Below are 139387 nucleotides of genomic sequence, written 5' to 3' on the forward strand. Positions count from 1 at the left end.
GGCGGTTCCCGGTTGCGGGCAGGGTCGCTCCGGGGCTCCCTCCCCGCCCTGTTACCGCCCAGCCCGCATCCTCGGACGTGCCGCTGCAGCTCCGGGCTCTGCCTCCGAGAGCCCCCGGGGCCGCGCAGCTTCCCCGCTCCGGGAAGGTCAGCCCACCCCCGGGCATGGCTCGGGGGCGGCGGGAGGAGGCGAGCTGTCCGAGACGGTGCGGGGAGGGCTGAGCTGCCCCGGCCGGAGCCGGCCGCCGGGATGCCGCCCGCCGGTGCTACCCGCGCTAATTGGATGTCCCTGGATGGAGGATTCCCTCCCCTGCCGGCTGCGGGAGGCATGAAGGCAGGCTGGGCTGCGCTTGAAAGTTTGCCAAGCGGCAGCGAGGTTTAATTTCTTTAAGGATCTGGGGAGAAGTGGGGGCGGGGGCTGGAGGGGACCGTTTCCAAGCATGGGAGACAAGCTGCCGGAGCCTCACGCCAGCTCTTCCCCTGCTGTGGCTGCCAGCTCGGAGGCGGAAGAAATCGAGGTGCTGGACTCTGAGGATGTCCTACCTATGGCCGCAGAGGATGTAAGTTTCCTTTGCTCGGTGACTTCCACCCGGACCAGGTTAATCGGATCAAGCTATTTATATCTGGAGTGCGGGCTGGGAGGGGAATGGGGCTGGTGACCCTCGGGGGTGACGGCAAACCCGCTGTCCCCGCCGCCCTGCGCTCTCGTCACCGGATGTCTGCGGGCTCCGGTAACCGCTGGGCTGTCTCCGTACCCGGTGCCACAGCTCCGTTATCCCTGCCCCAGCCCGGAAAACCCTGGCGGCAGCGGCTCGGGCAGGCTCCGGTCTGGAGACCTGCGTGGAGATGCTGGCTCACGGCGGGCTGCATCCGGCCGGAATGGGGCTGTTCAGAGGCGTTTCTAGAGGCGGGAGAGGGGCCGACACCTCGGCTTGAGGGGCTTCCTGGGGACAGAGCTTTTTCAAAGCCTCAGCCACTCGCAGGGTGACAGATGTGAAACGTTCCTGCTCTCGGGAGCCTATTCCATCCTCCGTTCCCTGACCAGCAAACAGCCGAGGAAGTTTTTTTCTCCCCGGCTCGGCAGGGCTGATAGCTTCTCTCCACCCTCTGAGCTCTGATTGCACCTGAGTGTGGCATCACTTGGCACCGCGTCTCTGTCTCTGCTCAGCCAAGTGGTTCTGTGTGCTCTGAATCTGCCTCTGCGGGGCTGAACAGCAAAGTCTGCAGACCTGAGGCAGTACTTCTACATCTACCAGTCCCGAAAGCAGGAGCAAACTGTGCACCTGTCTGGGAGCAGAGCCTCCATTCCTGGTGCATCCCAGGATTGCTCGCAGCTCTCCTCAGCAAACTCTGCTGGGATGAGGACTGTGCAAAGTGCTGGGTCTGCAGAGGCAAGCGCAGGCTCTATTGCTACTTACAGAGACAGTGGCAATGAATGTCTTTCTGAAGCGGGCTGTGACTCCGATTCTTCACCGGTGTAAAAGGGACCTTTATGAACTAAGCGTCCAGCAACGGCACATCCCCTTTACCCTCTGCTTTTGTGACACTGCTGGTGGAACCCGCCAGGGGCTGCTTAGGGGCTGTGCTTGTTTCTCACCCCAAGCCCTTTTCAGTCACCTAGAATTTGGTTGCCGATTTTTCTCCCAGAGGGTAGCAGAGGAAGTGCAGTTGCCTGATGGAGCTGCATTGCCCAGGCTGTTCCTGAGCGCCGTGAGCTCGGGAGGAAACGTGTGATGCAGCTGACCTTTGCTGCACCACTGCCAGGCAGTCTTAAGAGGAGCATGCCTGGGGTGTGTGTGGCTTTCACTTGGAAGGAGTGGCTTTCCAGGAGCTTTCTTGGTCTGCGTTTCCAAATCCCAGTGCTTGCTTACCTCAGGCTGTGACCTTTGCTTCCTCGACAAATGTTGTGCTTGTCTGCGTGGTCTGCAAGAAAGATTTCCTGTGGTGATACACATGGAAGCTGCTCCAGCCTTCACACGAATGCAGCCATTAGCAATTCAATCTTGCCGGGGCCCAGGAGATGCTGAGGTGGTGAGTGCCTGGCAGGATTTGGCTCCTGAGAGAAGAGAGAGACTGGGAGCTTTCCATGATGAAATCTAGATTCTCATCCTAGTTCTGCTGCTGACTTGCTGCCTGACCTTGAAGCAGGACAGCTTGGGTCTGGTCCAGCTCGCAGTGTCTCGCTCTTACTTATGCTGGGAGCTGTGTCATTATTTGACTCTGATGCCTCGTTTTCTTCAATCAACAAAAGAAACTAGAGCCTGCAGTTGCACTGGTTATAGGAAGCTGATGAGACCTGGCGGTAGATGATATGGCAGAAGCCTGAGGTATTGTATATCATCTGCAAGTTGAAGCAGCAGGAAGTGGTGTAAATATCCCCCTCCTCCTCCTCGGCCAAGATTTCCTGCTGAATCAAGCAGGCTACAGAGCATCATCTCTGTAAACTCAAACTGCTCTGTTCTAGGAGTGTGTGTCCCTGAGACCTATTTGGAGGTAATTTTCTGTGATTGTTACTGCATTTGAAAGCTTGATGTAAGCTCTCTGGCTTGGCCAGCAAGAAGCGACACAAGGTTGGTTCTTTATGTGTTATTAACCACTGCAATATTAGGCAGTGGAGGTTTGACTCGCACAGCCTTGTAACAGCTCTGCTGTGATGTCATTTCAACTCTTGGAGCAGTGTTCCATAAAGCCAGGATCCAGGCAATCCCAGAATGTTCTGTTTAAAGTGTTGTGCTGATTTATGATGATAAATGGGAGTTTGTCAATGGACAGAGGCATGGGGAGGAGGGACCCAACAATTTGGCTGGTTAAGCAGAGGTCAGTGGCCTGATATCCTACTGCCTCTCCAGTCAGTTCTGCTTTAGGTCTGCCTACCACGTGCAGTGTTCTTCCAGGACCAGATAAGACTCTTGGAAGAGCTCTGCTTTGCACATAGTGCATTGAGATTTGCTTCTGCAAGTCTGATATTTGTTATTAATTTTTGCTTCTTTGTGAAGGTGAAGGAGGCAGAAACCAAGGGTTATGTTGAATGGTGCTGCAGACAGGAGAGCTGGAAATGTGCAAGGTTTTTCTGGGGACTCCAAGCCATTGGTTACCCCACTGTTACCCCGTGGAAAATGCTCTCTTCTTAGCTGGCCCCCAAATCCATGAGAGATGAGAGGGAACTTTAAGTAGTTCACTGGGTTTTTTCTCTATTCCGTGGCACAGAGAGGGGCAGGGAAGTGCCTTGATGTGGGTCCTTCTGCAAAGCATAAATCTGAGCCAGTTGTCAGCTTGTTTCTTCTGTTCCCAAGTGACAAGGACTAGTGGAGTGCTCATATGATTCTCGGTGTTGAAGTGGAGCTTCTTCCTATAGAGTGCTTTTAAGGCAGATCTGCTAGATCACAAGGATTTACCCCACAACTTTTAATGGGCTCTCTCCAGCCTTCCACCCTCCCACTTTGCAGCAAGAGGAATTACCTTTTTCTGCAATTTGGATGTGTGAGGCTCGAAGAATGGACAAGTTGTCAAATACCTTGCAGCAAGTCATGCCTCAGTTAGGAGAAGACAGCAGACAAGGCTCTGGCAAACCATCAAGGTGGTCTGCAGGTCAGTGTTGGGCCACAGAATCTGAAAAGTGGTGTGAAAAACCACTGCTAGTTCCTCCCTCCCCTCAACATGCGCCAAGCTTTCTTGACCTCTGTGAGTTAAAAAGCCTTTCATTCTTTGCTTGCTCACAAGCAGACAAAGCAGGAGAAAACAGAATTAACACATGAATGTTCTGAGTTCATCCTCATTTGGATTTGTAAATGAGAACTGGAAAAGTTCTCCTTCTCTGGACACTTTCAAAACCCACCAGGATGCGTTCCCGTTTGGACTACCCTGGCTGATCCTGCTTGACATGGGGGTTGGACTCGATGGTCTCTGGAGGTCCCTTCCAACCTCTCAGGTTCTGTGAATCTAAACTGTCCTCCCTGGGGTTGGTAGATTCCCCTGCAAGGGAACGTGATTCTGGGATGAAGAAGGATGATGGAAATGGCACTAAATCATTTGGTTATTAGAATATACTTCTACAGTTTGCTGCATGTTAATGTCGTTGCTCTCATACCTTCTTTTTCTTTTTCTTCCCTCATGCATTGCCTGTCAGCACTGGAAAGTCCTATTTGATCAGGTATGTGAACAACTGATGTATTGTCTCTGTCTTGTGAGCATAGAGTCTAACCTCTAGTTAATTTTCTCTTTACTAGATTTTCCTTGCATTCAGTATACAGCCTAGAGGGAACATGCTCCATGCTTCCAATTCCCAGGGAGATGGTGTGCAAGTCAGAATCATCGTTATTGCTTTGGGCCTTCCTCTCAGTTCCTCTTCAGAGCAGGCAGGGGCAGAAGCAGGCCCAGACTGGCCATCTCTGATAGGATGGGGAGTCTCTTTGCTGCTAGCTGTGCTCTCCTTGCTCTCTGGATTAAAAGGTCTTGTGCTCTGTGAGAGTGGCAAATTGGGACCTGTCAAACCAGACCACTTTGAAATAACTCCCCAGCTGCTAAAGTGACTTTTGTGGGGTTACATCCTTCAGGGGAGGACCTGCTGCTTTGAACTGATGCAGAATTAGCCAGGTATCTGCTTCTGTACCAAAGACAGTGGCTGTATCAGGTGAATGCTTTGGGTCACATCTATGGCTAGCTGAAATCAGCACAGCTCTGAGGAGCTTTGGCTTTCATCTGTTGGGAATTTGGGTTGTGGATTCTAGTTTGTAAATTATGCTTTTAGCTGCTGTAACTTACATGTCTGCTTTGTGGTCCTTCCTTCCATCTGCCAGGTCGAAATGTGAAGCAGGTGTAAACCAAAGGACCTGCTTCTAAACTGCAGTGCTCTCTTGATGCCATAAACTTCTGTGCTGTTGCATGTGTGTAAATGTCACCTTACGCTGGTGCCGGCACCGTCCTGGTGATACTGAAGTTTAGGTGGGATTTCATCCCCGCTTTGAGGTCATAATCTTGCTTCTGCATCTGGTCAAGCTGCAAACCCAAAAGCTCTGATTCAGTCTCTTCAAAAGGGTATCCTTGGTACCTTGGGTCCCATTATCATCCAGCTAATAACTAGGCTGCCTGTCCTGATGAGTGCTGGTTCCTACCTGTGCCCACTGCTGAGCCACGTGTCTGAACTGCAGCAGGTTTGTTGCTGTACAGTCAGGCAAGCTGGCAGTTGGCAATCAGATTAGTCTCATTGTTGATCACACCTAAAGTGTGTGGTGTGTTTGACTTTGCTGAGGCTCATAGGGTGTGCTGCCACTCAGGAGGTGGGTGCAGACACTTTGAATTCTCTCCCATCTCAAGCACTGGCCTTAATTTGGAGTCTGATTCTACAAGCATCCTTTGAAGTCATTGAGTCCTTGTGGGACGGGGCTCTTGGCTGGTAGCTACCTCAGGCTCAAAGAGAGGAATCTGTAATTTCCCACTGGACTGGCTTGAATAGTAGATGGGGGAGGGTGTGTGTCATTCTTTTTTTCCTCTCCTAAGGGAGGGGGGAGTTTGTTTAGATTTACTGAACATTACCCCAGTAACAAGGGAATGGGCTGTAAAGGCAGACCTTCAATAATTAGCTATGTTTCAATTAGGGCTGCAGCTGAAGCTGAGGCCTTGTCTGTAAGGCTTCGTTATCAAAGAGAATGCAACCTGTGACAACTAGTCCTAAATCCTGAATAAATCAGCAACGTCCTTGTTGCCTGTGGGCAAAGGAGCTGACGTCTTCCTTGAGCACTGTACTAGCAGTGCAATTAGCCCTGCAGTGAATTGCAAGATGCTGTTTGTCATGGAACAAGGTTGCTATTCCCAGCAGCTCCATGCTGGTGGGAGAGGGGAGCATTTTGTTCAGCTCCGATTGGAATCCATGTGAAACATGAGGGCAGGCTTGATAGCTACAGAAAACCCACGTGTTGAAACTTGGAATAGTTGTAGCTCTCCCTGGGAGACAGGACCTGACCATGTATGGACTTGGAGTGATAATGGGTGGCTGGAGATCCACATGCCCTCTGCATTTGTGACTTATGGGCTGGTTCTGAAGTTTTGATATCCACCCTGCCAGCTGAGACATGGTGCCTGAAGGAGAGCAGCAGCACACAGGAGGGCTGTGTCAGTGCAGTAAGGTGTTCACAGGCTGGCAGGCTGCAAGTCTCTTCTTTCTGGGCTGGTGGAGTATGACAGCAATCAGCACTTCCCCACTTGGTTCTGAGGGGAGAAAGAATTTTTTTTCCTGTGGGAAGATTTTGTTTTTCTTACTCTTATTTAAGTTTACTGACAAAAAAAATGCTTCCATTTAAGCATACAAAATTAAAGGGCTTGGCTTTTTTTATGACCACCTCCAACATCTTAAATTAAAAATTCAGAAGTTCTTGATGAAAATTGCTGCTCAGCCATAAAGCAGTGCTGTTTCCTTGTTTATTTTGGGGGAGAAAATTCACTGACAGTGCTTTCTGGAGGGATTTTCTATTTGTTTGGCTCTAGCTCTAATCTGTCAAGCTGGGAGCTGTCAGTGACTCAAGTCACTGTCTCCAGCCACTTGCAGATTGCTGCTTTTTAAGAAATAAAGAAACTTAAATTTGACAAAAAAGACAGATTCTGTCCTGCTTCCTAGGCCTTGAGGGCAAAGTTTTGACTCCACTGAAGCAAGTACCAAATGTTTCCTGAATTTGGTGGAGTAAGCGCTTTGCCTCAGAGTTTGGGAGCAGATAGACTCAGGCTTTTCAGTGCTGCAGCCAGGCAGTTCCAATACAGCTGCTGCTTCATTCTGTGCTTACGAGATGTGGGTTTTATTACAAGGCCATGGCCCTCGGGCAGCTCTAACTCACTTTTATATAGGAACTTTTATAGGGATTCATACATTTATTTATTGTGCTCATAAGCACCCTCCACCCCCACACACACATTAGCTCCGCATCTGCTGCCTTCTGCAGAGCCTGTGCCGTCACTGAGCACTCCACACTGTCTCCGTGTGAAATCCAAGCTCTGAGCAGAGCAAGACACTGCCTCTCTCCATCCCCCCTGCAGTCAGTTGAGGTTGTTTTCATTTGTTCTTCACTGGGCAAAGCAATATCTTTTGTTAATCTTCTGGTAAGTTTAAGATGTGGTAATCCCAGAAGCATGTCCTCACAGTTTCACACTTTTAATATGATTCCTTGTTAATTACCTTGCACACAGACATCAAAACACCTCATTGTCCTTGTTGAAGCCACGTTGTCTCATGGTTAGAGAGTGAGTCTGCAGATCAGTCTCCTGAGGGACTGTTCCTGCTTTGCTATGTCCTTTCTAGGGCCTTGGGTGCCCTTCTTTACCTTCATGTCCCTGGTGCCCCTGCTTGACAGATGACTGCAGCTAATAAGTATTATCCAGCCCTTGGCTGTGCTGAGTGAAAAGGACTATCCAGGAGGACAGTGTTTGTGCTTCGGATAGATCTGCCTTCTGAGAGTGGCTTTTAGCCTTGTTAGATGCCAAGAGCTTGGTTCATTTTCTCTGCTTCCCCATCTCAGTAACTGCTGGGACTTCAAGGGTAAATTAACATTATCAGTCCTCATGGAAGAGTTCTCACTTCTCACCGGTACCCTGGTTTGTAGTCATGACAACAAACCTGTTTTAAATAGACACACACAAAACTCTCAAAAAAGACCCTCCTCACTGGCTCAGCACCTTGATCCTATTGCTTGTCAATCCAGGCTGTGGTTTTGTTGCAGCTGCTTTAGAAATCCTGGATTCTTTCCTGAGATTTGTACGTGGGTGTGATGGCAACAGATGAACGGAGTTTATGGGGAATGCAGAGAGATGCCAAGTTACCCAGTCTGTGTGGGCAGCTAATGGAAAACTTGAGCTCAGAAACAAGGCTGTAGAGATACTGTGGACCAGACGTGCACTTGCCAGGAGGAGTTCAGTTGCTGACACTACCAGCAGTGGGTGCAGCTGAACTTGCTCTGCCGTGGTCTCATGGTCTCATAAAACATTAAAATGTGCTTGAAAAGATGCTGGCTTTGCAGCTTTCTTAAATTCAGGGCTGGTTCCTGCATGACTGAAATTGCAAAGCAATCCATAAAATCAGGCCAGCTATTATCACGGCCAATGGTAGCTGAGAAAAAAGATCACTGAGTTAAATAACTCTGTGCTGTGTCCCTTTGCTCTGAATAGCCTTTAACACAGGCAGCATGAGATATTTCCCACACTGTGAAAGAAATTCCAGTTTGTTTACTGGGGCACTGTTGAGCTAAATATCACACTTCACTTTGAAAAGTTTCCCTGCCTGTTGTTGCTGGCTGGAAGACCTTGCCAGGCAGGTCTCCCTGAGGCTTGTCTGTAACCTTCAGGCCCCTGTCTGAATTTTGGACTACAGCTGGCTTTTTGGAGCGGAGTTTGTCATGACATATATCTGTATTTAAGTGGAGTGGTGCTGCAGAGAGGAGATTATAAAATCTGGAATTAGGAAATAGGAGATGAAGTAACAACTCTGCAACTAATGTGGGGAATCAGAGGTGCTGGTGGGAGGACTGTCCACAGTGGTAATAGATTAGCATCCAGGTCCAAACCCGGGGTCTGCCTTGTCTGCCGTGTGACAAGAAACTTGCTCTCTTCTCCCCCTCCACCAAGCTGTGCATTGTAAAGGCAAAGACATTTTAAAAGCTACAAGAGTCTCTTGGCAATGCACAGAGGGGGCTCTGCATCTGCCCCACGCCTTGAAGTCTAATCTCATTTACAGTTGTCAGCGTGGGTTGCTGGAGGAGATGAAAGGCAGAGGACAAGGAGGGACAATAGATTCGTCTGGAGCAGAGGGCACTGGGAGTGCACCTGCCTCGGCCGCTACCTTGAGGAGGGGTGGCAGTGGCAGCTGGGCATGTGTCATCTGCTGCTCTTTGAGGGCCCAGCCATGGAGCACGCGATTAATGACTCGGGGGCTGGGCTTTTGTCAGCCATAAAGCCCTGGGATTTAGGCAGGGCTCTCGGGGCTTTTTTCTGAGCGGCACCATCACTTTACATTTCTCAAGTGGCGTTTTGGTCGCAGGGAGACGCTGTCTGTGGTCACAATGCTTCCCTTTCTCCTCCTTCCCCAAACTGGGTTGACCTTTGTCATGCGGCATTAACCCTTTGACTGCTCCACTTTGGGTTATGGGATTGGGGAAGGGGGAAGAGAGTCCCTTCAAATTCATTGCCCTATGGACAGACTTGAAGGGAAAAATGGACTGGTAGGAGAGGACTTGGTTTTGCTGGAGGAGATTGGTTTCCTGATGCTGTCTGGATTGTTAGCCCCTTGCTGTCTTCTGCCAGAGGCTCTTTTGAATACAGCAACTTCAGGGAAAGAGTGGAGGGGAATTTATCCTTCTTTCAGTCAAGGAAGGAGACTAAGGCACTGGGCTGCAAATAGCTGTCTGAGAGAACATTCCCTCTGCAGTGTAATGTCTTGTCTTCTACCATGCCTAGATTAGCCTGTGTCCATCCCCAGGGCTGTTACAGTAGATGGCAATGTCCCAGCACTTCAAGGCTTATACCCAGATTTGGCTTGTAGCCACACCACTCTGGCGTGATGGCTCAGCATGAAAAAGCTGCATGGAGGTCACTAATGATCTTCCTGCCGCTTGCAGGATCAACAGCAACAATTTCCCAAGTTCCTCCTTAATCTTCTAATGCCTCTGCACACTGAACACCAGCCAGCCCTGGCGCTGGATGCAGGTCTCTGGGGTTGTCTGTGCTTACACCATCCCTGCAGCGTGGCAGGTTTGTGATCAGCTGCCCCCTTTCCGTGGCTGTGTAGAGACTCCTCTCTCCAGTCTCACCAGCCTATGCACAGACTGTTGGCTTTGCCTAGTGCAGACAGTTGGGAGTAGAAGCCATCCACGTGGGCCAGATATCGGCAGTGCAGCAAACACAACACTGCTGAACTGGTGGTGGTAGAGGTAGCATCTCCTGGGATGTTGGAAAGGAGTCACACCAAGCACATGGGAAAGCACATGGAGGCTGAGTCAGTCTTACACAGCCCGTGAGTTACTGGCAGTGAAAGTCTCAGGAGGCTTCCTACTCGTTACACATTTGTGTACCTTCCACGTGGGAGCTGCCTTCAAACCCACACATCAGAGAGTGGTGTCCGAGGGGGACGGCGAGCAGCATTCAGCCCTTGGCTCTGATGCCTGCCACTGTCAGCTGCAGGGGCAGGCTGTGGGAGCTGCACTCTGCCCTTCCAGCTGAATGTGAGCGAGAGGTGTTAGGCACAGAGATCCTTGCTAATGCATTGTTCTCAAATCCTGTCTTGCACACAGAAAACCAGTGAAGCAATAAAAGCATTTAAGCCTGTGTCTTTCAAAAGAAAGCAGAGAAAAGCCATAAACAGAGAGTGGATTGATGCTGCTCTGCACATCAGCTGGTGCTTTGTGCTCTGTGGCTGTGTGCTCCCTTATGATAGTGAAGGGGAAGAGATCATCCAGTCTCCAGAGGAACAAGCCAGCTGCTTAGCAAGTGGAAACAGTTTGGGAGTGTTTTTCTACACTATCATCACTTATGTCTGTAACATTTATAGGGCTTTTAAAGCTGCTCTCTACCAGGCCTGGGAGGCAAGTGCTTCTCCTCTGTGGTAGGAAGTCTGATGTTGCTGTTGCCTTCTCATATTTGTGGTCAGTTCAAATGTACCAAGGCACATTTGCCAATTAGAGGCAGCGGTGGGCATGTTTGACAGCAGCCGAGGAAGCTGTGATCTCCTTCTGCCTCCTTACTAAGCATTGTGCAGTGGGTTGGCCTGAAATCAGCTTGGTACCAGCACAAGTTGATGGAGATCAGGTAATGGGCTACTTTACTGCCCCGCTGTACGTACAGGCTGCGGAGGGAAGCTGATGTCTGAGTGCTCTGGATTTTTATGTGATTCAAATCTTTCAGTCTTTGCCCATTCAAACTGTAGTACTTGGGACAGACAATTCACCTCTCCTCTCCCAGTCTCCTTAGTGGTGGCTTCTAGTGGTTTTGCTGGGGATATTCTGTCACCAGATATCTTGATGAAATGTGTAGAGAAGATCCTGGACATTTGTGACCACAGCAAGTCTCCCTTGGACTCTGAATTCCTTCAACTCAAAAATTAAAACCCTAGCACTAGCAAGACACAGAATGTACTCCTAGTATATGTTCCTGTTGCTTAGGAACAGCTGTCTGCAGTGACCCTGTGTGGCTGGTGAGAAAAGTAACCATGTATGAAAGAGATGCTAAACAAGTGAGATCAACCTTACCCCTAGGAACTGTTCTTCGTGTTCTTTGATACCTGACACTGTAAGCAGCGTAAGCTCTGGGGTTTCTTGAGGTAAAAAATAAGTGAGGCTGCTCGAGGCAAAGCAGTTTGAGACTGTGATGAAACTTTAGGCCTTGTGCACTTCTTCAGGGCAGTGTTCCCCAAGGGAGCATCTCTTTTCCTCTGTGATCCTTCACGATCAGGTCTCAGTGATGATGGAGACACTGCTTTGTGTAGCAGACTCGTTTGTGATGTCTGATTGTGGTGGAGGTGCTCGTTGCTGGCAGCTTGCAGCCAGTGAGATGCAGCCAGTGAGATGCAGCCGTGCTTGCCTTGGCTGGTCGATGTGAAAAAAGGTGACAAGTGGAAAGCTTCACAAACTGGAGGATTCGATCCTGTGTGCTCTGCCTTAGGCTAGCAAAGCACTTGAAAATAAGTGTGACAACTGTCCTGAGCCCAATTTGTGTTTAGTAGCTGCATGTTTTGCGGGGGCTGGTACCAGAATAGTGTGTGCCTGAAGGGCTTTGGAGAAAAAAGGGAGGCTTTAGTTCTGCCCCTTGCCTCTGAAACAGCCCCGTGCTTGTTCCCCTTTGCTGGCTTCCAGCCACTCCTTTCACACCTTGACTTGCCCTCATGCTGGGAGGTAATGGGATGTGGGCCTGGAGCATCTTTCCTCACTGCAGGCAGTGGCCTCCATGGGAGAATGTTGGGCTTTAGCCTTGTTGTTTGCACTGAGGAGGAAAATGAAAGTATTTATTGTGGTTCCTTCTTCCATTGGAACTGCTGCCTCTTCCCTCAGCTGCTCCCACTTGGCTGCTAATAGAGGAGTTGGTTTTGTGCTCAGTCTTGTTATCACTGGGCTTATGTCTCTGGGTTTTCTCCATCAGAGAAGGCACAAACATTTTTTCTTCATGTGTCCTCTGACAATAGCATTGAGGTTTTGCAGAAACGTTTGTTCTGCATTTAGGCAGAGCCCCTATGGGGGAGACTTCTGTGAAGAGCATGGGAGATGGTGCTGCTGATGCTGCTGTCTTTGGTCTCTGAGCTGTGCCTGGAGACCATGGCTGGAGGAATAATTTCCTTCCAACCTAAATAAAGTGTCTGAATTTACCAAGCTGCATATTTGCTTTATCACACTTGGACTTGCCAGTTCTGGGAAGGGTTTGTGAATGTCTTGAGCATGTGTGTAAGTGTGCAGGATTGCTCTTGTGCCTTCCACATGTTAAATATTCTGGTGTTGTCTCCTCTGGAACTCTATGAACTGGAGTATACTTGGCTCTTTCAGAGGAGTCTCCAGTGCTGGGCATCCCTACCAGAGGTTTTTGCTGTTGCAGTGTTTTTCAGTTAGGCTGTATGCCAGAGGCTGTAATGTTCTGGCTTGCTAGTGTGCTCTTCACCTGTTGGGAACCTCCTGCCTGCAGTCGTTGCCTCCTAGGCATTTGGAGAGGCCAAAGCCATGTCTTTTGGGGAAGGAGCACAACAGCAGTTTTTTTCTACTTGTCAGATGTTGCAGGAAGAGCTTTTGTGGTGAAGAGAGCAGCAGCACAACTTCACAGTTCTGAGACCTGAGGCTGGCTGGGTGTTAAAGCTGCACAGCCTTCTTGAGCAAGACAGGGGCAGTGGGTGACTGCTCCCAGGGCAGCGACAGCCACAAGACAGTCTCCCAGAAGAACTGCCATATGTGACTGAAATAGCATCTTCTAGACCTATTCCCTGTGTGACCCATGAGCTCAGAGCTGTCATTGCTGCACTGATTTATGGGATCTGTTGGGGCTGGGACTGGTGGCCAAGAAGAGCTGGGGCAGAAAGTCATTTGCCAGCTGCTGATTTATGGCCCTAGCAAACAGTCTCAAAAAGCACAGTGACAATTTTCTGGACCTTACATGGTTCCAGATGACTGGAAGCTCTAAGCTGTTATTTGACAACGTGGAGTAATAAAACTGTGATAACTAATTAACTTTTGGGCTTACTGCAGAACAAACTGGTTCATGGAAAATACTCCTTCATGCTTGCAAGCAAGAGTGACTTTATGGGCTTATAAGACTGTTTAATGACCAAGCATGTAGCACAGTGCATGAAGTATGTTCCTTTTGCTGACTTCCAAGGCTGGACAGAATATATCAGGCTCTACAGCGAGGATCTGAACACCAGCCTGGGATAATGTTCTCTTTCATCCTTATTAATTATGTAGCTGATGTGTGGGTAGATGTTTGACACAGAGCTGCATTGGATGGTTTGCTGTAGTCTGAACCAGCCCGAATCACGCACGCCCAACCTGAGCCAAAGCAGTTCATTCAAGGCGAGATGCTCTCTGCAGTGTGAGTGCTGTGGTCTTCCTGAGGTCATCCTCTGCTCGCTGTTCCTGGTGAGGTGTAGCTGAACAATCTCTTTCACAATAGGAGCACCAGGGTGTTTCTGTGGTGTTAGTAGGCACTGAGCAACACTCAAGACCTGTCTCCTGTGGTGGGGCTACTCTGCATGTGCCAGTTGTGCTGGTGACATTAGAGAAGGGGGGTTTTGGAGTGTCCTGGTGTTGTCTTCCTTGCCCATGCCAAGGCACTTACTGACATTGTATAGATGATCCAGACTCTGGCATCCTGCATGTGTTTGGAGGGATGTCTACCCATTCTTGCCACCTAATCAGATGACTGAGGTAACCCTCTGTCTGTCCCACCACTCATGCTTTACTCACAGCCCTTAACCATTGGATGTTTAACTGCCTGTACTGTTAAAGCTGTGCCTGCTGATCCCTGCTCTCCTTTGCTAAGATCTATCAGTTCAGCTGGTGGCAGAGCTTTGTTTAGAGCCTTTCCTCACTGGCACACATTATGACACTTTGCTCTTCTTTTCTGGTTGGTAGCTCATCACCCCAAAGAGCAGAGCTGGCCCTTTTGCAGAACATAGAAGCTCTGAAGTAGTTATGTTTGAACTGCAGTTTCCCATCAAGCTGCAGGCTGGATGTGGCCTGTGCTCTCCCTCTGCTAAGAAGGGAGGGGAGGAAGGCTGAATATTGTACCAAGTCCCTTTGCTGCCCACTACATGGCTGTGGAATAAGGGAATCTGATGTGGAGCTCCCTGCTGCAGGGGGAAGAGTGTGTGTTGGCCAGGCCAGTGCCCACAGCTGGGTTATGCAGATGAAGGTTTTGATTGAACGTGAGGAACAATTTCTTACTTTAAAGGATTGTCTAGCCCTGGAACAGGCTGCCCAGAGCAGTGGTGGAGTCTCCACCACTAAAAGCTGTTTAGATGTGGTACTGAGGCACATGGTTTAGTGGTAATCTGGCAGTGTTAAGGGCTGGACTTGATCTTAAAGGCCTTTTCCAATTGAAGCCATTCTATGATTGTATATCTTGGCAAGATACAGGAACAGGTATTTAGAATTTCAAGGAGAAACCATATTAAAGGCTGGAAAACTGTGATGAGATTTTTTAAAGGATTTTAGAATTGTTTATTTTAGTGGTTCCCCCCTGCTGTGTGTCTGGTGGGCACACTGGAATTGTCATGGTGCTCAGTTCCAGAGCTGAAGCTAGCATGACTCTATTCCAAGCTTTGGTTTTCTCTGATAAGAGAAGTATTATTGCAGAGCTATTATTTGACCTAAAATAAGTGTGTGTGCATACTTACTGCTATAGAATTCTACTTCTTCATGCATCAAATCAAGTCCCTGTGGGTTTTCACCTCCTTCCCAGATCTGGCAGACAGTGAAAAAGGGAGCTATTTTTAATCTGAAATGTTCTGTGTTTCAAGTTCAGATTATAAAATGTAGTTTTCCTCCTGACAAGTTTCAGGGCTGATTGCTACAAAACTAATTGTCTTTAAAGGCAGGATAAAGCTTCCCACAGGAAGAGTAAAAGTTACGGTTTCAGGATCTTAGTTCCTTTGAGAAACTGAAAAACAGTGGCAATGACTGTCCTTGGATTGAAGAGTTTAGCAAGGTAAGGCACACAAGGCAAGAGGAGCTGTCCCCGAGTGCACGGGCTGAGTAAATTTCCATGCTGGTTACCAACCTGGCAGCGCCTGCAGTCACAGCCTTGCTCTTTGCTGTGAGGGCTTAACACAGCCCATGGGCCACGGCACCCTGGCACCTGATGAGGCTTCGTGTGACAGCCAAGCTCTGACCCCAGCAGACCTCCCTCTCTCTTCTGCCTGCTGCAGCAGAGAACCAGCCCTTGTCTCCTGAGGCCGGCTAGATCCTTGGTGCTTCTGCCTGGCCTTCATCTCTCTGGTGTTGCTCACCAGATATGTCACTAAGTAGCAGCAGAGAGCGACCCAGTGGCTCAGATCTGATTAACCTCTACAACTTTATCCTGTGTCTTAATTGGATTAACTGCAGGGGGTGGGTTTGCTGTTCCTGATTTTTTTTTTTGAACAGGTATTTATCATTGTGACATCCAATGCAAGCGACAAGGTAGAGTAGCAAGACCTGTGAATAAACAAGTGGTGTTTGCTTCTTCCCCACTGCTCAGCTAGCAGCTTCTGTCTTTCCTTTCTGAAAGCTCTTGCCTGTGAGATTGGTCTGAGTGACCCCTGCAGTTTGACCTCCTGGCAGGAGTGGGTCTCACCTAGCAGCCTGGATGCCAGACCAACAGTCCCTGATTGCTCATTGTAGTTCTGTAATTTTTGGGAAGGGCTTCTCCTCAGTAAGTGTTCAAAGCACTATTAACGTTCCATGTTCAGTGTCTTTCATCTTTCTCAGAGCTTTTTAGTTTCCTTCAGGGCTTGATTCTTCTGCACCTTAGGGCTTTTGCTTGTATACTGCAGTGGCTGTGGGCTGTAGGGAATTTGCCTTATTCAGCACTGCAATAGCGATTCCTCTTCAAGGACTTCAAAGCTTGTTCTTCACTGTCAGTTCATTTAGTTTCGCTGATGGGAACATGGAATAAGGAGATCGGTCATTACATTCTGTTATGATGGGGGACAGGCTGCCACAGACCTACAAAAAGGAATGGAATCCATTTGATTGTGGCATTGCCCCTCATTCCTCAAGCTGCTGTCTACCTGCCTGATGCTCAGCCGAGAAAAAGTAGAATCAGTTTACGGGAGACTTTTCCCTACATCCATCCTTCTTCCTGCAGCACCCAGTTACCTCTTTAACAAGCTTAAAATAGAAGCCCTTCTTCTTGCCATAGCTGGAATTGTTCCTGGATTGGGCACTGGGGAGGGTCATTCACCTCCCTGGGATGATAGAAGGGGTACATGCTGCTGAGAAGCTCTCTCACATCTGCTTCTAGATAGCTGTGCACAAAAAGAGTGAATTGTAGGTGTGATATCAGAGCAAAGCTCTGTTGCAGGAGGAATAATAGATGTACCAGCACCTCTGGAGCTGTTACAAGATGAAAAGCACAGTTACATTAAAGCTGGTAGTGCTGCCTGCTTTGGCAGAGGGGCTGAGACATCATTCCAGGGTTTTAATGTACGTTCAGATAAGCTGTATGCCGCAGCGAGGACCAGGCCTCTGGGTTTAGTCCATGCTCTACAGCATGGGCTTTAGAGAGCTGGTGGAAATGGTTTGCCAAGGAATTCCCTCTTTGCTCAGGGCTTAAATGGGATTCCTTTGGTAACTCTGCATTACAGCCTTACAGTAGAGGGTTCAGTGCTTCACTGCATCTGAGGTGCCTTTTTGGGGTGTGTGGGCTCTGCTGCTGCTTGTGCAGGCAATGTGTTCATTAAGCTGAATGATGAGGGATGTTAGTTTCCCTTTCCAGATGTAAAGTATTCCTGTGCTGCATCTCCAGTGGCCCCTTAGCAGCTTGCAGGCTGGGGAGACTGATCCATTAAGAGATGGAATTTGATGCTCATAAAAATGAATGCATCTAATGTTGCATGGCAATGGTTTGCTTGAATTTTGAAATCTCCTGAGGATTTCTGATGTGGAATTCTGCAGCTTGGGTTTTATTTGCTACAAGGCAACACAAAATGAGAGGCCCTGTGGTTGCAGAGGATTGGCTGTCCTTTTGTCTGTGCATATCACTTACACTTTTTCTGTATCAAATGTTATTCCAGGGAAGCTGTGAAAATGTGAAGTGCAATGATATCTGAAAACAAAGCATTGCAGACTAAGCTCACTGTGCCCACAGAGCTGTCTGTCTTTGGAGCTCTGTCCAGGTACTGTTTTTCAGGAAAAGCCAAGTTGGAATAGGTAATTTTTCATTATTAGGTTTTCATGAAGGGATGCAGAGAACTAAAAAGATTTGGTGGGTCATTAAAATAAGTACAGATCTGCCACTGTGGAATTTTAAGCACCAGATGAAATCCTGACCCCTCTGAAGGGGCCTCATTTGTTTCCTTTGGGGGCCTCCTGCTAATTTCATTACTGATTTTGGAAGGGTGAGGACTTCCCCTGATTTTAATTTTACAGTATTTCTTTAAGCATGCAGACATGGAAACATTAGTTTTGTTTTGCTGAGGGCTTTACTAAAGGATGCTCACACAACATGCACCCCTTCCATGGGAGAGCATTTGAGTGATAAATTCCCTTTTCAGGCACACGAGGTTGTGATGATCTCTCAGGAATTGAGAGGCTGCATGCATGTGGGACTGTATTGCAGGGCTGAGGAAGGCTGAAAATCCTGCCTACAGCCTGGGCAGCTCCTCCAAGTCACTCTGTGCAGAGCACAGCCTGGCTCTATCCGTTCTCCATCTGCCCCTCCCTCCCTCATCTTTGCTATCATTAATTGTTAGCGTCTGGCTGGAGAGATTGCCTCTTAGCATGGTGCTGATGGGATCTTTCCCCAGGGGATTAACGCTGCAGGGATTGACAGGCGAAGGGATCCTTGCTGTGGGATGTTTGCCCGTTGGGCCCAGCACTGCTGCTCTTCCAGTTGCTTATGTCCTGACATGAACTGGAGCAAGAGTCAGTTGCTGCTCCATGTCCCCTCACCAGGGCCAGCTGGCCACTTGTGGCCTGGTGTTCTGGACTTGGGAGAGACCTCCTGCACCCTGCTGCTGTGTGTGGCATTTGTCAAGACTTTTTATGTCAGCTGCACTGTTCCATGGAGGTGGTTTCACACCTGGCTCCTCAGATGGTTTCCATTGTGAGATTGTAATGAAGATGTGAATAAGGACAGCAGCATTGTAGGGATGCTGGCAGGAGGAGCTGAGATGTCAGCTCTTGCTGTATCAGGCTCCTTAGGTGGTTAATGTGTCTGTGAATCACACAAGTGCTTTCCCAGAGCCTGGCTTTCTGTTCCTGCCTCGGCTGCCAGGATTTCATGACACACAGGTCCTGGCTTTAGGTGAAAGCTGGGCCTCCTTTCTGTGTGAAGGCACTTGGTCTGTATTTCCAGTGCCCTGAAGCACAGCTGAGGGCCCTGCTAGGCTCATGGAATCCAGACCCTGAGAGATACTTCTTTCTGTGTCATTTGGTTTGCTTTCCTGTGGAGTCTGTGTTTCCTTCTGTAGTGCATGGGCAGCAGGGGAAGAATCCTGTGGTGTTTCACAAGATATACACTGTGGGGGTCTCCTGGTGGTAGTTTGGGGTGTCCATCATCTTCCTCCCTGTGGCCTTTAGCTGAACTTCTTTGTGCATGCTCTGCAGGCTGTCTGATCCATTGATGAGACAGACTGACCACACAATCAGTCTAAATCAATTTGCTCCTCTCTTTCTCAAGCCCACAGTTACACTTTCTTATTGTTTGCACAGTTAATGGTCTTTAGTTTACTTAGCAGAGAGATTCCATGAGGACTGCATATTCCTCAGTGTTCCTAGGTTAGCACAGCATCATTCATTGCTTTTTCCCACAGGTGGTATGTGTCCTGTAGAAACCAAGGGGTAGCTGTTCCCTTGCAGGGAGGATCTGGGGCCTGAAAGCTTATTTTCTGTCTGTAGTACAGGTGATGACTTGCTTTTTCCAGTCAGGACAGACTTCCTGGGCTTTGAAGGTATCACATAGAGGAGGATTTCCATGTGTGGTGATGCTGCCTACAGCTCAAAAAGGTTTTCTTCCAATCTAAAGCAAAGGTGTAATCCATCTCAGACTTTAAATCTCAAAGACAGCCAAGTAAAACCAGTAGAGTTTGCACCACAGACCTCAGTTCTGTGGGCTTCTTGGAAGGGAATATTAGAAGTTATTCACAGGGTTTAAAAGGGTTGTTGAATTTGTGGGGTTTGGTATGAAAATCCCACTGGCTGCTATTGCTGTGTCCCTTTAAGCCAAGAGAGATAACATTTCTTTTGTTTCTTTCATTAAAACTCTTTTTATCCTGGCTCATGGGACTGTACAAGTAGAAATTAGAACACCGCTTTCCTTCTCCATCCTATCTGTTCTTCATCCCCGGATTCTTTCAGCTCTCCCCAGCTCTCCCCCTCTTCCCTCCCCTTGAAGGACTGGGAAAGCTGGGGCTGGCACATTATGTTGCCTGTGTGATTGTCGTGGGGTTGTGTTTGTGTGGGGAAGGTCACCAGACAAAAAGACCACCAGGCAGGGGTGGGCGGGGGGTGTTCAGTCCCTCTCCATTCATTCCTTGTGGCAATGGGTGGGAAGAGTCTTGTTTGCATGACAGGATTTCAGGGGGTGATTGCTTTTTGTTTAGGTTTCTTCTACGGCTGCTGCACAGGCCCTGGGGGGTACAGCACAAGTAGAGCAAGTATATGAGATTCATGGGGCTGAGGTATGCTGGGATAACCAAGAAGCAAAGCCATCAGTGCAGCAGTGGCTGGACAAGCGTCAGCCAGGGTGTGCTTTCAGCCGGGAGCCTGTCAGCAGCTGCTGTGGGTGGGGTGTTTGTAGTACTGCCAACCTCGGCTCTGCTGGAAGCTCTCCTTTACTGTCTGAAACCTGTGGCTGAGACACTCAGGTGGAAGAATGCTGCGGAATTTTTGTCTATGGAACAAGGGTTGTGATGTGGTGGGACAGCTCCGCAGGCCTGCCACAGTGGCTGTGCCTTCCTAAATATTTTTGAGCCTTCCAGCCAGTGACTTTTCTTTGCAGCACCTGCCTCCTTCCTTGCCCATCAGCCCCACAGTTCTGAGAGCAGTTTTGCTTGTCAACAGTGCTTGCTTCCTTAGCATCTCTCTGATGAGCCGAGGTGCTGTCCCTTGGTGCAGCACCCCCCTCACCCCTGTCCTAGGAGCGGCTCAGTTTGTACTTACCACTGGTGCGCACAAAAGCAAGCACTGTCAGGGACTCATTGTAACTGTCCCAATTACCCCGAGGCCATTTGCATAAGAAAATTGCCCAGGCTGTGGTAGTGGCTTTGCCTCAGCTCTCTGATATGGGATACTTAGATATGGGGACAGAAAAGAACCAGAGTTCCCAGGCTGGATGTGGGCTGGGGAGGGGGTGTGAGTTTTGGTCTCAAACAGCATGGGTGCTGCAGCAGCCCCTCCTGCAGGCAGGTGACTTGTCAGCTCCCAGCCTTCGGCGGCAGAAGGCTGCCTGATTCAGCTGCCAGTTTCCCAGAGATGTGGATTCAAGGAACCCCAGGCGTGCTGAGCTGTCCTGCCTGAGCAAATCCTTCTCTTGTAGGGCGTCTCTGTGTGTATTTATGGTCTTATTTTTAGTAGGTGTTAACCCTGCTTGCCTGCTTTTAGATTAAGCAGTGACCTGCCTTGTGTTGTCACTTCCCTCAGGCACAGGTAACCTCTTTGCCTATATTTGGATTTCTTCCAGAGCTGACTGCAGGGAGAGGAAAGCAGCTGAAGCACAAGTCCGGAGGCAGCCTGGAGTGCTGTGCTCTCTTGACCCAAAGCAGGAGTGAGTGCTGCTTGGGCTTGCTCAGGCTGCAGCAGCTGCACAGCTCCTGCTCCTCTTACTGCACCGAGACTTATTCATACTCCCTTCCCCCCCAGTGTCATATGTAACACAAGCTGCTTGTGCCCAGGCTGGCAGATGGAAAAGCAAGATGCTTGTCTCTTTGCAGTAGTGGTTCTTCATGGGCTCAACTGCTCTGTGAAGCTGCATGTTCAACCTTGTCAGCTCTGGCAGAGCAGCCCTTCTGGAGACCCTGACAGCCCCTCTGCCACTGCTGTGTGTGCCTGTGCAAACAATTCCATCTCTCCCTGCTGCTTCCAGGAGACACACCTGGACATCTTGTGGGTATCACTAAGCACATCTCCTGGGGGTGTTCTGACCTCTATCTTAACCTCTCTAGTGTTTAGCAATTTCCAGCTTGTACTGGTAGGTTTTTAGGTGCAATGTAGGAGTACTTCATGGAGGCACTGGAGCACAGGCAGGTCATCTCAAGTATTTTAAGCCTCTTGCAGCCTTGGGTAAGTTAACTCACCTCTCTGTCTTGGGGTCTCAGTTCATTAAGTGGAACTCCTTATGAGGTGGTACCACTGTGAATCATAAAGAGCACAAATTACCATTTCAAAGTGCACTCTGTGAAAGAGACCTGATTGCTAACAACCAGATCCCAAGTCTTTGTCCTATATTTTTGGACCTCCCTGAGAGGGATTGATGATCCAGCCCAGAGGTCTCAGGAATTCTTTTGCTGTTTCTCTGGGAAGAGGGAAAAGTCACAGGATCACAGAATGTTAGAGGTTGGAAGGGACCCAAGGAGATCATCAAATCCAACCCCCCTGCCAGAGCAGGACCACACAGTCTATCACAGATCACAGAGGAGCACATCCAGACAGGCCTTGAAAGTCTCCATAGAAGGAGACCCCACAATTCTATTCCCTCCTCCAGGCTTCCTCTCCTTCATCCAAGGTCTGGAGTACATAGGAGAGTTCAGCCTTAGTTGTAAAGACAAAGAAGGCATTCAGCAACTCTACCTTCTCTGCATCCTCAGTTATCAAGGCTGCCTCCTCGTTCAGCACTGCCCCCACACCTTCCCTGTGCTTCCTTTTTCTACTGATGTATTTGAAGAAGCCCTTCTTGTTCTGTTTTACTTCCTTTGCCAGCTTCAGTTCCAAGAGGGCTTTGACCTTCCTTGTTGCCTTCCTACAAGCCCTGACTACTTCTCTATAGTTCTCCCAAGTGGCCAATCCCTTCTTCCATGAATTGTAAGTTTCTTTCTTCCCTGAGATTTCCTTCAGGAGCTCCTTATTCAACCATGCAGGTCTCCTAGCACAGCTACCTGATTTTTTACTCAAGGGAACACATCTGGCTTGGGCTTGGAGGAAGTGGCCTGTAAAAATTAACTGACTTTCTTGGGCTCCTTTACTCTCTGTAGCCTTAGCCCATGGGATTGCTGCAAGCATGTCCCTGAAGAGCACAAAGTTAGCTCTGAGAAGTCCGGGGTTGCAATTCTACTTGTTGGTCTGATTCTACCCAGTAGAATACTAAACTCCTCCCTGTCATGATCACTGTCCCCAAGGCTGTTCCCAACCTTAATGTCCTCAACCAGTCTCTATTTATTAGTTAACATAAGGTCCATCAGTGCACTTCTTGTTGGATGCACCTCTCCTTGTTGGAGGTGTCAGGTTGTTGCTTGTGCTCTTAACTCCAGAATGCTCTCACATTTTTGCCTGAAATCAGCTGTGTTGATGTTATTATGTTTGCTTGGTGTGAGAAATGTCCATACCAAGGGGCAGAATCAGAGCCTCAAGCTGAGGCAGAGATGGGCCCCTCATGGTTCCTCTAGCAACACTTGAAAAGCCAGTTTGTATGTTTAACTTTCCTGATGTGTTGAAAAGGCAAAGTAGGGTCAACTCTCAAATTTAAATTTGTTTTCCTTTCCACTGTGTTTGTTTTTGAGGGCTGTGTCCCACCTTCTACTGGGTTTCTGTGGCCTCCCATTTCAGCCTGTGTGACAACAGAGTCTGTTTCTGAGCAAACAAAACAGGAGCTCCATACACTGAATTAGTCTTTAAATAGCTGTTTCTGACAAATGTGAAAGACATTCTGTGCAAAGGGCTATGATTTAAGACCTTACACTATCCTTTCTCAGAATGAGTCACTGTATTGTCTGCTTTGCAGTAGGGAAAATCAGATTTGGCCCAGGATGGTGCAAGGTGACTGATAGACCTAGGAGGGTAACAGGGACCTTGGCCTATCTAAACCTGCACACCCAGCAGGAATGGAGTGCATACAGTTTTCAGCTCTGCCAGTGAGGTTCAAGTAATAAGATGTGTCTTTTCTCAATGCCTGCTTTTCCCCCAGCTGTGAAAAGGGTGGAGTGAATAATGATTTTGTTTGTAATTCCCTAGAAGTCTGAGGGAAATGCATTTTGTTTCTCTGTGAGCAAACTGTTGAATTTGGCTTGAGATGAACCATCTGGGCACTCTGAACTTGAATGTAAGTGGCAGTTTTCTAATGGAGCACTTGAAACTGGTACTGTCCAATGTTTCGGCCTTGTACGATTGATGGCCTTGGCCAGTCAAGGCTCGAGACAGGGAAGCTTGGTATGGCTCACATCTCCAAGCTTTTGCCTGGAAAAGTTTTCTTATCCTGGCTTTAGAAAGAGGAGGGAGGCCTTGCAGATAACACTGTGGTAAAGAGGGCTTCTGTGTCATACATGGAAAGTGCAGCTTGTCCTACCTTTAGGGTAGTGTTACACTTGCATCTTCTGGGCTGCTGCTTGTAATTATCTTGGTGCCTTATCCCATCAGCTATTTCCATGCCACTGGCTCAGTTTTTCTACAGCTCCCTTTGATGGGGACCAACAGGCCTTTGGTGGCTGCTGTTGAGCTTCTCTGGGTTCGTGAGAATTTGTTGGCTGGGAAAAAAGAAGGTGCCCAGTGGTGGAGGGATTATACAGGGACAGACGACGTTAACGCTGTCCACTCCAGGCAGCTTTTCTGCTCCTGGATTAAAGTTCATGCTGCGTTAGTTGTCTCTCTAAAGCCTTGTCAAGTCCATGAGGGAAGCTATTCTGCCTGCACCATTTCACTTTGTGCTGCTCTGCTCTCTCTGTGCCTCATGTCTCCTCCCTCTTTCCTCTTCCATTCAAGCGGCATCTTTCAGTCTTCCCCATTCAGGTCCCTCTTTGCTCTCTGCCCTGTGTAAAACTTCCATGCCCTCCCTACCATTCATCACCTCTTGCTCATTCACCTCCCTGTTTGCCTTTCTCCATTCATCTGGGTTTCCTCTCAGCCAGGCTGGGCTGCCCTCTCCTCCTGCCCCTTCCCCAGTCCCCCTTTTGTGTCTTTGCACTCCCTTCTCCATGACCATCCGAAGCACAGCAGTCTGCAGCGTGCTTGGTGAGGATGCTCTGCTAGAAACTGGCCCCACGTCATGGGCTAGTTAATCCCCAGTGCAAGCCTGGTGGGATTGTTTGGGGTGGATTTGTCTCTCTAGTTACCCTAGCAGGTGAGATTTATTTTTTTTTCTGCCCTCTCTTCCCACTTCCCAGAGCTGCAGCATGATGCATAAATAAGAAGAGTGTTGCCCTTTCCTACCCTTCCTTCTCTGCCTCTCCCTGCTGGCTCGTTTCCTCATTCAGTGGCTGCAGTTCTCAGGTGACTCTTTTGGGGGGGTTGTTTTGATTTCCTTCTTCCTGAGGAGCATAACTTGCATTCTCTTATTTTGGTTGCCTCTCTAAGTGTGGTTGCTGCCTGTGCCTCCTCTGCTTTCTTCTAACCATCTGAGCTGGGGTCATACCAGTTTTGGAATGTGTGCTTTAAGCGTTACTCAGGAAGTGGAACTTGTGAACAGCTTGCTGTTTCTGAGTCTCAGTGCAGATACCATCCTGTGCCTGTGATTCCACCATGGCAAATACAGACCACAAGCTTCTGTCAAAGGTGCCCCATCCTGCTGTGCACCTGGTCTGTGCCAACACTGAGCAGACCTCATGCTGTCCTGCTGAAGAAGCAGGATGGCAGAACTCAGTGGGAGGTCTGCCTGCCTCTGGTGCAGCTTTGCATGGTTCAACTGCACTCAAGCCAGTCTCTTTAAGGGGGATGTTAGAGCTTGGAAAGAACACACAGGCTTGTCCCGGGGAGCAGGTGCTCTTTAAAGCACGTGTGAGCCCTGTGCTCTGGGGAAATGTGATTAGCTCAGGAAAGGAGCAGAAATGAGGCAGGGACTGAGTGAGTGGAGGTCTGACTGGCAGGATCCGTGTGTGAGAGGCTGTCTCCTGAGGACCATGCTGTCTCCTGAGGCAGCAAGAAGCCCGGTACAGCTCAGGCAGGGCTAGGCTCTGTGAGGACTTGTCAATACTGTGGGAAGGAACCTTTCCCCTGATAACTAAGAAAGGGGTTTCAAACCATGCAGTGATGCAGTGCGTTGTCAGGCTAGGGAGTGTGTGAAAGGGACTCATAGTATGTGGGCCCCACAAGGACACTACACTTTGCAGGGCACAGCCAGCCCTGGGCCAACCCTTCATTTTGTCACCTGCAAGGAGAGCATCTGTGCGCCAGCTGCAGGGCTTGGGCTGTCAATCTGCAGACAGCACTTCTTCCTCTGAAGTTAGTTACATTCCTGTTGTGGAGTCATGATTCACTTTAAAACTTCAGACAGCTTTTGCATCTCTTGAAACCTGTGTTGAGGAGGACTCCAGAAGCACTGTCCCTTACTCTGTGTTTGTTGCTCTGATCCATTAAGGGCCTGTAAGAAGCCCAAAAAGCAGCTTATTTTATCCAGTTTGAGGTTTGTGTAGCTTTGGCACCTGGACAGATATCTCTCACCCTTAAATCAAAGTATATTTGACAGAGCAGACACTGGCAAAGTGCAAACACTGCAGACTTTGCCTTTGCAATTCTCTGTGAAGGGAACCTGCAGTCTGGGTGTCATCCAGGACTGATTTGGATCTATTTGCTAAGAAACAGTGTGAACCACCACAGCTTCCAGCAGCTCCGTCCCCTGGAAAGATGCAAGCCAGAACTGCTGCCCTCATGTGTTGCAGTGATAGAGGATGGCATAACAGTTAATAGCCCAGCTCAGGGCTCCAGTTAGAACCAGCCTGTCTGAAGTAATTTTGAGACAGTTATGTTGCTGCAGTGACCAGGTACCTACAAGGTATTGCAGGGAGTTAGGCAATGCCTCCAACTCCTCTTCACAAGCCTAATGTTGCTTTCTGCTCCAGTTCAGCTTGGAAAGCACAGGAGTTTCTTTGGAAGTTTCTAGTCCCCGGGGCTGAGCAATGCCAGATGTAAAATCAATTATGAGTTAGGTTTCCCAGCCTGGTTATCAGGAATTCACTCTGTGGTGGTTGTTCTAACCTAAAGCCTGGTTTGAATTTTAGCATAAGTGGAATTCTGCTTATATATCTGTTATGGCAGTTGTTGGTTTGGGCTTCAAATGCATTTGTTTGGCCTAAGTTTTTGTGAGCCCTCATAACATGCAGTCAGATCATAAGGAACTGTTGGGATCATCTGGCTTCTCACAATGAAGGCGAGAAGATTTTCTGAGTGCTCTTCTGCTTGACCTTGGCCATACCTCATCTCCTAGGAAAGCTCACAACTCAATTGTAAAGCTTCTGGTGAAGTTAGTGAGACATTTCACTTGTTAACAGGAAAAATAATCAACTTACTCTACTCTAAAGCTGCCCAGCTTTGACCTCTAGCTCCTAAATGTGATTATACCTTTGTCACCGCAGAGAATCCTCTGCTGCCAAACATCTGTTCCCTTTGTGGTTCTTCTGGACAGTGATCAAGTCATTGCTTAACCTTGCCTTTCATAAGCTAATGAATGGAGCCTGTCAGTGGAGCCAGTCAGACCATCACAGTAACAAGTGCCAAAGGAAGAGGTAATGTCACCTCATTTACAAACCTGCAGGTCACGTTTCCTTTTGTGCAGGCCGGGCAGCACTGAGAGCACTCAGTGTAACAAACAGGGCTTGTTTTCCCCAGGGTGGCTGCTGAAGAAGGCAGCGTTCCCCACCCTGCAAGCTGGCCGGCACTTGGCTCCTGGCCAGATGGCTTTGTCTTTGTTTTCGCTCCAATATGCATTGTTTGCAAGCACCCAGCTCTATTAAAGGCCCTGCTCGTGCTTAGTAACCTACTGCTTTAGCTCCTCTGTGAGTGTGATGCAGACTCACCTCATGCTTTCTCTGAGTCACTAATGATCGTTCTGCAGGGGCAAAGGACCAGTTCTCCTGGGACTCTATTAGTGGCAACTCTATGTGATGGTAGCTTTCTAGCTTGGTTATGTGTTTGAGACCTGTCAAACAGCAGACTATTTAGCATGCTGAATGTGTGACAGCTTGAGTTTGTGTCACAGGGTGGTCTGGTGATGTCAGATGCCCTGCAGAAATAATTTATAGCGGCAGTCTTGTCTTGTGACCTGCCCAAGTTTATGTTCTCATGGTATGAACTGCACATGGGCTGTTTTCTATAGCTATTCCAGCTGATCTTAGACCAGTCCTCCTTCAGCTCTGCGTTACCCAGTATCAGTCATCTGCTGGGTGTTGCTATTGGGCCAACAGAGCTTCTCTGTCCCATTACATTCTTGTCACAACCCTACAGTTTTGGGAGTGGTGTGGGTGCCTGTCACTGTCTCTGGACAGGAGTTTTGGAGCTGTGATTGGAAGGGCTTGGTGTTCCTCCTGTTCTCAGACTTGCAGAAAATCACTGTTAGTCTTGGCTCTCTTAAATATTTTGGAAGAAAGTTACCTTGACCTGCTTATTCAAAGCTGTCTGACTTTAGCAGCTGCTGCGTAGCATTCTCCAGAGTTGCTGCTGGGACGGGAAGTGTATCATCATCTGAGGGAGAGGATCCTGGGCTTTTATCCAGATACAGAACAGTAGCAACCTTTCTGCAGCTCCTGACTCTTTTCTGCTGGTATCTCCCATGCTATTTTTTCCAGTTAAAACCAGACCAAACCCCTGTTTTGGTCTCATCTGTGCCAGCAGAGATAGGGCTGTGACAGGAGACATTGTCAGCAGCAATGAATTTTACAGTAATGCTTCTGTGCCTTGAGTTAACCTGGGGGTAGGCTGCAGAAGCTTGGCCTTAAGTACAGCCTCAGCTGAACAGCTCTGCTGGCTGTTGTGTGTTGGGCTGTGGGGTTTAGTTTGGGTTTTATTTGCTCATTTATTTTTATTTAGAGCCTGCCTGTCTCCTGGCTGTGTGGCTGACTATACCTGCTATGCCTTCTACTGAGCTAGCTACTCCAAATAAAAGCAGCATCCCACCCAGTGTGTATTGCATTTCAGCTTTGAGTGAAGTGCCTTACTCCTTACAGCCTCTCACAGTGCAGAAGCACTGAGAGATGTAATTAATACTGATACAGGGTTTTGAGAGTCTCCAATAAGACATGACTAAAAAGACATAAACAATGATTATGTGGTGGTAAATGAGAGTATTCTGTGTTGTGGTGATATGGATATTACTAGGCTTAGCTTTTGATATTTAATGGCTTACACCATCCGGATGAAAAGTGGGTTTTATTTTAATTAGACTGCAGAACTCATTGCCTCAGGAGATTGAGCAGTGCTAAAACCTAGAGGAATTGAAAAGGGAGAGCAGAAGATTGGGCGTTTGTACAGAGAACAATGTCTCGACCAGTGCTAACAAGCAGATCTGGAAAGGATGTTAGACCTCTTGCCTAAGGGTTTAAGAAAAGGTTTTGACTTGGTCATGGCAGTCACAAGGTGATCTCTTGTAGGCTTCATCTTGGCTGCAACCTCAGAAATGCGAGAACAGTCAGCACCAGAGGTGGGCAGGTGGTAGGAGATAGCTGCCCTGCCCCTTGCTGCAGCTGAGGACATCTCTCCAGCCAAATGTGCAAGGTGCCCAGTGCTGGATCAACATTAAAAATTGTATTTGCACCAAAAAAACTCCATAACTCACCATATTTTGGAGTGCTTCAGCTTCTTCCCATTAGGCTTAATGCACTTACATAAATAATAAAACAGGAAGAAGCAGAACTGGAGAAGGCTCAGTCTATAAACATGTCTCTTTGCATTAAGCTTTGGGGCATAATGGAGGGCATCTCCTGCCATCCATGCTGTCTCATTAATCATGTAATTATCTCCTCACTTTCAGTGCTGCATCTCCTTCCTTGTCAGTGCTGCTGATAATGGAGGTTCTATTTACCCTGCCTTCCTTCTGGAGAGCAGCTTTGGTTTCAAAGGCAGCACAGTGGCATACTTTGAATAATTTAGTTCTGAGTGGCTTGAACACTGAGTGTAATCCCCCAGCTGAGGCTGGAGCTGGCTCCTGTGAGCCTTCTGCCAGGAGGCTGATCTGAAGCCTGGCAGTAGGATCACTCAGGCTGGTCATTGAGATGGCAGGGGACTGAAAGCTGGCCCAAAAGATCTTATGAGTGCATCTCACCTCTGTCCTCTCAGTGTCTTAGTAAGGACTTGTAGCAAGAAACCCAGAGGCAGAGAAAGGATAGAGGAGAGTATTGGGTTAAAAATGGTTATGGAGTCAGAAACATGGATTTGGGTAGCTGGCTGAGCATGATAGGCTTCCCCAGCAGGCTGTGAAACAGAAATTCCTTTGGTTTCTAAATGCAGGATTTGCTTGGACTGTGGGTCGGAAGCTCTGTGGAGTCAAGGAGTTCAGCATGCTGTCCTACCTCACTGGCTTTGGAAAGTCTGATGTGTTAATAGCTGGGCTCAATGTTTCTGTATTTGAAACCTTGGCAGAGGGCAGCTCCGGTCATGCTTTCGCTGTGCTGCTTGGCCTTGTGGCTTACTGATTACTCTCTGCCATTGCAGCAATCAGCCAACCACCCTCCTGTGGGTAGGTGTACTGGGTTCTGCAGACAGAGGTGTGTTGCTTGTGCTCTGTAGATGAGCAAGTCAAGGCATTACAAGAGGCATCTGGGCTCACTCCAGGAATCTGGGCAATACTAAGACTCGAATCTGATCTCAAAGCCCTTTTTCTTCTGTTGATCTAACAACAGAGCAGTGGTGGGCTCCTGAAAGTCTTTAGTCTCTTGTTCATGTTGAATCTATGCTTCCAGCGTGTGCTTGGATGAAGTGCAGAAGGTAACAGATGGTGCTGATGCAGGTCCTTTCCTTGTCGTTGCGCCTAAGATGGCAGAGGAACTGAATTAGAGTTGAAATGTCTCTGCAGACTGGCCAGCCAGCTGATGAGCCTGGTCTCTTAGGCTGCTCTGCTCTTCAGGGAGAGAGAAATCTTATCTCCCTCCATCCCTCAGCTCCCTCCATCTCCACTTTGTCATGCACTGTATTCATAAAGACAATGAACTCAGGTGAGGAGCCATCTGCCCTGCCAGCACCTCTCTACCCAGTGCCTGCTGACTGGGTAGCTCTGTGCTCCCTCAGCACAGCACTCTGGGGAGCAGATCTGCCTGAGGGCCCTGTCGCTGAGGGGGTAGCCTCTGTGCTTAAATGCAATCTGGCTTTTGAGAGCTGGATGATGCTTCCAGCCCACGGGTTCACCTCAGGTCAAAGCAATCTGACATGCCCTGGCAGCACTGCTGGCCAGCCCTTAATCACTGGATGGTGTCTGGGCACTGGTGGGTAAGGTCATTAGTTCTGGGGAAAGGAGTGTGCGTCACTGGAGCCAGCACTGCTGCTTCATCCCACGTGTTCAGCCAACACAGATTAGGTGACTTTTAACGGTGAGAAGCTGGATATCAGGGTGGAGGGATATGCACTTACCTTTAACTGTCCTTCCTCTCTTCTGGATCAGGCTTTTTCCTCTCACATGCACCTCTCATTATTGGAAGGGAGAGTAGGATCATTAAGTTGCTGGGAAGATCATCACCACCAGGCAGCAATGAAACTCCAGTTAAAACAGCTTCTGCTTTTTGTCCTCTCATTTGGATTGTGAGGCAGACTTTCATCTTCTGCATTGGCATTCCTTCAGTCTTCATCAAAGCAGCAAGTGCTACATATTCTGTTGCTTTGCTGTTGTGTGATTTGGTGGTTTTGGTGTTTTCTTAAACAAACAAGCAAGCCCACCCACCCATCTCAGCAGCTCACAGCATGACCCCAGGGACTCTGGAAAGGCAGAGAATGGGCTCTAGTAAAATTGTGTGATTGTCCTGAGAAGAGTTTCAGTGTCTGTCTTTTTCAACTTGGAGCCTGTCAATTCTGTGTCTTGACTTGGAGACTCTTGATTTAACTGAAGCTTGGCTGTAGAGGCTGGAGGTGGCCTGGTTGTTTCCAAAGCTTGTTAGCATCCCTAGATTACGGAGACTGTGCCATCTAATGGTCTGAGTCCAGACCCAGCAAGGCTTGAGTGGCTTCTGAAACCCTTGGAGATGAACAGATTGTGCATTTGATTGACTTCCCCTTTCCAGTGAAGGGAGGGGGAACCAGAAACAGGCCCACTATTGATAGCTCCTTTCTGGTGGGAAATAAGACAGGAATTGTGATTTCCATGTTGTAGGAGGGGGAGATGAAGCTCAGAATAATTTATTTCCAAAATCTGCCTCCTAGTCTGGAGCAGAGCTGGGTCAGTGCCAGGAGGCCCAACTGCCAGACCAGTCTCTCCCAGCACTGAAGATACCACTGGACCATAGAATGACTCAGACTTGAAAGGACTGATCCAACTCAAAGCCACCTTCCAAATTAGATGAAGTTGCTTGGAGCCTTGCCCATTGCAAAGACAACTCATGGCTTGGGTGACATCAAGACAAAGCCCCTCAATGAGGAAGCCATGGGTGGTAGCAAGTTCTCTGTTCCTGCAGCAGATCTGCAATGCTAAAGCCAGCCAAGGATCCTTGTGTTGTGCCCAGTTCAGCTGTTGACTCTCCAGCTGCTCCGATGGCCCAGAGAGCTGTTTGCCGTGGGGGACAGGAGCAGCTGGCTGCGCTCTGTGAAGTGTCTGCCTTTTCCCAAGATAGCCATTGTCTGGCTGCAGCACCAGCCTCCACCCTACTTGCTCACTCAGCCGTGGCTGATGTGTCTTTAATTAAAGAGGAGGAACAATTTGAGATTTCATTTTCTTTCCTCAACCAAATTTCCTACTGCCATCAGAGTTTGTGGAGCCCCCTTCCTGTATTTTTGTCTTGTAGTTTTGTTGTGGAGCCTTTAGTTTATGGAGTCTCTGCTCTGAAATAAGGAAGATATTGGCAAAAAAAAAAAAAAAAAAACCAACAACAAACTAGCTTGTTTTGGGCCAGGGAATTAAGACTCTGGGTCAGATGGCTGCTATGGTCATTAACATATTTACGTTTTTGCTTAAGAGCCTAGTTGGAGATCAAGGGAGTTAAGGGTGATTGTCATTGAAATGAGGAGGAAACCTTGCATGAAATTACCGTTAGAGTCCTATTGTCTAGGGGAGTGAGGGGGGTGGCAAATGGCTTTACTGATGCCTGCACCAGTTGTGTTGAGCTTGTTTGCCTGAGTAGATGGGCAGAGGCAGAAGTAACCACGCTGAAGGAAGCTGCTGTGTTGTCTGAGCTGCTGGGAGGCTTTGCCAGGGCTTTGCCAGCCCTGTGGGGCTGCTGCCATGCTGCAGGCTGCCAGTCATCGGCTGTCCTCCTGATGAGACAAAGGTGCTCGGCTGGGCTGGTGGGGCAACGGGCCCTCAGTGACATCATCATGGATACATGCATGAAGCGTCTAGCAAAGGTCAGTTGCCTCTTTCTAGCTGATGGACGCAAGGGTTGGGAGTGTGCTGTCACACGTTGCTTTTGCTGTGTGTGTTCTGCAGGACCAGATGAACCCCTTGATATTTTGTGGCTAGCTGTGATATCAGAAAGAGGGTCTGAGGCACTTTGCAGTGTTGGGATGGATTTTGAAGGCTGTGGTGACAGATGAGAGTTTGATATGCTGAAACAAAGTTGTTGGAACGTAAATAAGAGAACTCCCTTACAGCTGGGTTTACGGTAAACCCTTCTGCTCCAGGTTGTGGAAGCAGTGGTGTAGTCTAGTTCCGAGGCAGACCTTCTTTAGGTGTCAATTGGTAATTGTTCACCCCTTTACTCTGTAATACCATTCAGAGTCACCATTTTATTTCAAACCTATTTCTAACTGGTGTCGTTAACTTAGTGCCACAAAGGAAATGTTTCGTAGTGATGTGAAAGAGGGAATCAGGCTCCCCAGCACGTTTTCACTACCAAAAACACCAGCTGCCTTCTACTGCTGCGTTGGCTTTATGGGACAAGCAGTAGGATAAGCTGAGGGAGGATTGCTGGTGTGAGGAGGAAGCATCCCTGGAGCAAAGACTCATTTGTAGCCACCAGCCAGGCTTCAGCTGTCTGTCTATTCGGAAAGCCAACAGCCAGCAACAAACCGGGATGGACAGAACCATCTTGAGTGACAAGATAGTATCTGCTCCAGCACCAGTGAGTCTGAAGTCATTAATGTGTCCTTGTGTGGGCTGGAGCTCTGAAGCAGTTGTGTAATTCTTGTTCTTGGTTACAAAATGTTTTTCTTTGTTTTTCCTTTTTGCTTTAAAGCAGAACAAAATCTGGGAAAAGCGATTTCTGATCCGAGTAGCTCATTTGCTCTTTGGGATGCTCTGTGCTTCAGCTCTGTGTCTCTTCTGCCCTTTGAAGAAACAGACACATCCCTGTGGCTGTGGCCTTTGGTCTTCCCTACAGACAATGAGCACACAGCATGGGGACAGTCCTATGCTTCTGTTTCTGACCCTGGCCCTGAATTAGGGTGGCATTTGAGCCTTCAAGGAGCAAGTGGCTTTGTTCTAGACAAGATGGGTTCCGACATCTTAAATGTCAAGTTATAGTTAAAGTTAAGTAAGTTGTTGGTTAGGTCAAATGTTTTCAGGAAACAAGGCTGAACACAGCAGTGTCTGTGGGACTGCAGGTGTTGGATTCTTTCACTGCATGACTCATCTCCCAGCTTCTGCAGATTCCCCTTGAGAAAGGTCATCTCAGGTGTTATGCCAATAACTTTTCATTCCCTGGATATCAGCACCACTGGGATCGGCACTGCAGACTTGGACTGGCTTGGGAGTCCCAGCGAGAGCCAAAACCATCAGAGCTGAGCTGAAACACAGCTGAAACCCCTTGGGTTTGGGGGTGGCTTTAGAATTTGCTCTGGTATCTGAAAGCATCAGAGTAGGATGGAATAGGGGAGCTAAACTTCTCCAGGGGTTAATGTTAAGCCTTCATTTAACATCAGATAGCTGATTAAATCCACCTTCGGCTCTGAGTGCCAGCTCTGAGTAGTTCCAGACCACTTTGCAGGGACAGAGCAAGCCTTGGCAGAGGGTGAAGGAGTGTCTAGCTCTGAGTGTCTCAGGTCAATTACTTTGTCTTGTTTTGTGCGATCCGCTTGCTCCAGCAGCTCCCTCACAGAGGGGCTGCTGCTGCTTTGACTGCGTAGCAGAGCAGTCCTGCTCCCGCCCCGGGGTGTGATCTCAGGTTGGACAGCTCCTCCTCACCAAAGCAGAGTCCCCAGGAGGGTACTCAGGCTGGAAGATGAAGCCAGATCGTCTCACATGGGCACTGCGTCCTCTCACCAAGCTGCCCGCGCCAGAGGCCGCTCTGTTCCCAGAGGCTGCTCGCTGCAGAGCAGTGCCAGCCCTGCTGCTGGCAGGCTGCATCCTGCACATCCCCTTCTCACCTCGTCGCTTGCCAGGCAGTCTTTACTCTGCTGCATCAGACTGAAGGCTCGGCGCTTTTGTCCTCCCTAAGGAAAGATCGAGGATTGTCAGGACCTTTCCGGCTCTGCCAAGGCCTTTCATGTCCCGAATGTTTCCATGAAAAGACTCCCTTCTGACCACCCTGCCCCTGACAGCCATTCAGCGCAGCCAACAAGCTCGATATCATTATCTCCAAACGGAGGCTGGTGAGCGGCAGGGTGCCCGCAGCCAAGTCTGGGAAATCAAAGCCAAATCTCCCAGCAACAGAGAGCTGGCAGGGCTCAGCCTGCACCGCAGCCACCACGCGGCTCTGGCAGCTCCTGGCCACCAGCCTGCCGAGCACAAAAGCACCGTGCCCGGCGCGGGGCCAGCGCTGGCTTTGCTGCGGCTGGTGGGTGCCTGCCTGTGCCCTGGGGAGCTCAGCAGGGGCTGGAGGCTGCTGGAAGCTAGGACCAAACGGCTCTGCAGAGCTGTCTCTTTACGGTCAGTGGCGTTTGCACGGGTGTTAGTTTGAGGGAAAACCGATGGCATTGGTCAGTGGGATTCACTCCAAAGCTCACCTGGGATTTTCTTGCTAATGACTCTGGTTTATGTGGCTACCTTGTCACCTGTAGTTTGACAAAATGCCCATCCTCTTTGCTCCCTGTACAAAACTTTCTTCCCAATCTATCTTAAAATGGAGAGGTCCTCAGCAGTGAAAGTGCTTACTGGTTTGAAGGCAGCCGTGGAGGTGGTCTGGCAAGGTGGCTTTCGGAAGCACTGAGCATAGAAAGGGCTCGAGGAGGGCTGCCACATTCCTATGTTGCAGCTCTTAAGAAATACAGGAGCAAAATGTTTTCCTTCTGTCTCACAGGCCACATCTCTGGTTTGTTTTAAAGTCTGATAAAGGATAGAAGAAATAGTCAAGAGAAATGGTGGTGCAGAGGGAAGGAACATGAAGGGAGCTGACTTAGCTTGGGTGGAGGCAGGGTGGTGGTGTGGATGGTGATGCCAGGGTTCACCCCTCTCTGCAGCAGGGTGCTTCACAGTTCCTGGGCAGTGACAGGGAGCTGCAGCTGAGTGATTGCAGGGCAATGTGCTGCCAAATCCCAGTTGCAGGTTTGTTGCAGGTGCTGAAGACACAGGAGGACAGAGCTGTGTGTAACATGGAGTGATTAATTCTAGCACTTTCCCCTCCTGTCCCAGTTCGATCCTGACAACACTGGCTACATCAGCACTGAGAAGTTCCGCTCCCTGCTCCAGAGACACGGCTCAGAGCTGGACCCTCACAAGCTGGAGGTCTTGCTGGCCCTGGCAGACAGCAACTCTGAAGGGAGGATCTGCTACCAGGACTTCGTCAACCTGGTGAGTGCTTTGGGTCCTTGGCTCTGCTTAAAGCTTTGGCTGTTGAGGGACAATGTCTCTCCCTTTGTCCCTCTATCAACATCATTGTTTGCTGTGTCCCTACATCACTGCCTGCATGAGCTTGCTGAAGCATTCTGTGGTGACTGAACTCTTAAGCCAAGAATCACATTGCTGCTGATTTTTCCCAGGGAAACAAGTCTGCATGGGAAGAAATCATGGGAGCTGTTGTAAAAGGAGCATGAAGCAGTAGCTGCTGCTAGTTTGGAGGCTTTTGCTCTCAATGTCAGTTGGTATCTGTCAGGAGCCCTTTGTTTGCAAGCAAAGTCTGTCTGCCTGGGTCTCTCTTATTTTGTCTAGGAATCCTACCACTTTCAGACAGAATATCTAGATAATGTTGTGTTGACTAACTGAGTGGAATCATCTTGCACTGCTGTAGGCATCAATAGCAACAGAGATAAAGTCTTTCTAGGTCGTGTTCATTTTATCCCAGGTAAGACTTCTCCAACTGCATGAGTCACCATCTGGATGCTTCTTTGTCTTTGCTAATGAGTCAATTAGTGAAGGAATCTCTGGTTTTTTTGTCAAGGCAGTTTAGTGAGTCAACACACATGCGGACCTGTGGTGTTAGATGCTCAGTATAGCCTAGAAATGTTGTTTGCAAGATGGGTATCTTAAACAGAGGCCACCCCAGGCCCTTTGCCTTCTTCTGGCTCTGTCATTCCTCACTTGAGTCTCAGCAGATTCAGTGCAGAAGTAAGAGAAACCTGGATGACAAAGTCATTAAGCAATGAAAGCTTGTGTAGAGCTGTAAAGTTTTGCTGGAAAGCTGAATGTGTTCTTGGTGCAGAGTAAGTCACTTGCACCCTGTGTGTTCCTGCAGGCAACAAGGGGATTTGATCCCTCCATTTGTCATGGTCACTCATGCATGTGTTCTTGGTTTAGAAAGGAAGTGTCTTCTGCATGTCCTGTTTTCACATGAATCAGAGAAGTGTGACAACAGGGCACAGCTGTCAAGGATCCAGGTCACAACCCCAGTCAGGCTGTGGGCAGTGTGAAGGTGAAATTACTGTGGTGCTGCTGTATCTAATCAAGTTGTTTTGGTGGCCCCTTGACTGTAGTTAGGTACAGAGTGAAAAGTGGATCTGTCAGGGCAGAGCGAGGGTGAGGCTTTCCTCAGCTCCAGCTTGATAAGCAGTGTGGCTGATGGCATTCTGTGACCAGCCCTGTATTTATAGTCCCAGCAGCTTGTTCTGCATTTGGGTGCATCCAGAGCACCAGGCAAGCAGCCACTGATGGAGCTGCACAACACTTGGTAGCAGGCAGAGGTACCACTGAGTTCTTTTACAGATAAGATGGCCTGGGGCCAGCCCACATCTGGGCAGCAGGCTCAGCAACAGGACTCAGCTTTTTCCTCTCCCCTCACTCAGGAGCAGCAGAGGTTAATGGGAGGCGAGGGGGAGGTGAAAGGCTCAGACATCCTCCTCCTCTGGGGAGTAGGAGATCGTGCCAGCTCACACTCATCTGCTGTGGTTTCTGCCAAATGGCAGATTTCCTTCACTACTATTGAATGACTTCTGCAAAGCAGACATTGATTTTTTTTTTGTCATCAACCCCTCCACCCTCATCTGCATTTTTTGCACTTTCTAATCAATAGGCAATGCAAATGCCAGAGCATTAAACTACTTACAAATGGTCTCTACCTTCTCTCTCCTCTTACAGTTACTATTGATTTCCAACATCCCACATTTTTAGGGCTCCTTCTCTTTCCCCTAGTTTCCTGCTCCCAAACTTGTCTTTTGAACTTTCTGATGGAAAGTAGCTGTCCTAGAGTCACTGTGGAATTAGTGATTTGCTTCACTTTAGAGCTGTCAATCTGGTAACTATGTGGTGGTGTTTAAGTGCCTGCTTGTGCTTGGCGATCATCAGCCAACTCTTATTGCTTAGGTTAATTTGGCCGTTTCAGTAGCTCAGAAAGAATTGATCCACTGCCAAAAATGGTGGTGCTGGCTGTGGAAAGGCCTGAGCTTTTACTAGTTCCAGAGGCTTTACAATCATGGCTCAGTGTGTGTATGTGTGTGCTTTCTCTTCTCTCCATCAATATTCATGAACAAGTTCTCCTCTGACATGATCAGAGAATCTTGTGGCCTCCCAAATGTCTCCAAGGTACAGAAATTTTGAGCAAGATGTAAAATTGCTTTAATAAAACCCTGACTCTGAGGGGAGGAGCAGAGATGGGTATCAGATGCATTACAGTGGAGTCGTCAAAGCAGAGGTGTGGAAAGAATGGAACTCCTCTGTGTGTGTCTCAAAAGCAGCTCTTTTTGGTTTCTTTCCAAGCATGGGGATGGAAGGAGCTGATGAGCTGCTTGCTCAAGCCACTATGAGAAACATTACTTCTGTACCAGCCAAACCCAGTACAAAGATGTGCTGGTCTGCAGAGCCCGGCAGGACGCAGGGTCAGTTCCTGGGATGTGAAAGCCTCTCTGGTTTTTCTGCCAGCTTTGCTAATGCTGATAACAATCACAGAATCGAGCAGGTAGGGTCTTCCCTTTTGTAGGCCTTGTCTTGTGATCTTCTAGAAACACCAAAAGGGGAATTCTAAGACTTCTCACCTTATTAAGGAGACCTACACAAAACACATGTCTGTTCTCAACTCAGCAAAGCACCTTAAATTCTGCAAGTGTTACAGGATGAGAACAGACACAGAGTCACTCAGTATATAATTTGGGTAATAAATAAATTCAGGGAAGCTGAATACTCCTGGTATGATCTGCAAACAGAAAGGGCTGGGGAAAAAAAGACAGGCAGCTCTTTCAGAATAATTTCTCTTCTCTGTGTATGAAATTCATCTCATGTAGTTGTGAAGCACAATGCTGCAATCACATCCATTTCTGTCTCTACACCAGGGCTTGTGAGGATGGCAGAAAGCAGCTGCAGATGGGATTTCTTTTCCTGAGTCTGAGACAGGGCAGAAAACCCAAAAGTGACTCCTGTGCAAGTGGAGGTATCCTGTGTATTTCTGTTGTCTGGTTACTCTTCTGTGCTGTGAAGACAGACACTAAAAATGCAAAGTGAAATTCTGGCTGTGAGCAGCACAGGCCACAGGAGGGGATAATGAACAAAGCTGTTTAACTATTTTTTGCTACTTTTAGAGAGGAGACAAGCCAGGAGGTAATTACAGTTGAGATAATGTTTGCTAGGATTCTTGCTGAACAGCAATTGTCGCTGGCAGCCCTGAACTGCTCCACATCATGTACTGTCAACTGTAACTGAGCTAAAGAGCAGAACAGTGAGGCTGTGAAGAGACTCAGCCTCTTTTATTCTCTGGCTCAACCTTCCTTGTCTTCTCCTGGGAATGTGAATTGCTGCTTTGGACAGGCTGGATAGTGGCACTCTGGATGTGTCCCTGTTCAGTCTCTTGAGCAGAGGCAAAGGGAGTGCAATGGAGCTTCGGAGACCTTGCTTTGACTGGCAGAGGGGCAATGTGGAGCCAGTCCAGGCTCATGGAGTTAAGGGCAAGAGAACGTGGCTGTTACTCATTCTAACACTGCCACTACTCTGGGAGCTGCCCCTGGTGCATACTGAAGGTTTCTGTGTCCTTGCTATGGATCCTGTGTTTAAGTGGCAGGGCTGGTTATCAGGTGGACCTAAGGTGAAACTTGTGTCAGCCTGTCTGTGTCTCATGGGTCTGTTTCTCCAGCAGATGGGAGGAAACAAGAGTTGCATCTCTTTGGGGGTTTACAGTTTTGGCTAAGTCGGTGGCAGCTGTCCAGTGGAAGAAGAGCCAGGTCCTGGGAAACCAGCACTTGCTGGAGGAGCTGTGTTGGGTCTAGAAGAGCCGAGAACTAAAGCTGTTCCCTGAGGGCAGTGGTGCTTCAGTGTGTTTGGTGGCAATTAGTAAGCCGAGGCAGAGTTCCTGTGACTTGGGAAAAACAAACCATTGCTGATTCCAGCAGAACTGTTTAGCTGGAGCTTTGCAGTGACTTGAAGCTGATGCAACGTCTCAGTAGTGAGCAAAATACACCAGTTAATTAAATGCACATCTTTTGCTTTCCAGGTCAAGAATTAACACCTGCCTCACTTTCCCTGCCCTTGCTACCTTCTGGGGACAGCTTGATTCTGCCTCATTTTCAGTCAGCAGCACTCACTTCCAAGCACTGTGAACAACAATTGGGTCACCCTTATTCGGACTTTGCTGGTGCCAGCACACTTTACCCTCCAAACAAACATTTCCTCTAGTTTTTGTGATGTCCTCTGGCTTGCTCTGTGTGCCACCAAACTGCAAATTCTGCCTTTCCAAGGAAAGACAGAAACCTGCAGAGGCAGGCTAAGAAATCTGCAGCCTCTGCTCTTCTTCCTCATGACTGACAAATACCCAGGTGCAGTGGCCACTGGAGAGGGTGAGAGGAAGATATCTTTGCAGTAGTTTCTTACTTCATGGCAGAGGCTGGAACATGATTAACTGTTGTTAGTGGAAGGCTGTCTTGTGCTGTGTGCTGTTGAGCTGAATGTTCAAAGGGGCAGTTAGTGTGTCAAAACATTGCTGGAGTCATAAAAACAAGCTGAAATATGGGAGGTGAAGGAGATGAGGAGGCTATCCAGAGTTTTGTGCTCTGTCTGTGCTAGTGGATGCTGTAGAAATACAAAGGTGAAGATTCAAATACAAAGCTTTCCTGTCTTGGCAGGGTATTCTTTGTAAGTGAAGAGACAAGCAGGGCTGGCTGAAGGGAGGAAATGCTTTGGGATTGTGTTACAACCCACAAACAAAAGCAGAGAGCCCAAAGCAGGTCCTGCAGTGTTTTAGGTGGGAAAGAAGCTGGTTTGATGGAAGATTTCACTTTAAAGCTTTGTCAGTCTATAGAAACTTAGTGTGTGGCTTAGAAGAGAAAAATATAGCAAGGTAATGAATGCCCACTCTAGTTTTAACACCTTCATAGACTTGTGAGAGTCTGCAATGCAGTGTGGGAATATACTTAAAGATGCAATCAATTTAAGACCAATGTGCTTAGAACAAGCCAGTGCCTTGGCACAGCCCTGAGCTGGAGCCCTGTGGGTGTGGAGTTGGTGTGCTTTGATTTAATGATGTCATGTTGGGACCTTTCCTTTCTGGACAACTTGCCTGAAACTGGTCAGGAGAAGACCTCTAAATGCCATTGATGGTGTCATTAAATGGGGCTCTCTGGAGGTGATTTCAGCCTCTCAACTGCTTTTCTAAAGAGCCAGTGGAGCTTAATGAGATTTTAAACTAACCTCTGCAGCTGGGAATTAGCAGCCATGTTGCACACAGACGCTGGCTACACACTGGCAGCAGAGCTTTCTTCCAGGTGCACTAGCCTGGCAGTTATCAGTATTGCAGTGAAAGTGGAACTTGGCATAGAATCCTTAACCATGATTCCCAGCTGGTTTCAGTCATGTACAGTTGAGACCTGAGAGGCACAATATCGGTTTAACTGCTTGTTTCAGCTGTGTATGTACCTAGAGTACACATGAGTGGAAGTGTTATTAAAGAGATGTAAAACTCCCTTGCTTCAGAAGATTAAATCTGGATTCATTTCAGTTGTGGAATCTTCCCAGCACCAATGAAAACTGGGAGAAATGTAGTTTCCAACTTGCTCTGTTGGAGCACAACATTATCTGGACTGCGATGTTAGTCCTGCCCTGCAAGCAGTGTTCTTGCACTTCACCTTGAAACCTGAATGTGGTTTACCACTACTAATGGAAATGCTGAAAGGTCTAAGCCTGCCACATTTAATAGAAGTCCAGACAGAAGCTTGAGCAGGGAATACCCCTGCATGATCAGGGTAATTTATTTGCTCTCTCCTGCCTCTAAATTTTCTTGAATCCCCAGAGCAAGCTGTGGCATGGAAGTTGGCTTTTGGGTTTTTTCCATTTGATACTGTTTGGGAAAGCACTACCAGGTTGGCTCAGAGGATGTGAACATCTGTGCCAGATGAACTTGATGCTGAGCTGTGTGTTTTGGGAGAAGCTGTCTTTACCCACATTAGCATTTTGTAGAAGTGCAGAGAGAGGGGAGGAAATAAATGGAAATCTTGAAAGCAAAATTGATTGTAGAAGCTGCATTTGCAAGTGGAGTGGGTTATAAAACTGGGGCTGACCAAGGCTTTTACAGAGCTTATGCTAACTTCTGATTTAGTGTTCTGTCTCTTGGAGGACCAGAGCTGGAGAGCTGAATGCATTGCTTGTCACAGTGGTGTAGAAGTTTAAAAATAGCTGTAGGCCAGTCTCAAAGATGCCAATATGTCATGGGCAGAAATCCATGTTTTTCAAAACCTCCTGAGTGAGGCTGAATTAAAAACCCTGAAAAGGGTCCTTTGCCCCCCACAAGCCATGAAACTGGAGATGGGGAATTGCTGCATGACTTGGCTATTGATTATCTGAGGCAGCAAAAGTAGTACAGGTAGCCAAGCACCACAGAGAAATTGGTCTGCCAGGGGAATGGAGAGCTTCCAGCACAAGCTGCAGATTAGCTGAGGCTGGCTCTAGATTGGCTTCTGTGCTGGACAAAGCAGGGCTTTGTGCTCAGGCAAAGTTTGGCATCGTCCTGCACTGGATGATGAGGACTCAGACTACATTCTGACATTCTCAGCATTGAAGACAGCTTTAGATCTAAGTAGGATAATTTTTTGCTTTCTGGCAGATGTCTCAACCCCATCCTGTGAGCAGAGCTGTAGCAGTAAGCTAGGCTCTGGTTTGGGGTGGTGACACCAAAGAGCAGAGCTGCCATGGTGCATGGCTGTCAGTCCTGTCAGCCTGGCTCTTCCAAAGGGAATTTTTTGCTCTCTGTATAACAACTTTCTTCATATATGAAGGACTAAGGGAATGTGCTGTTGCACTGCTGATTTCCTTCTCCACTTACTGTTTGCTGCACCCATCTGCCTACAGCTTCAGCATCAGGCTTGTTAAAGAAGTCCCAGATCAATTGCACAAAGAGAAGAGGGATGGGCTGCTCTAAGCTTCTGGAGCCATGATAATGTGCAGGCTGACAATGAGCCCAATGTTCTTTCAGCTAATGGTTGAATACTTGGCTCATAAATACCAATATTATGTAATTCCAAAGTCAAGCCAGCAAACTGTGGTCATGTGCAAGACCCTCTGTCTGGGAAGACTTGAGTCTTCCAAAGTCAGTCTGAGGAACCAAATAGGCTCCTCATCGAGAGAGCAGCAGTAGTGACTTAGTGCTCCATCTCTTCCCATAAGGTGATCCTCTTAGCTTCAGATTAATTGCATAATCCAAAGGCCTGTGGTGTTCTGTGAGTGTTGTGTTTGCTTGAGCCCTGGCAGCAGCTGTGCTGCCTTTGGAGAGCATGTCCTCCTTGGGGTAATGGGCAGTGCTTACAGGTGATGGGAACTACAATCTTCCCCCAGATTTGAGAAGTGGAAATGGATCATTTGCCTGGCAGTGCTGCCCATGGATGTGATTTGCAACATTGGAGGGAAAGGCTGAAGAGGGCTGTGGAGGGATGGGCAGCCCCTGGGAGAACTGATGGCAGTGCTGTCACCTCAGATGGCCCCTTTGCCTTCCTCCAGTGATTAAGAGGAGGTGTCTCCCTGCAGTGATTACTGTGTTTAAGCAGCTTGGTCCAGCTTGGACCAATTCATGACTGCCTGGGCACCGAGAGCACAAGCTCTGGGCTTTATTGCCTTGGGGCTGTTAGCTGAACCCAGTGTGATCCAAGACAGCTGGAAGCCAACCATTGAGCATCGTCTCTGGGTCAGCTCTGGGTGCTTTCTAAGATCAGTTAGCAATCCTTTCAGAAGAGAGACCAGGCTGTCACGTTTGCTTTGCTGCCTCTTACTGTGAAAGGTCCCTCTAGAGTGGTCTTTATGAACAGTTAGCCTTTTAAACCTTCCTGCCAAAGACCCAGCCAGCACAGACACTGCTCTAATGCAGAGGGTTTGTTTGACATTACAGCTAATTAGCAATTACCCAAATCTTGGAGCAAGCTCTTTCAGACCTCTTTTTTTTCTGTCATGTCCCTACCCCCCCACCCCCCAAGCAGGCTGGGCATAAAATTCTATCTGCCTCATTTGCAAATGCAATTGCTTTAATTATGCATCCAAACTGGGAATGTGTGTGCTCAAAAAGGTAGGCAGCTGATTGTGTGCATGTAAGATGATAATGCACAAATGAGCCTACCCATCTCAAAACCTGCCTCTTTGAGGATAACTGCTTTAAAAGCAGAAATCCTTTCCTTTTGCAGGATTACAGCAGCTAAGACAGCTTGTGTGCCACTTCAGTTGGTTGTCTCGTCACTGTGGCTCATGCAATTTAGTTCTACACAAAGGGATAACTTTTCTTGCTCTGAGCTAACTGCTGCCAACAAGGACCAGAGCACAGGGGTTAGGTGCTGTGAGTGCTCCTACTGCCACATTCAAATCTTCTGCCCTAAGAGATGGCAGGAGCAGGGAAGCCTGATAATGTGGGGGTGCTGAGAGAAGGAAGACACAGGAATGTGGATCATAATAACCAATGGTGAAGGGAGTGAATGGAAGGCTTGAGAATGGGCCAGAGAGCTCAACCAGCAGCAGCCTCTGCTCTGCCTTGCCAGTGTTCTACGCTGACCTTCTTTATCAGCATCATAAGTGCAAACCCTTGACCCCATGCAGGTCACCCTGCGATCATCCTGAGATGCGGTTCCTAAAGCCACAGCCTGGAGGTGTTTCTCTGGTGCTGCCAAACTGTCCCTAGTCTCCCCAGAAGCTGGGTGCCAGGCCTCGCTTTGTCCTCACGGTTTCTTCCTCTTCTTTCCCCCCAGATGAGCAACAAAAGGTCAAACAGCTTCCGCCAGGCCATCCTGCAGGGCAACAGGAGGCTGTGCAGCAAGGCGCTGCTGGAGGAGACGGGGCTGAGCCTGGCGCAGAGGCTGATCCGGCACGTGGCCTACGAGACCCTGCCGCGAGAGATCGACCGCAAGTGGTACTACGACAGCTACACCTGCTGCCCCCCACCCTGGTTCATGATCACCATCACTATTGTGGAGGCAAGGACCCTGATGCCCTCTCTCTGGGAGCCCACCCACGTCATCCAGGGCTTTGATGGGACATGAACAAGAGCTAGAATGGGACTTGTTTAGACTTAGGCAAGAGACACGTGAAGCTGATAGCCAATTTGGCTTACCTGTGCGAGTGGAGGAGCAGGATCCTATCCATGTCCAAGTATGATTATTAACCATTGAAACAACTCTGTATGAAACTACAGATTTTAGGAAACTCTGGCAGACCTTTTTGAGGATCTGGAGAGTTGTAGGAAAACTGGTAATACAAGGAATGCCATTAAAAGAAAAATTCCTAGCTAGTTGCCTCTGTTCTGTGAATGGAGAGAAAAAAGGGGGAAGGGAAGCTGGGTTAAATGTTCTGACCTGCTCATCTGCTGCCCAAATGAAGATTTTGCTCCATTGCTGAGTGTTGTGCTCAAAAAAAAGCACAGAGAAGGCTGTATTATGGCACTGATCAGGAAGGTTCCCAGCTCCTCTGACTCTGGCTGGTGTGCTAGAGAAAGCTGCTTACAGAGTTTCACCAAAGAGTTGCATGTTCCACAGAATAGGGCAATGCCATGCTGTGTGAAGCTGTCAAATGGGAGGAAAAACATTGTCCATTTGACTTTTATTTCTCCATGATTTTGAACTACAAAGTGCTGTTGAGGGAGAGAAAGCATTTGCTAACCAAGCACTCTCCCTGCCCTTCTAGGTTGCCTTTTTTCTTTACAATGGAGTGGTATTGGACAGATTTGTGCTGCAAGTCAGCCATCCCTTGTACCTGAAGAATGCACTGCTTTACCATCCTCAGCTCCGTGCTCAGGCTTGGAGGTACCTAACCTACATATTCATGCATGCAGGGTGAGTACTCACAGTGGAGATTCCCCCTAGTTGAGGTTCCTCAGAGAGAGGAAGGAGGAAGGGACAGAATCAGCACAGACATACATTGTTAAAATTCAATTCTTGGTTGTGCATAGAAATCTGAAGCTGCTGGGCAGTGAGGGGCAAACCCATTCTGAAGGGAGGAGGCAATGGAAGGAACTTAACAGGTGCTGCTCTTCTCCCCAGCAGTTTTGGGACCACATCTTCCTCTTCCTCTTACTTCCCAGTGTGTGCTTCCTAAAACTCTCAAAATGGAAGCCCAGTGTCCCTCTAGAGGAGCTGAGCAAGTGGTAGAACAAGTCTGCAAAGATGTTGGACTGGTGTTTAAGAGCTACATGGTGTATTCTTGCTAGACTCCCCAGATGAGGCTGGAAAAGTCAGCTAAATTCCCTGTGCCCACGGTATGTCATCACTTAGTGATGTTTTCCCTTCTGCAGGGATTGAGATAATGCTTAGAAGCCTGAGTCAAGACTGAGCTCCCATTCCTTACACACTGTACAAACAGCAGCTGAAGAGCTACAGTCTACACAGAATGTTCCATCTAGTGCAAAATGCAAAGTGAAGGTGCGCAGTAAAATGAATCCTCCTTTATCCCATAGGAGGTATGGAGCAGACTTGGGAGGAGAATACAAGACGTGGGGATTCTAACTCTGTGCTTCTCAACTGTGCCAGTCCCCTCAGGATTCAAAGAGCCTTCAGTGTGCGATGTGTGCGATGCCATAGTGATGAGTGAGTGTCACAGGAAAGTTCATCGCTGTACAAAATACTCTACCCCCTCTGAGTAGCTTCTCAGATCGTTATCCTTGCACATTCCTGGCACATGATTGCAGTTTTCTTTAGTTCTGTCATTGACAAATCACAGCAACAAGCTTCTTAGCAGTAGTTTAAAGTTTGAAACTGGATAAAGCCCCTTTGTTCTTAAATAGAAAGCCTATATTCCCATCAGTCAGTGTTCTTCTATGAAAGGCTCTTTTCCCTTTTCCATATCTTTGATGGGAGACAGGCTGATGTCTCTGCCATGGAATAGCTGCCTTGTTGTGTAATTGCCCTTGAGCACAAGATGTGCCCCAGATCTCTGGATAAAAATTGTAGGACAGAGCAGATTCCATCCAAGGGGAGAGTGGGAAAAGAATATAGCCAAAACTGCTGAACACAGCAAGATCTGTATCCTGGATGCTAAAGCCCTCCAGAAATACCTTGGATGTAGATTTCAGTCTGCAAGTGGAGACTGTTGGGCTTGGATGTGAAGCTGGTTGTGTAAAATGAGATTTGGAAATTGCCATTGCTGAGGGTGTGGGGAAAAGTGGGCTTGTAAAAGGAAGACACACTTGATTTTAACTAATGTTGTCTAAACTGCATCAGGGTTTTCTTCTGCTGCTGCTGACATTCTTCTGTGTCACTTACGTAAGCACAGATGGCTTTGGGATACATCTGAAGAGAAGCACCTGCACAAGGATAATTCTTGCAGCATTTAAATGCACTGAAATGCATGTGGCATGCTTCCCTAACCTGTGCAAGGTCACCCTGTGGCAAGCAGTTCTCTGACATTCCTCACACTTGCTAACTGAAAAAATCTCTCAGGTTTATTTCCCATCTGTGGCAGGCTCAGAGATGAAGAGTGGGGAAGGCAGTGTGCAGGGGACTCATTGTTTTTGTGATGGATTCCAAGCTCTTTAGCTACCTAGCCTTCTAAAGAATGGAGAGCCCTGCTGGAACAATAAACTCCATGATTTAGCTGCACTATCTGGAGTTAGGGTAATGTTCATTTATTGCTAAGTTCTGTGTGCTAAGCTCCTTTCTTATCAAGAGAAGAGATAAATCTTGGAAGGGTAATAACATTTGTTAGTGGAAGCCCATCGCTCTCCTCTCCTTTTCAAATGAGAGGCTAACACAATGCCACGGGGTCTATTGTTATCCTGCTTCCAGCCGAGACTTTAAAATGGTAATGTGGACTGCTCCTGCCTTTGGTGCACTTGGGCTGCTTTATTGAAGAGCCAGTGACAGCCAGAAGGTGTCCGAGAAGACAGCAGTTGCTAGGGCTTGGCTGGCTCTGCCTCTAGAAAGATTCCAAAAATGCATGGAGTGTGTGTTGGTCCTGCTGGAGGGAGCTTTGTCAAGGGATGAAAAGGCAAAGTTGTAAATTCTGTCCTGCTTTCACAGCAAGCAGGCGTCGATTATCTGGGGCCCAGGCATTTGTAACACTGCCGTAAGTAATGACTTGCATTGATGCTCAGGCCCATTTGTTTGGTCCTGGGGAAGGAGAGAAGTCTTTAATAAATCAGTGAAATTGTCACTTCAAGAATGACACATTCAGCACTGGCAAAGGCTAATTATATTTTATGGGTGCTTATTGACTGTGCAGCCTTCACAGCTCTTAGCACGGAGGGGAGGAGAACTGAATGGGGTTGTTCCTGGAAAGTCCTTTAAGACAGCTGTGGATCAGAGCAGTTACTTCAGAGTCTAGGGTAAACTTTGCCAGCCTCCTACAAAAGCTTCCTTTGAAAACCAAGAACTGGAGCTTTGTGTGCAAGTGTCAGGTGCCACCTCATGGCGTTGACTCTGCCGGCCAAAGCTGCTTCCTTCCCTCTGTTAAAGGTCACTTGGATGCTTTGACTTTTTTGTGATCTCAGTTTGACCTTTGCTGGCTGTTCCTAACTTAGTCCCTGGGTTCTGTGACCATGCAGAATCAGCACGAGTGCCAGTCCATGCCTGGTGGCTTCAAAAGTCTTGAGCAAGGTAATAAACCCCCCTCAACTATGGGCAGCAGCTTCCCAGGATGACAAATGGCAGAGCTGAGAGAAGTTTACCCTTGGAGACAAGTTGTGGAAGCAAAGCCACTAGGATATCTGGGAAGGACTGTTTCCTGCAGCATCATTTCTGGCATTTTTTTCCAATCCAGCTTCAGTTTCTGTTCTGTTGTTGCTGCATCTCACCATGAGTGGTGTTCTCTGCTAGAGATGGGAAATTACTATGGAAACGTGAAGAAAGCCCAAAGCAGGGAAGATGCAGAGGACTTAAAGCAAAGATTGCTAATGGCTGGCTGTGAGCAACCCTTTTCCTGTAGAAAATAGAATGTAGGTTTTCAATGTAATGGCTGCTTTCACAGTATCACAGTAAATCACAGTGTCACCAAGGTTGGAAGAGACCTCACAGATCATCAAGTCCAACCCTTTACCACAGTGCCCAAGGCTAGACCATGGCACCAAGTGCCACGTCCAACCTTGCCTTGAACTGCCCCAGGGACGACGACTCCACCACCTCCCCGGGCAGCCCATTCCAGTGTCCAATGACTCTCAGTGAAGAATTTTCTCCTCACCTTGAGCCGAAATTTCCCCTGGCGCAGCCTGAGGCTGTGTCCTCTTGTTCTGGTGCTGGCCACCTGAGAGAAGAGAGCAACCTCCCCCTGGCCACAACCACCCTTCAGGTAGTTGTAGACAGCAATAAGGTCACCCCTGAGCCTCCTCTTCTCCAGGCTAAACAACCCCAGCTCCCTCAGCCTCTCCTCGTAGGGCTTGTGCTCGAGGCCTCTCACCAGCCTCATCGCCCTCCTCTGGACACGCTCAAGCATCTCAATGTCCTTCCTAAACTGGGGGGCCCAGAACTGAACACAGTACTCGAGGTGTGGTCTGACCAGTGCAGAGTACAGGGGCAGAATGACCTCCCTGCTCCTGCTGACCACACCATTCCTGATGCAGGCCAGGATGCCACTGGCTCTCTTGGCCACCTGGGCACACTGCTGGCTCATGTTCAGGCGGGTATCAATCAGTACCCCCAGATCCCTCTCTGTCTGGCTGCTCTCCAGCCACTCCGACCCCAGTCTGTATCTCTGCATGGGGTTGTTGTGGCCAAAGTGCAGCACCCTGCACTTGGAGCTATTGAACCCCATCCCATTGGCCTCTGCCCATCTGTACAGGCGGTCAAGGTCCTGCTGCAGAGCCCTTCTGCCCTCCAACCCAGCCACATCTGCCCCCAGCTTAGTGTCATCTGCAAACTTGCTGATGACTGACTCCATGCCCTCATCCAGATCATCTATGAAGATGTTAAAGAGGATGGGGCCCAGCACAGATCCCTGAGGGACACCACTAGTGACTGGCCGCCAGCTGGATGTGGCACCATTCACCACCACTCTCTGGGTCCGGCCCTCCTGCCAGTTCCTAACCCAGCACAGAGTGTTACCATCCAAGCCATGGGCTGACAGCTTAGCCAGCAGTTTGCTGTGGGGGACAGTGTCAAAGGCCTTGCTGAAGTCCAGATAGACCACATCCACAGGCCTCCCCACATCCACCAAGCAGTCACCTGATCATAGAAGGAGATCAGGTTAGAAAGGCAGGATCTGCCCTTCCTAAACCCATGCTGGCTGGACCTGAGCTCTTTGCCATCCCTCAGGTGCGCAGTTATTGCACCCCCAGAAATGATATCTTGTGTGTTAAGAGTGCCACTGAGTCATTTAGGTCCACCTGAGCAGCCTCAGGCACTGTTCATCAGAAAACTGTACCCCTGGGTGCAGTGTGATGTGGCCTTTCAGCAAGGCCACAGCCCTGTGAGCCCAGGGTAAGTCTCAGTCACTAGCATGGTGTCAAGAAGGATACTTGCCAGGGTCCTGGTGTTGGGTTTAGCTCACTGGAGAACCCTGCAGATGGCAAAGTATGGGTGTTTGTACAGAGCTTTGAAAAGTAGCAAGCCAGTTCTGTTGAGTGCTGTTGATTAATGCAACAAAGAACTTGCTCTGAAACTATTGATTCAGTACAGGAGAAAACTGCTGTGCTGGAGTCTTGACCACACACACACGTTGGCTGTCAGGCTCTACCTCCAGGCTGCAAGAGGTCCTGCATGATGTACACCATGGGTTTTTCTCCAAGCCTGGAATCAGCCCAGCTTTTCCCATTGTGTTCAGCAGGAGTTTTGCTACTGCTTGTAAGGGGAATGAGGGCAGGTGAACAGAGAGCTTCAGTGGACACACCTCGTGTCTCACTGGGCATAAAAATGCCCTCTGCTTCCCATTCTGACCATGATCATATTGAAGCAGGCACAGTAACAAAGGGTGAGTGTCAGGTGGCACAAGCAGCAAAGTGGCATTACGTGTCTGAAGGGAATGGCAACTGTCCTGGGACTGCTAGGCTTGCCTTGCTCTTAACTTAGTATCTGCTTCCCATCGTGGCACTGTTGCATGGTTTAGGGAAGGCTGCATCATTAGGACAGAAGAAGACAAGAGCAGGTCAAGTTTGTGGCTTCTGTTCCAGGCTTTCCTGCCATCTTGCTGCTTTTTCAGATGAGTCATTTAACCTCTTCAATTAAAAAAAAAATTAAAATCTCATTAAGAATGGAGCATGCTGTGAGCTCTCTGCCTGAAAGGACCTGAGTGCACCTAAAGAAGATAACAAACAGTAAGGAAGGAAGAAACTTCACAGGTCTTGGTCTGTTTCTGTCAGGAACCGCTGTTTTTCCCAGTGTCACCATCTGCCTTCGTGAAGCAGGTGCTATTTGATTTCCTTTCTAGGGTATCTCTGTCTCAGGGGTAGAGAAGGGAGACAAAGAGTTAGAAGAGAGGACAACTGTTGTTTTTCCTTGCTACAGGATAGAACACCTGGGACTCAATGTTGTCCTTCAGCTCTTGGTTGGGGTTCCTCTGGAAATGGTGCATGGAGCTGCGAGGATCAGCTTTGTGTACGTTGCTGGAGTTGTGGCAGGTAGGTGACACCTCTGGATGCCCCAGGTGGAGGAGGATTCAAACATGGTCTGTACTGACTTTTGTGCAGGAACAATGTTTTGTGGCATTTGGGTGTAGGAAAAGAGCAGTCACTGATCTATGCATTTTTGGAGGCTGGAGGTGGGAGATATGTTACAGTTCAACATCTAAGCAGCCACAGGCTCTGTTTAGGAGAGCTGTTAAAAAAAGATACCAACAGCCTGTTGCTTTAGCATGGCCTTGCTTTAGGTGGTCTGCCTGCATGTGGAGGTCATGCTCTTCCTTTCTTCATCCTCCATGGAGGCATAGAAAAAAGGTGGCATCACAAGGACCCCTGCATGAAGAATCTTTATTTTCCAGGTCCTGTGCCATTTCTTCCCCCATTTGCCCTCTGCTGTCTGCTTTCCACAGCCTGAGTAAGCAACAAGTGCTTGGTTGTAGGTGGTGAGCAGTGCACAGCAATCTGGAAGTTCATTTAATCATGAAGCCACGGGGTTTGATTGATTTTTAGTTTGTGCTGTGTTGCTTTTATTTATGTTTGGCATTTCCAGCAGTTTGGGGATGATGAAAGATAGCTGACAACAGATCAACATCTAATTAAAACAGAGGGAGTGTGTGAGAGCAGCCAAGGGCTTCACAGTGGAACTCAGAAAATGCCTTAGGTCAAGATTTATGGTGTTTTTTCTCCAGCTACAGAATTTTATGCTTTCCATAATGAGCAGGTAAAGCTTTTGTAAAATGGGCTGCAGTGGATGTTGTAAATCCTACATTCCACGAGTGAGACTCTGGAAACAATAACTGGGCTAGGACAGAGGACTGGACAAACACCATGCTATTTCATGTAGAGAAAGGAAGCAGCAGACCAGCTCCAATGTCCCCTGCCTGTTATTTTAATAAGCACTGAAGTGGTCTCCAGTCTGCAACTTTCCAGCTTTTCTACACAGATCCATCTGCCAAACCCTGGGGTTTCACTGATGTGTGTGTACACATCACACCTCTGTGCCAGGTGAGCAAAGCAGCAAGCACTGAATCTGCTGCTCTTCAGCCCGGGTGAGCGCTGCCAGCTGCCTCTCAGATTCCTCAGGCCATGGACTTGCTGCAGGGTCCCCAGGGGCAGAGGCAGGTTTTACTTGGGCACTGGCTGGGCTGAATGCCCAGAGCTGGAAAGGCTTTCAGCCAGTGCTTGAGAGAGGCTCACTATTCCACCTAGCACTACTGGTTCGTTTCTGCTATACAAACGATCCCATTTTTCACACAGACAAGTTGCCACACCCTCACGGACTGCCTTTCACACCCCATGACCTATAAATTGTGAAAGAAAGTGCCAAAGGCAAAGCAAAAGCTTCCCTCAGTGCGGGATGGAACTCCAAATGTAGCCAGAGCTCTCATTAGCTTTTTCCTTTGCGGCAGTGCCTAAGAGCTGAGAAGTCTCAGGGCCATGCAGTGAGGGAGGGAGCTGTCAGGAGTGCTGCCTGGTGGAACCTCAGTGCTTTCTTGACTCAGAAGCCGCTGAGCAATTAGTGAAGAAGTTTGTTAGATTGTGTACTCTCAAGACTTGCTGTTGTGTCTTCTTCTCATTCGTGCTCCTCACAGAGCTCTTCGTTGTACCTGCCTTGTGACACCAGGTTTGCCTTTGTCTCTCCATCTCTGAAATTCCTGTTAGGGCTTTGGGAGATGCAAACCGCCAGTTGAGATAAGAAGTCTGTGTTTGGATGTACTGTTATTGGTGGTGCCTTTGCTTTGGTTAGAGGGCTGTGCTCGGTTACAAGCCCGTGCTTCTTTCTCACCCTGCAAGTGTTTGTCTTGCCAGTATGGGAGCTACTGCTAGTTTCTCTTCAGGTGAACATGACGTTTTTCTGTCTCCTGCTTCCTTGTTATTGTAATCAGGGTGTAGGTGCCTTTTTGCACCTTAGGTTTGAAAACAGGCTGCTGCCTTGCTTGGCTGCTTTTAAAGTAGGTGCAGAAGAACCATCAGTCTCTGTCTCAGCAGTGCTACAGGAGCAAGTTGGCTTTGCAAGGCAATTGATCCTCTCCCTCCTTTATCTGTACATTACTGACCTGCAGCGATTAGCACAAGCCAGGCAGGAGCAGGGAGAGCATTTATTTGGCTGGCAACTGTCACAAACCATTGTTCTTTTCCCCAGGGTCCCTGGCAGTGTCAGTAGCTGATATGACTGCACCTGTGGTGGGCTCCTCTGGAGGTGTGTATGCCCTTGTCTCAGCTCACTTGGCCAACATAGTCATGGTGAGTACCAGAATGACTGCCTAACCGCTTTGGAGGTGAACTAGGTCTGGCAGTCCAAAGGGATTGGAAATAAGGCCTGACCCAGCTGTCACTTGCCCCAGTTGAGAGTCTTGTCTCAGCGTTGGGTTCTGGAATGGGAATGTTACACTGCAGTTGGTGGCTTGGTACCCTGATGACTGGCAGCCTGCAAGGAGAAGCCAAAGATGGTGGTAATCCCAGGTTTATTATACACCAGGCTGTCAGCTCTCCTTGCAAGGGCTGCCAGCTGTTTAGAAAAGGAGGAGCTGAATGGTTCTGCAGAAGTTGCAAACCTGTTTCTGTCTGTGTGTGCCGAGGAAATTGGTGTTTGGTGCTATGTGCAGTACATCTCCTGTCTCCACTTGTAAAACCCAGGCTGATGCTGAGCCCTGGGCCATGCATGCATCTTGTTGCTGTTTCACCTAAGGAAATACTAAGCAAAGGTCAGTCAATACCAGCATTGTCATTCCTCCAGGACCTGGCAACAGCAGCTCATCCAAGGTCCTCAGCTAGGTGGTGGCAAAGCCCAGTGTATCTGTCTGCCTGGGTGACAGCTGGACAAAGCCAGCTTTGCTGAGAGAGTGGTACAGGGTTGTGTGCCTGTCCTGTACCAGCAGTGTCACAGAATCAGAGGATGCTTTGGCTTGGAAGGGACCTTTAAAGGTCATCTAGTCCAAACCTCCTGCAGTGAGCAGGACTGTGACACTGTGACATGTCAGAGCAGAGTAACCATGAAAATTATGGTAATGCCTCTTTCCCTGGCTCTGAGTGGGAACATAATGTGGGTTGTCAGCAGCAGAGACAGAAGGTCTGTTGTATGGCTGTATGGTGAGACTTGTGTCAGGCCTAACAGAAATCCTTGTACTTAGCGTTGGTGTGCAGGGAGGTTAGTAGGCTCCGACTGCACTCACACTGGTGCTGCTGCAGGCAGCCTTTGTGGCAGCTGGGATCAGGGCAGCGAGTGCTTTCCTGGGCAGAGTAAGACTCCTTTGCTGTCTTCAAGGGTTTTGGAATGTAAGTCAGCTGGTGGCGCTGAGGGCAGTTGTTCAAATTAGGACAGTTGAGTGGCTGGCAGAGAGACAGAGGAGTGAGACTCCCTGTTCCACAGCGTTTCTGCTTGGGAAGTGCCTCTTCAGGGACAGTCATTCTGGGTGTGATTTGTGTTCCTTGCCCCTGGGCCAGCAGAAGCAGGAGGGAGTTTCCCCTGTCTGGCAGGGTGGCAATGCAGACACAGAGTTTCTTCACACTGAGACTCACAGAGTTAGAAAGGGACAGTGGAGAGCATTCTGAGTTGCTTTAGAGGAGGAGGTTCTGCCAGAAGTGTGTGGAGACTCTACCAGTTACCTTCCCAGGCTTCTTAAAACATCGCAGCGTGGTCATTCCTCTGTTCCTTGGCCTCCTCCAGCTCTGTTTAGCCATCACTGCTTTAGCATCTATGCTTCTTCATTGTCTGCTGCCTCTCTTCTCACCTGAGTTACCTACCTTTCCCATTCTGGTGGAATTTGGTTTTTGCTTTTCTTTCTCCCTCTTCTCTCTGCCTGCTCACTCAGCACCTCGATGTGGTGCCCCCATATGCTGAACAAGATGCTGGCCGTTTGCTGGTAAAGCACAGAGCCCTGGCCACTGCTTTGAAGTTGCCGAGAAGAGGAGGAGGGTCTCTTGAATCTTCTGTTCCCTTGTGCCTCCTGGAAACCAAAGGAAATGAAAACATTCCTGCTGTAAAGTAAACATCCCCAGAATTAAATACGTGAGGTAACCAACAGGGGGAAGCAATAAAGTGTGTCACCCAAGTTGAAGCTGAGGGGAGGAATTCACAACAGCTACACCGAGATGAAAACTGGAGGAAGCCACACAGACAGCATTAATCAGCATGAGTTCAGAGCCTCCTGACGGGGTTAGGTGTCTCTGTGGAGACAATAAATGAGTTACTCATTTGGTAGAGATTGCATTTTTTCAGTCACAGAAGTGATTTACAGACAGATCCCACAGAACACTTGACTGTGTGTAATGTGTACTGCAGAGTGTTTCCTCAGCAGACTGAGGAGTCACTGGGTGCCATTAAAGTGAGGCTGAAGAGTTTGCAAGCATTTGTTTTAATTCCTTCAGTGTGATGAGCAGGGAAGTTTTCCCAGGAAGCCTGGCTAGCTTTATCTCATACTGCATCCGGCAGTATGTAGTCACTTAATATCAGTTGCTGCCATACATCTGAGTTTTCCAGAAGAAAAAGAGAGGTTCTGGGGATGTTGTGCAGGTGGCAAAGGAGGAATTTAGGCATTTCCCCCTGGATTTTTTATTCTGAACCAGAAATTCTTATTCCAATGTAGTGATTAATGGCTAAGCCTGAAGGCAGAGGAGGCCAAGTCCAGGCTCTTATGACACAGTTCCCTTGAAATCTTTATTATTGGTGCATGCTCTGCTGAAGGTCCAAGCTACAGAATTTCAGGGAGCCAGAGGCAGAGGCAGTAGCACTGGAAAAGCTCATCAGGATTTGGGTGCACTGAGAGGTTGTCACCATTTCAGTGATATGCTCTAATTCAACAGGCTTTTGCAGGGTGGATAAATTCACATGTTATCAAGAGGTTAGAATTTAAGGTGAAGTTTCAAGGTAAACTGTTACACTAACTTGTTAAAAATTAGTCCATCTGAAAAACAGAGAATGGCAGAGCCATTCAAGGACCATGCCACACCAGCAAGACTGCCAGGCAGAGTTATGGCCTGGTCATGACTTGGACCTTCCTGCAATATGTCCTCTGTGGTTCTTCTCTCTGGGGCTGACTGATCTGTGTCGCATGTGCTGAGTGGAAGCTCATAGCCAGGCATGGCAAAGGCACAGCAAGGTTTGTTTCAAGGGATGATCATCGAGTGTGGGTCTGAGTTCCAAATCCCTGCAGGTTTGCATGCCAGTCACTGTCTTCCCTGTCTCCTTTCCAGAACTGGTCGGGAATGAAGTGCCAATTCAAACTGCTGCGCATGGCTGTTGCCTTGATCTGTAGTAAGTACCATGCCATGCTGGGCACACACAGTCCTGTTCTCTTTGTCCTTGTCATAGCAGTTGATGCTGATTCAGAGAGTTTTGACTTTGCAGCAGATTTGGTAGGAACTTGCAGCTGGACCTTCTGGCAACAGAAACCACATCTCTCTCAAATGCAGAGCTGGGTTTTCAACGTGAGCATTTGTAAATGAGTCTTTGTTGTTATCCCTGCCTCCACAACAGCCAGCGTCTGCGGTTTGTGGCAGTTGTGAAGATCTGAGACTTTAATGTCTCATCTTTGAATTCACAACCCAGCAGTGCTTTTCTCATGAAAAGACTTGGGTTTCCTAGAGCACTTCCTATCTTGTCTGGAATGGCAACAGCATTATACACACGTTAAGGAGTGACCTTGCAGCCATGTCCCCAGGACACCTTGTTAAGGGAAGTTGGGTCCTGTATTCATCACAGACAATTGTCTTCATAGTCCAACTCTCGTTTTGTTGTTGTTGTAGGGGAGGAGTTTTGTGGGGGGTTTTTTTGTTTGTGCTTGTTTATGGTTTTGGTAATGATTTGGAAAGTTCACTGTCCCTCCCTCTGTCTACAATTCTACACTCCCAGGGATCCAGACCACTTGCCAGCCCCTGGGGAGACCTCCTGCCTGTGTGCTTCAGCCCTCACATAGCCATGGCTGCCCACCTTCCCTGTGCTTACCGCACAAGGCAGCTTCTCCCCATCTCTTCAGGGTTGCAGTGCTGCCTGCAAGATGGACTTAAGAAGGGATAGACCCAGACTATTACTTTCTTTTTCTCACTTTGTTTCAGTGAGCTTTGAATTTGGAAGAGCTGTGTGGTTGCGATTCCACCCCTCCGCTTACCCACCATGCCCTCACCCCAGCTTCATGGCTCACCTGGGAGGAGTGATGGTTGGAATCACCCTTGGTGTCATCATCCTGAGGAACTATGAGCAGAGACTCCAAGATCAGACTTTATGGTGGATCTTCCTTTCTATTTATGTCATTTTTGTCCTGTTTGCCATCTTCTGGAATATTTTTGCCTACAGCCTGTTGGATCTAAAGCTACCTCCCCCTCCTTGAGAGCATGGGACAGAGAACTCAAGAGCAGAAGTCATCCGTCAGCTGTGTTAAGTGAGTGAAGATGGAGGATCTATTTTTATACTTAACTTAAGGGAGGGTGATTCTTTTGAACACAGGCATGTGCTGGAGGAGATGCTTAAAGATCTCATGAAGGAACAGGCTGAGCAGTTTGTTCACAAATCTTGCAGGTAATGCTGGCTGGCCTGGACCCTGCAGTTTCTCCACTGCCAGGGCTCCCACTGGGCAGCCTCTACCCGGGCACTTATCACTTGGTTTGTTAGCACACATCAATGTTTTATATGAGATATTTGTACATTCCAGGGCAGTGCTGGAATTAGGGTCAGTTGGTGAACAAATCTCAATGTTGATGAACACTGAAAGGGAAATAAGAGCAGACATTTACTAATTAGGGACTCACATGGTACTCACAAGGCAGCTTGGGTTTGGTTTCTACGAACACATCTGACTGTTCAGCCACACCAGTGCCACTATCTAATTACTTGAATGGCTCCTAAGATATTTTAGCCTATGGTGAAACCTGTCTTATGCACCTTTCAAAGGATTCAGCAGAACTTGATCATCTGGAGTGGTGGAGACTGGTTTTCATCTACAGGTCAAATGAAATTGCACTATAAACCTTAGGAACTCAGAGTGTTGTGGACACCCAGCCAGAGGGGACTTTTAGCGTGCATGTTTCACTTGATTTTAGTTAATTATTGCCCCCACACCCAGCCTGCTGTGGCTAGAGGGAGTGGCTGAGGTTTTCTTTTTGAGGGATGGAGAAAAGGAAGGCAAATGTTCCGTTGTGTTTTTATCAGCTGACAATCAGGTGCTGTTTTCTTCTCACTTTGGCCACACTAATCTAACACCTGCCCTGCAGTGAGCTCCTAGTAAGGAGCTCAACTCTTCCAGCAAGTTCTGACTAGACAAGTGGGATCAGGATCACCCATAGCAGTGTGGGGTGGGAACCATTCAGTCTTTACAGCCATAACGTCCATTTGGGGCTAAATCTGTCCACTGCAGTCAGTGGAGTTGAGTCAGGTGTTAGGTAGTGGAAGGTGTTACAGTGAATAATGTGAAACTGAGAAAGCTGCTTGGAAGGTGAGTGATGAATTCTGAGGATGCCTCTTCCTCAGGCAATGGACATTCAGGGGCTCCAAGGAACAGCTGGCTGCAGTGCTGCCTTTTTCTCTAACACAGGTCAAGCCCATATTGTAGCAATCTGTAACTGGTCTGTAGCACAGTCCATGCAGTTGCCTGCATAGCCCTGGGGACTGGACCTCTAGCACAAGCAGTGCTTCTGGGTGCTTTCTCTGTAAGGTGCTTAGGTCATTTCTCTTCTCACTTCAGAGAGCTGCCAAACTACAGTCGAGAAATGTGGGTCTCCTCCTTTTCTCTCCTCTTTACCCACCTAGTTTTTGATAGACTAGCTCCTTTCTTCTGTTTGCATACTGGTGCCCAGGCACCAGCCACCGGAGCCTTCCACACCACATCTCACAGGCACTGCAGCAGCTGGGTTTGCTCTCTAGCCAAATGCTTGCTTCTCTCAGCTCTGTTATCGATGCTGCTAGATGATACCACAAACTGGCAGGAATCTGTCATTCTACAGGGGACATTCACAAGTGCTCATCAGCTGTGCCCCCCTTTTTGCCTCTTACCCTCTTACAGGGAAAAAGAAAATCTCTCTGGGCTGGAAGGGTGAAGTTCTGCTCTCACAGTATGCACTAGTAAAACTGTTGCCTCGGGGAAAGGGAGGAGGGGGGAAGGCTGGAGTAAGCCTTACGTGCTAAAGAAACCAATTTTGCCACCATTGTGCAGAGAAATAGGATCTCTTAAGGCACCTTTGTTGCTCTGCATGGCTAACATATTGCTCATGGGCCCTCAGATTGAGGAACAAGGGGAAGGGTTAAGGGTTAGAGCTCTTAATTTTAAGGAAGGGATTGATTCCCTGTGCCATTTTACCTCTGTGGTTTGAGTCCAGATCAAAGCAGTCGTGAGAGTTTCTATGTGCTGTTTCAAGAGCTTTCTCAGTGTGTCTTGCAGCAGGCAAGGAGGAGAGTGGGGAGCAAGGAGGACACTGACAGAAGCATGTCTGGACAAATTCACCCTGACGTGGGTCAAGAACTGGCTGGAAGGATGCGACCAGAGAGTGGTGGTGAATGGTGCCACATCCAGTTGGCAGCTGGCACTGGTGGTGTGCCCCAGGGATCAGTGCTGGGCCTGGTACTGTTCAATATCTTTAGTGATGATCTGGACCAGTGGCTTGAGTTCAGTATCAGTAACCTTGCAGATGACACCAAGCTAGGAGCAGGTGTGGAGCTGTTGGAGGGTAGGAGAGCCTTGCAGAGGGACCTGGCCAGGCTGCATGGGTGGGCAGAGGCCAATGGGATGAGAGTTAACAAGGTCAAGTGCAGAGTTCTTCACTTTGGCCACAACAACCCCAAGCAGCATTACAGGCTGGGGACAGAGTGGCTGAGAGCAGCCAGGCAGAGAGGGACCTGAGGGTGCTGGTAAAGAGGAGCTGAAGAGGAGGCAGCAGTGCCCAGGTGGGCAGCAGAGCCAATGGCATCCTGGGCTGGCTCAGGAGCAGTGTGGGCAGCAGGACAAGGGAGGTTCTTCTGCCCCTGTGCTCAGCACTGCTCAGGCCACCCCTGGAGTGCTGTGTCCAGTTCTGGGCTCCTCCATTCAAGAGAGATGTTGAGGTGCTGGAAGGTGTTTGGAGAAGGGCAGCAAGGCTGGGGAGGGGCCTGGAGCACAGCCCTGTGAGGAGAGGCTGAGGGAGCTGGGGGTGTGCAGCCTGCAGAAGAGGAGGCTCAGGGCAGAGCTCATTGCTGTCTACAGCTACCTGAAGGGAGGCTGTAGCCAGGTGGGGTTGGGCTCTGCTGCCAGGCAGCCAGCAACAGAACAAGGGGACACAGACTCAAGTTGTGCTGGGGGAGGTGTGGGCTGGATGTTAGGAGGAAGTTGTTGTCAGAGAGAGTGATTGGCATTGGAATGGGCTGCCCAGGGAGGTGGTGGAGTTACTGTCCCTGTGGAGGTGTTAAAAAAAAAGCCTGGATGAGGCACTTAGTGCCATGGTCTGGTTGCTTGTCTAGGGCTGGGTGCTAGGTTGGACTGGATGAGCTTGGAGGTCTCTTCCAACCTGACTGATACTGTGATTCTGTGGTGTTCCTTTCCTCACCCATACCTCAGCCTTTCTGATTACAGAAACAGAGGTGAGCAGAAATGGGATTTGCCTTGGAAGCTTTAGGAAAACTGCAAATTCTGGTCGAAAATGTAAAGCATTCAGATTATTGTGCCTAGACTTTTCCAGAGCGCAGTATGTACCAACTGACTTTTAGTTTTGGTTTCTCAGTGGAAATCTCCTTAACAGCCATCAGGTTCTCCCCAAGGAAGGTTTCTGTGCTCCAGGATGAAGCAGCAAGTTACAAGTTCAAGGGTCACCAGGTTCTTCATCATCCTGAGCCTAACACATCTTTGCCTATACTCAGGAGCAGGAGGGAGCTGAACAGACTAATTCAGGAACATTTCTTTGCTCCTTTATCTGTAGACAAAGAGAGTTTATATGAACTGGTTGAGAACTTCTCCAAGGTTGAGCTTACGCCTTGTTCTTTTAAACTGTTCATCTTTCTGACTACCATGTTCCTGTTTCCCTGCCTGAGCAACTCTACAGGCAACCCTGGAGATCACAGGGGCCAGGCTTTAAGATAGTGCTAAATTTATTGTGGGTGGTGAAATGAAACCCTCTCACATTCCTGCTCATGAGAGCTGAAATCTCTCCCCGTGCACAGAGCAGGTTTTACACAGAGCCTGCAGTCTGCTAGGAGTCTTAGCTCATGGAGCCAGGAGCAGCACAAAGTGATGAAGCTTTTATAGTCTTTTTTTTTACATCACCAAAACTACACTGTGAAAACTCATGTTTTTCAGAGTATCAGGAAATCTGGTTACATGCTAATGCACCCAGGAGTGCCACAGAGCTGCAGCACCACACAGCTAACAGCAACTGAGCTTTTCTTTTACCTCCAGATGTCCTTGAAGCTGCTGGCTTGTGTCAGGGATGTAATATTCTCCATCCCGTTCATTTGTGGTTCCAACTCGACATGAGCAGCAACGTGTTCCTGAAGGAGCCACCCACTGAGGCACTGGGTTTGGTGATTGTTTTGTTGTTTGTTTTTTTCTTTTCAGCTTCTGCCAGGATTTTATGTCAGTTAAATAAGCTGGGAATCTGCTGAGCCCTACAGAGGTGCAGCACTAGAGCCCAAGGCAAGGACTGTTACCAGTGTACATATGTGACCAGAGCACGTTAAAGGAACCTATTTCATACTTGTGCCCTTGAATCAGGATGCAACACCTGGAGGCAAAAATGCTGTTTATGGGCTAGACTTCCCATTTAGTAAGTATTGCATCACTGGTCCAGTGAGGAGGGGTGTAGGGAGTAGGGATGCAGACTGGGAGAGCCTGGGGTGCTGGCTGCAGAGCTCCTTCGGGGACATCTGCTGGCAGCATAGCAACAGCACCCAAGGGTCTGGCTCCCAGGCTCTTGCTCATCTCTCATCCTCTAGGAGAGGTGGGAGAAGTGGCTCAGACAGCTGTGGGGAAGAAGGAGGAGAACCAGGTAGATCATTGCACCTTTTATGCCTAAATGCTCGGAGGCAGGTAGAGATTAGTTTTGCACACATCAGGAATAATAAAGGAAGGAGGAGGAGGAGGGTTGCGATAGAGCAATGGGAGAGGAGCATCCCAGAAACAGTTTCTGAGTGAAGTCCTAAAAATGCTAATGGGTTTACTTTTGTTGAGCTCTTAACATCTCTTGTCACCTTCCCCCCATCAGTCGATGAGGAGTCCTAGCACTTGTGTTAGTCTCTGGGCTGCCCAGGGAAGTGGTAGAGTTGCCGTCCCTGGAGGTGTTCAAGAAGGCCTGGATGAGGCACTTAGTGCCATGCTCTGGTTGACTGGCTAGGGCTGGGTGCTAGGTTGGACTGGATGAGCTTGGAGGTCTCTTCCAACCTGGTTGATTCTATGATTCTGTGATTCACTTACACAGCATGTTGCAGTCCTTCGCTCCTTGCTTCATTAGCAGGAGTGCGTTTGAGCAACAGGGAAGGCCAGAAAAATATTGCCTAAGATTGCTGCAGTAAAAATAAAGCTCAGGGATTCTATAGCCCAAGGCCCTGCTCGTTGTGATGGACTATGCTGGCTGTGTTTTAAATCTGGTTAGATAGGTTTGCTTTGAACTGGAGTGTGAAAGATGGAATCTGACACATTTAGAGGTGGTACTAAAATAACAGCTATCTGCTGGCCTCACAAGACAGCTGCTGGGTTGTGGCAGTATTTAGGCTCCCAGGATCGTGGGTAGGACTTTCACGCATACTTCAGTGAGTAAAGAGTTCCTAGTCTATCTGTATTCACAGACCCAAGCTCAGCTCAACCACTTTGGAAACTCCATCTGTTGGCTTTACCCTGAGTGGAACTGGAGAATATGGATGCAGTCCAACACCGGCAACCTCTGGAGGCAAACTGGGATCTAGAGAACAAAGGCTGTGGGATTTTAGCCTCTCTGAATATTGCTCTTGTTGAATTTCTTTTATAGTAGTGGCTGCTCTACAGTGCTGTGATATGACTCTAGAATTCCTCCTGCAGTTCCTGATGCCAAGAGCTGGTTGTAGAGAACAAAGCATTTTGTGGCTCTGTAAAGGAAGAATCACAGCTGAGACAGAAACTGAGCACGTTTAAAGGTAAATGCAGTTTTAATGTCAGCATTAATCATTGGCTTTTCACTGGGGAAAGGCCTTCTCATGAGGTATTTCTGAAATGCCAGTAGTAGAGAAAACTTAGATTTCAGAGTACTTTCCAACACAGAGCACAAAACATTCCCTAGGTCAGGTTTAAGTAGCAAAAGCAGCTTCATTTCCAGTAAGCTTCACAGACACGTCAGGCACTGCCTGCCTCCTGCCTCCCCCACAGTGTCTGTTTAGTTTGCAAATAAAGGCAGATTTAGGCAGCTTTTCTTTTGCTTACACCACCGATGCTAACAACACATCCAAGTGTTAAACACAAAGCACTAAACAATGTAATTTTCTGCCTTAAAATACTGAGCAAATGGTACTTCCCTGTTAAGGGCTAGGAGAACAAAATGCTATGTGCAAGGTAAGATGCTCTGGGATGGTTCCAAATATTTTTGTATTGTGGACATTCTGTATATTTTTGCTGTAACAATATTATTTGAGCGCAGAATCCATTAAATTTTTTTGTTGATGGTGTTTTTTGTTGTTTTTTTTTAGTTTTCTGTGGTTTATTCTTGCATCTTTCTACATCATACACCAAAAAAAAAAGGCAAGGAAAAGCTCCCAAAGAGTTTTGTAACTTTGTCTATAATTAACATGGCTTGAAAGAGTGCAGCGCAGAGCCACAAAGATGCTGCAGGCAGTGGAACATCTCTCTGCTGAGGACAGGCTGAGGGAGCTGGGGCTCGAGCTTGGAGCAGAGGAGCCTGAAGGGTGCTGATAAAGATGTGAAGGGCAGTGCTGGGAGGACACAGCCAGGCTCTGCACAGGGATGTCCAATGACAGGACAAGAGGCAGTGGGTGCAAGCTGGAACAGAGGAGGTGCCACGGGAACAGAAGGAAAACTTTTTCACTGTGAGGGTTTCAGAGCCCTGGAACAGGCTGCCCAGAGAGGTTGTGGAGTCTCCTTCTCTGGAGACATTCAATACCTGCCTGGATGTGTTCTAGTGTGACCTGCTCTGGCAGGGGGGTTGGACATGATAATCTTTCAAGGTCCCTCCCAACCCCTACCATGCTGTGATTCTGTATCTCAGTATTTAACAACAGAGCAATTGGGTTGGAGCTCTGCAGTTTAGTCTTTAAATAATGACACCAGTAACTCATTTTTTTGCTTGTCTAAAAGATAAGGGAGAGAGTGAATTGCTACTTTATTTCTCCATGCAATAAGGATGCAGAACCAGCTTGGAACTTGTATAGCAGAAACAGTCCTTCTGTACCTGGCCAGTCAGGGGCCTCCTGAGTTTTGATTCCAGCTACAGTGAAGTATTTTCTTCAAGTACCCTGCTGCCTAAATGTCCTATGATGGGGGTAAAAATTCATTGCTGAAATACAATGAACTGGTTTAAAATCTTAATACTTAACCTGGGAACTTAATTTAGTTTAATTTCTGAAGAATTTTCTGTTCATTTAGAGTTAATATTTGATCTTTTAAAACATCCAGCTTTAATTCTCCACAGCTGAAAACCATCTGATTATTTGCAGTAATGCAAAATGAGTGGTGAGAGCACACAAAGGAGGTCTGGATCACAACACAAACTACTGAAGAATAGAATTAATCAGCCAGCCTGGGACTTAAACATGGCATCCAGTGGCTGTATGCACACACAAGCATGTATCAATGAACAACTTCTTCATCTAGTCACAGCAGAACAAACTGCTAGTTTGAAACTACCTACAGGCCTGTTCCCTATGTTCTCTCAGATAAATTAGTATCATTAATTCATATCCATTAATATGATTCACACATCTCCAGATCTGTCTGCTTCTTTTTACATTAAAACCAAAGTAAGCCAATCTCAATGATCCAAGGTGATCAATTTAACAATATTTAAAGTATTTAAAACCCTGGAATGCTTGCCAGGGGGCGTTATTTAACACAGTGACTGCCAAACCCAAATGTCATGATTCACTCAGAAAAGTCGTTTGGAGACTCCGGTAAGCACTGAAAGCTATGCAGGTGTTTGTGTGATCTGCTATTTACACATCAAAAAGAGCTCACACTGCCTTCTCCAAAAAGGAAACAAACCCAAAAAAGGCAGATGGAACTGCCACTTGGGGAACATATTAAATCTGAATCTAAACTCCTGCACTAGTGAAAGTAAGCTGCACAGAAGAAATGAATGATTTATACAATAGCCTCGAATGAGTTCAGAACAATTAAGAGAACGTTAACCCACTGATGTTTCTCTCATGAATTCCTCAAGCACAGCCACTACGTTCCTGGCTTCCGGCATTTCTGCGTGTTCCACTTTGACAATCTTCAGGAGGATGTCTGCACTGCCACAGTTCTTCAGAAACATGTAGCACTTGAACAGGGCATAGTGGTTCATTTCAGCCTGCCGGATGAACCGCTTCAGGTTGTTAATATCTTGAATAGCCTGGGGAAAGAGTAACAGAGCATTGCCTTACCCTCCCACGTGGAGAGGAAACATGCCATCGTGTGGGAGAGCAAGGGAAGAATAGCAGGAGAAGCTAAAGCTTTTCCAATGGGAACTTTATATTGCTACTCAAGACCAGTGCAAGAATTGACTGCTGCCTTTGATGTACATTATCGTGTCGTAGATGAAGGAGCTGGAGTGGTTCAGCCTGAAAAAGAGAAGGCTCCAGGGACACCTAATAGCAGCCTTCCAGTACCTGAAAAGGGTCTACAAGAAGGCTGCAGAGGGACTGTTTGCAAAGGCCTGGAGTGATAGGACGAGGAGCAATGGTTGGAAATGAGAGGACTGGGAGCTGGAGTTGTTCAGCCTGGAGGAGGCTCAGGGGAGACCTCATTGCTGTCCACAACTACCTGAAAGGAGGTTGTAGCCAGGTGGGGTTGGTCTCTTCTCCCAGGCACCCACTGACAGAACAAGAGGACACAGTCTCAAGCTGTGCCAGGGCAGGTTTAGGCTGGACATTAGGAAGAAATTCTTCACAGAAAGAGTGACTGCCATTGGAATGGGCTGCCTGGGAAGGTGGTGGAGTCACCATCCCTGGAGGCTGGATGAGGCATTTAGTGCCATGGTTTAGTTAATTAGAAGGGTTAGGTGATCCTGGAGGTCTTTTCCAACCTGGTTAATTCTGTGATTATGTGAGATTTAGATTGGATGTTAGGAACAAGTTACTGTAGCAGTGCTAAGTGTGTGGACACACAAGGTGCTATGTCCAAACCTGCAGCAGTTTTCACAGACCACCTTAGAAGGGTTAACTACTGAATCTGTTACCAGTTGCAAGACACTGTGTGTGCAGTGCTCAAATTAACGGTGTTTAAAGGGAAGGGAAACAAAAAGGTGGTGCCTTGTTTTGAAATCTGAGAAGGTGCCTTCGGTGCACTCCATGAAGAAACTTTCACTCTACATTCTGGTCTGGTCAGCTATAGTGAGCCAGGCTTCAGCTAAACATTTCAGAGTTTAAGACATCGTAAGTAACCTAAAACTTGGCTGCAAAGAGTTATTTTCTCTTTCAGTAACCCTGATGTCTTCTCCAAGTCTCTAAGTTAATGAGCAGATACCTTCAGTTTGAAGTTTTCCAGCATCTGCCGGAAGAGAAATGGATTTCCACCTTCAGCACCATTCACAAAAGCGTGCATCCAGTCCTCACAGAATCTGTTGCTTCCTGTTGTGTGCTCAGGAATACAGAGGAGAGGTGAGAAAAAGTGAATGAGCTCAAGATAAATATATAGCTGCATTTGCCAGGTTTAATCTCTCTCAGGTAATTGATATTAGCATAGCTGGGCCAGAAAATAAATCTTAAGAACAACACACATCAAAACCAAAAGCAAACATAGCATGGTGATTACAGGATACTAAATCATTCTATGGTTGTTGAATCCCTTTGCACATCATTTATCAATCTACAACAGGAAAATCCCTCATTTTGCAGCTCCCTGGAGTGCATGAGTCACAGCTTCATCGTCTGCAAACTAAATGTGCCAGGGATTTTATCACTGACCCTTTTCAAACCAGAGTTTGGTGTGTTTGACAAACTACTCTGCTTCCTTGCAGCTAGAGAGGCCTTCTAGCTTACAGACAGAGCCCAGACTTCCTGGGCATGAACTCCGAATATCCTCAGCTCACCTCTCAGCATCTGAAGGATACAAGTGAGTAACAGGAAAAAGTATTCACAGCTGTAATCTCACCTGCATTATGCAACTGAGGCTGAGGTCCACTGCAGTCTATAATCATTGACCTGTGCTGTTCCTCAGTCATGGCAATACACAAGGAGGTCATTGTGCCTTCCTGAACGAGTCCTTGGAGGCTGGCAGCTGCCAGAAACCTGTCACAAGAAAGTGTGGTGAGCTGCTTGCTGCTTTACAGTTCGTCTGAAAAGCAGCATCAGCAGGCTGTCATGCAGAAAAGCCAAGTTACTCACAGACTGGTCTCAAAGCATCTTTACCTGCTAATGTCTTTCTCTGTTTTTTCATCTGCATTTTTCACTTCCACAGGAGTATAACTCAAAGCCTTTAAAAAGAAAAAAACAACCTAGATACAACTTGCTACATTTTAGTTACTAGCAATAAATACATAATGTGGTACTTAATTTTTCTTCTTTTTAGATAGAGAGTAGAAGCTAAGGGAAAACTCCCTTTGCAGCCATTGCAGCTGGGCTTCCATTCAGAAGCAATATTGCAGTTTTACTCTACCTCCTCAAACTCTGGGACTAGCAAGGATTAATTCCTTAATTAATCTGGGACCAGGGCAAGGATTAATTTCCAGTGAATAACATGAGGCACGTCTACATTACAACCTTTTTGGTTCAGAGGAATTATAGCAGGGACATCTTTCCCAGGCTGTTCCTATTATTTTTGTTTGTTTTTATTTCAACTTGGACACTACTATGGAATTTTAAAAGAATTAACTATAAAAACTGCTAGAAGAATTTGCTTCTTAGCAAGAAAGGATGGGAAAACTACTTGCCCTGAATTAAAAAGAAAATCAAACAGCAAAAATATTCTTCCTTCTTCACTCCCATTTGGGAAAACAAATGCAAGAAACATTTAGAATATGTTGGAGTCACTGAGATTCCTTCTGAAGCATTCTGAGTTTGAACTGCACTTACAGCATGTAAGAGGAAGGCCAGTCTCTCCTGGAAGAGCTGCACCACCCTCTGAATAGGGCATATGGCATTCTCAAACCAGCTCCTCAAGTAGGGTTTAACACAGGTTTCCAAGGTTTTCTGCTGTAACAAGTTGAAACATTGATACATTACATTTCCACACAAATAGAAACCTATTCATGATCTGTTCAACTTAAGATATTTGTACGTCAAAGACTTCTTGATTTCAAACCACACTAAACTAAAATAATGAGTTTGACATTTAAAGCCACACTTCTGTGGAGTATCAGCAAGGAAAGGCTCTGCACTTTAAGAAACGGACAGAACATTATGGTATATACTGAGCAAATACCATGCAACAGCAGGCAGAAAGAGACAGAGCCTTAACATGAAGCTTTCCCTAGGGAAATACATGCCCAGAAACCCGCTAAAAATCCTTCCTGAACATTCCAAAGTAGTAAGAACCCAGGTGGACACTGATAACTTCCTGAAGACCATTATCTTTTATTGGTCATTCTTCTCTCTGAATCTAACTGCAAGTAACCTTAAATTGATTTATGATTAGCACAAAGGCTCTCCTCCCTTCTGCCATGTGTGGCTGAGAGCAAGCACTGTCACTACAGTCAATCGTGCCCCTCTCACAGTGCTTCATACTGGTAATTAAACCACCTGTTTTGTCTCTATAGAATAAATCTTCCTGATTATCTTAATTTCTGTAAGTAGTATAAAACTTGAGAAAAATAAAGCTAGGCCTTACCTCTGAATCAAGGCTTATCTTCAGACTTTGAATGTATTTGTCCAGCTCGAGTCTGAAGGTACCTTCTTAAGGAAACTAAACTGCAAAAGTTAAGAGCTGCATTTTTCCCTTCCAGTGCATGGCTGTTTCTGCCCTGCAGTTACTGCAAGGTGTGCCTGAACCAGCTGATTCCAAGTAGGAAACAGGCAAAATGAGAACGTCATTTTTACATCATCGCCCTCTCCACACAGATAAAGTTAAAGGTAAGGATATAGTTCCAGGCCTTTCTCTGAGCCACCTAAGAAACAAACCACGTACTCTGGAGCATTGATGTCTGACTCCAACGTTGCCATTTCTAAAAGATTTTCTTGTTGGAAACGACAGTAATAACAACCAACTTTACATTCAGGTATGCTAGACAGAGAGAGGAACAAAAGAATCATTTTGTTACAGACACATCATAAGAAATAAAAGCAAAGAGCAGGCACATGCAATTCCTGTAAGCACTGGTGGCTCCTATGGTCATAAACCTTTTTTCCTTCTGCTTCTCTGGTCATAAACCTTTTCTCCTTCTGAGGTGTAATCAGTTCAAAAGGAACTAGACATAATACATGTAGTATTTTTTTAGTATTTAAACAGTCAATTACTTACTACAATATTTTTCTCAAAGCTACCTACAAAAAGAGGGAAGTGCCATTGCACAAAGCTGCTATTAACAGCAGCAATAGCCTTGAGAACATGGAATCGGGACAAAACCTAAGTGTGGCAGCAAATGGCAAGAGGCAGAGCACTGTAACCGTTTCTTGCAGTTTCTCATTCACACATAATTGTTTTTATTTACCTCAGCCCCACTGTTGCTACATTCCCCATTCCTTCAAAGAGGGCTCCTTTCGGAAGGCGCTTAGCAATGAAGCTTCGCAGTTCAGTCTCTGCTTCAGCTGGCAAGTTGGTGTCCAGCAAAGAGAGGCTTTAAAAAACAAGACAAAATGGTTAGCAAAAAGCAAGTATTACTCTTTTGTTGCACCGAACAAGTGCAGAGCCACACGCTTCCAGAAGGGGCCCAGGGTGGTCTCTCTGCTTTACACCTAACTCACTCTGTGACTTCTGGCCCATCAGGGATACATTCAGTAGTTTGTCTACTACACCAGAAATCTGGAGCTGTGGTGTAAGCTGATGTTGAACTCCTCAGCATCTCTGTTCTTATGTTTGTTTAGTTGCAACAGAGAGCAACAACTGTGTTACAGAGCCTGTGGAAAGAGCTGATGACCATTTGAAACTGTTTGTTAACACAAAGTTTTATTTCTCTATTTCCTCCATTAAGACCTAAATCAATATGACTATGTCAAGTATTAGAAGCAAAGATGCTAGTACACATTTAATCCATCATTTGAGCTCTGTGGTTGTGAACATTCCCTAGGCGTGCCAGAAAAAGCACCCAGGGAATTTCAGTGTGCTTTCACAGAGGTTTTTGCTTTGAAGGGACTTCCATGTACTCTTCACCTAACAGTAATATGGCAAACACTTCAGAACGGTGTTAAAGGCAATGATGCCGTTCTGCAGACTGGCTTTACCTGAAGTCTTCGCTGGAAGGTGTCTCTGCCGCCGCGCTGCTGGGACTGCCATCCCCACTGCCTGCTCCCTGCTGAGAGGATCTGAAAATAAAGCCTTTCTCACCATTGACTGCACAGCCTAAGCACACAGGACAGGGAAAGGGATCTGCAGCGGGGGAAGGTACGGCCTGAGGGTGTTTTAAAGGAGGATGCGGATATGGGAATGTTGTGAGAGGGGGAAAAAAATCTCTTACAGGGAGAAAGGGAGGAAAAGCTAAAGCTGGGAATTGCCAGGGCCTGGAAACTGGCTCTCCGCTGGGCGGACCCAGCGCGCATCCGCCTAGCCAGGCCTCGGCGGCTCCCGGCTCCCTCACCTGCAGCTCCGGTAGCTGTAGAAGCTGTGGTAGGTGCTGCCGTGCCGCTCTGGCCGCCTCTCCTCGCCCGCGCCGCAGCCCTCCTCGCTGCTCTCTAGCTCCCGCTCATCGCCGTCCGGCAGCGCCGGCAGCATCGCGGCCCGAGCTGCTGCCTGCGCCGCAGGGAACGTGGCCTCCGTCCCCGCCCGGGCCGCGCCTCACCACCGCCTGCCTCGTCGCTCAGCGCCCTCGCCGGGCCCTGCGATCGCCGCCCGCCGCTCCACGCCCCGGAGGCAGGGCAGGGCGGCAGGAGGACTGCCGCACAGCAGTCCCCACACCGAGTCGCGCCCGGTCCTCGGCAGCGGGGAGAAGGGTGAATGGGCCAAGGCGTCACTGTGGAGCAGTTTGCAAGGGCCCGAGACGCTGGAGGTTAAAGCAGCGCATTCAGCTCAGCCTCCGCACCAACGGGCAGCGCTTGCAGGCAGCCCCCGCCTATCGGGAAGCCGCTCTCGCCCCAGGCCTGCAATAGGGCCGCTCCAGGAAGGCGGCAGGACACGGAGAAGGGGAGCCGTGGGGATGCTCGGGAATCTAGCACAGAAACAGGCTCCAGAAGGATGTAAGGAAGGGAGCAGCCCCCGGGCGGGCGCGGAGAACTCTGCAGGGTGGAGGTTCAGCACGTCCGGTGTATTACAGTGCCCTCGGAGAGCTGAGTCCATACAGTGGCCACCAAGCCATTGCGCGTAGCGGCCCGCTTGCCAGCACAGCGCCCAGACTGAATGCTTGGGGGAAGCGCATTCTGCTGACGCTGAACACGAAGCGGAGGCACAGCAGCAGCAGCGCCGCCGCCGCCCCTCCCACGCCGCCGCTCCCCCCCCGCCTGCGCCGCACAAAGGCAGCCGCGGCCGCGCGCGCGGCCCCACGGGACATCCGGGCCCCGCCGCGTGGCACGCCTCTCCCGCCGCGGTGCAGGCTGGGAGCTCGGCGGCGGCGGCGCCATTTTGTGTCCCCCTTGCTGGCCCCGGCAGGAGCTCGGTGCGGGCGTTGCGGTTCAGGCAGAGCTCAGCTGCCTCCTTGCTGCGTAGGTCGAAGGCGTCGCTGCCATGGGCCGTAAGAAGAAGAAGCAGCTGAAGCCTTGGTGCTGGTATCCTTCTGTGTGGGACGAGGCAGATGCGGGAAGCTGGGCGGGGGAGGGGAGCGGCCTAGTCGGGTCGAGTCTCTGTCCTGTCCTATCCCATTTTCCCTTCGCCTTTTAGCCCTTCTGGGTCGCAGCTCTTTTATTCCCTTCGCCCCCATTACTGCTTGGTTCTGTGATGGTTCTGTGCTCTCAGCGCGCGGATGGGGCCTGGCCTGTGCCCTCCCTCAGCTCCCTTCCCTTTCTCCCGCGCGGCCTAGCTCACCGCTCCCGCCTTCGGCCGAGGCCTTTTCCTGGCGCCCGGTCCGTAAGGCCAGGGCAGGCCGCGGCTTCTCTGGCCTGATGCCTCTGCTGCTCTCGTGGCCAGGCAGCATTGCTGGGGTCGTGGGGAAAACGAGGGGCGATCCCACCCGGGGCATGTGGGGGAAATAGGTTAGCAGAAAGAAACTGCCTCTGATCCGTACGTTTATTCAAGAAGTGAGTTGGATGTGGTTAAAAGCCTTGTTGAAAACTTGAGGGGTGAGCTTTCAGCTTTTCAGTTGCCACATCAGAGGCATATACAGTTTTTCAGTGTCCAGAAGTACGAGTGGATTTTTCTCTAAAGTAATTCACAATCCGTTTTTTATTGAGGAATGGTTGCAACTTTAAAATGCTTCTGCCCGATCTAAAATTGTTTACTAAAGGAATTTATTAAGTTATTCTGTGCTGTTTTACCGTTTTATGTTGCAAGGTGTCTGCGCTTCTATTTTAGCTGTTAATGTATGAGTTTCGGTGGAAGCAAGAGACAGATCATGTGAATGAGGAGCAGCTAATAAGTAACAAAGGTGTTTTTATTTCTCGCTTCGGAAGATGTATGTTGAAGTACTTGTGGAGATGCTGACCTGCAGAAAGGAAATTGCAGTTTGCTTCTTGACTCACAGATGCCCAGAAAGTTCTTCACGTAAAATCTTTCTGCCTAAAACTAGATAGTTCTTTTAATGGCTGCAGCAAATTATGCAGTGTCGTAATAATTGGTAGCTGGATATTTGCAAAGGGAATGGAGTTTCTAACTAAAAGCTTTGTTCTCTTTTGTAGATGTCAGGTAGTAATGCTTGTTAGTAAATAGGCACTTAGATTGTAAGTATTTACGGGTCGCTTCCTTTTTGTGGATTTCAAGTCTATTTCTCCTTTTATGCTTTAGTCTATGCGTATGCATTGAAGGAATGAGTCTGCTCAGACGTAACCAGGACTTGAAAAGCATATGTCAAAGAATATGGAATAAAAAAATGTCACTCTGACTCTGTACACACATTTTGCCAGTTTTGTACCTGTTTGAAGAGGGAAGTGCTGGATGGTGTGAGAGGGAGGTTGGATTTCAGATATACATGAAGTATTTGTCACGCTTTGAATGCTTGGAGATGCTTCCTGTGCATTTTTCTTGCCCTTGGAAAAATCAGTGATGCTAATTAGCATAATGTTCTATAGGAAGTCACTTTTCAGCTTTAAATCTTTCCTTAACAGTCTTCTACAGGTATTGTAACAGGGATTTTGATGATGAAAAAATCCTCATACAGCATCAAAAGGCAAAGCACTTTAAATGCCATATATGTCATAAGAAACTGTATACAGGACCTGGTTTAGCTATACATTGCATGCAGGTAAGAAGTTTTATGCTTAAATAAGCTTTTATTAAGAGTATCTAGAATTGGAATTTCTAGTTTAAAGAGGTGGAATTTTGGAGCTTCCAGAGCCTTAAAAACTGAGAAAAAAACAGCAGTGGTCTGTTTGCAGAGCAGGAGTCCTGCTGTGTCAGAGTGTGCAGTAAAGATCTCTGGAGTAAGTGGATTGTATTGTCTTGGTGGCTGAAAGTTAAACACAAACAGACTTTAGAAGCTAGTAGTAACTAGCAGTGATGAGAAAGCACGTATTAAGACAATTCTTGGGCAGAGAGATTCTTCCCATCAAGAATTTTGCTTTTTTGTTTTCAAACTGTCTGAAAGCACATAGAATGCAGCCTGCACTGTGCTCATCAGGAATTTTTATTTTTAATATTTTAACTTTTTTAGGTACACAAAGAAACAATAGATGCTGTTCCTAATGCTATTCCTGGAAGAACAGACATTGAACTGGAAATCTATGGCATGGAGGGCATTCCAGAGAAAGATATGGAGGAACGGAGGCGGTTACTTGAACAAAAAACTCAGGGTAAAGCATATCTCCCTACCTAGCTGTTATTTTCCTAGTCTTACACCAGTACCAAGCTGTATGATGCAGGTCTTGCCTCTCAGATTCTCAAGCTGCAGCTCTGGATGTTTTCCCTGTCATGTAAAAGGTTGAGAGGTGGTGTTCTTTTCCTGTCCAAAAGTAGCTGTATGCCAGTGCAGCTGTAATGGTTACCTAGCAAATATTGGGATGGTGGTTTTAGTTTTGAGAGTAAAAGAAGAAAAGGGATGATACGAACCTGATGATGCCCAGATACTTAGTTGTCTTTCCTGTTTAAACATACTTTGGTTTATTCTGGACTGACATGGGGGAAGATCCCCATTTATCAGTGGGACAGTTTGAGTTGCTTTCCTCCCCTTCTTTAGCTGTACACAGAGGTAGGCCCAGACACTCTTCCTTGTAAATTCTGTGGATTTTTGAACATGCAGCTAAGATTTGAATGTTAATTATTTTAATTCCAGATGAAACACCCTAGAATTATGTAGAATATGATTTGCCTTCAGTTTGACCATATACCTTGTACTGTCCAGCAGAAAGCCAGAAAAAGAAACAGCAAGATGATTCTGATGAGTATGAAGATGATGAATCTGCAGCTTCAACTTCATTTCAACCCCAGCAAGTTCAGCCGCAGCAAGGGTACATTCCCCCGATGGCACAACCAGGTTTGCCTCCTGTGCCAGGTGCCCCAGGGATGCCTCCAGGTGAGATGGTGCTAGAAGCTATGCTGCTGAACAGCTGAGGAGGAGCACAGATTGCTGCTTGTATGGTGGATAATCCGTCTTTCCTAACACAGGCTGTTTGAGGTCACAGAATAGTTTTGTGAGGCACACATAAGCGGTTTCATTTTCTTTCTCCATTCACGTTTGTGTGCACTCAGTTTTGTTTGCAGTAGATTAAGATACTAATTCTTGCCCCTAGACTGAAGGAACGTGGTTAGGTTAATACTTTAAACATAAGTTTACCAACTGTGTTTTGTAGGAGGATTTTGGAAATGGGGCTGAAAAAGTACCATATATCTAGAATCTGCTGACACAGACCAGGCAGTCCAGGCACAGGCCATGGATAGATTAAGGAAATAATTATGGTCAATGGCAGTGAGTGTAAACTGATCCCACATTGTCTGTAATGACAAGGCCTCTTTTGGAGACTAATAAGAAAACTTACACTGTCTTGTAGGATTGAGAGCAATAAACTTTAGGTCAGATTTGCAGGTAATCTTTTGTATTGCATTATTTGTAAGCAATGTTATTTCAGTACCCGATCTTCTGGAGCTTCCTGTAATGCATTTATCCAGTCTAAATTTATTAGATGAGACTCGTTAGTGACTGTGATTAAGTGTTCATTTCCTTTCAAGGCATACCACCGTTAATGGCAGGTGTTCCACCTATGATGCCTGGAATGCCTCCAGTTATGCCTGGAATGCCACCCGGGTAAGTAGCAAGGAATACTTCCTCTTCTATCTTCATACTGTGTATTTAAAGTCGCCACAGGCAAAATAAAGCTAATTTGAATTAGGAACGTCTGAACTCTCTAACCTTTTCATTAAGACTAACCAAAAAACTGAATGGCTGTAAACCAACATTAAAAATGGGGCCAAATTGTGAGTTTATAAAGTATATGAAGTATGTTGCTTTTCTAATGTTATTGAGTAGTACTGTAATTAAATTATTCTTGTGTTGGTTTAGAGCCGTCTGAGAACCACTGTTCCTTTGTGTGTTGCACATATATTGTGCATTTGGTTATCAGTCATCAACCTAACAGGAAAAAAAAACCAGCTGCATAGTTTAAAGTTTTCATGTATTTTGAGCAAAAGATGTTGTTTTTATGCTTGTTTGGGATTGACACCATGCCCTATCACAATGTGTTTGAAAAATCACAGTTAGATTTTTGATTTTGTCATAAATTTTCACAGATTACATCAACAGAGAAAATACATGCAGTCATTTTGTGGTGGAAACATGTAAGCATCTCATTAATGTAATTCTAGGTACATTCATTATGCCATTTTCTGTCATGTTCTTTATAAGCTTGAAATTGTCTTGCTGAAAATCTCTTGATTGTTGCTTAAGAATTTGGGGAAACTGTTGTTAGGCTTTCTTATTGTGTAATAGCTGCAGTTTTTGTGCTTTGTTGAAATTGATTGTTACAAAAGTGTTAGGAGAAATGCATCCTACAGAATGTTAACAAAATAGACCCTTAGGGGCATGCTGCCTCTGAACCAGAGCACAGCTCTCTGTGCTCCGTCTTTTTCACTGTAGGACACTCTGCAGGCACTTTGTTCCTAACTTTTGCAGTTCACTGAGGTGAGAGGTTGTTTTTGAGACATACAAGTCATTTAAATAAGCTTGAAATTTAAAAATCATGTCTCAATGGAACATCTTGTTGGATGTTCATTGTGACTAATTTTCAGGGTGGAAAGTGAAAAGAGTTTTTTCCAGTTTGCAGATTCTTAGTCCTCAAACTCTTTGTTTAGGTGAAGGTAGTATAATCTAGTAAAACACAGAAATGGCCAAAAATTCACTGCACTTCTGTTTGGGTGAAGTTTTAGGGAGAAGAGGGGCTGTTGCATTAAACTTCTACATAGTTTAATGTGAGTTTTGTGACTTTTGCTTACTCATCTTGATGGTCTTGTCTTTAAAACTGAGCAGAGGAGAACTAGGATGTAGGAAGCAGCTTTGGCTTTAGCGTGACAACCCTATCCCTGCAGTTTCTCAGTCGTATTTCTGGTGGCAGCAGGTAGTGAGCATCCAGCACATTTTTGGGTGGTCTAACAGATGGTGTTAAAGTGTGACTGACTCTCCTTTCCAACCATTAAGCCTACAGAGGGGTGATGGTGCTACGTTTCCAGCCATTGCTGCTTCTGGGTTGGTTATTGGTTTGTAGCAGTGGTAGGCAAGTTGTAAATGAAAGCAAGACTGGCGAGCAGTCTGCAGAATGAGAGCTCTCTTCATGGTGATGTTTTGGATTTGAAACAAGCACTGGTGCACATGCCTCGACTTTGTCAGATGGAGACTGCTTCTTAGCAGTGTGTGCTTGGCTGCTGCGTATCTGTTTCCCTTGCTGACTTAAGTCATCAGCAGTCCTTTACCCCATCCAAACTAGAGCATCTGGAAGAATTGAAGGAAAACTAAGCTACTCTTAAGTTTGTTCCCTGTAACCAAATCATGCATACTCACCTCTAGCTACCTAATTTAAAAGCACTTAATGCTGGAGAGAGATGGGGGTTTTGATGGAACTGCACTTCTGTGCAAGAGGAATTATATTAAAGGTGGTAGCTATAGTTTAGATGGGAACTATATTAATAAAGGCTTCTCATTTGACAAAAAAATATTTAAATCCCACTTTTCTCTCTTTAATATGGGGAGTATTTACAGATTTGGGTTGTTTCCCATTCACTAGAGGAAGGAAGATAAGTTAAAATAATATGAGTGTGCTATAAGCACAAGTAGATTTGTGGTGTTGGAAAGGAGTAGTAGGAGTACAACAGTTTTAGTGTGATTTGAGTTAGCTAGTTTTCCTAATTCCCAATTCTCCCAAGTGTGCTAAGATCAAGTTCTTGTAGCACTGCTGAAACAGCCTGAGATAGATTTCAAGATACACCAGTTCTGATAATAGTGGAAGTAAAAGCTTGAGGAATTAGAGTTCCAGTAAAAAGAGTTTGAGAGTTTCCTTGGATTTTTCTGTTTCTGATATTTTATTCTTGTTTGTTTGGGGGATTTTTGCGGGAAAATTTTTCAGACTGTGGTTTTGAATTGCCTCTGAGAGCTGCTTGCAGTCATTTACCATAATTTTCTATCAAATACAGGTTATGTGCCAGTCGTGTTAACAGTTTGTCATGAGTATTGATACCAGTGCTCATTTTCTGTTCGTTAGGATGATGCCAATGGGTGGAATGATGCCTCCTGGGCCTGGAATACCACCTCTTATGCCTGGTATGCCACCAGGTAGGTCAGGATTGTTGAACTCATGCTATGGTGAGAGCTACATTATTTTTATTTATTTGCACTGAGATGTAGGATTTTTATAATGAATGTGCAGGCTCAGGCCACCACATTGGTGTGGACTGATGGCTACAGCTGAAAGGGCTGATTTCTGACTTTTGAATATAAGTAGTAGTTTGTGTTTGGTACCATTGTAAAGGTACCATAGTTTCTTCTTTGGTGCACTTTCTCTGTTTTATTGTGGCGTTTTGGGTTTTTTGGTGTATGCTGCAGCTGGAAAATTGTAATGATGGAAAATGTGGGAAAGGAGAAATTGATGTTGGTGATGTACTCAAGTGATGAACCTGTTGTGTGAAGAATCTGACTAGAATTTTAGTCTCTTAACCATATCTTGAAGGGATGTTTCTTGAGCTTACTGTTGAGCCTTAGGTCCTCAGGGTATTCCAGCTGACCAGCATCTGTGCATGATGACTTGAGCTGTACTAGCTTGCCCATATTTCTCACTGGAGTAGAAGATAGCCTGCTAGGACAGTTACCTAAGCTGAGTTACCCTGCACAGGAGTATGATGGAACCCCTGTGAGCCGCTCATTTCCCATGGCTGAAGGTCTCCTAGTGCCCCACGTGTATGAAGCACATGTGTTGTGGTGACAGGCTAGAGAAAGTAGCCTCGTGTCACTGTTCACTGTGTTAAGGACCCACAGCAAAGCTGGTCAGAGCTCTGATCCCTTTGGGAATGGCCACAAAATCAGCTGGGTTTTGTAACAGTTGATCCAGGTGCTTGGCAGCATGGCAGCCCTGTGTTGGGAAAAGTTACTGCAGTAGTTGCAGTGATTTCTTGAGATGCTAAACTTCTTCATTGAAGCTTTAGTAGTAAAGACAGTTCAGTATTGTTATGAAGTGTTTGAGGTAACAACCTGTGCACGAACATTGGTGACTGCTGGCAAGACCCTTTGTTGTGTTCTATTTTATTGTTGTCTTAAAAATTCACCTTCCTTGGGGAGACTTTCCTCGAAGGAACACTGAAGAGAATACTGTAAGGGATTCTACCTGCAGCCTGACCTGTTACCACTTTGTTGTGGTCTGCAGGCATGCCACCACCAGTTGGTCCTCGTCCTGGGATGCCTCCGATGACACAAGCACAGCCTGTTACAGCACCTGGCGTTCTCAACAGGCCCCCAGCTCCTGCAGCAGTGGCACCCACCCCTCAGCCTCCAGTTACTAAACCACTCTTCCCAAGCGCAGGGCAGGTAAGGTATCTCATAGCCTGTTATCTGGTCTTGCATCATCCAGATACTGCTGTGCCAGCAGTCCCTGCTCTTTGTTATTGAGGAGGCCCAAGAAATGACTGCTTAAGTTTCTTGCTCATGTTGATTCTTAAGTTGAACTTGAATGAATTTTTAAAAGATTCATTTGTGTTTCTTAAAACAGCCATGAAACCACACAGAAGCTCTGTGAGCTTGTGGGGAAGGAAGAAATAGCCAAAACACTTCTTATCCCTTTAGTTTGTCATTTGTAAGGGTGTTTTGGGTGGGTGAAGGGGTCTCTTAGCTATGGGAGTCTGGATGACAGAGCTTTACCTAAAATTTCCAGCAGACCAATCTTGATATGAGCTTCCTCTCCAGTTCTTGTTGTAATGGCCTCTCTACCCATAGGTGGACTAATTTATCTTATATTTTTTACTGTTAAAAGTTAAGGAGTAAGTTAGGAAGTATTAATAACTCATTTAAATGTTTTTTTGGGGGAGGAGGTGGGGAATTGATAGTGGCTTGTGTCCTCTACCCTTTGATTGCACTCATGCTAAGTCCTGAAGTTCTTACTTGCTCTTACGTATGTTGCAGAAACCTTTGCAGTGTACTGTTTGCATTTGGGACTTCTGCAGGGAAAATACTTGTTTAGAAAACCACAGTCCTGTTGTAAGAGAGGACTTAGCATAAGAAATCCTTGCATCTCGATACTTTCCACCCATTTGTTTGGAGACTTTTCACTGTTTCCTTTCTTTTATGCTACAGATGGGGACACCTGTCACAAGCTCAAGTGCAGCTTCCTCCAATTCAGAAAGTCTGTCAGCATCTTCTAACGCTCTGTTTCCTAGCACAGCACAAGTACGCAGGAAGTCACAATTAAAACCAAATTGCTTTGCCACTTAACCCTTTGGACCGTTCTATAACACCTAAAATTGACTAAACATCTCCAGATAATTTCTGTTCAGTTCCTGATTATGTCTAGCTGATGAAACTGCAGAGTTCTTGATTGTGAGTTGCATCTTACTTAGAAATAAGCCTCTCGCCCAATTTCTCTTAGTGCGAAAGAACAAAATGTTACATCCTGGTTCTAAAGGGTTAAAAAAGCATGAAAGCAGTTAAATGCGTTTCAGTGGGCAGTGGTTAGCTTGATGCATGGTGAAGGCTTTTTAGTTTGTTGTTTAAATGGTGCATCATCACATAAGGAATTTTGTAATATGCATTAACATGCAAAAAATGGAAATACTTTGTTTTGATTGGAAAGTTAGGATGAATGTAGATACGAAATGACTGAAGACAGAAGCATTCTGTCGACTAAAACTTGCTTTGGAAATTGCTGTGTCTTCCGAGAGCACTTGGTAAAGCAAACTTTCTTTAGCTGTTTTGATTCAGGAAAAAAAAGGAAAGATGAGATGCTGGAATCTGTAGTGGATCTCGTGTCTGCCTTCAGACTGTTGAATCACAAGTGAGATCAGAGATCTGTAGAAAGGCACAGTACTTGGAAGATTTTGCAGTGCTTCTGTAGAGAAAACACTTAAAAACCCTGACACAATAGAGATTTCTTGAATGTTTAAGTAAAACATCTCTTAAATACCAGATTTTAATGAACAGTTAACAGTGTAAGCTGTACTCTAGTGGTTGCTGAAGTATGCTAATAATTCAGAGTGAAATTCGTATTTACAGGCTCTTAATGAAACAGTGATTCAGGAAAGGTTTCGACATTTACTAGACAGTATTTGAGATAAGAATTTTGATAGTGGGAGGACTTTGTTACTATTTCTTTTGGATTTTTTACTTTTTTTAATTATTTGTGGCTTTTGACCTGCAGATTTTTAGACTTTCCTCTGTGTGTGTGTATATGTGTATACTGGGTTTTATTTTGTCTTGTTTTCAGTTGCTGTAGTATGCAATAAGGCTAAACATTTACTTTTGTCAAGCTTGTTTTGATTATGTATCTCACTGGAAGGTTTCAGTGGTCTAACAGACATCATTTAAGTTTTCTTTCACCTTGAGAAATATATATTAATTCACCTCTGTGTTTCACAGGCTGCAGCAGCTGTGCCAGGCCCAGTTGGTACTGATTTCAAACCCTTGAATTCTACACCTGCAACAACAACCGAGCCCCCTAAACCTACATTCCCTGCTTACACACAGTCTACGGCCTCAACCACTAGCACCACAAACAGTACTGCAGCTAAGCCAGCCACATCTATTACAAGTAAGCCAGCTACCCTCACAACAACCAGTGCAACCAGTAAGTTGATCCATCCAGATGAGGATATATCACTGGTAAGTTAAAATGTTTTCATTGTCTTAATGAAAAATGCAATTTATGCTGATATGGCTGATTCAGTAGTATTTCTTCTGTGCTGTGTACTATGTGTATTTTAATAACTGAGAGTGCCGATGGTGCAGAATTCATGTAGCAGAGCCATGCCTCCGGGTAACTTCTTCAGTTGCAAAGCGATGACTGGCTTACTGCAATGAACTTGCTGCAGATCTGAGCCCTATTTTTGTTGGTGGTAGGAGATTACTCAGTGTAAAATAGAAGTTGTTGTTTTTTGCATCTGACTTCAAGGTCAGGTTAAGTAGTGCTAGTGAATGTAGGGCTGGAGACTTAACAGGTTGAGTCTCTGATACAACTCCCATAAACAGGGAATTTATGGATAAAGCGAATGAACCTTTATTTCAGTTCAGGTATCTTTAGATTTGTATTTGGCTTTTTTGTCTCCCCTTGTTACCAGGAGAAGACGTTGTTAGCTGAGGGAGGAGGAGAGCCTGTCTTATGTGCAGAGTGCCAAACTGGCCAGTGTTAATGCTGTAACTTTGGGGGGAGGGAGAAAAATCCAAGTTCTACTGTGTAATGTTACTGGTATCAGTCTTTGAACTTTGAAGGTAGTTGAAACAGTTTAGTAGTTGCAATCATTTTGCTCTACTTTTGGTTTACTTTTTTCTGAGTTTTATTAGTCTTATGGTGTGTTGTGGTGATTGTCTGTTCCTGGTTTTAGGAAGAGAGAAGGGCACAGTTGCCTAAATACCAGCGTAATCTTCCTCGACCGGGACAAGCTTCCTTGGGTAATCCACCAGTTGGACCAATTGGAGGTATGATGCCACCACAACCAGGAATTCCTCCCCAACAACAAGGAATGAGACCTCCCATGCCACCTCATGGTAATCTTAAGTTTCCCAGCTTTCTTCTCTTGAATGTATTTGGCTTTCCTGTAAGCTCCTCTAAGAAAACCTTGAAGTGGCAGATACTGGCGGGGGGTGAAGCTTTTCATAAAGTACAACTTCTGCCCTTCTTTTTAAAAACCCTCTTCTTTGCATCTCAAATGTCCTATTTGTAGGTCAGTATGGTGCTCATCACCAGGGCATGCCAGGTTATCTTCCTGGAGCGATGCCTCCATACGGTCAGGGACCTCCGATGGTGCCCCCTTACCAAAGTGGACCGCCTCGACCTCCAATGGGAATGAGACCTCCTGTAATGTCGCAAGGTGGCCGCTACTGATGCTACTATCCACGCTCTAATAGGTTTGGAGATTAAACCTTTTCTCATCTTGTGCTGTTAATATAGCCGAGCTTCCGTCAATTAAGGCTTCATTGTGACTTTAAAAAAAATAAGTATCTTCCCACATGCAAGAAGCTATTGGACATTCTTATTTTACATGGGAAAAATTATTTGGAATAATAACAGGAACTTTTCCTGATGTTGCAATTTATACTGTATGGCTTCTTTTTCATGTTTCATCTAGGTTTTTAGAAGTGAAGTATAGTAAATATGGTTCGTTAAATTGTGAAGGCGCTGGAATTACATGAACATACCACCTTAAAGGCAAGTTCTGTGACATTATGTTGCTATTTGTGAAATGATGCCTTCACAGCACTTCAAGTGCTGTTGGACTTCACGTCCCCAACACAGTTTGGTGAGGGCTGTAACTGTTCCCAACTACTTGTACATTTAAGTCTGAACTTGTAACAATATTTAATGTATTTAGAGTTCCTCCTGTTCCAGGGTTTAAGTAACTGACCCACTAAGGTCGTGTGACTTTTCTGTACCGTTATAAACTTCATTGTAATAAAAGGAGAGAAAAATTTACATGCCTTTTTATTCGTGACCAGCTGTGGACAACTGCCTGAAAGGTTTGTACAGATGCATGCTGTGGTAGCTATTGGTGTAAGAAACACAATTATTGGTGCTGTTTTGATAAAAGCTGAATTCCTTGGTCTAAAATTGAGTCACTCCTTAGCTGCACATCTGAGTAGACAAAGACCTGTACACTTATTAACAGACTCCTCAAAAATGAGGCTGCAGGAGGCACATCTTAACTCCTGGTTGTAACTTCTTTCAGTGTGTGTTTCTTTTCTTTGTGGTTTCTTGTCCTCAGATTTTAAATTATTCCTGGCACTTACTTTTAGGATGTAGAAGTGGTTGCTCTAAGTTGCATCCTAGTGCCAGAGGTGTCCCACTAGTTCACTCTTCAGCTGACTCTTGTTAATATGCAAATACATATGAATTTCAGGAGCCTTTTAGGTGAAGATTTCTAGAAGCTTAGGTGCATGTCACATGGGTGAGTGACTTCCAGTGGATGTATTGAAGTTGACCTGCAAAAGAGAAAAAGTAGCTTGACCACCTTCTCAGGGTATAAAAGAAGCAAGAGGGACAAGAGTAATAATACATTCTGTGCTGAATTTTTACTTCAAATATTCAGAATTTCAGATCTCAGCAGAGTCTGAAAGTTGAACCACCCACTGTGTGCTGTGATCAGATGTTGGCTATTGAGCCATTTAATGCAAGTATCTAGAGTAAGAGACCTTTCAGTCCTTATTACAGTTATCAAAGAGAGGCCTTCCCCATATGAATTAGTAATTAATCTGTTTATACCTGCATTTATCTGATTATATATGAAGTGATAAACTACTGTCAAGGATGCAGTTCTTGGATGTCTAACATCACTGTGTTAATATATCTGATGAGAGTGAAAATGCAGAGGGAGACTTTTGGGGGAAGCAAGAGCTGCTCTAGGTTCTTCACAAGAGGGGAGAAAAGGGGTGGTGAATTTTTCATTTGCAGGTCAATTTTAAATACATGTTCCAGCCTCAAGCCTCATTTGTTCAATATAATTTGTGGAGATGTCTCTTCTTTTAGGGTAGGTTGGAAAGATAAGCAGCATTTTTTGTCAGTTCATGTTCCCTGGATGATTTTGTAGACGGGAGGGGTTTTTTCCACTTAATTAGAATACTGAACATTTTGGCACTTTTTGTTGACAGTCTTGGGATGTTTTGGGGCTTTTTTTCAGCTGTTCTTTAGTGTTTCACGTGACTGTTCTCTGCTGGCTCTTAATGGTCCAAAAGTCCAGTCTAGCTGAAGTACTACATTGTCTCTTTGTGGTCATGCTATAGCTAAGCACTAAAATGTTCACTCGTTGCAGCTGAATGGCATTAGTTGAGCCATTAAGACTTAACAGGTGCTTCTCCTGAAGTGTTTAACACTTCTAAGACCATAACTCCAAGCCTCTTTTGAGAAGCAGTTCTCTCTGATCACTGCTGTCTGCTGCCCACCTGTCAGATGTGCAGTATTTAGCTTGCAGATGTGCTGAGTGGGCCTTGATGGCAGATCTTTTGTTAGCTTGTCATCTTAGTTTGTACACAAGTCTAACAGCTCAGACTGTTCTGCTTAGGCAGTGCTTTTGTACTCTGATTTTCTTCTTATTTTTTTTAATAATTCTGGAACAAAACATTGGAGATTTTTATTTATTTTTTATAGTATCTTACACTCTTTTTGTAATACTACAGACAAATTGATCTTAATTCTACTTCTAAAATTATAGAACTTGCTCTTTCTGAAGATTGTATTGCTGCTGTAAGGATGCTTTGCCCTTCTGCTTATAGTGAAGTAAATACCTTTCCTCTCCCCTTGGTGCCTTTCTGTAACTCAGTGGTATGTTTTCAGACCCTTGCTTTTTCTGGATTAAGTTCTTGAGAGCTTTACTGCATGTACTGTTAACTCAGCATATTCTGCAAGTTGTACTAAGAGTTTCCTTCTTCTAAATAGTGAATGTCTTGTAGTAATAGCACTGTTTTGTAGCTAATAGCACAACTTACAACTTGGATGCATTTTAAGATTGAACTTTCCTTAGTAGTGCTGTTATGATAATTTCTCAACTAAGAACTGCCACTTGTTTCTCATGCTGCTCTAAAAGTCTTCAGCAAGCAGGTGAACAGTTTCTCCATGATTTTTCACATGGATGCTTTGCTTGCTCCTCCTTTCTGTGCGGTGAGAGCTGTGATGTGGCTTTCCTTGGTTTCCTCTTGTTTCTCTTGTGTGTACTTCTCTCTAACCAGGCAGGTATTTCAGTGCCTGTGTTGTCTGTTGGTCACTGCCTCCATTTCTTTGGATGCTGCTTCTTAATGTTCAGAGAGTTGGATTTATGGTGCACTTGCCCAAAGAGAGAAAAGCTGCTTTGAATGTAGCAATTGCTAGTATAAAGACTGAAGCTTGACTTCCATCAGGAGTTTTAATCACTGCAGTTGTGCCAGCAAAATCCCTAATGTAAGACAGCCATGCAGACAGGTTCTTGCTGTAGTTAATCTTTTGCTGGTAAGAGATTGCAGAAGCCTTTGTGATTACAGAACAGCATCTCTTACATCTGTGGCAGGACTCTAGCAAGATCACATAGACAGAAGCTTTGGTTTTCCGTTGTTGCCTGCGTTTGCCATGGCAGATCTCACAGTGAAGTTAAAACTTGGATTTTGATGAATTGTTAAACAGGAACGTAATCCACATGGTGAATAGAAAAAGCCAGGCTGCCACCAAATGGTCAAACACAGCTGGGAAAGTAGATTTAGCAAATTACTCAGACTTTTATAGCATCTAGAAACTGTAGATTATTTTATGCATGGTCCCTCAATATCGTTACCAGAGACTGGTCTCATATCTGCTGAGTTTTAGAGCAAAAGGGATGAGACTGGCATGCAGGAAGCTTGGAAAAGGCTGGGCTAGTTTTTCAGAAGCCTTTATATGACTGTTTCATTCTGCCTTTAGAATATCTTCCTGCCTTTGGCAAAGGTTGCTTTAAATAAAATCTTTAAAATTTAGCTGGTTTATGTGGACTAAAAATTTCTTCTAGAACTTCTGGATTCTTTTTTTTCCTTTCATAGATTTTTTTTTTAGCTGCTGATAATAAATTTGAGGCTGGGATGTACACGTAACAATTTCAGTGGATAACTGTTCCTCGCTCTGTGCATGCATGGGACAATATGAACAAGCTTCTAGAAACATTCAGCTGCATCTGCCCTCTATGGTTTCTGCAATTATTTTAGTGTATGGAGCTTTTGAACAATACTTACAGAGAACTGTATAACCTACCTGGTTAAAACTTGGATGAAATGAAATGGAACACTTAACCTACAGTTACAGCAATCAGAGAATTCTGCATACAAGATAAAACACAAAATACCATGATTACTTCAGCTTTAGAAGCAGCAAGAAGGGCATTATGACTCTTCAGATGAGATAGGGTGATGCACCAGTCTGTGAGCTGGGGCTGCAATTTCAAATGGTAGCTGATGACACTTAAATGTGATAGTAAATGTCTTAATAATTGTACTGGTCTAGCTTCTACATAAATACTCAGGTGAGGGTGACCGTTTCCAGTGGCGGCTGGAATCTTTACTTTACGAAGCAGTGCAGTTAATACTTTCACTGATGGGAACAATGCCCCAAGACAACTGACTTATGTTCCATTGATCAAGGTACAAAGCAAACCAAACTGTCCAATTCAGAAATAGCTACCAACTCTGAAAAGTAGTATTTGGGCCTAACAAAAATAGGTGCTCTAGCAGTGATTTTCTCTTCTTTGCTTGATCACTGGAAGTTTGTTAACTTTGAATGCATGTCTTTCACTTAATTGGGTCATGTTTTTTCTAAAATTTAAATTTTTCTTCTTCCTATAGCCCTGCCATAGGACAGGCTGAGGCAGAGTCTCAGTGTTGCCCTGGTCAGTCTGAGGCAAGTGGGATTTATTTTATTCATTCTGGGGGCTTTCACAGCTTTATGGCTGTTGGATATTTATGTCCCCAAACTTGCAGCAAGTTTGGTGAAGGCCCCTAAATTTATTTTAATTTAGGTTTTTTATTCTTCTGGTAGATGGGCTCTATATTAATATTTATCTTTTTATTACTGTGTTTTGAAGAGTCTTAGGGGGAGGGAACATGTTTTGAGATGTCTTGGTACCTTTTCTCTTAACAGAACTTTGCTCAGGTAGTCCTTCAGCCGCAATTCCCCTTCCTCCTCTTTCCCTGCATTGCATTTGTGCTGTGTTCAAGTTTGATAATCTGACTGTGTGGTCAATATCAATCACTAATGTTTCCTTCTCTGGGGAGATGTATCTACTGAAATGCTTAAAATACTTAGGGTTTAATTAGTATGTGACATAATCACAAAATTATGTAGCCAAAGTTATCGATTACAAGTTCATTTGGAGGTAACACTGCTGCATGAGAGCTGAACCACAATAAATATTAATGTAGAGCCCTGTGAAGAAATAGAGATCCAAGTTGGTAACAGAAGAATGAGGAATGAAAGCTGCAGATTTTCCAGTTTGTCAGTTTCTGGGAAGAGCTTTTCCTCAATCTCCCAAGTATCACAGACGTGACGGTATTTTGTCTGTTGCAACAACAGACAGACATAGCATTTCTTTGAAACCTTGTGCAATTCTGGTGCATATTCAACTTTTACTTGGGTATCTGCATATCTGGAGTTCTCTTTCATACAGGGACTAGCAAAAAAAAACCACCTCTACCCTTTGTGAAGGAAAATGAGTTTGAGTGTTGCTGCTTACTCCATTGCAGCTAGGTTTGAATGCTTGAAGCTGCTTAATGATTTCAACTTCAGAAGAACAGGTTTTTGTCCAAGGTGGTCTTGCAGCTTATGAGCAGTGAAATGTTCAAGTTGTATTTTAGAACTTGTTTTAAATTCTTGAGTTTGCTTTAATTAATATTTTTGTTGTTTTCTGGTGTGTATGGGCTTGTTTATTTTCTCAAGACGTTGCTAAATAATGACCTCCCAGTGGGATTTCCAGTAATTTTAATTCAAGAATTGTTGCAATTCTTAGCTTACTTAGAGTGGATTTCACAACCCTGTGCTACTTTTTTTTTTTTTGTATTCAGCTCTTAGCACTTTTCCTGTAGAAGACTCCTTTAGACTGGAAAGTTGACATGTCCTCTCTTAACTGTTTCTAAATGGTTACTGAACGTGACATTGCTTTTCTAATTCTCATTGTGGAGCTGCCCTCATTAACAGTGAAGATGAGATCAACACCTCAAGATACATACTGATGCTACTAGTTTTTTCCCACCTTAGTCTTCAAAAGTGTTTGGCCTAGTTCTCTGAGATGTCCAAAGAAACCATTTATGCAGTATGTTTGTACTTGCTTCAAGTATTGACATCTCTTAGAGACTCAGAAGGGCAATTTTTATATACCTGAGACTGAATTCCTTCCTGTTTCCAGACCAAAACAGCACTGGGTAATTTGTATCTAGCAACTCCTGTTCAGCTAGCTTGTCATCAAGCACACACAGCTAAAATTCAGGTATTGCTCTGTCCCAGTGTAGTACTCTCCTTATGTCCACACTAGGGTTACAGCTTACAAATCTGATACTCTGCTGAGAGCTAAGTATCTCAGCATTCAGGACATTGATTATTTTTTGTTAAAGATAATTAGGTTTGAGATGTTCAAGGGAAAAAAAATCTCCAAAATGCAGTTCCTGTTCTCGCTGTGTCACTCTTTAAGTGTACTAATGCTTTTGGAGCAAGCAAACCGTTCTTTTGTGTTTCGGCACACTTTGTGAGCTGTTTTTAGTCAATCTCAGGGTTCATTTCACACCACCTGTTTCTCACAGATGCACTTGACACAAGACAATTTCATGGGGTGCTACTGCATCAATTAAAGGAGCTTTTTACTCTATGCTGCAAATGCTTCTTTTACTTTCTGATGGGTAGGTCACACCTTCACTTCCATCTTTTCCATTCCTGTCCTTTCTGTAAGCCTGTGAAGGACTGGGCAGGACAAGGTATCCCTCTGGGAGTTAGTAGCTTTAGCAGGTTACGTGCCTGTGGCTCTCTTACCACAGACCAAGTTTGTCCTTTTATTTCCTGCAAGTAAGGATGTGCAGCGTTCTGTGTGTTTGGCCTTCAAGAAACATACAAGTGCTGCAGTCTTTCTGGCCACAAGGATGGCATAATGGGTCTGCTTTTTGTTGGGCCAGCAGCTTGTAACTTTCCAATCTATTGGAAGCAGTTCATAGTTTACTCCTCCTCAAATTCTGTTAGTGACATTTTTCTGTCTCATGGTATGGATCTAATCGGGATAGTTAATGTACACAGTAGCCAAGATCGTTTTATCAAGGGGCAGTGTCTCTTACTGGCACTCCAGTACTGCAGCTCCCTGCATTGCAGCACTCTGTGTGGCACAGAGTTGTGCTGCTTGCTTTTTGTAGAATTTATTTTCTAATGATAATATTTTAGTGACTTCACTTATTAGTGAAAGTAGGTCTTGGGGAGTTTGCATCTTTATTAAGAGCAGCTATATTATTTTTTAAAGGGCAAGAGTTACTGGTACTCTGCTAAACTGGGGAGAATTTACACCCACTGGTTAACAAAGAAATAAGAGATGTGGCACATAAAACTTGGAAGTTTGGGCTTCCTTCAGGACTGGGTCATGAGTTCATAATGTGTCCTGTGACTTTCTTTATAAAGGTGGGAGTGCTTAAAATGCTCTGAAGAACAGAAAACTTCCAGAAGGATGATTTTTTTTTTTTTAAGTGTGTATACTTGGAATAAAAAAAATCAGACCAGGGATAATAATAGTGACTGTAATAGTTGGGGTGGGTAGGCAGTAGTTGTAAGAAAAGTTTTGAGGCAGACTTTGAAGGGATCAGGATGGAGCTGAAGTGATTCTAAAGTGTAGCTTAGATCTATGTTTTTTGGAGTTTGGGAAAAAAACAGGATTTTCTTACTTCAGATCACAGCTTTATGCAGTCTTTTTGATTGTCAGAGTAGTCTCATTAAGGCTCTACTAGAAGAAAATAGAGCTCAGGTACCAAGTTGTGTAGTGTGCCCAGGTGGCCAAGAGAGCCAATGGCATCCTGGCCTGCATCAGGAACAGTGTGGCCAGCAGGACAAGGGAGGTTATTCTTCCTCTGTACTCAGCACTGGTCAGGCCACACCTTGAGTACTGTGTCCAGTTCTGGGCCCCTCAATTCAAGAAAGATGTTGAGGTGCTGGAACATGTCCAGAGAAGGGCAACAAAGCTGGTGAGGGGCCTGGAGCACAAATCCTATGAGGAGAGGCTGAGGGAGCTGGGCCTGTTTAGCCTGGAGAAGAGGAGGCTCAGGGGTGATCTTATTACTGTCTACAACTACCTGAAGGGGCATTGTAGCCAGGTGGGGGGTGGCCTCTTCTCCCAGGCAACCAGCAATAGAACAAGGGGACACAGTCTCAAGTTGTGCCAGGGTAGGTACAGGCTGGATATTAGGAAGAAGTTCTTCACAGAGAGAGTGATTGGCATTGGAATGGGCTGCCCAGGGAGGTGGTGGAGGCACCGTCCCTGGGGGTCTTCAAGAAAAGACTGGATGAGGCACTTAGTGCCATGGTCTAGTTGATTGGATAGGGCTGGGTGCTAGGTTGGACTGGATGATCTTGGAGGTCTCTTCCAACCTGGTTGATTCTATGATTCTATGAATGCATTTTTAAGTTTCTGTGAAGGTCTGTTGGAGGGAGCTTACAGCTTTTGCAGCCAGCCATATCCTGTCTGGAACCACAGGATCCGGGATGCTATCCTCCGCCCTTTGTTCTTTGCATCCTGATGAGTCATAGTTGACTGTCCCTGATGAGGATTGGTGTTTATACCTTGATCATTGTTGGGAGTTAGTGAGATGTTTGCATCTCCTGAGCAAGTTTATAACTTGTGGTAGGCTTATAGGTTGTCTTGCAGTAGGAACAATGAGCAGCGCTGCAGTTTTGATAATGTGAGGAGTTTAACTGCTCCATCAATACGGTCTCTAACTTAATGTTTTTATTTCTTAGAAATTTAAAGATGTTAAAATCTTGAGACAGTTGCAGAATTTTAATGTCATTATTGTCTTAACTAAAATCAACATGCAACGTGAAGAGCTTAGAAACTCCCTTAAAACCTCCTCATGTTACCAGTTAAAGCATATCTCTGTTGGCTTACTGCCTGATACCAGATTTTGACATCTCAAATTCCAATAATTCCAATTCTTAAATTTTACCTAAATCTCAGCCTTGTTCCCAGGTGCTGTTAGGAGTGGGGGGGGGGGGTTGTCTGCAGACTTTGAGTTTCTGCTGCCCTGAGTAGCCCTTATGTGTAAATGGTTATTAACTAACAGCAGTTCTGAATTACCAGCAGTTAACACTGTAGAACCAAAGGAAGCTATTTGAGTTTTATTGAGTTTCCCAACTAAGGAAGTTATGTGTGATTTCAGGTGAAGATGTCATGCACACCCTCTTTTTTTTTTCCTTCCTCCTTTTCTGTTTTTTTTTTTTTTTCCTTTGAGTTCTTTGCATATGTTTTACTTGCACTGAATTCTTTAGCTTCTTTCACGTAAATTCTAGTGGAAGAATATACACATTGCTCTTTGATTTGTAAAGTCTAGAGTAAGAAAACACATTTTATGAGACTGTTTAATGAAGGAACCTGGCAATGTTAAATATTGTGATATCCTTTGTTTGTGGAAGGCAACAGGATTAGTTTGTTAAACTTCTGGCTTATGTATGAAAACTATTGGAAAAAGAGCAAATTAACAGTAGTTTTATAGTTGCCTTTACTTCATAAGCTTTTCTTAAGCAGTAAATTGCAGTAATTGAAGTTTGGCAGCTCTTTAAATGAAAAAAAAACTAAATTCTGGATTAAACTCCTTGATTTAATACAATTTGTGTTTCTGTTAACTAGCAGCAGAATTTCAGCATTTGCTACTTACTGGTAGAGAAGAAAAATTCCACAGCACTGCCAGTACAGGTTAGTTTAATCTGTAAGTACCTGTTGTTCCTATTTGAAATAATTTGTTCAAATGATTCCACTTAAATACATGAGGGGAATTTTGGTCTCTGAAATGTGAATGTATCTGTTATCTACTACTGTTCTCAGTAGTGAGTGAACATCTAGATTATTCTGGAGGATCTGTAATGATTTTAACTACACTTGTGGGTAGGTGATATCTGGAAGCACTTTTAAGGGAAATTTCACACTTCAAAGACTACCTAAAGGTGTGGTTTTTGCATAGCTGTTTTCTCTTACACCAGAGTTACTACTCTGCCTCATTTTTTCTTTTTTCCCCTTCTGCCGTATTCCATATTCCTGGAAGCTTTGGCTTTTTGCTTTATAGAACACTATACACCTTGAAAAGAAACGGGCGCTGGTTTTGGTGAGTGGATAAGAGATGCAACCTTCACAGAATAGCTGCGTACATATTTTTTTTAACTATGTGTAGCTCATCTACATGACAGCATGGGACATGAAAACTTTCTGTGCTGTGACACAGGTGTGATTGTATGAGCTGTAAAACTGCTTGAGTCCACTTCAAGGGTATGTCATCACACTGAATTAGAGGGACTTTTGACATCATTGGTGGATAGTTATGCACACATTAGCTGTTGGGAAGACCATGTACTAGTGTGGTAGCTCAACAAACCCTTAGTTTTGCCATCTCGTTTGAGTGCTGTAAAGTAGTTCCATGAGTGACTTGACACCTCCAGCAGTGTTGCTTACTTTAGAATCTGAGGATCTTCTGCAATCTTAAGTTGCAGCTCAGCATAGACCGTTACAGCAGGTGTCCAGTTCTGCTGTGGTATATATGGAACAGTGAATTGTTTCAGTGACCTTCAGTCACCACTTCAGAGGTTCTGGTCACTGAGCAACAAACCCAGACTCCATACTGGCTTTATACCTTCTTAAAATACCTTAAAGCACATGATTGAATTATGTCCCCTCTCAGTAGCTGCACAGCCACAGAAGTTAGTGTCATGAAGGTTTTTGCTGTGACCTGATGCTGCTTTTGTGTAAGTAGTATGAAAGGGATGGGATCACTGATCTTTTTCAAAGACAGGTGGCAAAATATCGATGCTGGATTTAATTCGAGGGAGACTGGTAAGTATGTGCATCACTTTAATGCATGCAAGTTGTAGTAACTACCTTAACTTTATAGCATTCCATCTATAAAGAAGATTCAAAGAAAATGTGGAGCTAACATTCCATTGGGAACCTTCTGTGAACTGTATGCTTCAGGAATGGATCATTGCACATAGCCACGTCTGTAATGTGTGTCTGCATTTTGTAACAGTCTCTGATTAAACAGAAGTCAACCACTTGTTTCTGTGTAACTTTTTTTCTCCTCTTGAGAAGCATACTGCAATGGATGTTAGCTGTTCCAGAGTGTAAGTATAAAGTCCACCTTCACTCCTCTTACAGTTTGGATAACTTCATAGACAATCAGAGAGCTACTACAAATTGCCAAAACCCACTTATATAAGCTTCATCTGAAAGACCTTTATATCTGGAGATAAACAAGTGAATCCTGACAATCTTTATCTTCCTTTTGAGGCCAATGTGCGGTCCTCCTGATCGGGCTATACAAAAAGTCAGGGGGAGTGTGGAGAGAAAGTATCTTAACAGCATTTTCATAAAACCTGGTAGAGAGGGCAAGCTCTTAAGTGCTCTGTTCTGCATCCTTTTAGAGCAAAACACTGGAGAGATGAGGTAGCCATGAAGATGTGTCCTTGCATCTCCTGTCTACAGGACGAGAATGGATTACTCTGCCAGGCTGGTTGGTCTTGCTTAGGTACCACTTACATCAGTTTCTAAGAGGTGGCATAAGGCAGGTAAATACAGTATTTTAATGCTTCGATACCTGGAACAGTTCACTTTGAATTGGGTGTGTTTAGTGAGAAGGAATTAACACAGTAGAGGAGCCTTTAAGGAGGACTGCCTCAGCATGAGCTCTTTACTGGAGTTCATGCCCTCTGGCCCTTTTGGCTCTAGGGAAATCTGAGAGGACATGAAAAATAGGTGAACTGCTTTCTCCTGAGAGCTGGCTAGAGAAAGGAAATTTGTGTGTTGCCTGGCTGGTTAAAGTACTCCTAAGTTTGGTTTTGCAGACTTATTGGGGAATGTGAATATGACTGGGCAACGAGAAGAGGGATGGATCTGGATGTTCTGCCCTGCGAGCCCAGACAGCTTGTTTTGCAGCACCAGGCTTCAAGTGCTACTGTAGGTTTATGCCTTTTCTCTACATCTTGTGTGCTGTGGGTTGCAGGGGGAGGGTTGTGTTTGTAATATTCTGATGAGGGAGTTTGGATCTAAACTTTTAGTTTCCAAGGGCTAGAAATTAGTATCTTTGAAAAGCAAACCTACTTAGACCCTGAAGGCTGCAGTGGTGGAGGCTACAGGGCACAGGACAGCTATGTACAGAATAGAGTCCAGTACCTGCAGGCAGCAAGCAAAGAAATTGCAAGGCTTCCCCCTCTTGGCCAAGTCTTCCTTTAGTTTTTTCATCATGGTAATGGTTTGCTTTTGAGAACAAAAGCTGTGCTTTTGCCACAGCATTTGAGCAGGCTCTACAAACTAGCAATTATGCTGTGCTTGAGCTTCCCTGCTTTTCAGCAAGGTTGTCTGTCCTGTTTCTGCTGTGGGTTGAAGCCATCCTTATGATACCAGAATGGAAAAGTACAAGAAGTGATATTTCCATTTACTTAGTGGTAAATAAGGCACCCTGGGGAGATCACTCCCAAATGACCCAAGGGCCCCAAAGCAAAGTTTTTGTGTCATAAAGTCACCCTTACCTAGTACAGTTATTCTATCTATTGCATGTTCATGGGGTGTGATTCCTTGATGTAACTGGGGCTTCTTTCCACAGGCCACTCTCACAGGGGTACGACCCTAGCTCCCTTTCTTACCATGTGAAACTTGCACACTAAAGGAAAAGATTGAGAACTGTGTGAAAGAAACATGCAGCTGGTGAGAGTAGTGCTAGATACTCCATCTGATAGGTTCAGAGCTTTTGAAAAGAAAGAAGTAAAAAGCTTTTGAAATGGAAGCCTGAGCAGTGCAGACAGGCTTAAGGCCTGATTTTTCGAGTGATGCTTATGTCCCATGCTAAACTTCAGAAAGTTGCCTTTGCCCAATAAGCTTTTCAGACATTCATGTCTCCCTCGATGCAGGTAGGAGAGAAAGGGGGTTTTCTGTAATACTGCAGCTCTTGCTCCTGGCAATTGAGATGCTGTCATGGTTTGCTTCTCCAGTGCACCCTTCCAGTTCACCCTGGGGAAAGATGCTTTTGATGCACTTAACCCATTATGGTTACTTTCAACCTTTAAGCTTTCACTTACCCTGCCAGCCTGAATTTCTCATGCAAATCACAGTGCTTCAGGAGTCCTCTGCTGTTCTGTCTGTTGTGGATGGGTGTTTCAACTTGCTTAAATGACCTGGCACAGGATCCTCATTTAGATCCTGTCAGCCAGATGTAGGTCACACAGAGAATCACCATCAAAGATATTGGCAAAAGTTATTTTTAATACAATTCATGAAAACGTGACTTAACAGAATTCATTGGTAAGGTTCACTCAGCCACTTGATACATGGAAGGAGCAAAGGGAAGTGGAGTTAGAATTGGGCTAGAATTTTACAGGGATGAGGGGTGAGAAGGATAAAAGAGTACCTCCTGCTAAGTCCTGAGATTCAAAAGGCACCCTCCTGCACTTGTAGCCAAAAGAACAACACAACATTACTTGCTCCTGACAGACAGCATGGCCCAGAGGGCTGCAAAACTGCACTGTTGTGGGCTGAAGGTGAGGAGGCAGGTGTTGCTGCCCTGCAGCTATCTGCTTTGCTTCTGCTTCCCCAGGCAAGAAGGTGAAGGCTTAGACTAGAGAGAATAATCTGGTTTCATCCTGTTTGCTTTGAATTCACAGTCTCTTGCAATTCCTTTTACAGTTTTTGGCTGTGCCTGTATCTTGGCAGAAGTTGGAAAAGCAAATCATTTCTTGCTACTGTTAGAACTGCATCTTCAGGTAGGGTAATTAAGCCTGTGTGGAAACAGTAATTCTTCCCAAAGGTTGTTGCTCAGCTTAAAAACAGTAAGACTTAAGCCATGTGATGAATTTTGTGGAAATTTTCGTTACAATAGAGTACAAACAGTGAAACTCCAGGAACAGCAAGCAGCTGTAGGAGTAGAACGTGTCACAATGGTGGCATTCAGACAGGAAACTTAGCATTTTTCAAGTTAGTGGACCAGGATATACAATGTTTTCCAGCATGAATGTGCACCAGAGTCAAATCACAGAATGTTAGGGGTTGGAAAGGACTCTAGAGATTGAGTCCAGCACCTCTGCCAGAGCAGGTCACACAGGAACACATCCAGGTGAGTTTTGAATGTCTTCAGAGGACACACCACAACCTCTCGGGGCAGCCTGCTCCAGGGCTCTGTTACCCCCACAGTGAAACAATTTTACCTTCTGTTTCCATGGAACCACCTGTTCCAGCTTGCCCCTTGTCCTATTATTGGACATCCCTGAGCAGAGCCTAGCTGTGTCCTCCCAGCACTGCCCTTCACATCATTATAAACATGAGTGAGGTCACCCCTCAGGCTCCTGAGTTGTGTTCTGTTTGGGCATTTCTGAGACAGTGCTCCAGAAACTGTTTCACCATGTACTAGAATTGTTTGGACTGAAGCAGCATGGAAGCAATCATCTGTCACCACTGTTTAACTGCTCAGATGTCTCCACAACCATCCCCAGGTGCATCTGGTGTGCTTTGCAGTTCTGTGGAGATGCAGTCTTAAAGACCTGGGGTTTGTTGGTCTTTTTAATTGATCCTGGTTTGCAAAGTGAGGTTAAAACGTGCATACCATCCCTCTGCTGCTGTACTGCATGCTGGGTGGCAGTTGCAGAGTCACACACATGGTACATGTTGCTGAGTATGTTACAGGTGTGTTGTATACATGTTTTAAGTTCACTGACACTGCTGCTGATTCAGGAGTATGGAAAAACATTAGAGTGGACAAATGCTGTTATTGATCAGGACTACTCAGCAATGAATTTTAGATCCTGATCAGTGAGCTGAAAAGCAAGGTATTTGCCGCTATACCTGTCTGTCCCAGAGCTCCATTGTCCAAATAGCAGAGGAAAGAATGACTTTTCTTGCCTTCCTGGTCCTCAGGCAAATACCACAATTATTGCTGCCTTTGAAACGTTAAAAAAGAGTCTCAAAGATTCTCAAAAGCTTCTGTTTCAAGGTATACCTCAGTGGTGGGTTAAATTTTTTTTGAGCCACTCGTGGTAGCGAACTGTGGTTTTCTTGCTAACTGGTGTTCAGCCAACACAGTCCTCTAAGTGTGTCAATGAACAATGTCAGTGCACAGCCTGTAGGAACTGATAATATACCTTATGTTCTGCTGCCACCTAGGTTATTTTCAACCTCAATATTGAAAGCAACAAGACCATTAAATGAAAAGCCTAGATAAAAGGTCACATTTTCATTTCCAAGGGGCACTGAGTCACGATGGAGTGGCAAAATAGGAAGCTCCTTCATGTGACCACGTATAAATACATTCCTGTCCCTGGTCCAGCCAGAAACTCTTTTGAGATTTTCACGGATCCTGTGAAGATTCCACACGGTTCCATGCAGCCATTTCATTCTCCTCTCATCTAAGGACCCAGGAATCAATTTATCAATTTTAGTTTTGTGCACAATCTTGGCTAAGCCATAACCCTTTCCTAGAAAAAAGTGGGTGTAGATTCTTTTCTTTCTGGTGGGGACATCTTTCATTTTGATGTCATATAAACGTTTCAGGGTTTGAAGGGCTGAGCTTAGAATGTCGTCTTTATCTGGATTAGGCTCTTTGTCTAATGCTTCATCTGGCCAGTACAGCAAGGTGAGCAAAAAATAGGCACTTGCTGGAAACACTCCTTTTCTTTTAAAGAATCTTAAACTGAGCTCACGAAGTACTTGCAGTGAAAGAAGTTTGCCTGATCCTGGTGCTAAGCATGCTAATGTGATGTGGCACAAAATATAATTGATCAGATCATAGTCCTCCAGCTTGTCCCTTCGAGGGTCTTCTGTATAGAAACTGAGGATCTTCTCTAGCTTCTCAGCTGACCTGTTCTCCTTCTTGTCTGTTAAAAATGACAGGATATTGGTGACACTGCCTCCACCGCTCTTGTATATAGTCATGCGTCTAGTCAGCTGGCTCGTGGGGCCACCACTGCTGTCCTCAGTAAGTGATGAGACAAAGAATTTGGCATATACTTCAGACTGTCGTCTTAGCCATTTTCTGGGATTATAGATTTGTTCCTCCTTCTCATCTTTTTCATCTTCCTCTTCCTTCTCCTGGGTTTTATCTGTTTGGAAGTAACTTAGGTCTTCTGAAATCCATTCTAGAGCATTGAAGAGATTCTGGCGTAAGCCTTTTAAACGTCGGTGAAGTGCTCCCCATGGCTTTTTAATGTCTTCAGGAATGTAATCTGTGATCAGGTATTTCACAAGCTCTGAATATTCCCCCTCTGGATTTCTGCGGAACACATGGACTGTGGACAGGAAGCGAAGAAGGCGACATCCTACTTCTACTTCTCCAAAATAGCCAGCGTTGTTCATGCTGTCACGGTCTGCATTCGCAGCCCGTTGTGCAGCTCTGAAGCACTCCATAGATTTAAGAGCAATCCCTATCTTTTCAATTATGTCCTCAGGAGTGTCCTCCTCTGTCTGTTTATCCACTCTGAAACTAAACCATTTCCTGTAGACTTGACCTTCTGTATCCAAAATATAAGAATCATTTGGTAAATGAGATTTTGCAACCTCTGCCCAGTACTTCGCATCTTCAAACTTCTCGTTGTTGTAGTGCAGTCTGGCAAGCTGCTGGGCAAAGAAAGGATCTTTACCAAGGATTTCATAGGCAGCTTTTAAAACTGCAATAGCTTTTTCACAGCCTTCAGCTTTACAGACCTGCTCAATGAATGGGGAGAAAAGGGTGTCAGTACTGTCACCCCTGCTTCTTTTATCACGCCGAATAAACAGGTCTCTGATGAACTTTATGAATTCATCTCGTCCAAATCTGTTGTCAAAAAGTGTCTTTTCCTGAAGAAGTGTCATTGCAAGTTGACTTTGAGGTTGATTCCCTGAAAGCTGCTGCAGTATTTCTTTTGCAACTAGACAGTGTATTATCCGAACAGAGGAAATGTAGGTGGTGTTTTCCCTGAGCTCAATAAAGATCATTCTTGCTTGATCACTCAAGTGATTTTTAAACTCATGTATTCTGGATTTCCTTTCTGTGTATATACCCAGTCCCAGAAAAGCCTCGCAGTGTGACAAGGAAAGATAGGAATTGGGTACATAAAAATTGAGCAAAGCCACGTAGCACATCAAGCACGTGTCACGAGAGGAACGGTCGATGCCTTGCAGTATGTGCTCTACAAAGTCCCTCACATATGTTTCATTGAACTCCTCGCACATCAGGACAAAGGTGAGTATGAATTCTGGCCTGATATCCTTCTGCTGCAGTTTTTCAAGTTTAGCTTTGAACAGACTCTTTTCTGAGTCTGTCAGCTTGTGAGTGACAGCAACTGTGTCCAGGGGAGAAGCCTTGCAAAGTCTTTTGGGGTCATTAGATCGTCTACAGCACAAGAGGATGAAGTAAGGTCTGGGGGAATTCATTTTTCTAGTTGCTGCAGCATCCACTAACTCATTCCTTAGTTCTTCTACATAGTCATCTTCATAATCTTCGATTAGTAGGAGTACAGGCAGGCAGTGACTAAAATCTTTCTCTTCATAGTCCCTAAATGCAAGTGCATGCTCACAGACAGTTGTAGGTGAATATGAGGTTTTGATAACAGCACATCTTACGTCTTTTCTTTTTTTCCACAACACTTGCCGTGCTATTGTGCTTCCTCCACTTCCAGGATGGTGAAATATCTTTAGTTTAGATGCAGAATAATCGAATCTGCTTCCTTGTAAAATGTCCTCCAGGAGTTTGCTGGCATCCTTGCATGCTTCACGTTCAATGATTTCCCCGCAGCGTCCCTTCTCAGCAAGCCAGAGGTTCTCCCAGGTGATTTTTTTCCCTCGGTAAAAACTTTGTTCTATGTCTTGTATTTGTTTTTCAGTCAAAACATCTAATTTGATATCATCACATTGGTCAGTACAGAGGATTTCTAGGGAAAACATCTTCTCTTCTTCCAGTGAGGGAAGTGCACACAGCCCTCTAGTGGAAACTGGCAGATGCCTGGGCCACGCTGTAGAAGGCAGCATTTTTTGAATAGTGGCATCCACATGACTCAGTCTCATACCCACTACGCTGCATTTTTCTAGTGTCTTGATGCTGCAGGATGCCTGAGCTCGATTAGCCCACTTGTAGTAATTCTCTTTGGACTCTGCAATGCAGACAATGTACTCAGTGCCGTTCATCTCCGTGTAGAACTCCTCAAAGGTGTCCACAAGTGGCTTCTGCACTGGTGAGAGCAACAGGAAAAGCACAATGAAAGACCCCTTGGGCAGAATCTCATCGCAGATTTGAGTAACTGCTTTCTTAAGATACTTCTTTTTTGTTCTAGTCCACGTATTTTCATCACAAGGCTTTTCACCCCCATGAAAGTCGCTGCGCCCATTGCAGAATACCCAGCTGGTCTGATCAAAGAGGCTCAAGTGCTTCTGATGGGGAGGGTTGCCAGTCTTACTCTCATTGCAGAAGTCTTGTAGAAAATAAGACCTTGTGGCATGGTGCTCTTTGTACTTACTGTACAGCCCTGACACGTTGGAGTCTTCATCAAAGTCAAAGACACAGAAAATGTTCAGATGCATTAAAAAGTTGATGCAGTTCAGATTGTCTTTCTCACATCTGTTTGCCACAAGGATGTACCATAGAGAATCATCCATGTAGCTTTTGCCATCGTTCAGTAAAATTGCCAACTTTCTCCCTAAATTAGGAGGTATTTCTGTGTGCGCTTGAGCTCTGGAGCGCTCGGCTTTCTCTCTCTGAGCGTCCCTCTCCTTTAAATCCTTAATGAAAGTAGCCAGCCTGTTGTGCTCTACGCGTTCAGACTTTGCTCCCAGTCTCTGGTAGAGAGCTCTGTCTTTTGTCAGGGTCACCTTCTGGCTGTCCTCGGATTTTGGCAAACGCACTTCAAAGAAGATGCTGTTCTTCACTAAACTGGATGTGGGCTCAATGTCAACCTCCACCACAAATCTTTGTTCCACAGAGTCTCTTGAAATCACTTCAACAAAAACAGGTGGGTGGATGCATTTCCTTGCAATTTCTTGTACATCTTCAGAGAAACATCTTTCTATGTAATCCAGTGCGTCCACATAGTGCTCCCGCTCTCTGACCCTGACGCCAATGATCTGGCCGTGTGTCCAGCCCTTGTCCTCAACGCTGTCCATGACTCCAAAGTGGATGGTGCCGTTTGTTCGGATGTTCATGCAGGCTGAAGCAAATCTTATCACTTCACTGGCAAATTTGGATTGTAGCTGGGATTTGTTCAGTTCTGCAGCAATGGCAAATGATTTGTATTCATGGCAAGGAGTGATTAAATCATTGACTCCTGTTTCTGGAGCCAGAACTGTGTCCTTCACGTATTTGAAATCGCTGTCCTGGCTTCCAAATGGGCGGAAGTTGCTGAGCTGCAAAGTTTCATCAGTGCTTTTAACCTGGGAACTTTTACTTCTCCTTTGCTTCCTGCTAGACTTGGAAATTGTGTCATCTTCGCTACTTTTATCTGCTGGATCACAGCTGTCTCCAGTTGAAGTGTTTAGAGCTGAGGTATTTCTGCATCTTCCTGGATCTGTCTGTGCACTGGCTGTGTCAGATGTCGTGCTGGTGCAACTGGGTCTTGCTGGAGCTGTGTATGCATTCGGAGGTGTCTGTGTGTTGGCTGTGTCAGATGTGCTGGCGGAACTGGGTCTTGTTGGAGCTTTGTGTGCAGCCAGAGTTGTCTGTGTGTTGGCTGTGTCAGATGTGCTGGCGGAACTGGGTCTTGTTGGAGCTTTGTGTGCAGCCAGAGTTGTCTGTGTGTTGGCTGTGTCAGATGTGCTGGTGGAACTGGGTCTTGCTGGAGCTTTGTGTGCAGCCAGAGTTGTCTGTGTGTTGGCCATGTCAGATGTTGTGCTGCCGGAACGCTTGGCTTGCTGTGTGTGAAGGTGGAGCTGCCGAAGTTCATTTCTCTTACGGATTAACATATGGATTTGGCCTCCCTTCATACCTATGCCTTTGAGGAAAGCCTCATCCACTTCCATCAGCACGGGACCTGTCACTTCTTCTGCACAGAGTTTTTCTACATACTCCTGCTTGATTCCAGTAGATTCTAGCCAGCCTCGGACATGGGTCTCATCCCATTCGTTCACAGGTAGTGTTTTGTAATCTGGAAGTTAAAATTACATCATAGCAATGCAGACTGAAAACACATCAGTGTGCTTGATAAGCTGTCATCATCCTTGCCAGGGAATGATCCTTTGCTTTCTCCTAGGCATAGTGATAGACTGTGTCTTAGCTTTTCAGGTATGTCGGTTCTGATGTCCTTAACCTTAATGAAAAGCGGTCCTGAGCAGTGGTACCAGATAAATAAATTAGGCAAGCAGGAAATCATGATGGAGCTTTGGAAGTGAGCCTCAAAGGGAGTCATGTGAGTAACCCATAATGGCTAAGGTTATCAGAACTTAGAGGGGGTGAGCTATGTAAACTAGAGAGGTTTGGGTAGATCATTTGAGTCAATTTATTTTCTGCTAAATGAGATGGTGTTACAAGTACTCACTAGTTCCCCATTAGAGATGAACCCTTAAAATGCAGATATTAAATGCAAATTACTACATATGAAGTACAAGTTTTCTGAATATAACACATACCCATTGCCTTTGATGAGGGAAATCCTCTTGGTAACGAACAAAACCCTAAAGGGGGAGAAAACAATTTGTCTTTAGATTTACAGTTAGCATTCCTGTGTTAAAGCTCCTCCTCCACACTGTTCTGTCCATGATACTTTCTGCACCTCTAAAAGCCTGCTCTTGCCAGCTGCTCTGCCTATACACCTGTGCTGTGGTGTTGTGTTTTTTTGTTTAAGAGCAGGACAGACTTAGATTTTTCTGCTTTACTCCTTTTAAAGAAAAAGGGTAGTAAAATAATAACACACTGAATTGGAGAAAAACACAGAAAAGTTGTGTAATACAGAAAGATGCTGGAGTGGGTGCAGAGAAGGGCAACGAGGCTGGGGAGAGATCTGGCAAACATGACCTGTGAGGAGCAGCTGAGGGAGCTGGGGGTGTTTAGTCTGGAGAAGAGAAGGCTGAGAGGGGACCTTATTGCCCTCTACAACTACCTAAAAGGAGGTTGTAGTGAGGCTGGAGCTGGTCTCTTCTCCCAAATTATTAATGATAGGACAAGGGGAAATGGCCTCAAGTTGCGTCAGGGGAGGTTTAGGTTGGATGTTTGGAGGAAGCTCTTTCCTGAGCAGGTGGTCAGGCCCTGGAACAGGCTGCCCAGAGAGGTGGTGAAGTCACCATCCCTGGAGGTGTTTAAGAGGAGAGTGGATATGGCACTTGAGGCTATGATCTCTGGTGATTAAGGATGATCCTGGTGGATCCAACCATAGCGATTGATAGCATTTAAAAATGTGCAGGAACAGATACAGCATACATGAATCCTTAACACCTAATACAGGCACAGGATACATAAGAATTCCCCCAAAACCTTCCCCCAACCAAACCAAAACTACCAAAACCCCACTGCTCATTTTCTCCCGTGCCTTATTATCTCTCAGTTAGGCCCCAAGCAGGCCGAACTCACTGTGACCTGTGGCCTTGAAGGCTGCAGCCTGCAGGGTGTGTTTACACAGTTACCCAGATAGGGGTCCCTCTGGAAAGCTGGAAAGGAAAAGGGAGAAAAGAGAGCTAATTGACCTTGCTGCTTACTTTTAAAGTGTTTGCAGGATGTGAATAACACATATCTGGGGATGACCATTTCATCCCCTGGCACACATCTTGGTCTCTAATAGTTTTTTCAGGAAATCAGGGATGACCTGGAACCCCTCAAACCACCACATGTGTGAAGGCAGCTGCTCTGGCTGTGACACGGGTGTGAAGGAGCGAGGGTTTTGCTGGAGAAGTGTCTGAGAGCTGTGCTTACCTATCAGCTCCTTCTGTTAGGTAGTGGAGAAGGAGTCCTAGAGCCAGCTACACAGTAGCTCTTGCTTTTTTATTGCTCTTTTTTCTCTTATTTTCCCTGCTTCTTTCTCCCTCACACTCTTCTTTTCCTCCCTTTTATTTGCAGGCACTCTTCCCCTCTGCCACCACCACCTCTATTTTTTTTCTTGCACACCAGTTCTGGTGTTCATTTTCTGTGAAGCAGTTTGACTCTGCCCAACCCACCTGAAGTGTCTTTTACTGGGCTGGCCTGGCCCAATACATAACATCTCTGCCTTGCTTAGGCTCCATTCCCAGGATATAAAGGTGGACTGCAGCACATATAGTTCTGTACTGAGGAGAAAATGTGAAATAGTCCTGCTCAGACTAGCGCCAGATGTATAAATAGATTGTCACAGTCATCAGTAACCATCTGTGAGGTACAGACTAGTCAAGAAGGGTGTTGTGGTAGGCCTGGATAAGTCAACATAGGCTTATATACATGTACTGGCTTGCCCAGACATGTTTTTCTGCTCTACCTCCTCCTGCTATTGGGAAAAGTAACAGTGGGAAAGAGGACAAAGAACCTGGAGCCACTGAGGCTAAGGCCTTTGGTAAACATCCTGTGGTAAAAAAGGTACACAGGCTTAGCTTGTGCCTGCCTTGTACAAGGCCTGTGGTCAAGCTTGGATAACTGCCATTCTGATCAGCTACTCCATGTCCAAAGATCCATTAGTCTTGGGCTGTATTGATAAGAGAGATGAGCAGGTAACAAACATGGTCTGACGTTGTATTCGTGCTTGCTTGCCTGCTGCCATTGCTTACTGCCTTACTGCATCCTGAACTGCCTGGAAACTGCCTGCCTCGAGCTTACCAGGAGCAGGCTCTCAGTGCCTCCACGCAATCGGCCTGTGTAGCCAGCGTGACATCACGCTAAGACTGCACATCATGAGACATCCTGCCTACACCTGAAACTCTCCTGCCAAGATGAGAAGTCCTGGAGACACGCTGATCATCCAGAGAATCCACCATCAGACCGAGATTGTCTGTCTCCTTTCCCCAGCACTCTGTGAAGCCTGGGAAGAATCAGAAGCCTCAGTGGCTGGCAAGACAGTCAGAATTCCCTGAAAGCATTTGGGTACTGTGTGAAGCTGTAGCCAGCCCCACGAGTCAGGAGATAATTTTGTGAGTAAGTATTTCAAGCCTCTTGTAATTCACCATTGCTTTCTGCCATGAGCAGAAAGGAGCTCCCTGAGTCTGTCGAGTGGACAAGCGGTGTACTGACCACAAGAACCTTCTCTTCCCATTCAGTTAATGACTATATATTTTTGCTAGTTATTTTTGGATCTACTTATTCCTCTCTCTAACGTTTCCATGACTATGCAAAGAACCAATTATTATTAAAATTAGTGGTCAAGGGTGGCAAGAGTTCTGAATACCCAAATTAATAAATGATTCATTTTTGTGATGGTTTGGGTGTTACACCCCACACACACACTTTAGAAATCACCCAGACTAGACTCATCCAGCTCTGGAAATGGAATGAAGCTTTTCTGTTTACAGCTTAGCACAATGTACAAGCAGATAGTTACAGTATATACAGGTATAGATAGAAATACACAAGGTAAAAGGTAACACGGAACCACAACAGCCCTCCCAGAAACCTGAGTCCCCAGGAGGGGCTCCCAACCACCCTTCCTCCTTCTCCCACCCCTCTCTACATTACCCCAGGCATTGCCTTGTGCCCAAGGAAGAATGGAGGGTTGGCCAGGGGGTGTAGGAAGCAGGTGGATTAATTAGGTTAGGTTACAGACAGAAATGCAGCTCAAAACCCAGGCAGTGATCGAATGTCTTAGTTATGTTTGGATTCCTGCTCTTAGACATCTCAGCAAGCCTATGGGTGAGGTAGGCATCACCAGTGTTTCATAGCCTGTAATCTAGGGGTGTGGCAGTGTTGGTTCTCTTACTGTGGTGTGAAAGCTCAGCTCTGTTCTGGTTCAGCAGGTGTCCATAGCCCAGCCAGCTCCATCACTGCAGCTCCTGAAGCTACAGCAGTGATGCTCACAGCTCTGAGTCCAGCTGTAGAAGAAGCAGTCAGTCTAGCCAGAGTAAAAGCCAGATGTGGGGCTGCACAAGCTCTCCACAACCTCTGAAAGTACAAAGGGAAGAGGATGACCGTGGATTGGCAACAGGTGAGTTCAGCAGGTGGTGGTTTGGGCAGATACTGGATCTAAGAACAGCGGCTGCTGGGAACTGCTGTGTGGAACAAGTGCATATTGGCTGGTCCAGCACCTGGACAGGCCTGTGGGCAGCCTATGGGCTGACTCTCAGTAGGGCCAAGAGCTTTAGTTTAAGGACTACTCTAAGCAAGGGGGGCCCTGTTTGAGGACTGCTCTGATGTGCTCTAGCTGTAAGCAGACCTGAAAAGGAGGTCTAAACAGGCTGCTTGTGACAATGGAGTCTGATTCCTGATGCCAGGCAGTGGTTAAATCCTCAGTGCCTTTGGCTGCCACACCATACCCCAGGGCTACTATCTGCCTGTCACACATGCTGTGGCAGCTGACGTCAAACAAGAGAAAGTGAAACTTAACGGAATAGAAACTAGAGTGGAGGCGTGGCAGGCAGTGGGGTGTGGTGGGCAGGCTCCTCCACTGCCTGGGGGGCCCCGCTTCCCGTTTCTAAGAGCAGCCGAGCGGGGTGGGGGTGGGGCGGGTGAGCAGCAATGTTTTCGTGGTCTCTGCAGCCCCGTGTGGGCTCAGCGGGACCTGGGTGCTACTAGGTGCATCGGTGGCCAGGGAAGGGATGGAGCCATGGGTGTTAGGGGGTTACTCCCTGCCCTGAGCTGCTCAGACGATCCCACTTACCCACCGCTGAGCAGCTCTTTTCTTGAGGTGCGGGCAGTGCAGGGAGCTCCTCGCTTTTCGCAGGTCTGCTAGAGTAAAGCAACCCCAGGAGGTAAAGAACCTCCCACTCCCCACCTTCCCCCTGCCTCCCTATGCAGGGGCAGCATGGTATAGGGAGGGCTTACCTTGTAGAGCCTGCAGGTCACAGGACTGTTCCCAGAGTTGTTCTGCCAGAGGCTGCCAGCAAGGAAAACATTTCCAGAGGTGAGGGAGGGAAGATGGCACTGCCAGCCGATGCCGGAGCAGCACGAGCAGGAGCCCTGGGCGTGCTCCTGCAGTGCTCCTCTACAGTTCTTTGGAATACATCTACCAGTACCTGGTAATACAGTGGGGAACTGCTCTAGACAGTCTTGATAGCCCTCCAAAGTCTCCACCCACCTTCAGTGCTGTTGCTCATTGGTGCAGTACAGATGGCTTCGCTGGCATGGGAGGAACCTCTTTGGATGGCTGCAGAGTGAGGCTGTGGGCCCTGCCCCACAAAACAGGTATGTGTCAAGGTGCTTGGCCGTGAGCTGTGCTCTGATTTTTGTGTTTTAAAATTGGGCAGATTCACCCCCAGCCAGCTCCTGGCATAGTGAAGAGAGGGTGGCAGGATCATCAGCCTCAGGAGACTGACTCGGGATGGCTGTGATCTGCAGCAGCCAGAGCTGCCGTGCAGGCTTTTCCTGTAAATCACGTGATCACTCCCCGGCTCAGTGTCGCACCCCGAGAAATACATATTTGTGGATGTCTACTGCGCAGCAGCAAAAACCTTTGGCTAGCAGTGACACACTGGCTCCCACCCTGGGAGCAAGATGTGGTGGCCATGGGTCCAGCGCAGCTGCAGGCATTCCCCCTTCTCTGCTCACCACCTTCCGGCTTTGAGAGCTGTGGGATCCCAAAGTACAGCATTTCCCCAGGCACGCAGCTCTAGATGCTGTGGGTAGGTTTGACTCTGAGTACAAGTCTTTATTGAATAGACTTATAAAAGAACTTTACATGAGAAGTACAAAAATAGGAAATAGGCTTTGAATCTTCTTAGGTAAAACTCCCAGGTGCTTTGTTGGGGCTTTTTTTCCAAGCTTCAGGACCAGGTAACTTGCACATTTGGCATCTTAGGTAAATTGCTCTCACACGTTGCAAAACTAGGAAAAAAAGCTTCCTAGAAATTAGCTCCAGGAAGGTATCCAAATGTCCCTACTCATCCTCCTCCCTGGCAGTCATTTATTTAAGACACAACGGCACAATCGCGCAAGTCCCACTTTGTACTCACTCCTTTCATGATTTCTGTTGCAAGATGCAGTTTTGCTCTGCCAGCTGCTCTAACACAGTTAATTATGAACACAGCCCTGCTGAAGGATGGTGTAGCATGCTTCACACTGGGACTGCCTGGGTTTGATACCACTTTGTAGTAACAATTAAATAAATATAAATAGATTAAATAAATACATGGTAAAAGACTGCCCCACTTCCCTGGGCTTCAGCATTTCTTCATCCTCTGCACATACTTAATGCTTCGGCACAGCTTTAGGGCCAGTGAAAAGCAATACTGCATCTTTAGAAATGGGCTCAGGTGGCTGTGCCCAGCAGCCACACAGCCAGCCCAGGGGTTCCTCTACAGCTTTGTTGCACCCACTGCAATCACGGCCTCTGTTTTCACTCTTCTGTGCATCTCCTTTCTGTTCAGTTCCTTTCTGCCTAAGACACCTCTGGCTCTGCAGCTGGCAGAGCCCTTCTTTGTAGGGCATTGAGCAGCCCTTGCAGCAGATCATGGCTTAGCCCCTCACAAGCAGCACACAGCTGAGGCTGGTGTGTGTTTACGAAGGTACCTGTGTGCAGAGCTGTGCTGGTACTGAGAGCAGTCTGGGCCTGCCCAGGCTCTGCTGGGAATACTGTGAATAGTCGTGGGCTGACCACTTAGCCCCTGAGGCTCATTGGCACAGTCAGTGAACCCTTCTCTGATTTTTCATGTCACTGTTTTTAGACCTTCATTGTATCTGCTTAGGTGTGAGGGGCAGGGCTGACAGAACAGAACTTGTGCTCTCTTCACTCTGTTTTGGGTAGTCACAACTGATTGTGTTACAATCACTGTGGTGCAGCCAGCACGTAATGTGGCAGCAGTGCAAAGGCAGGTTCTGATGATTTGCTACAACTAAAGGCTCCTTTTGCAGATCCCAGCCCCTAGCAATGAGATGATTTCAGTCACTGTTATCTTGATTCTTTGTAGTAAACCACATCAGTTATGGAATCCTGTACAGCACAGGAATGGTGCATAGCCGTTTGATCCAGCTTTTGCTCTCCATTCTTACTGTCTTGAGCACTGCCTTGGAACAACTCCAGTACCAGGGTTCATTGCTCTGCTGAAGTCACCCATTGCGCCTTGGGCTCCTACCGTCTCCTGATCCAGTGCAGGCAGAGATACAAGGCACTTTATGGAAGCTTCGTTTCGTCAAAGAGACAGAATTCAGCTCTTTGATCCCATTTTTCCCTGCTAAAGGTAGGCGTTTCACAGCCCAGTACTTGGAATGTTGGTCTCAGAGAAGAAAGATCCATCCCTCTCCTCTCAAACAGTGTCTCCTGCAAGGCTCAGCTCTGCAGAGTCCTGATGATAGTAATGCTGAAACAGTCTTTCCTGGCAGCAGATATGCATTGCCTTGTAGGTGTGTAGGAACAGGTGAGGGAAACGAGCTGTGAAGTAACACACAAAATCATCTGGGATGGAGCCCAAGGTCTCCTGCACCTCTGCAGGCAGTTCTCTGTAGTGGTGCTTCTGTAAAGGAAGACGGAACAGGAGAAAGCTCAAAGTGGGGTGTTTAATATTCTTAACTAGACCTGGCTTCTCTGAGGATACAGTAACCTCAGAGGAGTCTCCTAAAGCGGCTCAGTACCCAAAAGCAGGGTCAGAGATGTAGGCTGTCACCCAGCAGCAGAACCAGAGTGTGCATTGCTTACGGGAGGAAATATTTTACCTTGTTTCTCATTGCCCTCAGCAGATCCCGCACGGAGCCTCCTTTATACGATCGGAATTTGCGAAGGTCTGCAGAGGATAGGACAAGAGTTCTTGTGTCTTGCTGCAGTTTGGGTTGCTGGCCTCAAAAACAACGTATGTGCACCCACTTTCACATAGTGGAACCTTCTTCCCTGAAAGGGTTCTCAAACACTGGAACAGCCCCCCCCCCCAAGGAGGTAGATGAAGCCCTGTCCTTGGAGGGGTTTCAAAGACACACAGATGTGGTCCTGAAGGCCACGGTTTCACACCAGACTTGGCAGAGTTAGAGATTGGTTTGACTCATGTGATCTTAAAAAGCTTTTCCAACAAAACAAGTCTGATTCTACTTCCTTATGGGTGTGCTCCAACAAACATGGACTTTGTTCTGAAGAAGTGCTCTGGTCATGTGCCAAAACCGAGAACGTAAACCTTCACTTTCCTGCCCCAACAAACTGGGAGCAGCAGCAGCAGCTGCTAATAAACACTTCCTTTACCTGTCTGAAGAGGAACTGTGATGTGCTCTCTCCAGTCCATCTTCACTACCTCTCTTCCACCTCTTTCTAATTGCTTAACGATTGGACCATCTAAAGATTCTTTCTCTATCCGGTCACTGACATCCTGCAAGAGACACCCAGGTTAGTTCTAGTTTTATTTCCAAGCATTTACCAGCTTTTTTAAATTGCCTGTCCTGACAGTGGGGTTAGGGTTCCAATCCATGACAAAGGGCAATGGAATGCATTATGCTTGGGCATGAGGTGCAGGCATGTATGAGTAGTCTTACTATCTGCCGGAGCCTTTTAATCACAGAACAGAAGATGAGGCTGGAGAGAACCTCAGCCAGTTCCCACCCCGCCTGAGGACTCAGTGTGCGTAGTCACCGAAGACGTGCTGAGTAGCACATTCTCCTGCTGGAGCCCTTCCTCACTCCTGGGTAAAGTTGCTAACATCACCTTCTAGCCTTGCAACAGAAGATCTCTGTAAGACTAAGCCAGTTTTGTAAGGGATACCACCTAGGTACTACAGCTTCCTCATTCCTACAGGAAGGTTGTGGATTCTGTCACCTCAAACATCTAAAAAACCAGGTGAGACAGTTCAAAGCTAAGTGAAATCTGAAGAATGGCTACAGGAGCTCTTAGAACTGAAAGGATGGAAAAGGTCAGCACAAACCTGAAAAAACTGGAGCTGTTTCTCTAAACTCCAAAAGAATGGGTGCTTGAGCACACAGCTGGCAGAGGGCCGTTTCTGAGGGTCCATGTTTATCATCTGCTCTATTAAATCACGAGCAACTATGTCTTCTGCAAGGAAAAGGAGATAGTTCTCAGGCTGTAGGAAAATCTAAGAGTTTGTACTTTAGAGAACAACAATTTCCTACTTCCTCCAAGGCAGTCCTGAACCCTTGCTCTGCTAGCTCAGGTTTCACCCTCATCCTTGGCACCCAACAGAGAGTCGGTTGTGGTAAATCAGTGTCAGCAGGTCAAAGTTCATCTCCTTTCTACCTTTAAGCATAGGAAAGCCTGCAGGGTTCCAAGCTGTGTCTCCCAGAGGTTCTTTGGGATACTGTAAGCACTTCAGGAGTATGTTAGGAGTACAGCTTTGACTGCTGCCAGGCTGAGACTCACTGCAGATCATGTCCCTGTCACTCCTTTGGCATTTTGGCCCAGAGACAAGGTCCTTGTGGCACTTACCATGCCTCCCTGGGCTCAGAGACTCCAGGCTGTAGGCACCCAGCAGGATGTTGGCCTGGCGCTGCAGGGACTTGCCGAAGGGGTGGCTGCCCTCAGACACCACATAGTAAAAGACACAGCCAGCAGAAAAGATGTCCACAGTGTAAGTCTGCAAAAAAACAGCCTTCAGTAGCAGCAACACATTTGCTTCCCTGAAGGCTTTGATCATCACTGGCTGGTTATTTGGCATTTCAGAATCACATACTCTGCTGCACGCCAGCATGAATGCCCAGGCTCTGGGTACTGCACAGCTTAAGGCCTGACTGCAGCACTGTGACACTTCTTGGGTGTGCTGCCTGCTCCCAGGGGAGCTGGGTGGAGACTTACAGGGTTCTCTTTGCAATCTTCACTCAGCATCTCTGGAGCAATCCAGCCTTCAGTGCCTGGCACCCCTGAGCGACGGCTGAAGCTGTGCCTGCCCACCGCCAGCTTCTTGCACAGGCCGAAGTCTGAGATCATGGCTTTGACTTTGCCGTGGGCGTTAGGCATGGAGATGAGGATGTTATGGGGCTTCAGGTCCCTGTGGACTGTTACAAACACCACTTACCACTGCAGGCCAGTTCTTAACTGTGTGTGCATTGTTTACCTTGCACGGGGCTGAGCCACCAGTCATTAACCCAAATTCCTGACATCAAACTACTGTCTTTGGCAGGAGCTTATCCCTCACTCTTGTATTTCACCACCACAAGGCATTGTGTGTTGTGTGACTTGTATCCCAAAAATGCTTGGCCCTGAATACAGCCATGTTTGACTTGACTGCTCCAGTGCAGCAGAATATTAGCCGGACAAGGCCTTTGTCAAAGGACAGACGCTACTACTGACAGCACTGGGTCGAGCTTCTGCAGTTCTGGGGTTGATCAAACAAGCTCCTAGCACCAGTTAAGAAAATCCGCCCTACATCCAGCTGCCCCCAGAGGCTTTCTTACCAATGCTAAGGGAATGCAGGTAGGCCAGGCCAGATGTTGTCTGTTGCAGGAGTGTGATGGGTTGCAAGCCATGGTGACTGAAGGCCTTCTGCTCTACATACTGTACATTAAACAGGAAAACGGAAGAGTCAGCCACAACACTGCTTACCATTACCCTCTGCTATCTCCTCCCAAAGCACAGGTTAGAAAGTGTGAATTGTGGTAGTGGAAGGTGATGATTAAACATTCAGAGCTAGACTCTAGATAGCACTGTGCTCCAGAGGCAAGAGGAGAGGGTCTTCAAAGTCCAAATGGTAGGAGTGGGAGGATGACTAGAAGGGTGTCCTCTACAGGAAGGGAAATCAAAGGACAAAAGCTGCTGTCCTTAAATCAGTACAGGGTTAGGGATTGTCTCTCTACAGGTCTGCAAACACTTGTTTTAAAGTGTGTAACTGTCACAGAGGTGATGGTAGAGTAACTGCAGTTGCTCCTGTAGCTGGCACTTCAGCACCCTAAGGTAAAGGAACATGAAAGCCTTCCAGGGAGGAGAGTTCCACAGCTGCTGTGGGTTCGCAGGCGAGCTCTCACCTCCTGTAGAGTGGCGGCGCAGAGCTCAATGGCTATGTACTGGAACTGGCGATCCTTCTCCGTGCAGAAGTAGCGGATCACGTTGGGGTGCTCGTCGGACTCACGCAGCAGCTGCACCTCCCGGTCTGCAAAGCTGAAGCACTCAGGAAGAATTCTTTTCACTGCAACATCACGGTTATCAAATGTGCCCCTGCAGGCAGGTGGGAGGGAAAGCCACATCACCCTGCTGCATGCTTGACCATTTTCCAGAAGATGGCTAAAGTGTGCCTCATGTTGGAAACACATTTGGTCATTACATGTTTATAAAGGAAGTGAAGAAGCTTTTGGTAGTGAGGGAACACTGCATGAATGTAGTCCAGAGCCACTACATAGCCTGCCAGAAGTTTCATCTCTGCTCACATTAGACATATGGAAGAGTTAATTTGAAAAAAGACCTAACCCAACTAAGACCTTGCAGGTCTGTTTAATGCTGACCGCACATACTGACTCCTACCTGTAAACAATTGTCCCCTCAGCTCCATGTCCCAGGACATCTTTTGGGTTAAAGGAAATCTTGCCAACCATCACTCTGTTGGCATCTTCATCTAAGAGAGAAGAGAAGAAGCAAGGATGGGTTGGGATGGGCTGAGTCAGCCTTTACAACAGCAAGTTCTTTGGGGCTGGTAAGTGCAAGTCTCCTTGCTCACATTTAAATGGGCACAGCAGGTGATTAACACCACAAACATCTCCATTTGGGATCTCTCAGCAAGCAAACCGTTGCTGGTGACCAAATGATGCAGCACAGAGAGTCAAGCAATCAGTACACAGCACCTGATGCAGGGCCTGCAATGACCACGTCTCAAAACAGTAGAATACAGAGGTTTGTAGCAGATCAGCTCTTCTAGATGTTGCACCATCCCTGTTTCCTGATTCCAGTTATACAAACCTCTCCCTAGAATGGCCACAGGTTATCAGAGTAGATAAAATGAACATCATCCCTCAGACACAGTTTTGAGCAGGATGTTTTTACTAAAGCAAATCCTGCTGCTCCAAGTCAGGGCACAGCCCCCAGCAGAGTGCTGGTACCTGTTCAGAATGAGCGTGATGGTCCTCAGCTGCCTGATCAATGAAGTATCACCAGTAAGTGAGCAGCTATGCTCTGTCACACAGACTGGGCAAATACAGGCCCACAACTGAAGATACCGCATCAGCCTTACCTCCTTCTTCTTGCTCAGTGGAGAGGCAGCTTCCAGCATCAGATGTGGAGATGCTGGAGTAGGCAGAATGGTTTGATGCTCTAGGGGACATGTTTGGTGTACTGGTAGCTGAGCTCTCTGTCCGGCCATGGGAGGTGTCCAGAAAGTCTGCCTCTGAGGGCAGGTCGCTGGGAGCATGGAAGGGCAGCTTCTGCTGCTGCAGGAGCTGTATCTTCTCTTCCAGCTGGTGCTGCCTCTGTTGTTGCTGAAGCACACTCTGTGAGAAAGGACCCCAGTTCTGTAAGTGAAGGTTGCACAGTCACATCACAAGATGGAACTCTACAGCTATTGGGGTAGCTACAGCCAAAAGGGAGGAAGACAACTGTTAGGACACCACCAGCCAAGGGAGGCTGGGAACTGCGACTCAAGCTGTCAATATCAGTCTGAACTTGCACTGCAGAGCTGAGAAAGGGCACTGGATGGTTAACATGGCAAAAGCTAACTAGGTTAACTAGGTGTCCTTAAACCACAGAAGGATAAAGGCTGGAAAACCCTCACCTGTTCAGGTGAGGAGGAATTGAGGGGGCCCACCACACATCTGTAAGAAGCAAAACCCCCTGCAGTGCATTGCTTTCTAACTCCTGTGTCATTTCTTGGGCTGCACAATGTTACTGACTCTCCCACACCCAAAAGCACATCAAGCCAAGTCAGCATTACCATTGGGTAAGTGATGATAAAAGCCAGCCAGCCCACCAGCAGGAAGGTGCTGAGAATGATTGTGGCCATGTCTTTCAACATGGAGTCCACAGGAGCCTCTGGTCGAGGGGCAGGCCGGGCAGGTTTCTCCTCAATATCCTTTGGAACAGCAGGAGGTGCTTCTGTTGAAGAACCTTCAACGATGTCAATAACCTAGGAGGCCAAGGAGGCTCTGTTAGCTCAGTGTCTTCACAGCCAATGGACCACCTACAGGCATTTGCCCTCTGCTGTATTTTTTCTTGTAATTAATTGCTAGCCCTCCCAAAGTCAAAGACAACAAAAGTGCAGCTGAAAGCTGGTTCTGAAATAAGATGGCAGCAGTGATTCTACTCGGTAAGTACAAGAAAATCTGACAAAACAATGTGAAGCAGTTCCCTGTAGCTTTCTTTCTGAGTCCTTCACCAACTTCTGCTCCTTTATGTTCTGTCATCAGTAAGGTGATTTCCTATCACAAACCTCTTCAAGAGTGGCCTTATCAGAGTCAGCTGGAATCACATTTTCAGGCTTCTTAGGTAAGTTCCTTGGGAATTTCTCCAGGATCTTGGTAGGGGCAGATAATGGTGTTTCATGGTGCCCTTTAAATAAAACACATTGGTTGAAATAAAGTATTGTTTAACGGGAGCCACTTGATGTACTGCAAGAGCAGGACAGGACCAAGAAAAGAAGGGCTCCTAGGAAGAGAGAGGTGGCCGTTAAAGGAGATGCAAGATACAGCCCAGCCCTAGAGATCTATGGCACACGTCACTGAATTACAAACTTGCATCACTTAAAGGTGAAATTCAGACCTTCAGTTTTGAAACAAAATTGTAAATGCCCCGGGAAGGCAATTCCAAAATGTTGGGAACTGTGATACGCAACACAGGCTGGCTCCTCTTTAAGATAGGCTTCAGCCTCTGTGCCTTAATCCTCCCTTTGTAAAACGGGGAAAATAGGACCCTCAGGTCCACGGGATGACAAATAAAGTAACATTAAAAACAGTGTTTAAAAATCTCAAGGACCCAGAACACTTTTACAGTAAATAATGAGTGACTCGGACCCCACTTGGAAAGAGGGGGCAAATAAACAGTGACTGACTTTGCTCAGCCTGAGCTAAGCACTCTCCATCCTATGCACCGGATAAAGCCTTGGGAAAGGCAGTAGAGCCGTGCGCTAAAAAAGGTTAATTCATATGCAGATGAAGGCGAATTAGAGCCAATTACTAGAGTTCAGTCTGAGTCTGGCTGAGTTTAGGCAGCCACGGTGAGTGCATTACAGCAGCTGGAAACAGCTGTGAGGTCTGAGTGGGTGGGGATTGTCCTGCAGATGGCAGTGCTGGGCTGTGGGTACCCCCCAGGAACCAGCGGTTCCAGTACCTATCAGGAGCCAGTCGTTCCAGTAGCTGAGTTTGCTCTTCTCTTTCAGCCTGCCTGAGAACTTCACGTCTGTGCTGGGGGTGATAACGCACTCACCGCTGTCTTCAATTGTCACACCCTCTGTTTTTGGCCCCTCCAGTAAAGGAATGGCGCTGCCTCGGGGCTAGAAAGAGACCTGGTGGTTACAGTCAAGGAAGCACTCTGCCCCTAGGTTTAGAAGGGCAACTAAATGAAAAAATGAAGGTCAAAATCAGTGGGCAAGCAAAAATTACTGGCAGCAAAGTCAGCCTAAGTAAACACTGCCAGTATGCCCTCAGCAACTGCTTTGACAACCTTGGACATTAGACCTTCCAGGTTATGTGTTGCCCAGGAGATGAGATAACTCTGTTTTCAGAAAAGTTAAGCAGGAGCCTTATTTTCCACCTGGGCACACACGGCATGAGCAGAACCCAGTGATCAGGGAATTTCCTTTGCACAGGTGGAAGCAAACCCCAGCAATTTTAGCATTAGCCTCAACACTGCATGGCAGCCCTGGGCTTACTGCTGCTCCTCTCTGCAGCCCTGAAAGGATTCCTGAACCATGGGCCTGTACTCTCAGGCTTTCTGTTCACTGCTTGCTGAGGTATTTCATGTGCTGTGCATTTCTTGGTAGCAATCTGCAATCCACCCCACTTTCTGTAGAGCTACAGCCCTCAGTGCTGTGTTCTCTAGCTGGATCAGATCTCTCTGGCCTCTACTATGACAGAGCTGTGTTCAGATATTTTTATGTATGTCTCCATTTCAATTTCTTTCTTCCACCCAGGACAGTAATCATTCTGTAAAGGCATTTTTCAGTAGGTGTCATTCAACTCCTGCAGCTCCCAACTTACCACAACAGTTACTCCTTCGTGCACCATTGACGGTGATGCGTACAGACTTGTGGAGTATTTCCCTACATAGAGAGTTGGTCTGGAAAGAAAAGAGTGTTAGAGAGTAGACAAAAGGATACTTTCCTGCCTTAACTAAAGCCCAGGTGACACCATCCTGCACAACTACTGCAGGAGCTTTTCTAGTCACCAATATTTATGGCTTGAAAAGTCTGCATCTGTCCAGTTGGTTTAAGTACTGCTTTGTAATGAAGCCAGACTTAGTTATGGTAGCATGATTAGTAGATTATGCACATGACAGTTACTCATCTGACATAACTCATGTCTTAGTTCTGCATTAGTCAATAACTTGCCAATTCTCTTGCCAAAATGCTCTGCATCGTTTTTCTGCTGTGAGAGATTTCACCTTATAAACCCCAGTTCCATTCCACACTAGCAGAAACTACTCCATGCAGCCCATCTGATGCAAGTTATGAATATACATTTCCTAAGTCTGCAGTAGGCACTGAGGTTTTCATCTGGGCCTTTGGGCAGTAAAGATCAAATGTGACAAAATAACAGCTGGAGAACTAGAGCTACTTTCATAAATTATTCTCACCAGCTTGAACCTTGTGAACTTCATCGAGCTTAACCCACACAGGTAAGTTTTTAATGACAAAGCTCTGTCAAAGTGAGAACAGGGATGTTCATGCTCACGTCAGTTTGCTCTTGGTCTCAGTTTCCTTTGGGAAAGGGTATTTCCACTTGGTGATGTGTCCAACCTCCCCAGACATGAAGGTCAGGTATCTCAGGGTCTCTATGCCCACATTAGTGTGCATAATCTTCCGCAGCCCTTCACGCTGCCAGATGTAAAAAGCTACCACGGGAGAAGCGTAGTTCTGAATCCACAGCACGTCCCCGGACTCGCTGTCCACAGTCACCACCAGCCCGTCCCCGTTGGACACAAAGTGAGACATTTCTGCAACATGCAGTAGAAAGGAGTTACCTGATTGCTGCAGGCCTGCAAGTGCAGTAACACAAACTGACAGCTGAAGCCTTCTGTTAACTGTGGGGTCCAGTGCACCCTACGCTGCAGAACAGATCACTGAGTCAGCTGTTCAGTAGCAGTTTCTGAGTGTGCACCACAGTTCAGGTTTGCTTCCTCTCCTGCCATTTCTCACTAAATTCTAAGTCACCTCTTCAAGAGCCATAGCTTGAAGTTACCCAAAGCTAGACATCAGGCTCTAGCTATTGTGGTATCTAAAGGATAGAAACTGGCAGATGAATATCAAGGTCAATTTGACCTATTCGTTGTAGAACAAAACATAATCTTTTTGCCTGTACCCATGGCCCATAGATGGGGAAACCCCCCAAAGACAGCAACGAAATTCTTACTGTATTTTATGTCTTCATCAGGCAGAGTTGCTGCATAGTCAAAGTAGGTGGCATTCCACCGCAGCTCCTTCTTCTTGGTGTCGTACATCGTGATCGTGTACTCTGTTAAAAAACACACAGTCTGTGAAGCAAAAAAACTTGTGAGAGAACAGAAGCCATCACCTCCAACCCGAGCCACTCTTCACAGTGACACACGCCCCAGGTCCTGCTCCATGCTCTCCTGACACGCACATTTCACAGCTGCTTAATCCTGATTCACTCAAACGCTGAGTGCAGGAGCCTCAGACCGAGCCCTGCAGGCAACTCCTGCCCAAAGGAGCAGCACTCTGGGATCACTGCATGGCTGTTGCTGGACTTGGTTTTGCTTGCACATTTCCAGGCCCTGCACACTAAAGGTCAGCTTACTGTGTTCTGTAACTGAGCAACTACACCTGAAGAACACATTAATACAGAGGTTAAAGCAAAGGCCTAGACCAGTCTGTTTTTCCTTGCAACAGCTCTGTGTTAGTCTAATTTAGCAGTTCTTCAGAGTCCAGCAGTTGGAGTTTTGGTGCATGTGCTCTAGCTGCAGTTTCAGCTCTGTGTCACAGAACAGCCCTGGGTTCAGAGCTCCTGCTGGAACACGCTTTAGAAAAGCTTACAGTCTGCTAAGAAATAAACTTGAAAACCTGAACTGATCCCAAGGACATTTGAGAGGAACCTCAACTCCAAAACCAGCAATAACAATAACACATCTTCTCCTTAGCTGCAGAAAAAAAAGCACATGACCTGTTCTCCCAAGGTACAGGAGAGATGTTGATGGGCAAAGACTTTCTGCAAATGAGGAGGTCAAGGTCTGCTGTTTCTCCCCAGTCATGAGGTCAACCACATACCAAATATCCTGCTTTTTACCTGAAATGATAATTTAAGCCATGTTACCATTCAGATGGAAAAAAACTGCACTTCCATCAGACTTCTCAGTCTTCTTTTTCTGTAGTAGGTGCTCAAATTTAGCATGGACAAAGCATTTTTAATAAAGGTTTGGTTTCCTCATTTGGCACTACTGGCCGGCCCCAAACATTGACAAGCAGAACTGAATTCCATCTTTGGGACACTCAGTTCTGTTGGCCGAGTTATAAAAACTCTTATAAAAGATGACAGAGTTCTGAGCATGGAAGATCCTGTAGGCTAGCAGCAGAGACTGCAGTGCTGCTGCTGAAGGACAGTAGGTGGGAAAAAAACATGAGGGTCTGCATATTTCTGAGGGACCTGTAATCCTAATAGCCTATCAGGATTGTGCCAGTTCTTAGATCCTAAGAGCTGTGTTCTGTTTAGCAGCCTCAAATACACTTTGTTCACTGCTTCACCAGAGACATGGGAAATGGAGAACCAGAGGTAGGTACTGGAGATTAAAAAAACAGTGCTAATTCCATCCTGATCCTTCCCACATCTGGCTGTTGCAATAAGTACCCATTGTCCTTCCTTTCCCTTTTCCCTCCTCAATCCATCTGCAATCGGAATGAGGCAGGACAATGAGCCATAGATTTGTTATGTGCAGTGCTGTATCTCAGATAATGGGGAGCAATCCTGGTGCAGTGGATTCTGAGGTAACTGTCAGGCAGTCCATGGCATTTACAACCAGAAGATTTTTGAGTAGAATTCAGATTTTGTTGAGATAGCAACAAAGGAGGTGATAATACCTCAAGAAACCACCACCCCAGGCTACTCACTACTTAAAAAGCTATTTTCTCCTTCAGGAAGAGCATCTGGTGTTTTAGCCTCCAAACAGCAACTGAATTCTGTATTGATCAGATTTTTCTGTCATCAAAAAGGTTTGTGAAAAACCTTAACACCCAAAATGAAGCCTATTTCTATGCAGGCTGTCTGGGAGTCTCTGCATTTGCAGCTGTTGAACATTTGACAGCGTAAAAGAACACTGGAGCTCACCCATGTACAGGATCCCATCTGAACTGCGACAGGGAGATGCCTGCACCAGCTCTGGGATAGTAAACGGAAGTTTCTAGGGAAAAAACAACAACAACCAATCAATAAAAGCTTATTCACAAGGTGTCAGTCCACATCTGCTCACAGCAACCTGATCTAGTGTGAAGTGTCCCTGTCCATAGCAGGGGCATTGGAACTGGATGGTCTTTGGGACCACTTCCAACCCTGACAATTCTGTGACTCTGTGAAAGGGTGGTCAGAGAACTTTGGAAAACTCAAAGGGTAGGGGTTTATTGTTTGTATTACTGCAGGGCTTCAGAACTCAAAATCTGGGGTTAAGGCCTTGCCCTGCAAACCCAGAGCAGGGAGCAGACTGCCTCAGGGAGTTTAAGATGGGAGATCATTGATAAAGGCCAACAACTTTTTGGTCAGTGCGACCAAGCTTTTCCAAGAAACTGATACAATTCCACTGAACAGCCTGCAAAACCTCATAGTGCCGTCAGGAAAGCAGGGAGTTCTCCTGGGGGCTGGTCCTTCACTGAAGCATTATTAAGGCACTTCACTAAATGTGACTGGGGAGAGCACTTACACAACACCCTTACCGTCAAGCCCTCGCTGTTCTTGCCACCGAGTGTGTACAAACTGCCATCGTTTGGATCTGGAAGAAATGCTGGCCTAGGATTTAAGCAGCAACTATAAATGATAAAATATTAACTCAGCCTCTGAGAGTGACTCTGGTTTTTTTTGCTTTGCATTATCCATTCTTTGAAGTTTCATTACTGATACAAAGTTTCCAATACATTTGCGAAGGCAAAGATCCAAATGTGGCAGGCAATCACTTGGGTGAAAGCTTGTAAACAAGACCTGCCTGCTTTTAAAATGCCACAGAATTCAAGCCAACTAAATAAATAAAACCAGAGATCACAAAGAAGACAAGAAACAGTAAAAGACTCGCCAGAATGAAGTGAATGCGGGAGGTGAGGGCACCCCCCCTGCACCCACATTGCAAATAAATGCCAAAGCCCAACAGCAAACCCAAGCCACAAAAAAGAAAGGAGGTTACTGCTGGCGGCAGAGAGGCTAAGGCCCAAAATACTCTCATTAAACAGGAGGTTGCCGTGCCAGAGGAACTACTCTGAAGTAACCACTTGAGGGGCTCATTTGAAGATTCTGGTGGTGGTGGTTGGGGTTCCTGTGCTTCACTGCTTTAGTCTTTAAACCCACAGGTCACTCCCTAGCTGCTCCTGTCATCTGCAGAGCAGATACCCAGTTAAGACTGGCACAATTGGCAGATCTGATCTCTAAACCTAAGCACAGGCTTGAGAGAACAGGCTGTAGATGGGATCTTACCGGTACAAATAAGAGAATTCTATGTAGCCCATTACATCCTTTCTGCATCTACTCTAAACCACCTATAAATGACTTGAGGTACACACCTCGTCCAGAACATAGACCCTTTTGGTTCAAATGAGCTCAAATGTCAGTGGAAATCAATCATGTGGTAAAAGAGATAAAGAAAACTGACTTACTCTTCCACATGTATTGGCACCTGGAGCACAGGATCTGCATAAACAAGGAAAGAAAAACCCATAATGCTTACAGTTCAATCCCTTGAACTCACCAGGTACAGGATTAAGTCAGGCACATGACATTTTGAAAGGTGTACAGGTTGAAGGGGGCCACCCCAGCAGCCTCAAAGATCTCCTGCTTGGTCATGAAACTGGGCTTGTAAAACGGGAAAGCACAAAACATCTGAGAAGTTTTAACCTTTCTGAAGTTCTTTGCTCAGTTTTATCCACACTCCTCCCCAGCTAATCCTGGGAGGAGAATCAGAGAAGACAGCCGCCCTGTGTTGTATCTTGAGTTTCCTCCTCATTTCTCACCGGGGTGGGGCACACAGAAATATCTCAGCGCTGGGCACTTCCCGTGATACTGTTCCATCTGCGTTCTCTGAAGTTCTGCTACTTTTTGTCTTAGCTACCTTGTTGTGTCAGGCAGCAGCACGTCTGCTTTCACATGTAATGGCAGACACAGCTGAAGGCCGAGAGCTACACCTACTGTGTAGTGGGAAGTTTGCCAGCAACCTAACAGCAAGGCTGATGCAAGTCAGAAAAAAACCCATTTCCACTTCCCACTCCAAGATAAAACCTCTGTGCTCAGCATGTCATAAAAAAAGAAAAGCAGAAGTCTGCCACAGGCTAAACAAAATTGTCTGAAATCTGATTTTTTTTCACCTAATCTGCCACTAGAATTTATCCAAGAACCCACATCACTTAAAAATCAAAAGGTTTGGAATCAATCTCACAGTGTTTCCCACTTGGAGTGATCAAAATCAGCTCTCATCAACAAAAACGTTACAAAATAAAACCTGACCAAGCTAAGTCTAAATCCTGGCACAGCGCAGAGCTCCACCATATGTCATAACCTCCATTCACTGAGAACCCAAGCACGTATCACAAGGACTTAAGGATAATTAATATTCAAAGGAGCAAACAAGTGATTCATCATCATATATCTGTCTGCACAGACCACGCAGCTTAGTCAGACCTTTACTCCATTTTAACTACACCATGCAATCCATTTCCATCCCTTTTCTGAATGAAGCAAGTGGTTTCAGGGTATGTTGGGAGGGACCCTCTCACTCCCAACTGTCCGTTGATTATATAGCAGTTGTGTTTGCTTCAAGCATCCCACAAGCTTTACCGTATCTAATGCAACACAGGGTGGCTTACCACATCATCTCTCCAGCACTACAGAAAAGCAAGTAAGAAAACAAGCATTAGGTGACCAATTATGCTACTAAGAGCAAACAGCTATCCAGCTTCTATCCTAAATCATAGAATCACACAATCGACCAGGTTGGAAGAGACCTCCAAGCTCATCCAGTCCATCCTATCACCCAGTCTTATCCAATCAATTAGACCATGACTCTAAGTGCCCTGTCCAGTCTTTTCTCGAACACCTCCCTGGGCAGTCCATTCCAACGGCAAATTGCTCTCTCCGTGAAGAACAATGTATCCATCAGTGTCAGTGAAAAGAACTCAAAGAGGAAAAAGACATTAAAGACACAGACCAGACCTGTGTAATCACAAACATTTTACGGGGAAGGGAAACTCTCCCAGTTTTGTGAACCATAAATCAGGAAATGAAAGAAGACTTAAGGCAAGCTCTACAAGCGCTGCTAGAAGCAAGAGCCAAATAAACTTTGCAGCTCTCCTGATGAACTGATAACAAAGAGAATCTTTCACTGGTAACAAATAAGTCATCACTTGTGGTGATGCTAGACAACAGCAACCTTCACCACAGTGCTTAAGCAACTCTGCCCCATGGACAATCATCTACTCCTCGAATGATCACAAGCGATAACAAAGCTGTACAACCTGTTTTTGGAGTACTAACTGACTGCATGCACTTCAAGTACAGTAATACAGATTTTCTTCAAAATCACTTTCTAGTCAGCCCAGCTAAGCATAAGAAAACAGCTCCTTATCTAAATTATCCTCAGAAACTTTTGAATTTAATTTGAATGCAAGGACTGTCTATTCTCTGAAGCAAACGGCCTTGTTGCATGAAATTACAGTACAAACCCAGGTCCATCTGAAGCAGATTTCAAGTCTTCTAACCGCACAGTTACCGACACAACACAACAAGCTCTCTGCTGTGGAAGAGGACAGACTCCAATCTCCTCAAACAAGTTTGTATTGCAGGGTTTCTTTCAATGAATGCTCAAGGAAAACTGAACAATTGCAGGAAATTTCAAAAGGGAGATTATATTTTCTAGGACAGTCTGGTTAATAATGCTTTCCCAGAGCTCCCTCTGCCCCCAAATACAGTGAATAATAACACAACACAACAATTTTTTACTAATACCTTTATGATCTAAGACTAGAAAACGTGCTCCCCTCTGCTCCAGCTACCTCAAAGCTTTGGGAAGAGTTGCCTGATTGTATTGACCACACTATGCCGTAACAGAACACACCACATACATGTGCAATATTTACTTTCCTTCAGCTTTTACCACCAAGCTCCTGTTTCTGACAGCTGTTGGAAAAGTGCCACTCATAACAATTTTCCCAACAGAAGCGTCCTGCACTTTGATGCCTGATGCCACCAATGTCTCTACAACTGCTGCAGTGCTTTTCTGAAGCACTCTGGCCTACTGGAAAGCCTTATGACAAGTGCCAAGCTGTTGAGTGTGAGCAGCATGCTCATGAGGAACTCTCAAACTTTCTCTGCTATCGTGCCTTCGATCTCAAGAACAAACAACAATGACAAAAACCCTGCTGCTACTTGCTTTCTCAGTACCTGAAATCTGATTTATCAACAATGATAAGAGGTAGATGGAATAGATTCAAATGTTATTATGAAGAAGAAAGGAGTTCTTTTGACTACTTACTGGCACATGAACCAAAGCACTGATTATTCTGATGGCTTCCTACAACATTGCAGTGTTGTATATGAACGTTCAGAAAGCATTCAGTAGCAGTATCTTGTTCGTTTCCATGTGTGAGGCTGTTCACGATGGGTGAACACAAACTGGTGGAGCAGTTTACTTTCTAAAGTGTCAGGAATTCTCCTTTCCCCACTAGCGTCACCCACATGGAAAGATGGACTGTGGAGAGTCATCTCTCAGTATTTTTAGCTACTGGGTTGATGTAAATTTTCTCATTTTCTTAACACTTGAACTAAGGTTGTAGCTCTGCAAAGATACTTTGAAGACAGGCAATGAACTCTTCACATTCCCTTTCAAGTGGTTTGGGGCATATTCCAACTTTATCACAAAGTTTGTTTTGAAATAAGAACTCAATCAGATAAAAAGAGACCATAATCCAAGTCTTTTTAAACGCACAAGACAGAGCTGCATGTTTTCATCATGCAGTGTGCCTTTAAGTAGGACAATGACTGAAAAGGAGAAGTGGGAGATTCTGAAACAGTGAATAAGTCACTGGTCTCTGGCATGAGCTGGAAAAAAACGGTTTCCTGACCCGAGGCCTGACCATAAGCCTTGGGCTAACGAGCCAGTTTAGATCCATGTCATCCTCGCCTGCTGCTGCAACCACAGAAATGGGGTTACAGACACCACCAAACTATCCTCTGGCAGTTGATGAAGAGCACTGTTCTACAGCTGGCTTGATCTGACTGTCCTTACTAACTTACAGCTTTACAGCTGTGCCTGGGAATAAGCAGTTATCAGAGCAGGATCTGCAGATCTCACAGATGTTTACAAAGATGTGAGGGAAGATGACAGTGTGAAAATCACATTCTTAAGGCTCACTCTGAAATCAGAATGGTGAATATAAAATCTGATACTAGGAAGAAAAGCATTCTCCAGAACCTGAAAAAATGCCACCAGGTTTCTTGTCACCATCTCTTTCACTGCCTACCTTCTTACCTGCATATAAAAGCAAACCTCAAGTGCTGCACCCCTGGTGGCTAAGAGATCTGTAGGAATTGGTGGAAGAAGTTTAATTTCCAGCTGTCTTGGGGAAGAGATTTCATCCTGAGTAACCTTACTGAGAATGCTCACCAAGTATCTCGCTATAGCCAACTGCAGAAAACACGGGAGCCTGTCAGTGTCTCTTAGAACTGACAGCTTGTATCGATAAGAGATGGCATCAAGAGCTTTACTTAAGCTCTGATCTTCAATGTGTGTCACACCTTCTTAACAGAATGTGGTTTTGCAGGGCACACCAATAGCAAAGGTGCCCCTCAGAAATTTGGAGGAAGGAGGAGTGCAGGGTCTTTCTAAAACCTCTCCAACCATATTGGAGCTTTCCAAGGCCCAGGGAGCAAGCAGCATTAGCTCCCGAGAGCTATCAGATAGCAGAACCCATTGAGGCCAACAGGAAATGAAGGTACTAAGCACCTCAGCAAGTCCCCAACCTCACTACCTATCACTGCAGAGAAGGCAACTTTGTTTCTGAACCACTGGAGAGTCCTGTTACTAACAGACTCATCTTTTTATCTGCTTCATGTGGAGCACAAGCATTCAGGCTGTCTTTCTTGCCAGCGCTACATTAAGGCAGGAAACCCAAACATATTATGGTGATAACTACTGCCTCATTTACTCCGCACACCTAAGATAAGCTTCGGTGCTAAACTGAAACAAACCACACATGGCAAGATTTTCTTGTTTGTTTAAGTCCTGCTCGATAGTGAACACTGCTTTGTTGTTTTTTTCTCAGTGAAAATAAAATGTGTATGAATTGCCCTTTGTTAAATATCCTGCTGCTTAACTGCACTACCAAAATGTTCCCTTCCCGATGAATGCCACTGCTGCACTTCAGGTGACCTCCACAGCTTCTCAAAGCACCTGAACCACAGCACATGGTTCACTGCCTGATAATCAGGGTGAAATGGCACCTGCGAGATCACCACTCACGATGCATGCAGCTTCCCATTGGGTAAGTCTGCAACAACAGCATGCTGCTGACAGAGTGCACCCAACAACTGTGTTCACACACTAAGACTAAATTCTGACTGCTGAAGCTCTCCAGGGATTTAGCACAACAAGATGGCAAGAACTTCCATGGGCTATTAGTTTCTGACACTGTCACATCTTTGTTGGGCTTCTCACCCACAGGGTGACCACCAGCAAAGAGAGTTTTGCAAAGATAAACTCCCTCCCATTACAAATGCACTCAGCCTGCACATACAGGCCCTTGGTCCATGTGCACCTGGGTTTTTCTCACTGACTGCTGCGTGTCACTTTATTACACAGAAATAACTGATGGACAACAAGCACTTTGCAAAAAGCATGAAGTGCTTTGCAGAAAACAAGTGCACAAAACAAGTGCTTTGCAAAAACCATGAAGTATACTTCATGGACGGTTAGCAGCAGAGAGAAAAAAAGAAGTTCTATAAAACTGGATTATCCAGTCTGGCAGTTGTACTTTACCAGCAGCAGTTTTGCAATGTTAGAGTTCTGAAGCAGGGAAGTTCCTTGCGCAATACACTCTGACAAAGCACCTTCTCAATAACCAAGCTTGTTCACTTCTTCCTCACTAAGTCTGGCTTCAACAAATGCCCTTCTAGGACAGGACTATGTGGTCTATGTTTATGTCACTTGAACAACAAGCAAAAACCAGTAAGCTCTGAACAGCACAGTAGCATACAGCAACCATAAAGGAGAAGACTGGAAACTGTTTTATTGAAGCCCTTCAGGGAAAGGAGAGGTCTAAATTTAAAAAGGAGACAGGGGAGAAAATGTAATCACTCCTATTAACCAAGATCCTTCAAGGTGATACCTGCTCAGCCTTTTTTACTCCAAGTGGAGCCACAGACACACTTTTAGCTAATTCATGAAGTTAACGTTGTCTCTGGTAGGTGACAGGCTCACAAATAGCACTGCTCTCTACCACAGACGTCAGACGTGTGCAGTCCATTCCCTGCCATTTCAGCTCTCCTACCAAGCTGACACCAGGTTTAAAAATAGAGTACAGCATGATGCAATCACTGTAACTCCTTTCCACCTGACCTGCTTTCTAATTTATTTCCAGAAGTGAAGAGAAAGTGCTACTATCACTCCACCATATGCAATCAAAGTCCCATTAAAGCAGATTTGTATGAAATACTGCATTTTTCCTGGAGACAGAAAAAGCCATCTCTGCTGAGTAATGAGAATTACAAAACCACTTCCAGACTCAGCATTGGTGCATTTCTTTACACTAGGGCAGTTCCTACTGCAAAAAAAACCCTGCTGTTCCAAAACATGTCAGAGAAAAAATGACCCAAGATTTGCACTGTATCCCTTGCACCAGTGAATGTAGAATCTTCCAGAGAGAATCATGTGAGCCCTTGGGCACCAGTTCCACCAGCTGACACTCTCACTTGACATCTACCTATTCTATGCTCCCGTATATTGCATTCACTCCATAAACCACCATACCACTGCAGCTTAAACATTCTGGAAAAAAGCACACAAACATAAACCCAACGAAGATCTGCAAGGGCAAATATGAACACACCTCTAGAAATTCTGGAGCAATAGCAAAATTAAGAAAAGGGGGGGAGGGGAATCCAAATCAAGACATCTACCAGGCCCTACAAGAGTTTGAATTATCAATTGATTTGACTGTTGTCACTGTCACTGAGTAGAGGCATGAGGACACTTCCTGCTCACCTTCTTTTAAAGTCCACTTGATTGCTCCTGTCCTCTTGCTGACAGCATGCAAACTTCCGTCCAGAGTTGAAACAAACAACAGTGTTTCCGACACAGTTACTGAGCTGGTGTTCTGGAGAAGAAAAACGTGTATGTTGAATGTAATGACTTACTACAGAGTTTACTCCCAGCTGTCATACAGCACATTGTCTAGAACATTACTTTCTTTTCATCACACACATTAGACCATGCTCTTGTCCTTTCTAATACAGTGACTTTGTTTGGTTTTGGTGTTTGTTTGGGGTTTTTTTTGCTATCAAGACTAGAGAACTGCTTACTGTGCTAAGTTCTCCTAGAAACAAACAGAGCTGATCTAGGGAAGAACTGATACAAAGAATATGTGATGTTAGATAGAGTAAGGAACTTCAAAGCAGCTCAGAGAATCAAGTGCTAATGTTAAAGCCACACAACTGCCAAGTAAACAGAACATACCTTTGCCAAAGTTTAATCCCTGACAAATGAAAAGACACTGACCGGGTAGAAGATGGAAAAATAAAACTAAAAGGTAATCAATATTCTACAGGGCTACTGCAACTGAGAGACAAGCTGAAGGTCTAAGTGTGTAGGCTGTCTCAGAGCAAGGGCAAAGTGTTTAGAATCGATGCAGCTTAAAGGCTGGAGGAGACCCGTACTGCTAAGCCTCCAAACTGTGTTTTTGTGTGCCCCAATACTGAATTCCTGCAGCAGACAGTAAATAACACTGTTTAAGAAAGTCCACGTGCACCCATAGACACCTTCTATAAAGCAGATAGGTGCAGGACTCAAACCTCAATTAGACATTCTAATCATTCTGCCACTGGGGACACGTCACTCTGTATTTAAGTGTATGGGTACAGAGCTGCTTGGTGCCTGCTGTCTCCCCTACAGCAGAGGTAGCTTTTGAGCCTGGCTATCACTAAGCATCATAGAGGCATGGAGGGCTCAGAACCATGTGGTTATCACAGGAACAGCAAGGCTAAGTCTAAGGTGTTTCATCACACTAAGCATTAAAAACATGTTAATTTAATGCATATGGTTCTCTTCCTGCCTAAAGACGATCCCGGGTACCCTGAGACTGACCCATCTCCACTGACCAAGTCTCAAGCTATTGCTCAAGGACCCTGTCATTTATAGACTGTATCTGCACTGCTCATCTGCATGCCACCTGCCATGGTTAGGCAGTTTCACAGTTAAATATAATTCTCAGCCTAGCACAGCTGATGAAATGGAAGTGTATGCTTTTTACATGATTAACAACATCTTCAGTGATTTATGCTGTAAAAACCAGTTATCAGTCACGTCAGAATTACTGCAAAGCAAAATACACAACTGCCAAGTTAAAATGTGTACATATAGCAGCAACCTTCTTTGGAAAACTGTACATTTTTAGTACAATTCAGTTAGACTTTCAGGTAAAGCATAAAGCTAGAAAGATTATAAAGGAATACCTAGCCAGGATTCAGGTCACACCTACAAATATAAGGCAAGCTTCTTGCCAGTCATAATGAAAACAGCTGGAACAGACAATTGTAAAACACAGCACAAGGAAAATGAAACTATAAATCAACAACAGACAAACCACAGATCAGCAGTAAGTGCTAGAATTCTGCCCCTCCCCAAAACAAGCAAAAAAAAAGTGTCTTAACAGAAATATAATCTTCATTATCTGACCTAGGTAAATGCAGGCTGCAAAGACATCTGCACTTAAGTATTTGCAGATATACCTGGAATCAAACTTTGCAATGTTTGTTCCAGCAGGGACATGGAATAACAGCTCATCTCATGCTGGCCTTGCAAACCTGCAGCTCGAGATGTTAACAAAGCAGGACTGAGCGTGGAGTATCTCTCTAGCCTAGTGGCAGGATGGTACACAAGAGCAAAGAGGAGCTGCATTCTGTAGGTGTGAGCTCTCATTCTTTCGCATTATTACTTTTGCTAAAGCAAATGCCTGTAGCCACTCCATCAAAGTGACTCATGAAAATTTTGCCCTTCAGGTCTTTTTGTCCATGAAGTCCATAAACCACCCGGGGTGGTGTAGCTGATTAATAATCACCTCTTCCAGTCTTCCCATCTTCCTTAAACAAGCTAGAGCCATTGATTCTGAAACCAGAAGGGGAAGACACAACTCACACTCCATTATCACATCCATTTGGGGCTCAAAGCCCCAATTGTGATACAGAAAGAAACCAGAGCTGAAGCTCTTCACACAAGTTTCTGCCAAACATTACATCTACACCTGGCTGTTGACACCTGACAGGAAGAATGACCCAGATGACTCAGACTATGAAAATACAACAGCTTTTTTAAGCCTTTTGGTGTAGGATCTTTGGCCTGGGGAAAGAAGTGGCACTTCCATCTACCATTCTTATGGTGTCTGCCACCACTCTGTGGGTAACAGGGAGGTGAACTCTGCCTGAGATGGCAAGTGCTTACCAAGGGAACGAAAGAGCTCTATGGAGCTAGAGAAATCAGCTTCTCTTCAGAGGGCTCTGGGCCCAGTTCTGCCCACAGCCCAGAGAGTTTCTCTGGGTATAAAATCAGCACAGAGGCACACAGATTTCACTGACAAAAGGAACTGCCACATGCATGGATCTTCTCCCTTCAAAATACAGTTGGGCAGCATCACCGCTCCTGCTAAGCTCATTCTCTCCTCGAATTGACTTCATCTTTATACCACTTCTAATGCTTTCCCTCAAGGCTGTTTAAGAAGCGCTTTCGTATACTCAGCTATCAGTGGCACTGATGTGGTCACTGCAGCCCCGTCTGTCCGACACCACCTTCTCTGGGTGAGAGGCTGAACAGAGAACACATTCCAAGCAGCTTCTCCTTTGCTTCTGAACCTGTGTTTGCACACAGACAAATACATCAAACCCCACACATTAAACATTTTCCATTCACTCACACTTTTCAAAGTACACAATATCATGCAGTTGGGAAGAACCAGCTGAGTAATGCACTGACACTGCTGAAGCTTAGGAGATGAATTTAAAGCTCCAGGTGAGCCCGTAGGCTTTGCAGGACAATATTGCTCATGTACTTTGACCAATATCTACAGCAGACACTTGGAGAAAAGCCATGGGAGTTAGTATAACAGCACAAAACCCAAGGTTTTATTCTTTCAAATGGCAAACAAAAATATGCAAAAATGAATAAATTCTTCAAATTATTATCTTTCAGCCACTCAGATTTTTTTAACTATTAAAAATTATTACAGTATAAGTAAGTTTTATCAGTAGCTAGAAATGTGGTGCCAAGGTTGAATATACTCAATAGACTTTACTTTGAACACAAAGCTTTATAATTGACTATCTGGAATTAGCATTGTTATGACAAGCTATGAAAATCATAGAACCCTGTATGCACAAGCCAAACTTGTTTTCATTTCTGTGTGAATTATGTTAGAGAATTCTCCACAACACAAAAAAGTGCCATAATAATCTCAGTCCTGAGCCAGACACTTTACTGGTGTGCACACACAGTGTCCTCCCTGCAGGGTGGGGTCTCAACTGCTGTGATGCAGGCAAAATCCTGAAATGCACTTTTATTTCTGAGGAGATACAACAACTGAATGTAACAAAGATCGGTCAGGACACAAGGCATCTAAGCAAAAATAACAACTTGGTGAACAGAAAAAGTGTGACAGAAGGCAAACCTAGTTTGGGTCCTTTAATTTATCTGAAACTGCAATAATGTTTATTTTAACAGCTCCCCTCTTTAGAACCTGAGGAGAGCTTCTACTGCCTTGCCAGTCTGTACTTAGAATAATCCTCCACAGCACCAGGGATCACCCATATTTTGAAATTACTTGGGGACTGCTTTAAATAATTTTTAATAACTAAATTTGAAACACAAACTTCTGAGCTCTCCCCGAGTTCAGTTTTGACAAATTCTCTGAAGCGCTGACTGCTAATAATCCGTAACAGCCTCAACTTTGGGACTAAATAGAACACAGCAGCTTCAGAATAGAACAGAAATGCACTGTTTATTAGAAACAGCAATTTAGAAAGAGAAATGCACATTATGAATGCCAGTTAACCCTTACACAAGAATCTTCCCCTCAATCCAGAGTTACCACATCTTGATAAAATGTTCTAGTAGTCAAAGTAAAACTACTGAAAACAACTCTGGATGACCCATGGAGTCAGAGGAAGGTCAGGAAAGCTGCAGAACGAGTTCTGGTGTGTTTCTGTAAGCCTGTGCTCCAGTTCAGTGTCACAGATGATATTATCTTCACTCACTGCAGCATTTTACATCTTTTTAAGGGTTAGCAGAGCAGTGCCCTACTTTGTTTTATTGTGTTAGAAGGAAACAGATCCCCATAGGAATAACTTCTTCCATTAATTTATTTACTTAAAAACCAGTGATGCAGGTCACCAAGTATACACAAACCCTTGCTGAAGTCAGTGGAAACAGCAGATATAAAACGAGGCCGCTCAGTTCCTTGAGGTTATCTCTCTGTAACCCAGAAATATGCTTTGCTGTGGGGGTGATACCACAAGAGGTTCTTCAAGTAAGAATAAAGAACAGGAAAACACTTTGTAGTGACATTGTGGGGGTGATGGTGTGCTGCTGACTCTGACTTCATAGAAATATTAGAGTGTTACTAAACAAGTGACAGTGCCATGTGTTACCAGGTAATAATATTCTCTTTTTGGCACCTTAAGTAGGAATACACATGCAGCAAACTTCATTTGCAAGGTCTGATGGGTGATAAATGAGAGTCTGGCTTACCAAACAACAAAAATGGCAAGATGTATAATTGCTCAAAGAAAAACAAAATCCATATTTCTCACTCCATAATTAGCTGAGCTTTCATCAGGCTGCACTTTGGCATTCTGCTACAAAGCTATTACCAAGCACCCCCAGCATTAAGAACACCAGCCACTTTCCTCAGATAAGAAAAGGCCTCTACCACAATTTATGCTGCTGGAGCCACAATTGGTAACCCAAGAAGGATGCAAACCAAAACATTTTTAGCCACTAGCGCACACTGCAAGCACTTGGCATATCCATCACAGAGAGCCTATGATTCATCACTCTGCTTCTGACAGCTTCCCTGTAATGACACTGCCTGGCTAGAGGCTAAAGCTCTAGTCAGAACACCAGGCCATGAAGAAACTCTTTGTAAAATTCAGCAAACTACTGGGGGGGAGGTTTTTCAGTAACCAATAATAAAGTTAATATGTGAAAGAGCTGCCAAATAATGAACTCTATCTCCTTTAGACAGTGAAATCAAATCTACAGATCTTTCAGGCTCAAACAAAATTCCAACAAGTCTTTTTTAGCTACTTCTCATCAACACTCCAACTTATCACTCCTATGCCCATTCCACTGCAACAGGAAAACCAGAACTACGTGAGGTCTGCTCCAAAAGTGCTCAGACCTGACTGAACTTTGTGTGGTTCCCAGCTGAGTTTTCAGATGTTTCTCTCTGTGAACCCAAAACTTATTTCAGTATTCACAAGAATACTAGCAACCAAAGTTAGTAGGATGGTATTATAAGCACTTGAGTTTACCCTCCAGGACTGAGATGTTCAGGATAATTTTAGGTGTGCAAGACACCAAAAAAAACCCTAAACCCTAATACATTGAGGGTTTTTTGAGCAACCAAGGACATCTGCAACTGAAATAAAACACATAAATGTTAGTTAACATAATGAACAAGTTCTCCCCAAAACCTTCTGCTGTCTCATACAGGTTTTCATGCCTGTATCAGTTCAGTGGCCAAATAGCTCCTGCTGAGATAAACACATCAGAAAAGAAGACATCTGGCTAAGGCTGGGTTTTTCCCATCCATGTCAGGTGCAGCCTGCATGTGCTGCCTGCACACAGCCTGCAATAGGGCACTGAAACCAGCCTCACAGGCTGCAGGAGAGAACAGACCCACGTCCTAAATGCCAGTTTAATCCCAGGGAAGTTGTTCTTTTTGAGTTGCACTGACTCCATGTTAAAAGAGAAACAGGTATAATTTGGAATGTCTGTGTCTCCCAAAACCAAGAGGGTTTTTTTCAAATAAGAGAGATGTAAATAATCATCATGCAATATTTGCAGTGACTGATTAGTTACTGACAGCTCTGCTGCAACTCTCATTGCTGCACCTGAGATGTCACCCTTGTATAATGTGTTCTTATACATCACCAGGGCAATTCCCTGACACCCAAATAACAAGAGGCAGCTTTTCATCTTATGAAGACAAGACAGGAAAGAAAGCCCTTGTGTGAACATACAATATGAACTGCAGGAAACCAGTACTAAAGTTGGAATACAAATGAACAAAGAGAACACTTACCAAAGAACATAGAGCACAGCAGATCGTCACCACCACTCTTAAATCTATAGATTTTCTGCAAAATCTTTAGGCAATCTCATGATTTTCAGGTTACCTCAACACCAAGAACTGTATGCCAGTCTTTTCCATAGGAAATGTTTACGCAGGTGACATTAACAGTTCTAAATAAGCCTCATCAGTTAAACGGGTTAATCACAGGTGAGATGTCTGGGACTAAATTCTCAGAAACTAACACTACTTCTAAAAAGGGACTGAAGCACAAAACAGATTTTAGTTTGGGAGTCACAGTGAGGACTACAGCTGGCAGAGCAAGACGACCGGGGTAAGGGCTGAGAAAAGAAACAGAGAAGCCAAAATCAGCTGCTGCTCTAAGGTAAGATGGCAGGGCAAGACAGGGAGACACCCAGAGAATAAAAGAGGCTGAATTCTGTCGGGGTCCGGAGGCTGGCGAGAGGCGAGATCGGGGTACTGACGACTCGACTCAGCAGCTTGCTATGCATCAGTACAATTTTATTAGGGTAGTGCAGTGTCTTCTATAGTGCTCAGAGGAGGTGTATCCAGCCAGCCTAGGGCTGGCACAAGCGGACAGTACAGATTGGCCCAAAGCCACGTGCAGGGTGCAGATAGGTTACCCTGTGGCAAAACAGCCTGTGGTTCCCACCCCAGGGGGCTGGCAGGCTCAGCACCCTGGAGCTGTGTCCGCCCCAGGGGCCGGCAGGTCCAGCCCTCTGCAGGTGTGCGTGGGTTGCTCACTTGTCCACAGCCTAGCTTCCTTGAGCCAGCAAGCTCAAGGACATCTCCCATCACAAGGTCTCATGTTTACAGCTCATGTCCCTCTGCAGGAGAAATTCTCCCACAGAATTCTATCAGGGCCTAAGTTTAGATTTTTGTGACTATGCAAGTAAAATTATACAAAATTTTGCAATAATCTGCTGACCCAAAAAGTATTTCTAGCATTTAAAATTACTTAGTATTCTCACTGAGTACTACTTTTAAAACTTCAAGAGCTGCAAATCAGTGTCTCCCTGGCAAAATCTGTCAGGACCCTGAGGAGATCTCAGCCCAATTTTATAGTTCAGATTAAGAGAAGGACATTACCAACTCTACAATAAAGAGTTTGAAGTAAATTTTGTTGACACTCTGAATTTAATTTTTTCCAGTTTCCTAATGAAGTAACAACATGAGGCACCTTTCACAGAATGTGTTTACTTTCAAAGACAGGGAGTGGAGCTATTGTATGCTAAGCAAAAAACCCCAGAGTCTTCATCTTTGCTTAATCTGACCTATAACCCCATCTATTGCAGCAGCATTTGCAGGTAACAATGGACAATTCATCAAAGCATAGAGCCTAAAACTTTCCAATGCTGCACTTCTGATAATGGAACCAGTAAGTGCCAGCTGGCCAGGCTCCTGATTCTGAGAATTTAAAAAGAACAACTTTCAGAACTGAATTTCGAAGACTTAGTTTTCCATCCTCAGTTAGATAGCACCCATTTCAAAGTACACCGTTTCAAATTATTACCTCTGTACAAACAACCTGCTCAGCATTCCATCTGCTTTGCACCAGTTTCACTATTCCCTGTGCTTTTATTACCCCACATTTTACATTCAACCTGCTTATTTCTTAAGAGGTTTTCCAGGGCAGTGACTTCTGCACTTTGTCTTTGAACTCTGCATTTATTGTACTCTCTTTTGGATATCAACCAACCATCTGTACACTTAGTGCACATTGCTGTCTTTACTCTGGAATCAGAATGATCTCGATGCCTTAAGACAGCATACGGCTATTAATTTGTATTTGGATATCAACTTATATACAAGGAAGGTTTTCAGAAAGAAAACAAGCCTCTATGCTTAGGAGGTTATGAAGGGACAGAGCAAAGATCTTCCAGCATGTCTCACTAGTTCCTCTATGCATCTACACAGTTTCAGCTTCCAAAAGTTTCTTTGTCCTGCTTTCTGTACTCTATTTCAAGGACCATAACACGTCCAGGTGTGTCAGGCATATGGCAGGGCATCGAGGCGGGTAGGCAGCTGTCGAGTAGGGTCGGGCCGGCACACTGCAGCCCCTCATCGCTGCGCATACAGACGGGCACAGGGCATTAACGACACTAGAATGGGCAGAGCGTTGGCTTCGCCAGCACCGGCACCCACTACAAACTTTGGGCAGGAGCCCACCAGGGCGTCCGTGCGCCCCCTCAGCTCCCTTCTCTGCAGGCGAGGGGACTGGCCTGTATGGGGCTTGCTCTCCCTCGGCCCTCACCGGCTCGGGCGCAAAAGCACCACGGCCGAGCCATGCCCACCCTTCTCCCAGCGGCCTGGCCGTGAGCACTGCCGTTGCCCTCTCCGCCGCGCAGGGCAGCTCTGCCCGGCCAGGCCCAGCGGACACTCAGCCCGGTCCACGCCTTGCTTACCGAGGGCCTCGGCGACAGCAGTACCACCAGAAAACCCAGGCTGAGGAGGAGAAGGCGGCGGAGCGACTCCATGGCTGCCACGGCGGGGGCCCGGCCGGCTCCCCGGTACGGCGCTGGCGGCCCGGCGCAGCGTGTCCGGCGCTCTCTGCGGCGGGGCGGGGCCGCCCGGCCCGGGCCACCGACGTCAGCCGCGAGCGGCCGCGGACCCGGTCCCGCACAGGTAGCACCCGGGCCGCCACCAGCCTCCGGTTCGCCGCCACTGCTGCCTGACACCCCGCCCGGCCCAGGTCTGCCTCGCGGAGGCAGGAGGGCCAGGGCTCTAGCGCTGCCCTGTGGCTTCGTGCTGCTGGCAGAGCTTCCCTGTTTGCACCGAGCCCCGGCAAAACCTGCCTGGAGGAGAGGTCAGCCGGGAGCCGCATTTCGGCCCGCCGGGTGCAGTAGCAGCTGCCTGCCTGCTGCTGCTATTTTACATCACAGGTGGGTAAATGCAGCCTTCAAGAAGAGTTCCCTGCCCAGTATAGCTTCCCTATGGATTTTTTTCCCCTTTCCACGCACATCAGGACAGATTGATTTGGCATAGCTCTCGTTTTGACTTTTGACCTTGATGTGCTTTGCAATGCCCGAAATAAATGCAAAATCAAAGTATGTGCCTCTGAACCACGGGCAGGTCCAAGTTGCTCTGAACAGATAAACACCAAAAAATACTGAATCAAATGGAGGAAGCTATCAGAAGGAGAGGAAATGTTCACTGCTTGGCAAAGGCTTAGCTTTCAGATCCCAATTTATGTAACAAAGCCACTTTGTCCTTGCTACATACTGTTTGCTTTTCAATACCGGTATCGTTAATGGAGCTGCTGAGCACAGTGAGTACTAAGTGTGCACGTAACAGATCAGCTCTGGCAGCAACTTCTTGTAACAAGCATAACTTGGATTATACTGGCAGGAGATATAATTATGATCTAACCTCCAAGTTTGAATGCATAAAAACATACTGGAGTGAGAAACTACACTGAGATTTCAGTTCTCTGGTACTGACAGATGGGTTCCTTTGTGCTGGACTTGTATCTTAAGCATTTGGACTATTTGAGCGCAGGCAGACCCTTTAACACA

At 46.1% G+C, this 139387-nt stretch overlaps 5 protein-coding genes and 1 long non-coding RNA gene across 19 annotated transcripts; 3 read left to right on the plus strand and 3 right to left on the minus strand.

Moving 5' to 3' along the window:
- Positions 1 to 439: 439 nt before the first annotated feature.
- Positions 440 to 59177, plus strand: RHBDL3 (rhomboid like 3). 2 transcript variants are annotated; one of them, XM_064151741.1, is made up of 9 exons: positions 440 to 559; positions 4126 to 4149; positions 35706 to 35864; positions 44642 to 44866; positions 45573 to 45721; positions 51317 to 51429; positions 53573 to 53673; positions 56623 to 56683; positions 57484 to 59177. In XM_064151741.1, the coding sequence occupies exons 1-9, from the start codon at positions 440 to 442 to the stop codon at positions 57753 to 57755; spliced, it is 1224 nt and encodes a 407-aa protein (XP_064007811.1). In that variant the 3' UTR covers positions 57756 to 59177. The 2 variants fall into 2 exon arrangements, with proteins under 2 accessions (XP_064007811.1, XP_064007812.1); XM_064151742.1 differs by lacking the exon at positions 4126 to 4149.
- Positions 59178 to 63479: 4302 nt separating this feature from the next.
- C11H17orf75 (chromosome 11 C17orf75 homolog) lies at positions 63480 to 72040 on the minus strand. Of its 2 annotated transcripts, none has more exons than XM_064150547.1 (10): positions 71233 to 72040; positions 70880 to 70960; positions 70150 to 70275; positions 69582 to 69722; positions 69330 to 69387; positions 68576 to 68692; positions 67913 to 67977; positions 67656 to 67792; positions 67029 to 67132; positions 63480 to 65916 (listed from the first exon to the last, which is right to left on the minus strand). In XM_064150547.1, the coding sequence occupies exons 1-10, from the start codon at positions 71364 to 71366 to the stop codon at positions 65707 to 65709; spliced, it is 1173 nt and encodes a 390-aa protein (XP_064006617.1). In that variant the 5' UTR covers positions 71367 to 72040; the 3' UTR covers positions 63480 to 65706. The 2 variants fall into 2 exon arrangements, with proteins under 2 accessions (XP_064006617.1, XP_064006616.1); XM_064150546.1 differs by having other exon boundaries at positions 68576 to 68695.
- A 128-nt stretch (positions 72041 to 72168) lies between these two features.
- ZNF207 (zinc finger protein 207) lies at positions 72169 to 83824 on the plus strand. 8 transcript variants are annotated; one of them, XM_064150556.1, is made up of 13 exons: positions 72169 to 72352; positions 73854 to 73980; positions 74389 to 74527; positions 75076 to 75246; positions 75900 to 75975; positions 76458 to 76505; positions 78419 to 78489; positions 79574 to 79734; positions 80497 to 80589; positions 81775 to 82017; positions 82737 to 82899; positions 83076 to 83259; positions 83481 to 83824. In XM_064150556.1, the coding sequence occupies exons 1-12, from the start codon at positions 72312 to 72314 to the stop codon at positions 83234 to 83236; spliced, it is 1494 nt and encodes a 497-aa protein (XP_064006626.1). In that variant the 5' UTR covers positions 72169 to 72311; the 3' UTR covers positions 83237 to 83259; positions 83481 to 83824. The 8 variants fall into 8 exon arrangements, with proteins under 8 accessions (XP_064006626.1, XP_064006625.1, XP_064006627.1 ...); XM_064150555.1 differs by having other exon boundaries at positions 72170 to 72352; positions 83076 to 83824; XM_064150557.1 differs by having other exon boundaries at positions 72171 to 72352; positions 75079 to 75246; positions 83076 to 83824.
- A 12470-nt stretch (positions 83825 to 96294) lies between these two features.
- Positions 96295 to 108216, minus strand: LOC135179145 (sterile alpha motif domain-containing protein 9-like). 3 transcript variants are annotated; one of them, XM_064150549.1, is made up of 3 exons: positions 107929 to 108216; positions 103629 to 103673; positions 96295 to 103147 (listed from the first exon to the last, which is right to left on the minus strand). In XM_064150549.1, the coding sequence occupies exons 2-3, from the start codon at positions 103630 to 103632 to the stop codon at positions 98184 to 98186; spliced, it is 4968 nt and encodes a 1655-aa protein (XP_064006619.1). In that variant the 5' UTR covers positions 103633 to 103673; positions 107929 to 108216; the 3' UTR covers positions 96295 to 98183. The 3 variants fall into 3 exon arrangements, with proteins under 3 accessions (XP_064006619.1, XP_064006618.1, XP_064006621.1); XM_064150548.1 differs by lacking the exon at positions 107929 to 108216 and adding an exon at positions 106868 to 106922; XM_064150551.1 differs by lacking the exon at positions 107929 to 108216 and having other exon boundaries at positions 96295 to 103248; positions 103629 to 103654.
- On the plus strand, positions 96743 to 111280 carry LOC135179148 (uncharacterized). The gene is made up of 6 exons (XR_010303927.1): positions 96743 to 96811; positions 101874 to 102019; positions 102473 to 107092; positions 108209 to 108288; positions 110010 to 110279; positions 110776 to 111280. It is a non-coding gene; the product is annotated as an uncharacterized LOC135179148 (long non-coding RNA).
- On the minus strand, positions 108727 to 138418 carry ERN1 (endoplasmic reticulum to nucleus signaling 1). 3 transcript variants are annotated; one of them, XM_064150553.1, is made up of 22 exons: positions 138278 to 138418; positions 129557 to 129668; positions 122964 to 122997; positions 122037 to 122109; positions 121438 to 121510; positions 120280 to 120402; positions 119512 to 119613; positions 118834 to 119095; positions 118141 to 118219; positions 117272 to 117434; positions 116376 to 116494; positions 115881 to 116072; positions 115185 to 115440; positions 114482 to 114572; positions 113989 to 114178; positions 113422 to 113521; positions 112823 to 113022; positions 112457 to 112604; positions 111939 to 112066; positions 111266 to 111389; positions 110752 to 110819; positions 108727 to 110552 (listed from the first exon to the last, which is right to left on the minus strand). In XM_064150553.1, exons 1-22 carry the CDS (start codon positions 138347 to 138349, stop codon positions 110346 to 110348), a joined length of 2916 nt encoding a protein of 971 aa, XP_064006623.1. In that variant the 5' UTR covers positions 138350 to 138418; the 3' UTR covers positions 108727 to 110345. The 3 variants fall into 3 exon arrangements, with proteins under 3 accessions (XP_064006623.1, XP_064006622.1, XP_064006624.1); XM_064150552.1 differs by having other exon boundaries at positions 115185 to 115461; XM_064150554.1 differs by lacking the exons at positions 122964 to 122997; positions 129557 to 129668; positions 138278 to 138418 and having other exon boundaries at positions 115185 to 115461; positions 122024 to 122109.
- Between the last annotated feature and the right edge of the window lie 969 nt (positions 138419 to 139387).

Source organism: Pogoniulus pusillus, chromosome 11, assembly GCF_015220805.1.
Source record: "Pogoniulus pusillus isolate bPogPus1 chromosome 11, bPogPus1.pri, whole genome shotgun sequence".
Taxonomy (NCBI): Eukaryota; Metazoa; Chordata; class Aves; order Piciformes; family Lybiidae; genus Pogoniulus; species Pogoniulus pusillus.

Coding starts and splice junctions, on each gene's coding strand:
- RHBDL3 (XM_064151741.1), top strand. CDS start 440: ATGGGAGACAAGCTGCCGGAGCCTCACGCCAGCTCTTCCCCTGCTGTG. Junction 45,722..51,316: donor TACATATTCATGCATGCAGG/GTGAGTACTCAC, acceptor TCCTTGCTACAG/GATAGAACACCTGGGACTCA. Junction 56,684..57,483: donor GGCTGTTGCCTTGATCTGTA/GTAAGTACCATG, acceptor ACTTTGTTTCAG/TGAGCTTTGAATTTGGAAGA.
- C11H17orf75 (XM_064150546.1), bottom strand. CDS start 71,366: ATGCTGCCGGCGCTGCCGGACGGCGATGAGCGGGAGCTAGAGAGCAGC. Junction 70,961..71,232: donor TACAGCTACCGGAGCTGCAG/GTGAGGGAGCCG, acceptor CTTTATTTTCAG/ATCCTCTCAGCAGGGAGCAG. Junction 67,793..67,912: donor ACAGAGAAAGACATTAGCAG/GTAAAGATGCTT, acceptor TTCTTGTGACAG/GTTTCTGGCAGCTGCCAGCC.
- ZNF207 (XM_064150556.1), top strand. CDS start 72,312: ATGGGCCGTAAGAAGAAGAAGCAGCTGAAGCCTTGGTGCTG. Junction 75,976..76,457: donor ATGCCTGGAATGCCACCCGG/GTAAGTAGCAAG, acceptor AAATTTTCACAG/ATTACATCAACAGAGAAAAT. Junction 80,590..81,774: donor TGTTTCCTAGCACAGCACAA/GTACGCAGGAAG, acceptor TGTGTTTCACAG/GCTGCAGCAGCTGTGCCAGG.
- ERN1 (XM_064150552.1), bottom strand. CDS start 138,349: ATGGAGTCGCTCCGCCGCCTTCTCCTCCTCAGCCTGGGTTTTCTGGTG. Junction 122,998..129,556: donor CAAGTGGACTTTAAAAGAAG/GTGAGCAGGAAG, acceptor TTGTTTATGCAG/ATCCTGTGCTCCAGGTGCCA. Junction 113,522..113,988: donor GCGCCGCCACTCTACAGGAG/GTGAGAGCTCGC, acceptor TTTAATGTACAG/TATGTAGAGCAGAAGGCCTT.